We start from the raw sequence: 144,179 nt of genomic DNA, 5'->3' as shown, positions 1-144,179 counted from the left end.
GAAGGCAGATGCTAAAGGCTAAAAGAATATTGAATGACTAGTGGAGGTGTATATGCGTGGCCTGTGATATAACGACTGCCAGGATGAAGAGGTGAAACAGGCAGATTGCTGGCTTCCCGTCGCAGTTGTGTATCCATTCTTCATTGCCGCCTATCACTGCCTTCATATGAAATCGTATACACTGTTTCTCCAATAGAAACTTACTGCACTGAAGACCTTCTGGCATTGTTTCATCAAAACTTACTGGGACTTTGGTGATTACTGTTTAGACCTCTGGTCAATTCTAGGCACATAGCACTTTAATACTGTATAGGAAATCCTGTTGAATTATATTTTAATTATTTATATATGATGCTTTGCCTTCTGTAATCACCTACACTGTGTGTATATATATTCTCTGTTTATTTTGCTTAATTTGACTATAATGTTGCTTTAATTTGATTGATTTACAATAGAGACACTCATTAGTTAGATTTCACAGCTTGGTATTTTTTGTTTATTTGTACATTACCATGATACTCTCCCTTTGTTTACTAGGCAGAATATCGGACAGAAGAATATGAAAACAGCTGCCTTTCCCTTGATATTGGACAATTAAAATGACTATTTATATTCAGGAATAGCAGCTCTGAGGCAGCAATCTTAAGCATATATACTTACTAGGAAATATATACCATTTAATGAAGACCTAAAAGTCAAGAATGAAACCGACAGCCTCCATTCTATTTGAGAGATTATTTTCAAAGGATTTTTATCCTGATGCTGAAGTCGAATGTTGTAGTTAAAGAACAGTAAATATGTCCGTATGTTTATTTATCCTAGCAAATGTTGTAATTGGCATTGTATATCAAAATCTAAAATCACAGCAGTCTATGCTTTGCATTCAGGGAGTGGGGCTTGAAAGACAGCACTAGAATAGCAGCCTGTTAAAAATAATAATTATGTTGGAATCTAGCAAATAATGTGCTGTCATTTCATATACAGGAAAGAGTTAAACAAGTAAGAAAATTAAAACATTATTTAAGCCAATTTGGAACATTTCAAAATCTAGAGCATTTTCAAAATAGGTACTTACAACATAATATCCAATTACTGTTCTGAAATCCATCTTTCCTATCAGAAAAACAGAAGAAGGAGGTGTTAGAGGTTTGTAACTGTACATACTGGTGATAAATCAAACTGTAAGAGGCAACGCAGTAATGACTAGAGAGTCTAGCCAGGATCTGAGAGATATGGGTTCATGAAGTTCACTTGGTGACTTTGGACCAGTCACTCCCTTAGCCTAATCTACCTCATAAGATTGTTGTGAGGATAAAATGGGGGTGAACTATATGCACCATCTAAGCTCCTTGTGGAAGGATGGGATAATGGCCGTGGACCAACATACTTGCGGGACCATGTCCCCACAGCAACAGCTTCACTCATCTGAGCAAAGCCTCTTGAAAGTGCCACTTTACAAGGGGGTAAGATCACCAACTGCCCATTCACACAGCCCTTTGTCTCATGCCCAAAGACTCAAGCCTGGATCTTACACAATCAGCTGTACACATCTTCCCACAATCTCCCCCTGGCTGAAAGTGTCTTTGGCCTTACCCATACATTAAATAAATTAGCATGCACCACTGCTTTAGTTTATTTTTTAAAAATAACCTTTAAAGATGTACAAAAACAGTGCATTCTACGCAATCATAAACTGAACATCTGTCATAATCCAAAAGAGGTAGTTCTGTGAATGGGCTTTAGTATGTTTTGTTCCCCCATATAGCAATTCCCATAATGTTCAATTCCCATAATTTCACATACAATAAATTAGTTTTGAAACTGTGAAGAAAACTCTTTGCAACAAGCTCAGCAATCAGCAGTCAGCTGTGGAGAAAGCAGGCTAAAAATCTAATTAAATAAATAAATAAAACTACTTAAATAAAACAAAAACTTGGAATCAACTATGCTCTGAATACTCATACTTAAATTTTAGACATAGCATGACTGAAGTGTCTGCCTTGAAAGTGGCATGTACAACATTGTCACACACATACACACCCATGCAAGACCAAAGCCCAGCCTGATGCAGCTTGTGGGCCTCTTAGAGGATGGTAGTATAGATGGCACTGTTACCAGAATGGGACTCCTTGTGAGTAAGAGGTGGGAATTAGTGGCAAGGAGAAGCCTATGCAAGAAGGGTAACAAGCGGGACCTCCATCAATTTTTACGGAGTCTCCTCCTGAAGGAAACTAACGAGACAGGTGTTCTTCAAAGTAAAGAGTAATTTTTATTAAAAGGAGAAAACTCACATACACACAAGAAGCAATAAATCGGCTTCACAAGCACACAGAGTCCTGGGAAATTAGCCAGAGTTTGGGATAGAGTGAGGGATTTGGGGTATGTTTATCTATCCACAAAGCAGGGTGCAGAGTAATTCACAGAGGAAGAGGGCTTCAAATGGCCAGCATTCTCAACCAGGAGAGTCTTAGGGAAAGTGGCCCTGAGGGGACAGTGCTCAGATCTGGAGAAGCATGCACAGTTTGAATGGGGCAAGAGCCCTGGCTTTTATAGGGCAAAACATGACCTGAGGCTGGGGAGCCCCCTCCCTCAGCCATTGGGACAAAGACCATAAAGGTCATCTCCTGTGACTGACAAAGATTTGATAAGCTTTGATTGGTGTTACTGGGGTGTGACAAAATTGGCTTCTCCTGCTGCTCGACAAAGAAACTGTTGCTAATTAACCTCCCTGGAGCCAGGATAATGAATTTAGATCTTGATTACCTGTCTCCAGGAAGAAATTACAAAGTTATCAGTGCTGATTGATGACCCATCGATTGTAGAATAGGAATAAATCACAGAAGGAGAGGAGATTGGAATGTGCTAAGTGGGGTGACTCAGAGAGAACTTCTCTTGTCACAGCTACACATCCGCAGCACGGAGGGGCAGTAAGCCAATCACACTCAGTCCTCCTTGGCATTTGAATGTACATTCCATTCTGTGACTCAATCTCCCAGGCAGGACTTGGCAACACTTGGCTCAGGTGGCTGGAATTTCCTAATGCAGATCAAGCCGCATTAATTCAGGGTCCCTGTGATTTTTATATCACAGGCTGTATTAAACATGGCGGAGGCCAGAGTCAACTGCTCACAGCACCTCCTCTACTCTGCAGCCCAGCTCAGGAAACAGGTAATGTTATGATAGGGGGCAGGGAGGAGTAAGAAATTACTTGGGGTGTTCAAATGAATAGTTGGAGGCCAGGCCCCCTTATGCCACTTCGTAGTGGCACAACATGTGAGATAATTCACACATTTCATATACTTGGTTCTGTGCCATCCTGAATGATGGCACTTATAACTTGCAAATATGGCTCAGTATGCATGATTCCATCACATGGAAAATCTCCACAATAGTGCAACCTGCCACCATGTTCTGCTGCAACAGGATGGAAGGTTTTTGCTCATCCATGTGGTTAGAGGCTCTTACAGGTTACAAACTTCATGTGGAATTGTTATCTTTCAAAATCATTTCTAGAAGCCTTCCACAGAGTGGCTATAATGTGCCTTTCATGCAGTAAAATTAATCTTTGAAATTCTGTGTGTACAGCATGCTACATCAGACATGGTGCTGAAGTGGTTTGAAGATGCGCAAATCTCAGTACTGCTGTCAATTCAAAGCACCTTCAGAGAGGTGCTTTTTTAGAAACTCCAGAGATGAGAGCCTCCTCTACCAAGCAGAGAGCCAGTTTTATGTAATGGTTAATGTCAGAATGGTATTTGAGAGACCTAGGTTCAAATTCTTACCCTGCCGTAGCAGCTAGTCACACACTAACCTGCCTAACCTAATCTACCTCTCAGGTTTGTTGTGAGAATAAAATGAAGGAGAAAGAACAATGTAAGCTGCGTTGGTTATCCATTAGAGTGAAAGGTAAATGAAGTAAATAAATAAATAAGTAAATAAATAAATCTCCATTGTGTCCAGCAACTGTCAAATGCTGGAAAGAAAACTTCTGTAGTTTCAGAGACTAGATAAACCAGAGATAATCTGGACTTCTTCGCACAGTCAACTTTTGCCACTTTTGGCTCCATACATCTTTCGGGTTTCTTCCAAATTCCAGATGCTTAACTCCCCCTTCAGATTTTAATGTGGCGTTTCAAGGGTTCTCTTCAGAATTTTCTGCCTGTGTGAATTTCAAGGGTTATCTTTCAAATTTTCTGCCTGCACATGCATTGAAAAATGAAGGCAAGTTAAGCATCCAGAAAGAAAACCCAAAGAGGTATGGGGACAAAAGCAGCAAAAGTCACTCATGTAAAAAAGGCCACTATCTCTGCCCTGATTTCTCAAACAAAACTTTTAGCTTTATTGCACTTTTGTGGACTTCTCAGTCATGAGACTAAAGCCTCAGTGTGCAACAATTTAAGTTATTGCTGTTGTATATGAATCTCACCACACCAGACAATGAAAACAAATTAGCAACACTAAGGCTAATTGTGATTTCTCCACCAATTTGCTACTAATGTACTGCTTACACCAGTTAAAAAAAATCCAATTTTTGGCCAACAGCGCTAATTAGAATTTGCTGCTGATTGAGGGGGGGGGGGACAATGTCAAATTATTCTCAGATAATTAGAATATAATTTTATATCATGCTTAGAAACACTTGGCTTCTTTCCCCATGCTACTATAAAATAAAAATGCAAATTATTGCATGATGTGCTTTTTCAAATGATGTTTATAGGCCCAATCATCTGCACACACACACAAAAATCATATGTAGGAGTGGATCCTATCGTAAGCACAAACAGATGTACACTTTTTCTACCGACATCTGATTTTTACACAGGGCATTTTAATAATTGCCACTGACTTGTGCTGTGCTATTTGTATTTGATACAAGGAAGCTGGATTTATATATGGAGACAATGGAAATAGTACCAGGTTACTTTACAGAAATTTGAGTTGCTAAATAAAATGAGCCTTATATCTTAGAGGTACTTAACAGAACGAACCAACCCAAAGAATCATGATGAATCATTCTGAATGCTTTGTTATATCAGTTCTCATCAGTCTAAAATGGAAAATGTTTTTTCTGACACAAGTAATCTTAGAATTTTCAGGAATCCAGTCCTGTCATTAGAATGAATGACAGGAGTCTTTTGGCTGTTGATATTCTATCTTCAATCTTCTGTGATCCTTTCTGTTTCATTGCATTGTTTGATCTGCCAATCCAAAGAATGCCCATGGGTCTGTTAGGTTCTACATGGAACAAGGTCTTGTAACAATGAGGTATTTATGCCTCATATATGGTGCAATCTTGAAGCCACCCTAGTAGAATGACTTAGGATGGTAACTGAGTCCCTAATATAATTTGCCAGTGTACTATTATGGCAACACTGGTGCTGTTAACACTGTTAATCTGGTGCTGGTACACCTGTGCTGATGTAAAGGCCAGAAATAGGCAGTTCTGGGGATGTGCCTGGGAAGAAGCGTAAGTCAGAACCCTCAGCTCCCTCTGCCCATGTTCTGCCCCCTACAACTGGTGAAAGTGGAGTGAAAGTATAAAAACTCCCAACTGAAGTCAGGGGGAGTAAAACAAACAAACAAACAAATCCCCGCTACCACTTGCCTCCATCTACATTGTCACAGTGCATCTTAGAATACAGACTAAGTCTGCAGCTAATCATATGTCTCCTAAGCACTAGAATCCAGACACCCATACATCAGATAACTGGGCATGTGGCACGGGACCATGCCTCAGTAGCCTCAGTTGATGCACACTTAAATCTTGTGCAGGGGACCTTGTTGATGGGAATTCTAGAAAAGGACAACTTGAAAAAAATGAAGCACTTTGCAGGCATAGCCAAGGATGAGGAAAAATTCCGTTTTCCAAATATTTAAATTCTTGAGAAACTTCACAAATATCTTTGCATGATGTCAGTTTTTAGAACATATCAAGAGTCTGCCTTAAGTAGGCTCCTGCTGGCAAGCCCCATTGCCTGTCACCACTCCAAACAAATGTGAGACAAAAGTAAACAGTTTGGAATTAGGCTACATGAAACAACACCTCATCCCACTGGAGCCTGCCTGCTAATTTAACAGCACAACCCTATGCCGAGTTATTCCAATCTAAGCCTATTGAAATCAATGGGCTTAGACAGGAGGAACACTGCATAGGATTGTACTGTAAGACCTTCATCAGAGATTCTGTTCTGTCCCCACTCACCCCTGTTCTCTCACAGTCTAGGTGGGGACACTCAAGCTTTGGGACCACCTCCTAGAGAAGCTTGACTGGCCCCGAATTTACAAATTTTAAAGCATCAAAGCCATTTTTATTCTCCCAGCCTTTCAGATCCCTTCCCACTGTAGAGTTTTACTAATTGCTTTTTCAGTTGTGCTGCCTTTATTCTATTGTTTTTTTTATAGGATTTTCCTAGTTTTACTGGATGCTGTTTTAGATTGTTTTATTGGGGTTTTTTTCTGGTTTTGCTGCTGCTTTTAGATTGTTGTTTTAGTGTTTTGATGTGAAAGACCTCAGCCTGACAGCCTAGTGTGCTGCTGCCAGTCAGAGTAGACCATGTTGGCCTTGATAGATCGATGCTCTGGCTTAGTATAAGGCAGCTTCATGAATGGGGTATGAATATTTTAAAGGAACAAAATACTGAAATAGGCAATATACTTCATATTATACCAACTCCAAGTCCCACCTAGACGTCTTCCTATCCTAGCATTTAGCAAGGAGATTAGCACTGAACACAGACTTGCCACCAGCTCAGAAAAATCGGTTCTCAAAGAGCCACTTCACACAGCAGGTTCACAAGTATGCACCTGTGAAATCCAAAATGCATACATGCCTTGTCAAACCTCTACTGCATAACAGGGAAGTGTGTAGAAGCTGAGAATATCAACAGCTTTCTAGATATTTCCATAGTACGTGTAGGAAAATATGTGTGCACAGCACACAGCAAACACTAAATTTTGGTGGGTCTTTAGTGCGTCGAATGGCCCCTAAGATCTCCATCATGATTCATGAATCCTATAAAAGTCTCATCAAGCTACTATTAGTGCAGGAATTCAACAAGTAGATACACCAGCGTGATAATACAGAGCTTTGAGTTGTTAGTGATATATGTTGATTGAGTCTCACATAGTAAGACAAAATGTTGTTGATTAAAATTGATCAGTGGTAGTAAACACAGGCAGTCCAGCTTGCCTAGGTGCTGTGGGACTGATGACTTAAAGGATTAGTAATGAAATATGAAACCTTTTATCTTTAGGTCACTGATTCAATATTAAATTGCCACTGAAAGATGTCTCAGTCATAATTCCTACAGGATTATGCCTATATTGTTAAATGAACCGTAAACATTTGTTTATAATAGCAATGGAGCATCAAAGAACTCTAGGATCCAAACATGCTTTAGCCATTCCATTTTTAGCAGTGGTTGAAAAGTGCAAATGAGTCTTGTTTCAGCAAATAGGCCCTAATGTTACTGTGCTTTGGTACCTTTATGGTGCCTAAATTAAGAGTTTCAAGTACTCTATTCATTATCCAACTATTCTGCTTGATAACTCATTATTATTCCCATTTTGCTGATGAGAAATTGAGGCTAGGATCCAGCAAACAACATAGTGAATTTGAACATATGAAGCTGCCTTATACTGAGTAAGACCCTTGGTATATCATATCTGACTGGCAGCTTTCACATCACCTACTATTTAATCCTTTAAAAAAACTGGAGCTGCCAGGGATTTAACATAAGCCATTCTGGATGCAAAGCAAAAGCTGGATCACTGAACCAAATCCCATCTCTTTAAAATTTGGGGGGCTGACCTCTCAATTTGAACTGGACTCCTTCGCTTCATATTCCAGCTGAAAGTGAGTTTAATGGATCGTATCCTGTGGATCCATTCTACTAATGGTGTTTTTCCCTCTGGTGCAAAGGATTATTTTGATGGTATTATAGCCTCTTACATCAGTAGAAGGCATCTTGCGCTAGAGGATCTAACCTATAATATGAAAGGAAATTCAACATTTCAATACTGAAAGATAACATGGGTTTAATATATTGACAACCCACTCTTCTAAAAATATTCCACTAATTAGAGTCAGCAGGAATTGCAACCTTTATGTTAATTGATATATTCAAGATTCCATTATAAAATATTCACTGAATCCCATTTCTGCATGAATTGTGAATATGACATCTTTATTTCTTAATATCAAAACAGTTGACAGAATGACAGCTTCTTTGAATATTGCTTGTGAAAGTCTTCTGCCAGAATTTGCCTGCTAAAATGGCACAGCATAGAAAGATACAAAGTGACAGTACCAAATGTGTGAGCAGCATTTCAGTAATGTCATGTGCATTTAATGATCAAGATGTTTCAGAGCCTGACTAAATGTAAGAAGGAAAGCGCAGGATTCCAAACACCAGTTTTTCCTTGTAACTCTAATGCTGGGACTGGGACTGCATTTGCAGTGGAAAGTGGTAGGTTCTTTCCTGGAAATGGTTCTCCTCCCCTGAGGTATTTTTAAAATTTTTGTCCCCCAACCAGGCTTTGAAACTGGAATTATATCCAGACTGGGGGGGAGGGGGGGGTGAATAAAATTTATTTACAGACCCAAGAAGTTGTGCTGGGAGTCTATTATTTAGCCATAAACTATAGGCGCTACAAGGTTCCATCTTGTTTCCTATTCTATTTTATACCTAGAGGAAGTTTTGGGAGAGATTATCTAGAAATCTGGAGCACAGCAACACCAGCATGTCTTGACAGGCACTCAAATCCAGGAATTTTTGGCTGTTGCTTCCTAGAACACATTGCTATCTTACAGTCACTTACAGTGCAATCCTATGCAGAGTGACTCCAGCCTAAACCTATTGATTTCAATGGGCTTAGACTGGAGTAATTCTACATAGGATTGTACTGTACAGCCTTCAAACAAAATAGGAAGAGCTATCTATTCTGAAAGGCATTTGGTGAGCTATTGTTTACAATTCTGTTTATTACTGCTACTTTGATGTCCAATTTATAAGGTGACTTAACTGTTTTATATTGATCGCATGGCTTCTAACCAGATGTTATGATTGCTGTTCTTCTGTTGTCTATTCCATATCACGATTTTTTAAAAAATGTTTTATATGTTGGTTGTTTTGTTTGGGGAATAGAAGTTACCTAATTAAAAATAAATACTATTTTAACTTCCATGGGTTTACTTAAGCCACTGAATGGATAATAAAAAAGCATATTTTAGTCTTAGTGGAATCATAAACACCTAAATATTTAATTAATATCGTATGAACCCATCTTTCATTTTCTACAAAAATTACATAACCAATGTATTTGTATGGCGATTTGGTATACAGTAGCTATTTCCAGAAAGAATAACAGGATTATTTGTGTAGGCCAGATAAGGAGGATTCTATCTTTTGTATTGTTTAATTATGCATGAAAACATGGAATGTTTTTACAAAATGAAGGAAAAGTTCATAGTTCAAAACAACTATATTGTTCCGTAAGCCATGCAATTACTCTTGTGTTAAATATACTGGTAAAATATGCAAGATGTCAGAACAATCCTTTTACTTGACATATCTGAAGATTAGTTCCACAGTTCCTTTCCAGAGATGAGAAAGATACAAAACAATTCAAGCTACATGGAAATTAAGACACTCAAACAGAAGCCTCTGGCTAATGGCAGAACTGATATTTTGAATGGCAGATGAATAATGAACTCCTTCAAAAATGGCATACAGTGAAATAAACTGGGATCCAACTATGCCAGTCATTCACCAGCTTACTAGTTTCTAAATGAGTTCACAGGCACAGATTTTTTAACAAAAGAAACAGTTTGTGTAGTAAATGTATTTTTTTAAAAAAATACAAATATATCTAAATGACTGGTTATGATGAATCATTCTTGTTTGATCAGAGTTCTCTTGAAGCATACATTCACAATTCCAGAGTCATACTATAAAACTATGAGTACTTAAAATGGGAGCCAGCACGGTGTAGCGGTCAGAGTATCAGACTAAAATCTGGGAGGACCTGGGATGGAATCCCATCTCTGCTGTGGAAGTTCACTGGGTAACCTTGGGCCAGTCATTCTGTATAAGACTAACTTACTTCACAGGACTGTAATTATCTAGATAAAATTAGAAGATGGAAGAACGATGTTGTAAGATTCTCCAACTGGGCAGAAAAGCAGGATATAAAAATCTAATACCCTCTGTTAAAAACACAACTACCCATTACACACTGTTTCTCTGTGGTAGCCCCCACCTTACGGAGTGGCCTGCCTGAGGAGGTCGAGAAAGCTCCTACTCTCCTGGCTTTTCCCCAAACTAAATTATTCAGGAGGACTTTCTACTCAGATTATAGGGCTGTGTCATAAAAAAATAGCTCAAAGAGATACCTTGGTAAAGCACATGGATTATAGACAAGACTATGGATATTGTCTGCTGATGTAGATATCCTCCTACTGGGTAGTTCAACGTTGCTAAAGATGTCATGTTAATTACTTATTCTTTAATTAAGTGAGGTTTCATCTCCGTGTTCAGCTTTATGCCAGTTTTTAAGTTTGCTTCTACCATACTCTGTTGTATCTGTTTTTCTTCAATGTCCTCAACGTTGATCGTATTGTATCTTTGCTCTGTGAATGCCCTAGCAGTATGTAACCTGCCTTGCATCTCAGTGAGAAAGGCAGACTAATAATAATAACAATGATATAAGATCCTCTACTTGGCAAAAAAGCAGGATATAATGATCCAATATCTTCTATTAAAAACACAACCTACAGAGAATAATTTTTTATCTAAAACCCTCTTCTTTCCATATATATCATCAATGTGATGGCTTCCTGAGTCTAGATGCCACCCCAAGGATTTTTCTTCATTTCCCACCTTCCTCACTGCATCAGTGAAGCCCCGTGGGAATTATGGTTTAAGGCAGGGGTGGGGAACCTTTTTTCTGCCAAGGGCCAATTCGGATATTTATAACATCATTTGCGGGCCATACAAAATTATCAACTTAAAAATTAGCCTGCTGTATTTGGTCAAACATTTAATTAACTCACCCCTAATGTGATGGCTGGAACTGCTTCTCTTTGGTCATTTTCTCTTCACAGTGGCAAAAACTAGAGTGTCTGCCGGAAGCTATTTTGAGGGGCTACAAATGTTACCAGAACTGCTCTTTTGAATGGGGAATTAGCTTGCAGCCTGGGTTTTAATTTAGTGCGGATCTTAACCAATTTATACCAGGGTCCCTCTCCAGACGCTCATGTAATAAAGAGGCAGACTAAATAACAATAAAACGTGTCTTTACTAAATAGTGTTGCGTATGCCTACGTTAGCACACACATACAAGGAACATACAAGATCTAGGAAATACAGAGTAAGAAAATAGAGACAGTTGCATTAGCAGGATAACCCACTTGAGAATGACGGAACTGGGTATACTCACCAAGTCACGGCATGGAGCAAAGACGTAGCAGCAAGATGAGGTGGTCTAATGCCTGCACTAGATCCAACAGAGTGACAGCAAGGAGTCTGGATAGGAATGGCTCACGCACCATGTGGCCTGGGAGGCCAGCTTAAATACCCCAAAACGTACCCTGGGGCTGGTGCCTTACCCTTGTGGTACTCATGGGTGAAACAAAGGTTTTAATAGCTCTACAACTACCCTAGATGGGCCACTTTAGAATCTGATTGTTATTGTGACACCTCGGGAAGAGGGGACAAAGGAGGGAGGGGGAATGCCAGGTGGGCTGAATGGATGTTCCAGGACACTGGGCTTGGTCGCAATGTCATCATCTCTGGAATGCGGAGGCTGCTTTGAGATGCGTCCATTAAGTGCTTAGGATGGCCGGCACTTAGCTTCCATTCCGGGGCAGCTATCAAGACATGCAGAGCAGGGCGAGGTTGGCCGCTGTGGACGTGGTCTGCACGCTTCTCCGAAATGGCTTCTCTAAGCAGGCTGCTTCAGCTGACCTTCTGGCTGCCTGGGAACATGGCTGCCAGCTGGGCATGACTGGGACTTGCTAGCAGGCTGCCCGGTAGCGGGGGCAAGCTTGGTGACCGGCCCACGGGAGGCTCCCAGCGGGAACTGACCAGGGGGTGCCTGGCCAGGCTTGCTGAGGGCTTTCCCTGGCTGGCACTGTGTTGCTAACAGCATGGCTCTGGGCCCAGGTGAGGCAGATGTCCATGGAGGCAGGAAACAATATAAACAACATAGTCCATAGCAGAGACAGGAAACAGGCACAGTCCGTGGTAGGTAATAATGCAGGCAGGAAACAGACACGTGTAGTAGAGTTCAGACACGCAGGGAAGTCAGGATACAGGCATGGGCAATGCTGCCCAGAAAGAGAGTCTTTAGTGTAGCTTTAAATAGCAGCACAGGAAACAGACACAGTTCATTGAAGGCCTTAGAGCAGGAGAGGGGGGGCTCCTTGGCAACACAAACTGACCTTCCCAATATCCAATACCCACCAAATTGGCAGGGGACATAGTCCTCACTGTCCTCTAAAGACCCCCCCCCCCAAGTTTCAGAGAGATTGAAACCCGGGAAAGGCATGATCCATGCCCCCCCCCTTTCCTGTCATTTTCTCTTCACAGTGGCAAAAACTGGAGTGTCTGCTGGCAGCTACTTTGAGGGGCTGGCCCTTTTCCTGGCTGGATGGGCCAGAATAGGAGCTCTCGAATTGGCAGGGACAGTGGCAAAAACTGGAGTGTCTGCTGGAACCTACTTTGAGGGGCTACAAACTGACCTTCCCAATGTCCAATACCCACCAAGCGCACAAAGCAATAGGCACAGCCTGTTTGACCCACCAAGTGCATGAAGCAATAGGCACAGCCTGATTGCTTCTGCGCCACACGTCCCGTGACACTGCTGCCGGGTCGGGCCAGGGGCACAAGCACACAAAGCAACAGCCTGATTGCTTCTGCGCCATGCATCCTGCGGCACTGCCACCAGGTCAGGCTGGGAGCGCAAGCGCAAGAAACAACAGGCACAGCCTGGTTGCTTCTGTGCTGCAAAGCCTGCAGCGCTGGTGCCGGGTCGGGCTGGGGGGGGGGGTCATCAGGGGCCGGCATGGGCCAGAGCGCCTCCTTCAGAGAGCCACACTCGAGGTGGCTGCTGGCTCCGCCTTAATGGACACGCCGGCCCTGCGGGCCAGACCAAATGATTTTGGCCCGTGGGCCAGACATTCCCCACCCCTGGTTTAAGGAGACAGAATCTGAGCCTGGGTATAAGCTTCACCCAAGTCTGATGTCAAACTCAGGGTCTGCCAGATTCTTAGGGTTGCAACAGCCATAGATGCTGGCAATTTTTTCTTTATTCTTCTCCCACTGCCACTCACAAGTAATGGAGAAGAATCCAGTAGCACCTTTAAGACTAACCAACTTTATTGTAGCATAAGCTTTCGAGAACCACAGTGCTCTTCGTCTGAGTCTTAAAGGTGCTACTGTACTCTTTACTATTTTGCCACTACAGACTAACATGGTTAACTCCTCTGGAGGTAATAAAGAGCATTATCAGGAGATTGCCCACTATAAGCGGACACATGGTAAGCCTACAGATTCTGCTTTTTGGTTCATAGGATATTCGAGGAAAGAACATAGTTTCAGGTAGGTAGGTGTATTGGTCTGCGGTAGAAAAACAAGGTTCGAACCCAGTTGCATCTTAGAGACCAACTAGATTTCCAAGATATGAGCTTTCAAGAGTCATCAAGGAGGCCTTTGCATACCTCTCATATCTTCACCCAGCCTACCTCTCTCCTCAGGGAAGTAACTTTGAATGGGAAGATAGGAGAAGACTGAAAAGAATGTAGGAGGCATGCACAAACCTCTCATTGCCCATAAAGAACTGGTACATTGGGTGCGTGGGGGGATCTATTATGCCCTGTAAGAGATCCCTCTCTGTGTTGGTGCTGCATCCATGTAGTGAAGGAATAATATATTTTTATGCCTCTTATAATTTTGTCTAACTACACTCATCTTTATATTCATTACAAAAGAAATATAATTCTGTTACATGAAAATACTGCTTTAATAAGTATTGCCCCTACTTCTTTGCATCTGAGAATTCTTCAGTGACTAAATTAGTCATTCTCTTAGATTATGGTAGTTTTTCACCTGTAGCTGTCTAATTAACTTCTCTGCATTCCTTGCGCTCTTTTGCTCCCATTTAGTGCTTCAGTGCCAATTTTGATTGGCTGACAAACTTACTTCAAACACTAAAAGACCTGCTTGTGAACCGCTAAAAGATTAGGGCAATCCAGCAAATAATTTGTGCTCTACTTTTTCATTAGATACCTTTCCTGGTTGATATTATTTTGACGAGTCAATATTTTTTTCCAAATTCTATTTGTTTTCAAAATCTCAATTATACAAATAACTTTTACAAGGATTTGTATCTATAAACAATTGTTACATTCAGTATATGTTTTCTAAATTATTATACATTCATACATTCATAAATAACATATATTTACAATTCACATTAGATCATATAGCAATGATTATATCTTACTATATTGAATATCCATCCTATTATGTGCTGTTGTACATGAGCATGTGGAAGTGGATGTGTAGACAAGTCAATATTTGAATGCTGCCATCAGTATTATATTGCTATATGTTAAATTCGATGTTATGCATAAGTATCCTGTATCTCTGATCCCATATCTGATTAAACTTCACTCGAGCATTCCATACACCTTATTGTTAAGAACAATACTAAGAATTAAACATGCATTCATGTCACCATACAGTCAGGGCTTTTTGCCTCATTTGGCACATAGAGAAATGAACATTAAAGAACAGCTGGGCCTCCTATATATTTAAATAGGCAGAAGTATCCATATCCAAGTCATTTTCCACCAAGGTTTAACAATGAGTAATGGAGCACAAAGAACTAAGAGCACATCTCCATATGCAGAACTGTTCAACCTTTACTCTGGCTGGGTGTTGATTTATGTGCCACAGCCATATGGTTGAATTTTCAGAGATCTGCTAATTCCAGTGATAATAGTTTCGGTGTGGAAACCTAATTGATCAGTAACATTACTGTGGAGTGTGGGACAATGGCTATTCCAGTTCCTATGATTTACAGCTCAGAGAAAGTGAACATTGAAATCAGGAAAAATGCTTCATAGGTTAAGCAACTGGAAAAAGAAGACAAATTATTCTATACAGAGGGTGCAGTTTTGTTTTGTGTTTAGAGAAAAACTGAAACCAGCTGTCAAGGAAGTGTTTTTTGTTTAATGTTTCCACATTATTTGGTACCAGCCAACATATTAGTAAAAAGCTGGACTTTTTTTCTGGGAAAAGAGGTAGTGGAACTCAGTGGTGGAACTCAGGACTGCACAATGATGTCACTTTGGGGTCAGCTGGAACAAGGGGGGAGTTTTTTAAAGTTTAAATCACCCTCAGTGAAAATGGTCACATGGCTGGTGGCCCCGCCCCCTGATCTCCAGACAGAGGGGAGTTTAGGGCATGGAGGGCAATCTAAACTCCCCTCTGTCTGGAGATCAGGGGGTGGGGCCACCGGCCATGTGACCATTTTTAAGAGGTGCCGGAACTCTATTCCACCGCGTTCCTGCTAAAAAAAAGCCCTGGTAAAAAGCAATGATTACCTATCATGGTTGGCCAATAAAAAATTAAATTGTAACAGGTGACACATGCTTAGGGCCAAAGTCCTCAAAACCATTTCACAGAGCAATTGCTTGAAGATATGGGCCAGCATCCCTGTGGGAGCACTTTTCCATGGCTTTTCTATATACTGTTCCATTAACATGAAGGAGTGGCAAGGGGGAGGCCAACAATGCAACTTCTTCCCATGCAAATGTCTTCTGGCCCAAGTGGTGATGGCTCTTCCTATAAAGGCCAGCCATTTCCAGATTAGAAGTAGCTATGGATGCAGCTTCCATACTACACCAGAGAAGGGCAAATCAGTCTATATTCTGGAACATTTCAGAGCTCTTCTAAAAAATTGTGTTTGCTTTTTGGACCTCACAAGTGCATAGTTGTGCAGATGAGCGAACTCTACCCTGAATCCCGTCAAAAGAAAGACAAATTTCTTTGATCTTTTTGAAGCTTTGGCTTTTAATAACGTCAGTTTGGGGAATATGAAACCTCAGTTTGGGGAATATGGGCCTCCAAATGCATCTGCCTGCCAAAGACAGCCAATTCCATGAGAAATAAACTCTAAAGGGTAAACCATGTGGAATTCATATCATGATAGTAGATGTGCAGGGCAATAGTACCAGGCTTTGGACTAACCATCCTATTTATCAGATGGTTAAAATGTAGACTATATGAAATGGTGTTGATTGTATATTTTATATCTAAGAGTGTAAAGTATTTTTTCTGCTGTCCAAGAACACATTGCTGCAGATTTAAAGACAATAACTTGGCTCAAACACAAATCATTTTAACTTTACTTGGCGTTGGGGAAGTGTCATACTCATTGTTTTGAATATTTAGAACCAGCATTTTTGAGCTAAAATCTATAAATTGAAATCCTCTTTCAAATTTCAAAATCAAATTACCCACACTATTCAAGCAAAAGGGGGGAAATATAAATAAGCCTTTGATCCATACCAGTCCACAGTAACAAAGGAATTAGAAAAGCCATAACAGGTTAGAATTTACAGAACATTGCAGAGGTGATTAAGAGAGGTGTTAACACAGGAGATTTCTTACCAGACTGTGACTGTGGGAAGTGTTTGAAAAATGAAAGAAAGGCCATCTTCAGAATTATAAATAAAACAGATTAGATCGGAATAATCCTTGCGCAAGCAAGTACATCCAAATCACCATTAAGGGTTTTTAATGAAGGTTTTATTAATAGCTTTTGCTTTAAAAAGCAAAATTGTGGACTTGATTTTTAAGGACTAAAATATGTCTGATTTCACAGCTACCACCATTTATATATCCCTTTTAAAATTTGTGAAGTACTTTTCAATCCTTATTTACCTTGTTCTGACAAACTACCTGTGATATGGACATTGCATTGGATCTCATTAGACTTTCTGGAGGTGCAACAGGAAGGCGGGGCAAATTTGCTCAAGCAGTCATTCTTTCACACAGAGTTTTATTGAATGAAAAATAAGGCTTTGTTCTCCATTTCTGTTCTCTTATGTCTAGAGAACTGCTTGCATGATACTGATCAACTGGGAGAAAAAATCATCTGGGAGAATCAGCAGTTGTGGGGGGAGGGTTAACTTCATTTACACCACAACTTTCTCTCCAACAGTGACCCAAAGTAGGTTACATCATTCTCTTCTCCTCCATTTCCCCTCAGAACAAACCCGTGATACAGGTTAGACTGAGGGAAAAATCAAAGGAGGGTCTAGAAATGACTTGTTCCCCAGTGAGGAATTTCCTGTAGGGACATTTCCATTTTAAATAATTGCTCGACACTCGACACTTCATGCCATAGCTTGTTTCTTTCCTTTCCCTGTCCTCATCTTTCCTTTCTGCTTCTTTCTCTGTGTTCTTCTGCATCTTGCTAAAATGTGAACCTAATGCTCTAGCCAAGCTAGTGAATCCTAGGAATGCTATATTTGTAAATTAGGAGCTGCACAATTTGGTCAGCCCTGGATTATAGCTATTGCCTCCTGAACAGGATCATAATGCAGTTATGCCATGTAACTATTTACAACATATAAGGGAAATGTTCTGTATTTCCAGGTTTATTGATGTCTATTAGTTTGAATCCTCTTCAGAAAGCTCTTTTGGCGGGATGGGAGAGGGAGATTCATATGGATCCAATCTGATTTCCACCCCCTCTTACTTTAAAAGCTAAGAAATTGGGTGGTATTAAGGTCTTTGAAGGTGATATATCCTTGGAATTATTTTTAAAGCATAGGTTCCTGGTCTGAAACAACTCACATCCTCCCAATCCATTTTTAATATCTCCTTAGGGCCACCAAATGAAACCCTGCCTTGAAGACACAGGAAATGCTGGAGATTGATATGTTGCTGCATTAACACTGATGGGGAATCTTTTCCAGCTTTATTCATCTTCTCAGCTCTTTTCCTGTGTTTCGGGGGGAGGTGTGCGCTCCTGCTAGCTGGGAAAAAAGCAAGCTCAGCTGGACAGTGATTAGCTTCAACATCTGGTGAAGGAATTATAAGAGCAATTTTAAAGATATTTGTCCATAGGAAGAAGCTGAGAAACTGATGTCCTGAAGGGCAACATTGTGTGGATTTATTAAAATTGTCACAAAGCAGTCCTTCCAGTCTATACTTTTGATAGGAAATATGTTTTGGTTTAGCTTTTACACTGGACTCAAACTAATTCAATTACGATGAGAAGATCTGCATTAATCGCCATTTTAATGTCTACAGTATACCATATTACACGTGGGTCTTCACTACACTTCACTATGTGCTCCTGAATTCCGAAGTGTCAGCCTTGGCCTGGATCACTTTTTGTAGTCTTGGGTTGTTTGCCAGCTGTGGCCTCTGATGGAAAATAGAGACCCAGCCACTGTCATTCATGTCCGTGTGACTTCTAATTGGGAATCCACTCTGCCTCCCTCTTTTCCCCTGCCAGCTTCATGCTGCACTCCCATCATGGTGCAGAGCTTGCCTCTGTTTTGTGCCACAGCCCTCTCACTTGCTCTACTACCCTCTTGTTCACTGCTGCTCCATCTCTGTGTCAGGATCTAATATGTTGTAAGGTTCCTTGGTCAGAGTTACGCCATGTTTAATCTGTAGTTGCTAGCCTTTTTCTCCCTCCAGGTCCAGGTGTTATTTTGACTGTGCTTTCCATGGGAGAGAATACTCTTATCTGTTTCTACAGCCAGAGACCTTGACCAGCCGAGCCTTCCCACAGCAACGTTCCCATCGCCCTGGAGGATGAGGGGGAGGCTGGGAGTGCAGGGTTTGATGTATCACCAGTTTCGTTTTCTTCTCTCATTCTCAGCAATGTATATGTTCAGCCAAGATCCTTTCTAGGCCTTGGAATATGGATACTTGTGCCAGAGCCTAGTCTTTCAATAAACCTTTTGAAATCAAGAAATTGTGCTTCTTGCAGAAGGGGGAGACGAACTCTAGATAACAGGGATTCCATAGTCTGACACTCTGCTGCAGCAGCCTGTGGCCAAATAATCCAGCCCAGCAGAGTTTGGCTCCCCAGATCCAATCTGGGATTTTTCAATGTGAGCTGGCATAGCCAGATCAGCATAAATGAACTCAAACATAATATCTGAACTTTCAATCCCAATGCATTCCATCAGTCAGTAATCACAAAGTATCAGTTTTCACAAGTCAGCTCTGTTCAGGCTGTTCTCTTCACAAGCTCAGAAAATAATCTCCTCAGAATTGCCTCCTCTCTCTTCCTAAGTGCTCTAACAGATGCCAACTGTTTTAAACTCCCTTTAGCCCCTGCATTTTGTCAGCTGTCATAGGCTGCATCTCCCGGGGAGAGGTGGAACCTGTCTGTCACTATCACCATTCAAATTCAATAATATTATTCAATCATGAAACATTTGATTAATTTAGAGTGGTAAACTGTTCTATTTTCTCAGTGATTGTGATCAGACAATATCGCCTATAACTATGTCAATTGTTGTGCAGTGGTACTCCAGCCCATACCCATTGAAATCAATGGGCTTAGACTGAAGTAACTCTGCATAGGACTGTAGTTAGTGTGCTTGTTTAACTGAATAGGAAGAAAGGTATTGAGTTATTTATTTTAAAAATGTATATGACACCGCTCCAGAGACCTGCTGGCTATTTATGAATCTTGACCATATATGTGCTCTTATTCAGGAAATCATATGCTATGTTTGGATCTGCAAAGTCTGAACTGTGGTGTTTTGAATCAAATTAATTTCTACAGAATTCTATCATTCCTTTCTTCAAATCATTGTCCTTTTTAACCACACCCCTGCCTATATTGGTTCAAAACTCTTAATCCCATTTCCAAAAGCAGACACCACTGGAAGGTTTCCAGAACTGCTAATGCTCATAATGGTGTGATCAGCCCCCAACACTTGCCTTCCAAAGGAAATGATTCATTTATTAAGGCTGTAATTACAGGCAATGAAACAGCTGGCTTCGGGTTCCTTAACCAGACCTAAACTACTTCCCAACATCTGCTCTTCTAAGGAAGAGCAGGGAGGGCATTGACTGAAGACTGAAAGCAGCAGTTTCTCAATACAAAAGACTGCAACAAAGAGTTGCACGTAATACCACAGCCCTTAAAATGCCAAACAAAAAAAGTCCGCTTTCAAAATATTTCTCTTAAAAGGCTGTATGACTGCATTGGTCAAACACCAACTGGAGTATTGTGTGCAGTTCAGGAGGCCTCATTTCAAAAAGGATGTGAATAAATTGGAACAGGTGCAGAGGAGAGCAACCAGGAAGATCAGGGGCCTGGAGACCCAGCCCTACATGGAAAGACTGAGGGACTTGGGATATTCATATTGGAACCGAGAAAGTTAAGGGGAGGCGTGATTGTTCTCTTTATGTTTTAAAAAGGTTGTTACTTAGGGGAAGGAAGGGAGATGTTCCTGTTGGCATTAGAGGATGGGACTCAAAACAATGGGGTTAAAGTACAGGAGGGAAGGTACCGGCTGGACATTAGGAAAAACTTCTTCATGTTAAGAGTAATTCAACAATGGAATCAGCTGCCTAGGGATGTGGTGGGTTCCCTTCTCATTGGTAGTCTTCAACGAGCAGCTTACTGAATACTTATCAGGGATGCTTTAGGCTGTTTCTGCATTGGGCAGGGGGTTAGACAGATGGTCTTTGCCATTCCAACTCTATGATTCTATGAATCCAAAGTAGATTGGCTGTCATAGGATGCAAGTACTACTGTAGCATCTGTATTCAGAAAGGCGTCAAAATCCCCTTGCACATAGACAGACAGCAAACATATTATGGACCACACACACCACAGCTCCCATGGTTCCTCTCTAGTCCATGTTAAAACAATCTGTATAAATGCATCATCAAAATGGGGCAAATAATTCTCTCTAGTGCCATTTTAGCTCAGGAAAATAACATGAGAGGGGATGAAGGAAACCTTCCTCCTCCTATGCTGTAGTCACAAGCAGAATTGGGGCCCTGTGGTCTTTTATAAAGCAATTCCACCGCTAATGGCCGTGGAAAAAGCCAGCCAGGTATAGGGAGCCCAGAGCTAACTAGGGGTATGCACCATTTAAAAAAAGCTGGGTGATCCACATCTGGGATTCAGGGATACCCCAAAAATTTAGTATTCCTGAACACCAGGAAAAATTCTCTAATCTGGTTAGAGAATCCCAAATTTATCCAGCTATCATTATTCCCTATGGGGGAAAAAATCAGGAGCTGGTGGGGGCAGGGGGTGTCATTGTTCAAGAAACTCCACAAAATTTGCAGGGAACATACTCCTTGTCCACTAAAAACTTCCAAAGTTTGAGGAAAATTGGACCCCTGAAAAAGCTGTCCCAGCTACTGTCCATTGTTTCCTATGGGGAAAACATTTCTAAGTCTTTCCAAGCAAAAGGAAACCTTAAGCAAATGCAACCCCTGGTCAAAAGCCAGTCCCAAACACAAGTCCCACTCCCATGCAAGCTGAACCAACAAAGCCTAACAGAACCAAAGGGAAGGAGGGGAACCAAAGTCAAATTAGAGAATCCCAATATCCAACTAGATAACTGTAATGTGAAATGAGAGAACCCTAATATAAAAGGAGGGAATCCCAAACTGAAGTGGGGAAGGGGTGAAGCTCACCAGAGCTGCAGAGTTTAAAAGGCAGCTGGTGGTGGTTTGAAGGACTCTTTTGTAGCTCAGGTGAGGGTGGGGGGTCAGGATGGGAATCCACTCTGCCTGCTGCCTCCTGTCCCCGCCAGCCTTGTGCTGCCTCCATTTCATGCTGCTGCCCTCTTGCTTGCACTGCTGGCTGCCATCTCACTTGTGCCCTTTTTCTTTGCTCTGCTGCGGCTGCCTGCAACCAAATAAATCCAGCCCAGCAGAGTTCAGCTCCCAAGATCTGATCCAAGATTCTCCAATTTGATTGCTGGATCAGCTATTTAGCTGGATCACAAATCCCAGATTGCACACCCTTAGAGCTGACTTGTTAAAAAAGTTAACCTATAGTTTGGCTCATAGAGTGGCTTCTTCACTGGCCTTTGGATGACACATTTAATGGGTCATCTTATCTAAAAGGTATATTAAACAATACCTTGCATTCCTGGGTTAGAATACTGACTATAATTCAGAATGTACCCTATAGAATTTCACATCTACCATTGCGATACTGTTCCCAAGATGGCACTGAGATAGAAGCCCCTGCTGCATCACTCCGCAAGTTAAAACTATTTTATCTCGTCTGTTTGGCCTACCACTGCCATTTGGATTACATTCAAAATGACCCATACTATATTCAGGCTCATTTAAGGGTGATCCTAAATTTGGCACTCATAGCAAATGTGGGCAACCCTTTCACCATGATCATTCCCCAGAAATAATAATAATCTTGGAGCAGACTATGCTATAAATAAAAATTTAAATTGAAAAATAAATTCAGCCATATTAGGCAAAAAACAAGGGCAACCATAAAGGATAGAAGTCACAACAGCAGCTTATTGCTCCCTCCAACTTATGATAATAAAACAATCCACATTCGAGGTCCCTTGCAGCATCAAAAATTCACTCCCCATTTAAATAAAAAGCTCTCATTCCAGTCATCAAAAATGGTTTAGAACCTGCCTCACTCCATATTGTCTTATAGCTGCATGTTGTGTCCTGCAATTAGCTGATATCCAACTGTCACAAAAGCTTTTTAGAAACGTGACAAGGTCTAACCCTTCAAAAACACATCTAAGCCATACAATAGGAGGGGGGAAATCATTGGAATTAATTAAGAAGCAATTAGAAAATGTGATAACATTGTTAGCAGTAATTACACTAATGTCAGTATACAAATGAAAAGAGGTCAAAGAACATAATAAGGACATAGCAAGATTTGTGACGGTATTGTTTTAGAATTACGTTATTTGGTTTTGCACTGTATCTTCTTTTAGCCAACTATAAAAACAGGATTCAGAATATCAGTGCAGGAGATGATACCATTTGGGGGTTGAGGTTTTTGGGGGGGGGGGTAGAAGGGGGGTCATCTAGTAAAGGCTAAGTGGGGACTGTAAAGAAGACTGAGCTTGTTGACAGCATACCTTGTGCCTGATGACACCAGTCATAGAACAGGGGAAGTTCACTCTCATTAAAGGATATCCCCCCCCACCGCACACACTAAACTGCCTTTAGAAACCAGCTTCCATTAACTGCAGCTATCCGTATTCTTAAGTGTAAATTTAAGATTATGGACTCATTTGTTTTTTGATTTAGATTTAAGAACCTGTTTTACTTTTCCAATGTCCCCTGTTCCTTTTTGCAGTGTGAAAAGGGCAATAGTAGCAAGGGGTCCTACTTTCACCTTTGGTTCTACACCTTGAGAACTGGAGAACAATGTAAGCTGCTTTGGGTCCTTTTTAGGGGTGTGTATAATGGAAAAAACAAGCTGAAAATACACACAGAAATCACTGGTTCGGCTTGTTAAAGCTGCTTCTGGAATGGTGAACTAAATCCAGGAAACTAAATTGTAATGAGTCCCTCCCACAAAAAAGTTTGTGTTTCATTTCATTCTATACCTTCCAGCAGCAGGCAGGCAATGGGCTCACCTGTCATAGTAGCATCTTGTGTTTTCTGAGCAACATTCACCAATCATATCCCAAGGGAAGAGAGCTCTTATGTTATTAATTAACTCTGTTGGAGCGAAGCGATAATGAGACCAATGTGCAATGAGTGCATATCTTTTTCCCTCACCCCATCGCTACTTGGGAAATGGCATTGCCTCCCTCCCTGCCAATTGGGTCCTCATAAAGCAAGACTCCTCTCTTCCTCTCCTATCAGTTTTGGAAATGTTTAGAGGGAGACTTCAATCATAGGTTGCAATTCAAAAGACACTTCCCTGGGAGTAAGTGCTATTGCATAACATAGGACTTACATCTGAGTAGACCTGTTTAGGATTGTTTCCATAGTTTGTCAGGGCTCTCTCCTTTTCTGAGTCAAATGGCAAATGTGTACCTGCTCTGTCCTTTCAAAAACAATCCTGCCTGCACCACGTGAAAAGAAAAATGTATGGGAAAAACATAGGTCTGTTTGGGCAGGGGGTGGGGATGAGGAATTCAGACAATCATTCTGCCAGCCTGCCTGCCTGATGAGCTTCTGGGAATGAATGTGGGATCGCAATAGTGTGATGTAGCCCAAAATGGAGGCCATTTCTCCACAGCATAAACTGCAATTACTGTTGAGCATGGAAGAATATTATACCAGCTTGGCCACCCTACACAGATGTATTGTCGAAGGCTTTCATGGCCGGAGAACGATGGTTGTTGTGGATTTTCCGGAACGTCAGGAACTACAATGCCAAGACCACGGCTATACAGCCCGGAAAATCCACAACAACCATCACCCTACACAGAATTCAAGTCACAAAACTTTTTATTATTTTCTTGAACTTTCCTCAATTTTTGATAGAGCTGAGCAATACATATCATATCTATTTTTGTCGACTGGTTTTTGGTAGGACTGTCCTTTCCTGGCTTCTGTCTCAAAATCATTCCTTTAAAGTTTACATCAATGTAAAGGGGAAATTGAAAAGAAAAAGAACCATTAGTGCCACTCAGGGTTCAGTGGTTGAGCAATGTCTTTTCACTGATTATCTCTTTTGGATTGCAATATCATAGTTAAAGTAATGATATCCAGCTTTTCATAGTTGAAGGCAGAGTTCTGCTACCCTTTAACTGGAAAAGCCAGGAAGCAAACTATGCATCAAAGTGCATGTTCCACCAATGAACTACAGTATCTTGCTAATTTCCACTTGTCTAAGAGCTATTTCTGTTTGGATGGCAGATTGTTCTCAAATGCAGTATTTTGTTCTAAATCTTTACTGTCACATTAAACATAAGAAACAGCCTAAAGTCTAGCCTTTCCTAAGATTAACAATGTATTTTGGAGGAAGCAAGGGCTTCTCCACACCTGCTGTCTGAGATCACATAACTAGAGATGCCAGGTATTGAATCTGGGGCCTTCAGCTTGAAAATATGGGCTTTAATTTTAAACACATTTACTTCAAGTATTAGAAGAGGTGACTCTACTTAGTATTGCACTGTCACTCACTACAGTCACTCTTCATTCATCTCAGCAAGGGCTCAGCATCTGCTCTTTCTTCAATCGTATTACCACTCTAGCTAAGGTCTGTCTGTTTTCTATATTTCTAACAATTAGTCTTACCTACCTACAGAGTCTACTACAGCTCTTATTCAGACTCTCATCTACCCTCATTTACTTACTAGTTTTCATGTCCCACAGGTGGCATTATTTCCTATTAAAACAATAGCAGAGAATAACAACATAATATCTCAGGTTACAAAACCCGAGTGCAGAATTAAACCACTACAAATGAAAGGTCAATGAATAAATAATAAAATAGCAAATTAGGAAAGGAACATAGCATTGAAAAAATTCAACAAAACACCTGGGGAAACATTTTCATCTGGCACTTAAAGCTTTACTAAGTTCCAGTAGTAGGGAATTCTACAGTTGAGGCACCACCACAGAGAACCAGAGGAGTTAGCCGTGTTAGTCTGTAGTAGCAAAATCAAAAAGAGTCCAGTAGCACCTTTAAGACTAACCAATTTTATTGTAGCATAAGCTACAATAAATTCCCGAAAGCTTATGCTACAATAAAATTGGTTAGTCTTAAAGGTGCTACTGGACTCTTTCTGATTTCACCACAGAGAAGGCTCTGTCTCCAGTCGCTACTCACCTTCTATATGCCCACTGAAGGTGGGAGGTACACAAAGCCATCTTCTTTGTCCTTCTTTAACAAATTATTGACAGAGATAAAATTATAATTTCTTCTTGATCTAATTATGATACTTTACTTAATGTCAGATTCTTATATAGAGTTTCTGCAACTCTCCTTGCTTCCCTTTATTATCACCTTTCAGTGCCCACAATGGGTGTCTCCAATCATCCACAATGATAATAATGATATTGTATGTTTGCCTGATTTACTATGCAGCATATACAGCCAGATGGAGAAAGATTACCAGTGCTATTATTTTCTCTTTCGTGTGGTGCCTAACAGGCAGCTAATACACTAAAATCTGCAACTTGCAATTTCTATGTCTGAATTCATTGTAAGTGCTTAAGTGGAGAACAACAACTAAAGAGGATATTACATGTGCATGAGAGAGTTATACATAAGTATTTAGTTGTCTGAGTGTCTATCATATAGAAGACAAAAAGGCTTCAATAGAAAATACTGGATATATTACTATCAAGTAGGTGCCTGTGTAAAAAGTGGAATTACATTCCACATACACTGCTACCTACTTTTCACATTCAATTAAACAAAGGAAGTGTGTTTCTATTTCTTTTTTATAACATTACATTTTCTGCACAAATTAAAATTCAGTATAATGGATTTGGTCAATCTAAGATCCTTTACTAGCAAGTCTTGTTTACACATTTGAAAATTGTCTGTTCTACCTCTTCCTTCTATCAGAAGGAGTAAATACTTTGTAAGGAAACAAATGCTCCAGATCTAATACTATTATCTTCAGCATCTTGAGATACAAATTCCTTCTTTAAGTTCCTTGGTAGCATGTCTATTTTAACATACATACCCCACTCCATTAAAAGAAGCAAAATGTGATACATGAGCAGGTTCTTCCACAATGCAATCAAGAAACTTTAATGGGGTCATAGGGGGTATCATGCCTGGAGCTAAACACTGGATTGGGCAAAAACATGTTTGGCTGTATTTTACACGGCTATGACTATTCTGTCCAGATGTGGATATAATGAATAATAAGCTACACCTACATCTAATCAAGCTGCATATTTATGGATTTAGATAAAATGACAATGAGGAGTTGATTGCAAATAACTAGTCATCCCATTCTGAATGTACTTAGATCAGTAAAATTGTAAAGATGGTTGACATCAAAAGAGAGAAAGAACTCTTAATTTTTTACCCCTCCCTTCATCCATCTCATCTTCAGGGCAGCCATGGATGTGTCATGTGATCCCTTAAAAAAAACACAGAGGCATTAGATATCTTGAGACCCTTTCCGATACCATCATACCCATGTGCTCTGCTGATTCCGATAACAAAGGCTAATGGCATCAATTGTGCCTTATAAGAGTAAAATGAAATCAAACCTTTCTGTTAACCACATGCTCAGAATCAGGCACTTTAAGTAATGTATTATTCTGCAATCCATTTATGTCTGAGAATATATTTGAATATTTCCACATTTTTCATAACAAAAGGCCTGTATTTGTAGGGATTTTTTTAAAGCAATGCATGTTTGGCCATGACTGTAAATTACAAAGATCAAAGAAAACTGCCTGTGTAGGTCACATCAGTTGAGTAGGTCACAATTATTGCATGTTGTTTTCTATGTTTAAGAAAGAATGGCGTGCATTAGTTTTCAGGTCTATCTTGCTTTGTTTCAGTTGCTTCAGATATCTCATTTCACAATATCCATATGAGGTACTGAGTTTCTTTATAGATCTATATCATAAAATGTGTTGTGTGTCCTTTAAGAAAAACTAGTGGGAAATTACTAGACTACACTGCAGGAAGACAATGAAAATAAATCCCTAATTTAATGCAATTGTCACCATCTAAAGATTAAAAAGATGCAGATAAAGTACCATAAAGCTGGGTTGCAGTTACCTGTAACTGTTGTTCATTGAATGGTCTTCTGAGCCAGTACACATTGGGACTGTGTATGCATAGGCCAGCCACAGAAAAGATTTCCAGAGCTTTCTAGAAGACTAGTAGCACCCTTCCTCTCTTTGGCACTTTCCTGACAAAAACATCTCATGAATGGGAGGAGGGGTGCTATTCCCTGAGTTCTCTCCATGTCAGTGCCAGAGACCCCTAGTAACTAAGGTTCCAGAGAGTTCACAGTGCGGCAGGATGGAGGGATGCATGCCTGCACAGAAGACCACTTGATGAACAACAGTTACAGGTAAGCGCATCCCTGTTTTCCTCTTCATGGCTTCTGTGCAGTCCCACATTGGGAGAGTAGCAAGCTCATTTACTGGGTGTGAAACTGTCAAAGTAAGAGCCTGTGGAGGACCACTTCCCAACAGATGTTTAGAGTCTTGTTGACATTCACTCACAGGTGCTTTTAAATAGGCTGGAAGCTCTCTAAAAGTGTCACTGCCAAGGATAAGCAGGAATGCAGCAAGGGGAGAGTCATGCTAAGTAAAGGGCATTGAACAGTCATGCACTCAGTGTAGACTGTGATAGCCTCTACCAATATACCAAGGAAAGATTGTGTGAGGATACTGCCAGGTCTCTCTTGGAGCCTGAACAATTAATACAACTGATAGTGTTGTGAGACATGAGGGCTGAAAGCCAACTTCTGGTGGGGAATCTTGGCTAGAGCATTGGACACATTAACATTGTGAAACATTGTGATGGGAAGGGGGGGACACATAGGTTAGAATCCCACAGTGTCCTCATTCCACAGGTGGAAGTGCTGTACACTAAAAATGAAGCCCCAGGGAAGTGCAAAAAGTTAAGTTACACCCCTACTTTAAATGACTTTGGAGATCCAATAAGAAAGAAGAAAGTTTAGTGTTTGAGTCCCAAACATAGTCAATAGCACAAGAAGAAGGCCCAAGTCTTGCTATAGCCTCAGTAGATACACTTAAAAGTGCAAGATACAGTAATCAAGGAGCAGTACCTGTTTCTCAGAAAAAAACTGAGACTACTGCTATAATGTAGAAAAAGGAGCTGACCAAAACTGTCAAAGCCAGCGGAAGTGAAAACATAGCAAATCCACACCAAATCCACAACAGTGAAGTAGGTGTGATAGAGCCAATGAAGAGACAGACAGTATGCACCATCAATGAACCATGTGTTGCTAGCAGAACAATCTATTCAGCAAAAACAGCCAGGAGATAAAACATACAGATTACCTTGCCATTGAATTAGCAAGGGCATTTTCCAATGACAGGGGTCACTGGCAGCAAAGGAGTAAACAACAGTGCAGGCCATGGACCATCACAGTGTATCACAAGGCCAAACAGCCCATGTCTCCAATCAGAGTATCTAGGAATTGGTGCCAGTTAGTTAACATTATTGCAATGCATTACAATAACATGGAGTATTTACAGTAAAACAAAAGTCAAAGAAAGGTAAGGTATGTCTAGTACTCCTGGTGAAAGTTGTAGTAGTGGTATGACAAAGACATTTTGCAGAAGAGCGGGAGCCACCTTGAGGCACAGAGTTTGTCTTTTTCACTGCTGCAGCACACTGGGTTGACACTTTCATTAAGCTATCCACTAGGATTCTATTGTCTCCTTGTCTCAGCCTCAGCAAGTTCAGACCACACTGAATTTAGGTTTTGTTCCAGTGTGCATCACCTTATTATACCTACCTACATTGAACTTCTTTTTCCATATTTATTCACCCTATTTGTGGATATCCTCCTTGAGCTCTTCACAGTTGGCTTTAATTTTCACAATCCTGACCAGTTTTGTATTATCTGCTAACCTGGCCTCTACACTATTGACCCTGTTACAGATCATTTATGAACAAATTAAATAGCACTGGCCCAAATACCAATCCTTGCGGGACCCCACTGATGGTGACTGATAGGCAGCCAACAGAGTGACTGCAGAATGTGCATAACATGCATGCAACATCTAGTTCCTGGTATAACTGAGCTGCAACATTCTGTACTAACTGGAGTTTCTGAAGTGATTTTGCTGGGAGGCCTATATAGAGCACATTACAGTAGTCAAGCCTTGATGTTACTGTGAGGTGGATCCAGGTGGCCAGATCAGCTAGGGGCTCATCTTCCAGGCTAAACTAAATTGGAAGGAAGTATTTTTGCAGCTGCATTAATTTGCTTCTCCAGCAGTAATGCTGGGTCCAGATGTTGCAGTGTCATTTTTCAGTTCTGTATCTGATTTCTGCATGTTTCCATATTTCTGCTATCCTTATCCTAATGTATTGTTTATTGAATGTCCTGGTTCTTGATCGTATTCTATGTAATCTGCCTCGAGACTCAATGAGAAAGGTGGACTATAAATAATGTAAATAAATAACCCATAGGCTCTAGACCAAGACAGCAAGTGGCAAGCATAGGCTTCCCAATCAACTTACCTCCATCTTGCCAGGGTTCAGTTTCAATTTGTTCACTCTCATTTATCTAACCAAAGCTGTTAAGCAGTGGCTCAAGGTCTCTATGGCTTCTCCAGGAGATTTGGATAGATACAAAGATGGGTGTTGTTAATGGCACCACTACTCCACAAGATAATTATTTTATTCTCATAATAAGGAGGAGTTCATGAGATCAATTTAAAAAGCTAGTCACAGAAGCTGCTCTGTGGAGAGAGCCTGAAAAATGTTAGCATAGAGAACAAATCTTTACAGAGTCAGCCATGTTTCTGCTCATGAATCAGATGAGTAGATCAATGGACAGATTTTTCTTCTTTTTAAATTATACTTGATTAAAGTGCTACATAACCTACTATGGCCCATTAATGGCTTCAAGGGCCCATTAATTGTCTACATCTCACATACACTTATTTTTTAATTCAGACACTGAATTAAAGAAGAAAATTGTCCAGAATCCCTTGTCCAGAATGTCATAATTATCTTCTGTCTGAGATGGTTGCTACCACCTATTAATTTTATAACAATACGAAATTCATAATAGTGTCCCACTGCCATAGGACCCTGGCCTGCTCTCCTCCTTGGAGTTCATTCCTAATTATCCTACACAGCCTTCCATCTTCTGCAGGAAAAAACTTTCAGCAGGACTTTTGTCAATGAGAAACCAGGTATATTAATAACAACAACAACATTTGATTTATATACCACCCTTCAGGACAACTTAATGCCCACTCAGAGTGGTTTACAAAGTATGTTATTATTATCCCCACAACAAAACACCCTGTGAGGTGGGTGGGGCTGAGAGAGCTCCAGAGAGCCGTGACTAGCCCAAGGTCACCCAGCTGGCTTCAAGTGGAGGAGTGGGGAATCAAACCCAGCTCTCCAGATTAGAGTCCCGTGCTCTTAACCACTACACCAAACTGGCTTTCCACATATTATCACCACATATCTATTTCCACTCACGCCTCATGAATAAATGACTTTTTTTTTGTCTTGCATTTGTTAAGGAGAGGCCATATTGTGGTAACATAGATTACACTTTGCATGTGCAAGGTCCCAGGTCCAATTCCCAGTCTTCCTACTAAAAGAAGCACAAGTAACAGAGCTAGGAAAGATGCACCAGTCATCTCATGGAGACATATAAGGTTCTCTGCTGTGCCATTTTCTTCTCACAACAATCCTATTCAGCTGAGAGAGAAGACTGGCCCAAGGTAACCCAATGGCATAATGGGGCTTGAACCTGTGCTAGTCTGCCACTTTTGCTGTTAGATCACGCTGGCTTTTACATGAGATCTCTTTGTCCTGCAGTCACCTTCAGCATAGCATGTTCCTCCTATCTGCCAGTGATCTAGATTAAGCCACCACATAATCCGTGAAGGGCTGATATGTGAGTAAGACTGTCTTGGGACAGGGGACTGGGCTTAATGACATTGTGGCCCTTCCCTACTTTTATCATTCTGAACCATACAGGCTTCGTATTTCCATCTAATAAAACCACATATCACCATGACACATTCATGGCTTTACTGCTTTACTGTGTGGCTGTCATTGCCTTTTATTTAATGGAGACATATAAATGTGTAAGAATAATTTTGAGTTGGAACTTTGGTCTTAACCAGGAAGTAATATATTTCATACATGCTGATGGCAGATGGTTTTCTTTTGTGTCTTTACCAGGTCATCAAATTCTAGTTTTAAATCATTTAAAATCATTTTTATTTGAAGGTGTTCATAGGAACTTTCAAGCAGTTTACTAGTGCTTTGGGAAGAGTCTTATTAAGCTTGTACAAAATAATGGTCACTAATGGGATATTAGCAGTCATGAAGTACTTTGTATGACTGCATGTCTCCCAAAGCAGTGTTTGTAAGTAGATAATAGAAACATTACACCTCAATGAAACAATATAGTCACATGAGCTTATCAAGGGCTATGTACGTACAAAGGATGTTCCTCTGATGGAATTGCTCTTCCTATTGTGGAAGAGGGGATGTTGATTTCTGCTGTTTCCCCCCTGCCATTGCAGACCCTCACTTTGCCAACTATGCTGTTCTTGAGAGTCCACTGACAGCCAAGAACAAAACTGGGGGGTGGGGGTCCAGAGGGCAGGGAAAATCCCATTTCATGAAATCTATGGATTTCTACATGTACATGAACATATTTTACAGAGAAGTGACATTAACAGGTGTAAGAAGAGAATTAGATGTGGCAAGCCTTAAAATATAAGGGGTGTGAGTTTTGAGGAGTGGGAATTGATAGTAAAATATCGGTGACTTCATCAAGTAAAATAACAACATCAGAGATTATATAATCTGAGATATAAAGTGGGAGGTCCCTGATTCAAATTGTACTTCAGCCATAAATTTACTAAGTGGCTTTAGGCAATCCACTGTCACTTAGTCTGAGTCCTACAGTAAAGATATTGTATGTATTATTGAGATAATGCATTGTGTTAAGAAAACAGACAGTAGCATAGTTGATATTAATCAACATTAAAAGTAATACACTTTGTGAGGTACACACAGAAGCTGAACAGGGTTGTCAGAATCAGAGAAAGAAAGAGACAAGAGGGGGAGAGAGAGATGCAGCATGTCTAGAGGGAGTCTGAGCCCCTGATTTAAATTACTTTGGAAATCAATCAACAGATAGAAATTGATTATTACACATTAGCACATCACCTGAGAAAATAATTGAGGGAGGTCCTTTCAATTTCAGCCTCATGTGATTAATCAGATGCAGCGTTGTGTTGAATACTGTATTACATATACATAGCTAACTGTGGCTCCTAGCTCTCAATGGTAAAATAATAGAAATTCACATAGGTGTACCACAGCAGATTAGATAATCATTTCTCTATATATGAGACTTCATTAGCTCTGGTTACAGGTTCTACTTCAAAGTGTTCTCTAAGGGCTGAATCAGAGTAGACATTGGGAGATCTGGGACTGGATCTTCTCCAGTTCCTTTAAAAGCTGCATTTCATGTATGTGACACTCTGGTTTTGCCTAGTGATCCCTTCTTGTTAGCCAGGAAAGGAAAGGAAATGAAGAGTCTCTCTCCTTCCCACCCTCAAGGCTAAAGAGAGTGGAGCAGCTGGTATCAGATAAAACCATTACCTATAGTCATACAAGGTACAAGGATTAAGCTTCACCTCCCAGCGTGGACCTCTTTGAATTGGAGCCCTGCACAATGTGAAAGTTAGCTTTTAGAGATGCCAAAGGATAACAACAACAGTGTGCTTATATATCATCCTTCTGGACAGATTAGTGCCACACTCAGAACCGTGAACAAAGTTAATGTTAGTATTATCCCCACAATACAGCTGGGGCTGAGAGTGGCCACCTGCTGAGTTCATGGCAGTAGAGGGATTTGAACTAGCAGAGTGCTGATTCGCAGCCCAGCCACTTAACCACTACACTACAGCAGCTCTCTCCAATCTCAGTCTCATGTAGTTTGATCCTGAGCCCATTCCTATATGATGGCCAACTAAGTAAGATATAAGTGCAAAGGGTCTTTTGCCACTAGCTCCCAAACTCTTCCCATGACTCACTGCAACCATTAGCATACTGAATGATCTGCAAGAGACTGCCACATAACTCTTCCTAGCAAAGAGTCCTGGCCAGGGGCAATGACAATAGGAAAGCTGCAACCATCCTGGGAGCCTATGACAAACATCAACATTCCCTTCCCATAAACAAAAAAATGAGTAGACCTCAAAGAACATCATGAGACTGTTCTTTTCCAGATTCTAGCACATGAACTACTGTCAGAAGCAGCATAGGAAAGCCATGCACAAGAGCTGGGCAACATCAGGCTGCAGGTATAGTAAGGGAAGGTCCAAGAGATACTCAGTTTTAAGTGAATGGTCTGCCACGTCAAAGGGCCCCTGGAGTTCCAATGACATGGTAGGGGCAGCAAAAAAAGGAAGCAGACAGCTCTCTCTGTGCAAGGAGCAGGACAAGCAAGTGTCATTAAGTTATATATAAAAACTGGATAAGAATCTGCAGAAGCAGAAAGTTTACATAAAACTAGCTGATCTGCAATATAAGACAGTTGATCCTCCCAAATACATTCATTGGTTACCAAAAAGAGGTCATTCATAAAATGGTGGTTTGGGTAACAAGGTTATCATCAGCATGCAACAAACTGCATTACCCTTCCTTAAGTCAAATATCAGAGAATTAACATAACTGAGGGCTGAGTATCATTTTTGGATGGGTTTCAAAGGAAATGTGCAGCTCAAAAGCAAAGCACAGTTTGTTTTATTAAAAATGGATGCAGAAGATTGTTTTCAAAAAAAGCAGCTGGGATGCTTTGAAAATTAATTACATTAAGGGTTATTATAAACTAAGTGCTGTTGTCCAAACACATGTTTTCAATATACAGATTAATTAAATCCCAATGATTTGTAATTTTACATTAAATAACTCCAATAACCAGAGAACAAGCATCAATGTTCTTTTTTCTTTTTTAAAAATCATTTCTTTCCTGATTAAAACGTCTAATAAAATTGCAGCAGCCAAGGTTTTAATCAAGAGTAGTTAAAACCAGTAATTTTCATATAAACATATCACATTCTATTTTTTTAAAAAAATCAGAAAACAAGAATAATCTAATTAAAATGTAATTCAAGAGGAAACAGTGGGTGGAAGGCTATTTACATGTGAAAGCGCAGAATAAACGAGTCTCATAAATTATTCACAGATAACCAGCAGAATTTAGGGGATCTAATCCTTTGTGAAATGAAGCAAGAGCTGCTGGCAGTGGGACTCTATTTCTTTCCCTTGCATGCTGACACAAGAATCTCCTTCAACAGTCTAATACCTTTCAGTCTTATTGTGGCTTGTGATCAAGCCCAAGATCACCTTAGAAAGGAAGATACAACAAATCATGCTGTCAGTTGTGCTCCTATCCTGCTGATCAGTCAGCCACATCTGGTGGCTTCAGAAGCAGCCACCACAAAATAGATGAAGTGACAAGATCAAACTTCCACAAAAGGCAAGGAAGGTCTCACTTTTTTTGGTCTCACTTTCACTTTATATTTATCATCTTGTACCGCTGTTAATGGGATTAACTGTAAAAGGCCAGAAAATTATTTTCATTTACTTTTTTTTCAGGTTTAAATTTTTTATTTTATTGTGGAAAAATTAAAGAAGAAAAACAGAAAAGAAAAAACCCCATAAAACTAATGAAGGCCTAGAATGGCCTATACAAAGTGAACTAAAAAGGAGAGCTAACTCATATTGTTAATCATTACAGTTTTTCCCTTACAACACTTCACTTTTCACATCAGCTTGTGGTCTATTGAATTTCCTTTTTTCCCCTTTTCCTTTAATATGTATGTGTGGGTGTATCTTATTTCATCTCTTTAACATCCCAGCTCCACATTTTAACATGACCTGGTCATTAATTCATTTTTCTTCTCTAGTCACAGAGAGTCATCCAGGGCTTCCAATTTGCTATGTATACAAACAATATTTTTATCTCTCTATAAGTTTGGCAATCTCAATTAGAGCCCACATCATTCAAATTCAGTCCCTCCACTAACAGCAGACAAGCCACTTTAACACCCATATACCATTACAAAGGAAAAAGCCATACTCTCTTCCCCTTCTCTCCTCTCATATTTCCCAACAGATACAACTCTGGTCTAAACTAAAAATTGATCTTTCAAATACACATTAACCCCCCAAAATAATAGAATAATACTTCTATTCCCTTTCTAATATTTAATTTACAAACCTTTAATCTTTTTCACTATTTTATAAAAGCCTGTATCATCAAGCTTTTATTGGAAATTCCCTTTTAAAAAAATTACAAAATAAATTTTGAGCCCCTTTATTTACCCTTCATCCCTCAACCATTCTTCTTCTTCTTTTTTTTAATTGATCCCTTAAGTTAAGTTCTTTCCCTATTCAGTTCCAATTATTATTTCTCATAGATCCAGAAACTAGTGTTATTGAGCTGGAAACATAAAATAATTTCCGAGAGACAGGGGCCTCTCAGGAAGATTTGTTGTCATTCGGCCAGCTTATCTTCAAGGCTGTTACTTTGCAGTACATTCCAGCTTCTCACACCAGACTGTTTACCTTGTCAAGTCGTAAAAGACACATATACGCTTCCACATACATAGAAAAAAAGTTACCCCAGGTCTGTTTGAAACTTTCTTCTTCCAATATAAATAAAGCAAGTTCCTGTGTGTATATTCCTTTCTGTTAATTCTTGTTTTCCAACATATAAAAGACTTCCAAGCTAGATGAGAGTTAAGCAAGAGAAATTTTCTCACCAAAGCTGCATAGAATCATTCTGTATTGCAGGTTCCAAACTGTAGTTAAGAAATCGAAGAAAGGTCTCTCCCACAGACATGGGAGTGTCCGGATGCCATTGCCTCCCAAAGGGGTGGACCACTTTCTTCACTTACAAAATGGTTGGGTGCTCACCAAAGCAAACTATGACTTTTCCTTACATAAGGAAAATTGTGCAAGGCTTTTCATTCTGATTGGGTAACTCGGAATAACCCTCTCCTCCAGATTAGTTTAGTTCAAGTAAATGGGATGTACCAGTGTAGGTGGGCTGTTGATTGTGGCCTTGGATTACATATAACCCTTTGAAGCACATTATGAAGTGAACTGAGGTTATCCAAATGATTATTTTGCAGGGGGAAATTCTTTATTCAGACCCCCCCCCTCCGCTGAGATCACACACTCTCAGGATCACGTAGCGTTCTAGACCTCCCCCCCCATACCTGGGGTGGGTTGGCAGCAGGCGATCAAAGCACCTGGCCTGCCAAAACAGATGCTCTTGTTTGCCCAGCTTGCCAGGCAACTTCAGTTCACCATCAATTCCAAACAGTAAGTCTCAATCCCAAACAAGAAGTCCCAAACAGAAGCCCTAAGATGTTGTGGGTTCAAATCCAACACAGCCATGAACACATCAGATGGCTGCAAGCAAGTCCATGTTGCTGCTTCAGCTTTCTGTCAACTGAGATACAAAACAGGGTTGTTGTAACAGAACTAAATTTCCACATTAAAGGGCTTCAACAGATGGGTTGGTGAAGAAATTTCTTATTTCTCATGAGAAAGGAGAAATCCCATCTCCCTATGCTATTTTCCATTTCTTCTCTTCTTCCTTTCTTCCCCACTCTTATCATTGCCACAACTTTCTCAGTACCCACTCCCAGGCCTCCTGCTACTTTCTCCTTTCCCCACAAAGCTCCTTCCACCATTGCTGCTTTCTTTTCTCTCCATCCCTCCTGTTGCTGCTGCCTTCTCATTCATCTACTCAACCAGTTCTTCCATTTTAAAAAAAACATGCCAAGTTGTATGCCAACTGTGATCTTGCAAGATCTTGGTCATTTTTGTGTGTGTGAAATTCAGTGATACTTTTCCTGCAAACCTGGTGTGTTCCCCCTGCCCCAGGTTTCTCCTCTTTCCGTACTTGGCCCCATTGTATGGTTTTTTTGATCATATACTTATGATATGAATCATTAATGATTCAAGAAAAGAAAAATATGAAATATATAGCAGGGAAAGTAAAGTTTTTAAACATAGTGATTTCTTACTGCTTGTTACCAGAATCTGATAATTTGACGTCTGAAAGATGCTTAGGTCTTATTTGATATTTAATTGATATAATTAATCCTACTTGCAAGTTAATATTGATTTATTATTATACATTATATATTTGTATGATGCTTTTTCTGTATCCCAAAGCAGCTAACATCACTCAAAATTCAATACATAGTGTTTAGACCACTTACCTGTGAAAGGGCAGTGGAAGTTGACATTAGGTTCTTGTATATTTTTTCAGTCACCTGCAATAAAGACTTTTGGAAAAATCCTCCCACTAAAGGCTTGGTGTGGGAACCAAGTAATAAACATATGCATTAGGATGCATTCTGTTTAATTTATTAACAAGAAAATACAAACATGTTCATCTTCAGAACTTTTGTAAAAAGATTATTTTAATTTTTCCCCAATACATTAAAAGGCAATAAAACCATTTATGGCAATAAGAAAAATGAGGGCTCTTCATAAAGCACTTACAACTGGTAAACATTTTGAATGCCATTCTTGTTTTTCATTCTGTCATTCTGGACAGTCCATTGTTTTATGTGTCTCATAAGCAGAGAGCCCAGAGTATTTCTTTCAACGATAGCAAGCCAAGGGAAAAGCAAAACAAGCACACATTTCTCAGATAGCCATGGCCATTTAAGGAGAACTGTACTTACTTTGAGTCAATGATACACATGACTAACCTGCAGCAGGAATTGTTTTCAACCACAAGTATTTGTTTGGGAAAGGCACATATTTTCTTTAGAAGTAGAAGGTGGAAAGAAATCCAGTTTCTTAATTGAATCTAGGTCAGGTCGTGGGAATGAAAATGACAGTGGAAACAAAACCGTCGGTGAGACTGAACCTTTCCTATGGAATTCCCTCCCTAGAATTCACACTGGAGGCAATCTTACTTTCAGGAAGCATTTTAAGACCTTTTTGTTCCCTCAAACACTCAGCTGATAGTAAAGTTTTCATTGAAGTTTTTAAAAATTATTTTGTTATTCTTTTACTGAGCTAGTGTTTGGAACTTTTACATATGTTTATGTTTTGTAAGTCACTTTGGGCATTGTGGAAAGGCAGGATATAAATGTTTTAAATAAAGAAACAAATAAAATTAAAAAAAATAAATAAAATTGTAATGAATGTAATTATTTCTGTGGAACAGCTTCACAGTCTAATACGACTGAAAGATATACTACCTGGTATATGTAGGAGAAGGTGGGAAGCACAGAAATCCCTATATGAAAATTGAGTGACTATCCTACTATATAAAAGGCAAGTATCACTGGGTACATTCAAGATACCACCACGTGTGATCTTGGTTCAAACAGGAGGAAGCATTAGAAACAGAAGGCACTTCCTCTACTGACACCTGGACACCAAAAGCCTTTCGCAAGTCCAGCACAGCAACCCTCCATCTGTTGTGAGAAACTCCCATATACTGAACTGTTATGTGTTTCAACCACAGGGAGGAAGCTGGTGATTTGAGAGAGTAGTCAGATGTGTACTGATACATAATTTAAATCTTTTCCAAACTGCTATGCGGCAAGCACTCTTTAGCCTGATCAAACTCTTATTCGTGATTGAGTACTATACTGGATTCTTCTCATGTTACCTTTAAAAATAACATAATTGATCTGCTAGGAGTGACTGAAGAAATGTGCAATTATTGTTGGAGTTGTTCTACTCAGAGAGTAACCCTGTCTACAGCAAAACTTGAGGTCATGGATTTTTATATATATTTTCTATTTGAGACAGATTATTGCAGTGTTGGCATTACATTTTTTTTCGTTTTCAGACATGACTGTAGTGCTTCAGTTTGCGCCTATGTCTCATCAAAATAGCATGAGGGTTGCTTCAGTTTTTCAAATAAGTTGTTTACATGATCCATCTGGCATGTCTGAAGTGGCTCCAAGAAGCCATTTAAAGTGCAAAAGTGACACTGCAAAATCTGCATCTCCCTGAGGCACCAGCTGCTCAAAGCTGTACTGTATTGCTCCCTGGCTTATTGTAAAAGTTGTAATAAGGTTAAGACCCTCTTAGAGAAAAGCTATATTTAATCTTGCCAAGGTGGCCTGGCAGTGGTCTTCATACTCTTGCTCCTGTAAATGTGTTTCCCTTTCTGCTGAACAGTGACACCATCAGAATTTTCCAGTTTTAGCTTGGAAGATGAGCTATTCAATTTGTTTTTTTCAGCAGGAGCAAGTTTTGGTAAGTTGGATGGTGAATTGGGTTCAGATTTTTTTTTTGAAAGTACATCCAAGCCACATGCTTTTATTTCTTCCATCTTGCCATCTTCATGCTTTGGAAAATGCTGACTAGGCACTGATTTTATTCCCTTTTGTTCCTTTAAATTTTGCATGGTTTCTAAGGCATGGTCCAGTTCATTTTGTAAAGTTTCTACTTCACTGGCTGCTTTATCCCGTTGTTCCCCACATGCTTTTAGTGAACGTTCCAAAGATAGGAAGAACTCTTTTCCAAACCTTGACAAGGCCTCTTCACCTTAAGAGAAAATTAAAAGAAAATAGGAAACTACTGTACCAATAGGATAAGCAACAATAGCAGGCATATATTTGAAACAGTTTCCCATATTAAAGTCTAAAAGCATAAATTGCTTTGATGGTGTTCAAAACATATGAGTCAAGGTATAAATATTGTATCTTAACAACTAGAACTCCAAAACAAGGTCATATTATGAACCGAGTAAAACTGAAACTGATCTAAAAACAAGGCTAGAGAATAGAGGTGGGCATGGTCCAGAAAACAGACCAAAATTTTTCACAGCCCAGTTCATGGTTTGTGAACACAGTTCATGGGACTCACCTTTTTCATGAATTTTGGTCCGTTTGGACCGGTCTGTTGGTCTGTGAGTCCAGACATCCTGAAGCTGATCTATCAATTCCCTAGGCAATGGAGAAGATGTCTGCAGACCTTTGCAGACTTAAAAACTTAATCGGTAGCTCTGTCTGCCGAGCAAAGAACTCCTATTCTGCTCCATGGAGCAAGGAGCAAGAATGAATTCCCTAGGCAATGAAGGGGTGGATGTTCTGCAGCCAATCTTAGCCCTCAAAACCTTGATAGACAGCTCTGCCTGCCAACCAGAGACTTCTCATTCTACAAGGGAGGGGTGGACATTCTGCAGCCAATCTTAACCCTCAAAACCTTGATAGGCAGCTCTGCCTGCCAACCAGATAGCTCCCATTCTGCTCTATGTGAGCAAGAAGAATTAATTCCCTAGGCAATGGAGGGGTGGATGTTCTGCAGCCATGGAAACACCAATCTTAGCCTTCAAAACCTTGATAGGCAGCTCTGCCTGCCAACTAGAGAGCTCTCATTCTTTTCTATGCGAGCAAAGAGGAAGAATAAATTCCCTAGGCAATGTCTGGGAAGGTGTCTGTGTGGTAGGTGAGGGGGATCGTCCCCCACCCTTTTCTGTTTGATTTTGCCTAATTGCAGCTTTTTGGTACTGCTAGCCAATGCAAGTCAATTGGCATTTGTTACTCCGGTATCTACTGGAAGTTTCCTGGGGGTGGCCACTTTGGGGGTCTGTAACTTGGACGTCTGAAATGCAATCTTGACCAAATTTGGACAGTGGCTAGAGAAGAGGCTGCTGAAGATTCTCTGCAAGTTTGGGCTCTCTGAGTCTGAAGGGGGCAGAGACAGGGCTGCCAGAAGTGACAAACCATGGACCAACAAACTGGTCCATGAATGGGGGCTGGTCCATGGAAAGTTCGTGGTCCATGGTCCATGAAAATCAACAGACCACTGGCTGGTGGTCTGTGAGGTTTTTCCGGTCCGTGCTCACTTCTACTAGAGAACACTCTATTTCACATTACATTGTGCATTACACTCTAACTGTGATCTAAGTGCGAAGTGGTTCTTTTAACCAACTATGCAAGGAATCTTAATATGGTGGATTAGTGATGGAATGAAATTGATAAACTGATTACTCCTGCGCTTCCTTCCTTGTACTTTTAAATACTTCTATTGTACTGTTTTTATATTGTTGTTTAATTTTAAAAAATTGAAATCATTGTTATTAATGTGCTGTTTTATAGAATGTAATCCACCCTGAGCCTGCCAGTTCAGGGAGGGCGGAATAGAAATTGAAGGTAAATAAAATAATAAAATAAATAAAAATAAAGCTAGAGAACACTTTATTATATCTTACACAGCAAAACGTCATGGTTATCTGTCATTATCAACGAAAGCCAGAATTGGTCTGAGATTTTACATTAGAATAAAAAAGAGGACTCTAGCACATGACAAATTTTGATCTGCTACATGTGATAGGAATCTCAATACTCCTTAAATGACCTTTTTTAAAAAACTTTTAAAAAAAACACACTGAGCCACAGAAAACTTACAACTGGTTTAAGGTTAAGTAAAATATATAGAATATCTTGCTAGCATAAATCCAAACTAAGGAGGAACTTTTGCTGTGTCTTATTTACTACTTGAAAATCAAATATGTAAATTTACTAAGATTAACTTGCTTTTCCATGCTGGACTTTATCACTTGTAAATCCGTAGACTAGACGACTAAGTAAGACCTCTTCTAGATTACAGCAACATAGTTACACAAGAGGTTTAAGAAATACCAGACTAAGGGAGAAAATTCTGTATGCATTTGAACATTGGTGCAAAAGTAACTAATAGATGTTTGTTACTCATTTGCAGAGTGAAGTAAGGAAATTCTGTAAATAGCATTTCTGTTACGGGATTTGTTCAGATCTCAAAGTAAACTATTTTGTTGCTTGAAAATGTTATTACTCCACCAACCAATTTTTGGATGGTGAATATCACAGGCATCTACTGGATAATATCTATAACATGAACGTCAATGAGAACCTCAGCTACACACCCAATTGCACAAACTTACACACACACACACAATTGGATCAGTACTCCTCCACTTATGTGCAGGAATAGACATCTGGAAGAACTGAGGCAGCCAAATGTTCATCCATTTTGCTAAGTTCAGCTGCCTTCCTGAATCCCAGTTACCCCATTCTATCATGATGGCTACATCACTCTTTGAAGTCAGTAGGCTTCCTTGAAACAGGCAGCTAATATGAATGTGAGATACCTAGAAATCCTCTAAATAGAACTTGTATTGCAGAAATATAGCCTCCCAGTACAAAAAACAAAGTATTTTATTGCTTCAAAACCAAAATTATTTTAAATAGGCTCCTTAAGCATTTACCACTGATAGAGTACTCTTCTTTATAAAGTAATGCTTCTGAGAATAATTCAATTCCTGCTTTCAGCATGTTTTGCAAAGGGAAAAGACAATCCAGGCATTTTTTATCCCTATAGATTGAGATGCATATCATTAAATCTTTGAAAAAATTATAACTTGTATCTGTTTTCTGCATTTTTGCACTATAAGACATCTGGCATGGCTATATGGCACCAACTGTAAAAGTTTAGCACCATTGTTGCTGTGAAACACATCAATAGTGGTAAAATAATTGCAGGTAAGTCTAAGAATCCAGTGGGATACAGGCAACTCTGAGGAAGCTCAAATTCAAATCCCCACTCACCACGAAGCTAGCTGGATAATTCTAAACCAGTTATTATCTTGCAGCCCAACCTCCCTCACAGAAGATAGAAGGATAAAATGTGCAAGGAGGTGGACCACATAACCACCATGAAGTCGTAAGAAGAAGCTGGTTAAAAATCCAGAAGAGCATTAGCTATTGCTAACATTTTCAAATGACCATTTCCCACTGATCCAAAAAGCAGAAGAACCTTCAGTGACTTTAATGAATAAAATAAAAATCATATGCTAATAATAATTTGGAACAATTGCCAAGGGTTCACTTAGGAGGCACTTTGTGTTGACATCCACCTGAAGTGTACTGGACAATGTAAGTCTTTCATGTGATTTTTAGATCTCTGTTCCACAGTCTTATAACATTTGGCAGTTCATAATGTTCATTTGCAACACAATGGGTTGGATCCAGCCAGCTTTTCTGCTGGTGAAAAAGGAAGATGGCCCTGGACTACAAAAAGACTAATGAGGGGATTGTGGGACCTCCATGGTCAAAAACCATGTGCAATGCCAGCTGTAGTAATTAAAGAACTTGTATAAAATTGAATAAAGGACCTGTTTGGATCCATCCCAATGATATAAGCACTATAACCTGTAAATTCTCTAAATTTGGCACCCCATGGACTACATTTTCCACAGTATTTTAGGTACAGGTCAACTTCTGCTGAAATAGTGTCCAACATGCTGAGGGCTGGGAGAGGGACTTTTCCTGGCCATTAGTAGAATGGCTGATTACTATCAGCCATTGCAACGGCTACCACATGGCAAGCGAAGGGACAGATTTGAAACTGGCCTTGTAAAACACCTGTAAATACCTCATCTTTCCAGAGCTCCACTCTGAATCAAGCTCAGAATGCAAGTCCCATCACTAACAATTTCTGTGCAGGTAAGTAATTATGTGGGACAAAGTCTTCTCTATAGTTGAAGTCTGCCCCTATCTAGAATTATGGTGTTTTCCATATGGCCACTTTACACAGTATTCCAGAATCTATTCTGCTTCCCATGTTCTCCAGAGTTTCGTACATGCAAGGGAGTCATGGGAAGCAGAAACTATTTTTGTTCATCTTTTCCTCAATTTTTCCCCCTGTACACATTCCATGATTTTTTTCAAGCCACTGCACAGTTGCTGCTGGCACATGTTATGTCCGTGCAGAATTAAAAACTCCCATTCTGCTTTTTGTGCCTCCCTCTTCATTTCCCCCAGGAGCTGATTGGTCTGTCCGCCGGTAACCACTCCCACCCTCCTCAGGTCTTTGAACTCCTTTCCCACCATTTTTATCAGTAAAGGAAGGTAAGGGTCATAAAGCTGTTTCTCTGTTCACTTCCTTCCTCCCAGGTATGCACATACTCTCTTATTAAGCTAGGAACGAGACCTAATGTTGCTACATTCCCTCCTGGCTTTAAAAGCCAGGAAAGGATTAAATGGCTGCTTTTCCCTCCCTCTCTCCCGGCTGTTCAGAATTTGGGAAACAAAGTGGCAGGGATGATAATAATAATAATAACATTCAATTTATATACTGCCCTTCAGGATGACTTAACACCCACTCAAAGTATGTTACTATTATCCCCACAACAAAACAGCCTGTGAGGTGGGTGGGGCTGAGAGAGCTAGAAGCTGCGACTGACCCAAGGTCACCCAGCTGGCTTCAAGTGGAGGAGTGGGGAATCAAACCCGGTTCTGCAGATTAGAGTCCTGTGCTCTTAACCACTACACCAAACTGAAAGCTGCTGGGAGGGAATGAAGCAGCAGCAGTATTTTAACCCTTTCCTGGCTTGGCTTGTGAAAAAATGAGAGTGGAACAAGCACAGAAAGTATGTTTCCCCCCCGAAGTCTGCCAACAATTTCCTCTCCAGTGGGCATGGGACAGCCCAATCAGCAAATACCGGGGTGTGGTGGGAATCGAACATTGCATTGTTACAATGGATGCAAATTTTTTTTTTAAAAAAAGTCAGTTCCAGTCACCCCAAAATGTGGCTCCAAACTAACATATCTCAACTTGTCAGCAGACACCAAATTGCCTCGAGGTCATGCAGTGCAGAATGATGGGACCCCAAGATGTTTCAGCACCAATTGCCGTGAATGCTCAGCATCGCCGGCTTAAAGTGTGCAGTGCAGAATGGGCCTAAGTTCTACTAAATGATATGAAATAGAATGCATTCAGTAAAGAGAAGGATATACCAACATAAGACCATTTTAAATACTACCTGAAAGCAACGAGTAGGATCTAAAATGTCATGTGGACCTTCCACAAATATGTCCCTCACAGTCACTACAAAGCTTCTCCTAAAAGCCTCCTCCAGGAAGTGCCTCTGACATAAAATGAGAAGAGAAGAAATAGATATGAGGAAAAACCCTGCTCATGACTCCTTGGCTTCCAGCTAACTTATTCTGATACTGATGACAAAAACATGAAAGACTGATAATTTCATGCTTGAATGATTTCTTAAAATGAATTTAATTATGCTGATTTTATATACACTGTATATATAAAATAATACCTCAAATAAGTATCCTCTATATGTGTTTTATATGTGTAGACCGTGATTAACCATTCCTAGGGTAGAATGATGTGGCAAATTATCACCAGTACTTCCTGGGTAAAATGACAAAAAAGGGGCTGCAAGTAGCTCCAGGCCTTCCCAGATAAATCATCTCCCTCCGACCCCTTTCAGTCTGGTTTCAGATCAAGCTACGGGATCGAGATGAAGCTGGTCTCCCTAGTGGGTGACTTCTGTCTAAATGTAGACAAAACATCAAAATTAAAATTATTTTCTCCTTTAAACTAAATTATTTTCTGGGTGAATAAATATGGATAAAATCAAAGCCTTTACCAAGCTCTGTAGTTCAGAACTTTAGCTTTCAGTGATAATATGCAATGAAAGTTTGTCATCCAACAGGTACATCTGATTCTCACTTCACATTGCCAAAACTTTGACATTTCCATTTTTGTGTTAGAAAAAATACTATTTTTCCAGATCAAGCGGCCAGGCAGTACTTCATGAATGTTTTCTCATAACATGAAAACATTGGTCTCAGCCAATTCTGTGGCATTTGGAGTCGCCTTATACTCTGATTTTAAAAACAGGCAGTTTGCTGCTAGAGTGCTCAAGTCCCCCTATTCTGGAACAGCAGTACATCCTGTAGTGTTGCACTTGTAACCAGCCCATCTAGGCTACCAAAGTGCTTGACATAATCAGCGTTTTATTTGCAACACTTTCATTGCTTCAAATATCCATCACTACAATAAGAACTAATTTAGCATATATTATTTGTTACTTTCCTCTCAACTTTGTAATGTTAAAGCAAAACTAAAATCCAAAAGCTACTCTTTGTTTGCAGAAGGGTAGACATGGAAGAATAAAATAAATTCAGCTACTCTGGATTCAAGTGCCACCAAGAGTTAAGGAAAGCCCAGTAGCATATGGTGCCTAAGAACTGTTCTCCTCCACATTTTTAAAAAAGGAAAGCCACTGGAAAGGGCTATGATGGAGTCGAGAAACGGTCCTCTGGAGGACCCGTTTCCTCACATATCAGGAGTTCAGAGAGTTCATGGATATCCCTGACAAGGCCCTTCGCTCCCTTACTCCCCTTTAACCCCTACTTGCACACCACCCAATTATAATAAGGTTGCCAGCGACAGAGGATTGGGACTCCAGCCATTCACTTGTTCGGTGACACTAAAAGGCTCAGCCTCCACTCCCCTTCTGCCTCCTCACTCTTTCTAGCTACCAAAGGAATGACAAATCCACATTTGCATAAGTGGGACGGAAGGCTCAATCTGCCCCCTCCTCTTCTCCTTTGGTAAATGTGACTAAGTCAGGCCTGGCTTGGGTTCAGAAATCAGACTTCCAGCATTCGAATTATAAAGGTTTATTAAAACAATAAAGGCACTTTCTCCTTGGAGGCACAAGACCTAAGTTGTATTAGAGAGCCAGTTTGGTGTAGTGGTTAAGAGCGCAGGACTCTAATCTGGAGAACCGGGTTTGATTCCTCACTCCTCCACTTGAAGCCAGCTGAGTGACCTTGGGTCAATCACAGCTTCTAGCTCTCTCAGCCCCACCCACCTCACAGGATGTTTTGTTGTGGGGATAATAACAACATACTTTGTAAACCACTCTGAGTGGGTGTTAAATCATCCTGAAGGGCGATATATAAATCAAATGTTGTTGTTGTTATTATTATACCTGTTTTCAGAGTTAGGACTTCTCTCATTGTCCTTCAATATGTGGTCAAAATGGAGTCTCTAGTCCTTCATGGCTTAAGACAAATTGGCTAGGAGCAACTAACCGCTTCTTCCTCATTGCCACAGTATACTGTCCTTTTGATCATCCCCTTTTGGTTCATCTTTCTCTTCAAAGGGAAGTGATACTATCTACCCTTTGATTACTTAAACTCTGTATTCCTAGATGTGACTCTCTTGCTCTGGTTTGAGCTGGTATCTCTTTGTTCTCTCCAGCTGTATATCCATGGCACAGAATTGCCCTGTGCCTGTGAAATGACACATTCCCCTGCAGCCTTCCCATTGCTAGCTGTTAGCCTGTAGAAATACTTAGGGCACGTCAAGAGTTCAAACCCAGTTACTGAAATTCTAATGTGAAACTCTGGAGTGTCATTTCTGTGAGAGTTGCTTCAGTGAGGAGGAGGGATGAGGAGAGATTAAGGGCCAAGCTACAAGTGACGAATGACACTTGAACAGCAAGTGTATTTCTCCCTGTTCACTTGCCCTCCACTCAATCCACTTGCCGTTCAAGTGTCATTCGTCATGTGTAGCTTGGCCCTCAGTAGACAAGCTGGCAGGATCCAACCCAAGCCACCATAAGAAAACAACCATATGCCTTTTTCTCATCCCAAATAGCACAAATAACATACTTACCTTCATGCTGCTGATTCACTGCAGTCAAAGTTTCAACTGCGTATTGGATCTGCTCAGCATTATTTCTAAAAGCTGTGAGAAATTCTCTTAAAGCAGCCTCTGAAGCTTCTGTTTTAAGTTTTGTGTAAGAAGGAAAAATGTCTGCAAGAAGAAATGGAAAATCATCACCTATTCCCACCTGCATTTAGTAGTCAAAACAGAAATGCTATTTACAGAACAAAAGATTCTTGATATTTGAATTGTTTATAGCAAAGATCTGTATTTAGTCAGTCTTTAGAAACTCAGTTTTGTTTATAATGCTCTTACAATGCTCTTCTCAGACATTTTACCTTGTAGAGGTAAACACAGCACCATTGTGACATTATCTTGAAACCTGTGGTATGCTTGCTTTATCCCACTGAAAACAGCATCGGTGTACTTAACTTGGAGGTTATATAAATTTCTGTGGAAATTAAGTTCAGCTTGCAAAGCTTGTATCTAAAAAAGAAAAAAAAACTCCTTTCAGTTCATCAAAATGCCCCCTCTGCATTCCCTTCCATGGTTCCATTTGCTCTCATGCTGCCCGAGTCCTGACTTTTCCAGTCAGCTCAACATTATGGATAGCCTGCCTGAACATGTGAGGAAGGCATCTTCCATGCCGAAAACGCACAAGGTGGTCCTTTTCACAGGACTTAAAAAAAACCCCTGACAAATAGAGATTATATTTTAGTTTTGGTAGGTCGGGGTCTGGCTCTTTTCATGAAATTATTACTGTTATATTTTTATGCCTATTGAGTTTTATATGGCTTTGCTATTTTAGCATATTGAAAGCCACCTCAATCTCAGGAGGAAGTCATTATATAAATGTTTCAGTCAGTCATAAAACTATTACCATCAGTAATTATTAGCTATTTATTACGCATACTTTTCTTTACACAGATCATGAGAGAGAGTAGAAAGGGTTGAGCCAGTGCTAGGCTCTTGTGGCCTTTTCTTACATACCCAGAGTAATGCTGAGCGCCATTTTGGGGTCAGAATGCAATTTTCCTCCAGACTAGATTGGCCAGGGATCCTGGAAGTTTTTGCCTTCCTCCAGGCACAGAGTGGGGATCAATGGGGGAGTGGTGAGGAGCTAGCTGTGAATTTCCTGCATTGTGCAGGAAGCTGGACTCGATGATCCTTGGGATCACTTCCAGCTTTATGTTTCTATGTTTATGCATTGGAATACAAGGTTGCATACATAGGATTTCTTCTGTATCCATCCATTGTTCATATTCTTTACTAATGTTTTCATATAACAACAGAATTTTGGAAGAGTCTTGTATGCCTTGGGTTGGATTCTCTGAAAAACTCCATGGTAAGAAGAGATTTCCCATCAGTGAAACAGATCCTCAACACTTTCCCCTCCTGCTGCAGCCCAATATGCTTTCCAAAGGCTGCTTCTGGGGGGCAGGGGACCCCCCCCCCCAAAAAAAAACAGCATGAAAGGGGAACCAGAGATCTGCAACCAGTAGCAGAAATTATCTGCTCAATCCAACACTTTATATGCCTCCAAGGCATCATATCTCCTATTTTAGGAAAAGTAAGAATACTCTCAAATTAATAAATTCATTCAAAGTGCATCTGTTGAGAATTCCAGTGAAGCCAAGAAACATTTACCTGAGGAGCACAAACAGGAAAGTCAGTTTTGCATATGTCAAAAAAAAAAGTAAAATGGTATTTTTGTACACCTCAGCATTGGCTGAAGTGGAATGAAATGGAACAATTAAACCCTGCTCCTACATATAAACACTACTGTAACACCTTTTTAATAGCATGCATATGAAACAGGATTCATTGAATAATGTAGGTAGGATTTATTTAAAGTTAAAGTGGGCAAGTTTTCAATGGGCAAGTTTTTAAAGAGTTGCTCTACCAGCATCCATATCTTCATGAGTTCCTTCTATAGAGACATAGATGGATGACAAGGGAGCAATGACAGCTCACCAAACTGTCTTCAGCTCCACTTACCAGTAGCCGAGTAGCTCCACTTTAGCTCCTCTTGCCAGTAGCTGTTCCTTAACACTTAGAGTGACATCGTTCTGATTGCGAAACATGTGGGGAAGTTACCCACAGGCCACCTGCCCTCATTCACTGTGGCCTCCCCAGACATATCTGTCAGAGGTGAATATCTTATGATCCAGTAAACATTACCAGTATTTCAATCCCCAAAAGTTTAGTACATAAATCTAACCTAAACCACTCATATAAATTATTTAAATGGTGTCCTTTATAGATGAGTTTACCGTTTTGTAAAACAGGCTTATGTGGCAAGAACCTGTTTCCATTCTAAGTAATAATCTTTGCAACAGTGCTTAGCAACTCCCCAATTCCATCCTCCAGTTTGCACAGCTGAAGGAGGAGAGAGCCAAGAACTACAACAAAAATAAATTTATACTTTCTAAAGTACAAATTATTCTATAGCTTTTTTCATACTTCATCTTTAGCCATATTTTTTTCCTGATAATGTTCTTGGTGCTGCACACGTCACAAGATTAACAAAATCCTTGACCCTGGATCAACAGCAAATACTAAAATAATATGAATGTACTGGGAAAATATGAATGCTTTAATTTTCTACGTAATTTGCTAACTTTACACTGTCATTGTGATTTCAAGTAGCAGCAAATAAACAAAAATAAATAAATAAATAAAGGCAAGTCCTTTGTAGAAAGTCATTAAATGCTAGCTTCCTGGCCCCCTAAGGGAATTCAATGGCCCACAGAAAAATAAATATTATGAAATGGCCTTAGAAATATTTGACTTCCAAGATTTTTGCCATTTGTAGAAAGTAGGACTGAGTTGGCTGCCAGACTCTCTCAGTGACCTCATGTACTTTCCCAGGCACAAGATCAAATCATTTGAAGATGAGTCAACTGAAAGCAAGCAACAAAGCCTACAAGAGAATGGGCTGAACTAAAGGTGCCTTTCTGCTTGAAAGAAAGCATCTTCTGCTCATGGAAAGGCTCTTTTACACCTCACACGAGAGAGAGAAAATCCAAATTGTTCTTCTGCTTGTGTACCATTTTGCACCAGGGCCACCAAGAGACAGGACAAGGGGGACAAAATTGCTGGGGCCCATCAGCTCTTGAGGGCCCCAAACCTGAATAAATCATGTATTAAGATAATGCTTTTCATTTTTTTCATACAGTTCTGCCTGCCCCATTAGGGGGTGCAGAGCCCAGGAGGCAAAGAGCTTCCTGGTAGTCAGTGATCTGCTGCCTTTTTTTGCAGCGATTTTTTTTTAAAAAAGCTCTCCATGGCTACAAAGCGGAAGGAAACATGGGCCCATCAAACTATCTAGTATGCCCTAATTCCTCTCCCCTCCCCCTCTCATTCTACCTGTGTTTGTCTCTCCCATTACCCCTACCCTGGCTGAGGAGTTAAAACATTTAACTGCAAAACTGAGAACTTTTCTTCATATTATGTTCAGAAAAGGTGTATATGTGCATTTCCCAAGAATCTATCAAATTAGCAAAAGGGTTATTCCCCCTGCTCCAGGCATAACACTTTCCATGCACTGTGACCTGTTTTAATAGTTATGAATGTGAAATGGTGAATGCCTTAGTTCCAATTAATATCAAAGCAAACGATATTCTATCTTAAATATGTAGCTATAATTTGTTTTTAAAATACATCTTGTTTAGACTTCTGTAGAAGTTAAAACTGCTCCCACTCCCAAATAATCGGATGTGATTTTAATTGCATATTAAACACTGTTTAAGCACTGGGTTATTATTATTGTTGCTGTTGTAATAATAATAACAACATTCGCTTTATATGCCACCCTTCAGGAAAACTTAATGCCCACTCAGAGCGGTTTACAAAATATGTCATTATTATCCCCACAACAAAACACCCTGTGAGGTGGGTGGGGCTGAGATAGCTCCAGAGAGCCGAGACTAGTCCAAGGTCACCCAGCTGGCTTCAAGTGGAGGAGTGGGGAATCAAACCTGGCTCTCTAGATTAGAGTCCCGCGCTCTTAACCACTACACCAAACTGGCTATCAAACTGTTTCTTTGAATTGGTAGGACATCAGATACTTGATGCTAGATTCATCAGATGCTAGATTCAACTGGACCCCACTTCATCAGATGTAAGAAGTATATCCTGTACTGGTAGATACATGTGTAGTGTGTGTGGGGGGATATAAAATTACAAAAGTAGGCACATGGCTATATAGAGAAATATTAAGACATACAGACTACACAAACTGAGTATTTGATAAAGGGAATTTTCAGGGGCTGATACAAAGAACAAGGAATTTTAAGCATCTTTAATAAATAGGAGGGCATTTGAGGCAAGAACACTGACTGGAAAGAGGTGAGGAAAGCCACCCAGGCTCCTTCTACACATGTATGAAGGCTTATACAGATAGATAAGCCATGTAAATATAGAAGCTTATAAACTACTGAATGTTGTGGAAAAAATAAAGAGGATTTTTTTCTGCCTCACTGTCAGAGTTCACCCATAGTTAATCTGGGGCTCAGAACAGCCAAAAGGAACTACTGTACCATGAACTGTATAATCATTGAATAAACTACTATAAGCAATGACATCCACTGGTTTAGAAGGCTTTAAAAGTGGTGGTGGACAGGTCCACGAGGGGCTATTAGCTATGATAGCCAAATAGAACCTCCATGTTAAGAGGCAGTATACTCTTGAATGCCAGTTCTGGAGGGCAACTGTGGGGTAGCTGTGCCTTTATTCTCTGCTGGTGGGATTCTCAGAAGCAACTGGCTAGCCAACATGGGAAACACAACACTGTACTAGAGAAACCTGTCATACGATTCAGCAAGCCTCTTGTTTTATTGCTATTTATTCTGATTATTATTTATGTTATTTATAGTTTGCCTTTCTCACTGAGACTCAAGGTAGATTTCATAGTGTACATCAATACAATTAACAGTTAGGACAGTTAGTAAACAACACAATAGGATAACAAATGCAGAAATTTGAAAATAAGCAGAAATCTGATACAGAGCTGAAAACAGTGATGAGACAAAATATAAGGAAACTGACACAAAATATTAAACAAACATAGAACTAACTATCCAGTAGGAATATATTTACAGCAACAGACATTACAAATTATATGTAAATTTTTAAAAGGCACACATGCAAGTAAAATAGAAGTCTCATTGAATAAAACAAGTCTTACTTCTAAGGAGACCTGTTTAGCATTGATCCCCAAAGATTGCATCAATTCTGTAGTCTTTGATCTGTACCTTCGACCTGATCAGAAGCATAAATTGGGCCGCTCTGGAATTTATTTCCAGGGTCATTTCAATTGTCCAATCTGCTTCTGCTCCTGATTTTTTTTTCTTTATGGCAGAAGGTGCTGCAAGAAGGGAAGGGGAGGGGAGATAGAGCTAGTTGGATTTCAGCATGAGGGACTAGAATCTCTTCCTAAAGTCAGGGCAAGTATAGGAAGAAAACATCATATGGAGACTTGGCTCACCTGCTGTGAGCAGTCTGTCTAGCCTCTGCCACTTTAATAACTGCTTATGATATAAAATCATGAGCCACTATATCTAACGTGTTTCATGCCATGCACCATGCAAATGGAATGCCGAGTGTTTAGATGTCATTGTCTCCTGCCTCCTATGCCTTGGAGTGCAGTTCTTTGACAAGAAAGGCACTCGTGAGTCACCTCTCACTGAACATTCCAATCTCCCCTCTTTCCACAGATTAGATCCTGTCCTGCAATTTAGGACCATCAATCAGCTCTGATAAGTTTAAACTCTTCCTGGGAACATTTAATCAAAACTCTAAATTCATTGGGCAGCTCTGAGGGAATGTTTAATTAACTATAGTTTCTTTGTAAGATGCCAGCAGTCAATCTAACTCTTTTGTCACACCCCGGCAGCACCAATCAAGGTATTCAAGCCTTATGTCCATCCCAAGAGACAACCATTTAGGTCTTTGTCTTAACTGGCTAAAGTCACACACCAGCCTCAAGGCACAGATTGACCTATAAGCAGGGGTCATTTCGTAGAAAAAGAGCTGGAGGAACTCATTAGCACAACTCATTAGCACAACTCATTAGCATATGCCACACCCCTTGTCATCACTGGAAATGTGTCATTAGCATAACTGATTTGCATATGCCACACCCCTGACATCACCTATCCTGGCTGTTTTGGACCCAATCCTGGCCTTTCCAGACTGAAATTAGGACCAAAATGGCAAAAAGGGGCTGAAAATGGCTGGAAAGGGGCCCAAAATGGTCAGGATTGGGCCGCTGCTGAACAGGAGAGTGATCCACCACCCTTCAGAAGCCAGATCCGGGCTGTTTCGGCCCCAATCCAGGATGAAACTGGCCCAAAATGGCCAAGAGGTGGGCAGGGCCACCTGAATGTGACCTCTTTGGGGAACTCCCGGAACTGCGTTCCTGCGCGTTCCCCCTCAAAATGAGCCCTGCCTATAAGAATGCTGGCTTTGCACCAGTCAAATTGTACACGCTTACTGGAACCCAAGCGTAGTGCTCTCATAGTTTCTCTGAGCCTCTCCTGGTCGAGAATGCTGGCCATTTGAAGCCCTCTTCCTGCGCAGACTACTCTGTTCCTCTGATCAGTAACTATCACCCCAAAATCCTGCAATCTATTTCCATTTTTCCTCAATGCTTTCTAGGACTCGTGTGCTTGTGAAAACCGTTTATTTGCCTCTTGTTTTGTGTGTGTTTTCCCCTTTAATTAAAAACTACTCTTTATTTGGAAAACACCCACCTCTCATTAGTTTCCTTGGTAGAGGATCTCGCTAGTTATCCCTCTCACATAGCCTTCTCTTTGCTGCTAATTCCCCTAACTCACAAGGAGACCAATTCCAGTAATACTGCCTCCTTTCCCTGCAAGATAAAACCAACTTTTCACATCTCTCCAATTTCCCTTCTCCCTTCTAGCATCTTCATGTAACTGTGAGTTTGCTTTTTGTTTTGTTTTTGTATTTAAATTATGTTTTTAATTTAGTACTTTTTGAGAGACTGATCTCTCACTTTATTCAATGGGGCTTATTCCCAGGTAACTTGTGTCTCACCTATATTTAATTTACTAGTGAGTTGAATGTTCTGGATAGGCTCTTGGCTGGAGAAACTTCCTGATTCTGCTTACTCCTAGTTTGTTGTTGGGGGCGGGGGGGGGGGGGGTTGCACCATATCCTATGCAATTATTATTCTGTTCTCAGTAACAGAAAGCCAAGTGATTTGTTTTATGATATTTGTTTTAGATTATGGGGGTTGATACACTGAGGAAAGCAACGGCAAACTATTTTTGTTCATCTCTTTCCTTGAACTCTCCATGGCTGGGGTTGCCATGAGGCAGATGGTTTAACAGAACATGCTTCTTCTTCATATGGGAACAAGCCATGGAATTTTTGTCCAGGGGCTCATGGCAGCTCTCAGTGGCCCTGTCTTGTAGAAATGGAATAATGAGACTGACACAGCCTTTTATTGGTATTGCACAAACAAGAAAAGATGCAAATGTTAAAAAGCAAATGGATCAATGCAGAAATCCATTTTATTAAGTGGGTTTTACTCACAGGAACATGTTCTTAGGACTGTAGCCTTAAGTTACAGTCAACACGAGTTTAGACATATTTTCAAATGCACAGTATCAAAACCATGCTGTGCAAATTTGTACTTTGTATTTCAGGTAGGAAACAGGATTCTGCAGTCCTGACTGAACCACTTGTGTAACCCCTTGCACAAGTGGAAGCATGACAACCTACTTCATTTACAAAACATTTAGTTCAGTGGCCATTTTTCTTCTCTATTTTTTTAATTAAGCCAATTACTATCAATTTATTTCAGTTGTTGGACAACATAATAAATTGTAGTTATTTCAATTCTAAGGCAGTTCAGTGGATAGACAGTAAGATTTTGATGTGGGGCACCTTCAAAGTCCTGCCTTCTACTATGGAGTTGTTACTGTATTCTCTTGTTATGTTATATATAAAAAAAAGAATAATAATGTCCTGTCTTATTTATTTTAATACATTTTTATTCTACCCATCCTAAAAGGAAGTTCAGAGTGGTGTATATCATTTTCCCTTCTTCCATTTTATCTTCACAATAAACCTGTGAGGTAGGTTAAGCTGAGACAGAGTGATTGGCTCAAGATTGCCCAACAAGCTACATTTGAACTGGATCCTAGTCTGATACATTAACCACTACATTGGTTCTCTAATAGGAGCTGTGTGGCACCTTAACAAACTTAACAAAATGTTATTCTGTTGTCAATGGAAGAGGATGATGCAATAGAATTTTTTGGTCTTTAAAGGCTCGTGCTTATTTTTGTTCCAACTAACTAACACAGCTACACCTCCAGAACACAAATTATGATTTTAAAGTGCTGTGCAAATTAAATGGCTATTTAAATTAATGCCAACAATGGTAATATTAATACAAATTTAAACGGATAACAAGACAATGACTAGAAGTATCATAGGAAAGCCTGTGTTCCTAAACAAAAAAATGGATTATTAGTGTGCATATTTTATTTATTTAAACATTTCTATCACTTTTTTCCCTATGTTCAAAGTAGCATGACTAGGTGGAATCAATGCCAATGACACCAAGCTATATGTGTTACATGCTGTCAAGTTGCTTTCAACTTATGACAACCCTATGAATTAATGATCTGTACAATGTCCTATTATTGACATTCTTGTGCGAGCAGTCACCCAGCCTCCACTATTTTAAGAGCTGCTTATGACATAAAAATCATAAACCCCTTGAATTTGATGTGCCTTAATTCACATTAGAAATACAGCCAGCTGAGCAAAGTGTTGCCAGATCCTGCCCAGGAGAATGATTCATGAATGGAATGTGAGTGCAAAACCAAGTGATCAGATGAGATTGGCTCCTGCCCCCTCCCACGCTGAGGAATGTGCTATCTTGGCAATAGAGGTGCTTGGGAGTCATCACTCTGAACATTCCAATCTCTCCTCGTCCCATTGAGTAAAACCCTACCCTGCAATCAAGGGCCATCAATCACCTCTGATAAGTTTATAACTCTTCCTGGGAACATCTAATCAAGACTCTAAATTCATTAGCCAAGCTCCAGGAACATTTAATTAACTGCCGTTTCTTTGTAAGGCACCAGGAGTAACCAATCTGATTTCTTTGTCACACCTCGGTAACATCAATCAAAGGTACTCAAACCTTTGTCATTCCCAGGAGGTGACCTTTGTTTTAACGGGGTCCTTTGTCTTAATGGCTAAAGTACTCTCCAGCCCCAGGGCTTGATTTGCCCTATAAGAACCCAGGCTTTGCCCCATTCAAATTATGCACGCTTATTCAAATCCAAGTGCCATACCGTCAAGAGTCTCTTTTTCTGAACCTCTCCTGATTGAGAACACTGGCCGTCTGAAGCCCTCTTCCTCAGTGAACTACCTCACTTCCTGAATTATTGCCCGAAAATCCCTAAAATCTATTCCATTTTCACCTAGGAACCTTCTGTGCTTGTGAGTTACTTCTTGTATGTGTGGGTTTCCCCCTTTAAATAAAAATTACTGTTTGTGTTTTTGAAGAACCAGTCTTGTCAGTTTCCTTGGGAAGGGGACCCTGTAAAAATTGGTGGAGTATCCCACTTTTACCTCTCTCTCATAGCCTTCTCCTTGCTGCTAATTCCCCCTACTCACAAGGAGAACAATTCTGGTAACACTTGCTCTTGCCAACTGAAGGCTGCAACTTCCTCCTCTGAGTTAATCCAGCTCATGTTCTGTCTTCCTCTTTTCCTATTGCCTTCCACCTCTTCTAGCATTATTGTCTCTTCCATTGAGCCTTACCTTCTCATGATGTAACCGAAGTACAATAACCTCAGTTTAGTCATTTTAGCTTCTAGGGAAAATTCAGGCTTGATTCGATCTAGAACCCACTTATTTGACTTTTTGGTGGTCTATGGTATCCATAAAACACTCCTCCAACACCACTGAATCTTGACATGATGGAGACATCAGGAAAGAAGATACACTTGAGCAACCTGACCTACCTGGACCAAGTTGCCCTTGACCAGTCAAGGAAAAAGCATAGATGAGCTTCTAGATCCAACCTTGCTGTTTGAGAAATGGTGTGGCTGCTAGGAATACTATCACTGATTTAAAAGCTTCTCTCAACCTTATTAACTCTCCCAACTGGGCAACATTGTCTTATGGTCATGAAACCTTCAGACTTGACTGCTTTGACATGATCTGAGTGAGGATGCCTTGGACGGTAACTTGGAAACAACAGTTTATACAAAATGAAACAATTTGTCTTTTGGTTCAGGCAAGGCAGTACATGAATATAAAAGTTTCATATAATAGTTGCTATGGCTGCCTGTTTGTTTCTGCAAATTCAATCTTCTGTTTTTAACCTTTAAAGCTTACCATGACTTTGGATCCACTTATAGGAAAGACCACTTCTTCCTATTTAGACAAACCTGCCAACTTAGATTGTCCCAACAGTTTCTGCATGAAGACACCCTTCTTTGGGGAGCAAGATTTGGGTACAGTAGCACTTTAAAGACCAACTAGGTTACCAGGGTATGAACTTTTGAGGGTCAAAGCTCCGTTTGTCAGATTCTTTTCGGAGGTGCATTTGGCTTTCATTAGGTCAATGGCAGCACTTATCTATCATTTGGCCTATGGACCTTCTCTGACATACCAGTAATGTATAGTGGTTAGAATGAGAGACTAGGGTCTGGGAAGAGCCAGGTTTAATTCCCACTTTGCCATGGAAGCTTGGTAGATGACCTTGAGCCAGTTGCACACTCTTAGAATAACTTACCTCACCAAGTTGTTGTGAGGATAAATCTGAGGAGAGAACAATGCAAGCTGCTTTGAGTCCCCATCAGGAATAAAAGCACAGTATAAATGAAGTAAACAAATTAATACTCTCTGGACCGATTGGGAACTATTGACACTGAAGAATATTTCTGCAAGATATCTAATGGAGGGATAATGTTTTTATTGATATTGCTATGGTTACACACACGCACACGCGCACGTGCATGCACATACAATAAAAGCACCCAGTTAACGGGAAAGCTCTATTAACTAGAATGCCAACTGAGTGACTTGCTGGCATAACCCACTCAGGTACAAACAAGAAAAAAGCCTTTTTAACTTGCATACTTGGTCAGTCAGCAACCCCAATTCCTCATTTATGCAAGTTAACAAAGCTTTTACTGAGTGTATATATATAATGTTGTGGGCTGTCAACAGAAGAGAATTGAATGTTCCAGTGGTGATGAGAGCAGAGAAATTCTTGAAGGTCAGCTGCTGGGCAGCAGTAGTGGAAAGTGACTCTGGCAGAGGATTTTTCATAGACAACAGCAGAGTCACTTCAGTTGACCCTGGTTAGTACTGCACAGCAGGAGAAGGCAATGGTAAACTACTTCTGCTTATCTCTTACCTTGAAAACCTTATGATGAGACAATCCAGAATGAAAAAAGATATAGTGCTGGAAGACAGGACTCCCAGGTCAGATGGCACTCAATCAGCTACTGGGGAAGAGCTGAGGACAAGTACAAATAGTGCTATTCTTAATGATGGGCCTGGATTAAAGCCTAAAGGACGTCCAGTTGCAGATGTGAATAAATGCAAAAGGAACATCCAAAGCTGTGTGACAGACATAATAGGAACATGGAACGTGAGAGGCATGAAGTCAGGTAAAAGAGAAATCATAAAACAAGAAATGGAATATTTAAACATTACAATCCTGGGTGGTTGTGAACTAACGTGGACCAACTCAGGACATTATCAGTCAGAAAACTACACAGTGTTTTACTGTGGAAATGAACTTTAAAAAAATGATGCTGCTCTAATAGTGAGGTGAGACATATTACAAGCAGTCAAGAGCTACAACGCAAAGTCTGATTGAGTAATATCAATCAAACTTCAGGGAAAGCCTGTTAACATAACTATCATTCAAGTTTATGCTCCAACTACAGATTATAATGGAGAAGAAATCAAAAACTTTTACGCAAGTGTCCAAGAAGAAATTGATCGTACACTTAAACAAGATATGCTTATAATCATAGGTGTCTGGAATGCAAAAGTAGGAGATAAAGAAGAACCAAACATAGTTGGAAAATTTGGACTAGGATCACAAAATGAAGCAGGAGAGTGACTCATAGAATTTTGTGAAGCCAACCATCTGTTCATTGCTAACACATGCTTCAGGCAACCAAAAAGACAATTGTATATGTGGAAATCACCAGATGACCAATTTAGGAACCAAATAGATGACATAATTGGAAGTAGAAGATGGAGAAGCTCTATTCTCTCTGCTAAAACAAGACCAGGAGCTGACTGCAACACAGATCATGAGTTGCTAATATCAAAACTTATAATAGAGCTGGAAAAAAAACACTAAAAGAATCATAGTGCCAAAATACAATCTAAATAATATTCCTGAAGAATTTAAAAACCAAGTCAGGAACAGATTTGCAACACTAACTTTAATTGATCGCGAACCAGAAGAACTATAGGCTGAAACCAGAGATATTAGCAAGGAAGAGTGTGCAAAGACTATTCCTGTAGCCAAAAGAAACAAGAAGCCTAAATGGATGGCTGAGGAAACTCTTAAAATTGCTAAAGATAGATGAGAAGCAAAAGCAAAAGGTGACAGAAATAGGGTCAAAATCCTAAAAGCAGCTTTTCAGCGACTTGCACACAGAGACAAAGAAATTTATTATAATAACCAGTACAAAGAAATAGAAGACAACAACAAAAAAGGAAGAACAAGAGATCTGTTCCAAAAGATCCGAGAAATCAAAGGGAAATTCAAGCTACGGCTTAGGATGGTGAAAGATAAACATGGAAATACAGTATCTGACCAGGACAAAATAAAGGAAAGATGGAAACAATACACTGAAGAAGTATACAAAAGAGATGGAAGGATGACAGATATTTTCATCAAAGAATCCTTTGATGAAGAACCAGAAATCCTAGAAAGTGAAGTGAAAGCTGCATTCAAAGCAATTGGGAGAAACAAAGCACCTGGAGTAGATGGAATACTAACAGAGCTATTTCAAGCTACAGAAACTGAGTCCATCAGAATCTTAACAAGAATCTGTCAACAAATATGGGGAAAAAAACAATGGCCCATGGACTGGAAACGCTCAGTCTATATTCCAGTTCCAAAAAGAATGGGATGCCAAAGAGTGCAGCAACTATCAGACTATCACGTTAATTCCTCATGCAAGCAAAGTGATGCTCAAAATTCTAATGCAAAGACTCTTACCATATATGGAATGACTAATGCCAGATGTTCAAGCTGGACCAGAGGTCACACTGCAAATTTACAATGATTAATGGAACATACCAGGGAATTTCAGAAGAAAATGAGCCTGTGTTTTATAGATTACAGCAAAGCTTTTGACTGTGTGGATCATGAAAAGCTACAGAGAGCCTTAAGAGAAATGGGGGTGCCACAACATCTGATCGTTTTGATGCACAACCTGTACTCTGGACAAGAGGTTACTGTCAGGACTGGATATGGGGAAAGAATGGTTTCCAATTGGCAAAGGTGTCAGACAAGGATGCATATTATCTTCCTACCTATTCAACCTCTATGCAGAGTATATCATAAGGAAAGCTGGATTAGATCTAGAAGAAGGTGGAGTGAAAATTGGTGAAAGGAACATTAACAATTTGAGATATGCAGATGACACCACGTTACTGGCAGAAAATAGTGATGACTTGAAATGACTACAGATGAAGGTTAAAAGAGAAAGTGCAAAAGCAGGATTACAGCTGAACATGAAGAAGACAAAAGTAATGACTACTGAGGAATTACACAGTTTTAAAATTGACAATGAGGAAACTGAAATTGCTCAAGATTTTCTATTCCTTGGCTTAATCATCAACCAAAAGGGAGACTGCAGTGAAGAAATCAGAAGACTGAGACTTAGAAGAGCAGCTGTGAGGGAACTAGAGAATATCCTTAAAGATAAAGATGTCTCTCTAGGAACCAAGATCATGATAATCCAAACTATGGTATTCCCCATTACTAAATATGGATGTGAAAGTTGGACAGTGAAGAAAGCCGACAGGAAGAAAATTGATTCATTTGAAATGTAGTGCTGGAGGAGAGTTTTGCAGATACCACGGATAGTCAAAAAGTCAAATAAGTAGATACTAGATCAAATCAAGCCGGAATTCTCCTTAGAAGCTAAAATGACAAGACTAAAGCTATCATACTTTGATCACATCATGAGAAGACAAGATTCTCTAGAAAAGTCAATAATGCTAGAAAAAGTGGAAGTAGGAAAAGAGATAGGCCTAAAACAAGATGGCTTGACTTAATAAAAGAAGCCCCGTCCTCCAGTTTGCAGGATTTGAGCAAGTCTGTTAATGATAGGACGTTGTGGAGGTCTTTCATTCACAGGGTCACCATAGGTTGGAGGCAACTTGATGGCACATAACATGCATTGCTTTTATATTATTTTTGTAAACCATTTCATGCACAGAACTGGATTTAAAACAAACAAATAAATAACATTCTGTTAAGTTTGTGTCTTTAGATGCTTACAAGAAGCAGTCTTATACTGAGTCTGACAATTCACCACCTAGCCCAACACTGTTCATCTTGGCTCACTGCAGCTCTACAGGAGTCCCAGGCATACAAGACGCCATTCCTGCTATAAAATCCTTTTATCCAGAAATGGCAAGGATTAAACTTCAGATCAACCTTGCTTTATGCATCCAAATGCCCTAATATTGGGTTAAGTCCCTCCCTACCACCTCCCCATTCAAAGAATAAAGAGCAAAATCTTCATGAACTTCAGTCCTAGAAGAGATGTAAAACTCGTTAATTTAATCATGCAAATTCTCAAACTTTAGCTAAATGGAGTGCCCCAGTGCCAGAAAAAAGTTTTATACCCCTCGCAGTGCAGTTATGATGAGTAACTAGAATGCAGTTTGCAGCCTTCCTTCTCCCCTTAAATTCACATGGTGGTGGAAAGTGGGTCAAGTCACAGGAGACTTATGGCAACCCTACAGAGTTTTCAAGGCAAGAAACAAATACAGGTGGTTCGCCTGCCTCTGCATAATGATCTCAGACTTCTTTGGTGGTCTCCCATCCAAACACTAATCAGGGCCAATCCCACTTAGCTTCCCAGATCAGATGCGATCAGGCTTGCCTGAGCCATCCAGATCAGGGCCAAAACCATGTGGTAGAGAAATCCATCATTATAATATTGAGTGTGTAGCCATGTTAGTCTGTAGTAGAAGAAGGTCCAGTAGCACCTTAAAGACCAACTAGATTTCCAGGGTATGTTCCATAATATTGTTACTTAATAGTGCAATCCTAAACAGAATTATACCCTTCAAAATACATTGAAGTCAGTGAGGTTAGAAGGGTATAACTCTTCTTTCTAACACTGTAAAATTTCACTTGAGAAAGAAAAAACATGAATGACTGTGATTCAAAGAAGCAATGTGTGCACTGGGAAGAGCTGCTCATTCAGCCTGAGAAATGACATGATGCTTCTGCCTCAGCAGTTCCCTCTACCAAAGAGAAAACTCCCAAGATCAGTTTAATGCAGATTGCCTCTTCTGTTGCAGAAGTTGCAAAAGAACCAACAAAGCTCAAACATCCCAGTTTGTCCGCTTCCCTCCACCCACATACAGGAGAAATCCACGAGGGCTTGCATAAAAGAATCTCACTCCCCCATTCCTTCTCTTTCTTTTCCTCTTTGCCTCCCCCAACAGTGCTTGGAGCTTTCTCATCCACTGGCCTACCTTTGCTGCTGCTTCCCCTGGTAGCCTCTGCCCCTCCCTTAACCCTTCACCTTCTTCTATTCCCCTTCTCTAGCTTCACCTTTATTTAGCTGCTCTCTCCTCCTATTATATCTTCCCTTCCTCCAGTCCTTTACCTTTTTAGTCTCCCCCCCCCCCGCCTTAAACAAAGAGAGGCTTAGAATCGTCAGCAAGACTTATTGTGGGTTGCTTAGCTACACCCAATATTGTCACTGAGATCTCACAATATAATCTTATTCATAAAGAAGCAAACTTTGCTTCTATCATTTGAGTTGTCAACCCATTTTTTTTGTTTTAATCTACATTTCAGATTTTTCTGCAAACCTGGGGCTTCTCTCAAGCTTTCAAAACAATCCCCCCATTGCCCTCATCCCCACCATGTGGATTCTTTGATCCACTCTCTTCGGCTTGGTTCAGAATTATATATCAGCCATTTTGGATTGCAGCCTGTATCTTGGAAAAAAAAGTCATTTATTATCTGCAGCAGTCTCAAGCCAGATGGTCAAAGAAGCCTGACTAACAGATTCTTAGCTAGAAGGGGTATGCAAAATTGCCAAACATCTGGTACTGAAACACATATGACTGTGCAAACCCAGGCTCCTAGGTGATGCAATTCCTAGGTGATGGAGCATTTGGATGAAAGATAAAAGGTAGGATTATAACCAAGAGGTTGATTGTATTTTTAAGGGGAGGAAATCTATCATTCCAACAAACATACTTTTACATAAACAGTTTGTACATTCCTTATAAAGAAGTAGGAATTAGCCCCTATTAAAAATTACTAGCGACTTGACTCATTAACTGCAAAAATATATCTGAACATGAATTAATGCACCCAAGTAAAATCCTGCAAAATGTTTAAGAAAAAATTCAGTTGCAACATCAAGCTACTGTTTGGGAAGCTAAACTATGATTTAGTTATACCCAGTAAGTAGCTTAATATGAAATGGTATGGTCAACATGAATCTGGTATGGTCAAAATATGGTTTGGTATTACACCCATAGTGACAAACCATGGTCTGGCATGTTCCTTCACCATGGACGCAGGCTGACCACAGACTTCAGAGTGAGCAGAAAAGAAAACCACTGATGGTTCACACTAGTAGTTTCCAAAGAACTCCTTATTACCCTCAGCCTCAATATAGCCTTGTCGTGACCCTTTAGAGCTGCATTTATGAAAATGACTATCTGCGAGAGCCAACCAGTGATCTACTCTACTATATAATTTTCATCTCCCAACAGAAAAAATCTCCCCCAAACCATTTACTGTAGATTACAGTTATGGAGGTGGAAACAGCTATTGGGGAAGTGGGAGAGGGATGCTGTCAAACAACCTTGACCTGAAGATAGAATGAGTCTGGAGCTTGAGCTTGTCAAGAGCAGCCCAAAGGTCTCCTTCTTTGGCTTCCTCATTGTACTGCTGAGGTTGCCCAAAAACAACAGACCTGCATGGATCGTGAATTTTTGATTTGTAAGCCCCTTTGGCTCCTAAATTGGGAAGGGGGAAATGGTGGGGGGGATCCACAACCCATCTTTAAAAGTGAACTAGTAAACAGTCAGTTGTTTACTATTTCACTTATTTTACTATTTTTATATTACTATTGTTTACTGTTTCACTTACTGTCTCACAGTCAATTGCTTACTATTTCACTTTTGTTTACAATTGTTTACTTTTAGTCAATTGAAGTAAATAGACTTAGAAGGGTATAAGTTTGCTTAAGATTGCATTATACAGGTCTGTTTTAAAGGAATGATTGGCCTTTCCCCTGTTTCTATGTTAGGAGAGAGCCAAGACTTCTAGCATTTATAAGCTCTTATTGTACAGGCTTGCACTTCCTGACTTTTAGTGGACTTTCAAGCGGCACTAAAAATGACCTTGCCACCAGGGAATTAAAAGAATGCCTGCATTGCAGCTAGACAACAACTGAACACAGGAATTTTAACCTTTACACATAACTATTTGATAAGGTTAGTGCAAGGAATAACTGAGCACTGGCTGCAAAATAAGCCAGAAGCTCTTAAAACGAAGTTTAAGCTCCAATAAACCTCCATTTCCTTACCTGTTGCATTGCCATTTGCCTGGAATAATTCTGAGCTTTCACCAGAGCTTCTGCTGCCCTTTTAGCACGTTGCTGAGGGCCCCCCTTGGGGAAAGCTGGAAGTGTTGCAAGCACATTCTCCACAGTAAACTCCTGGTTCAAGGAGTACCCCAATATTTCCTGCAAAAGATTTAGAAAAAGCACTTGATATCATATTACTTCTAAACTTGCATTGATTTCTTCCGTAAGATACTACTAGAGACAAAAAAAGATGGGTGGAATGTAGAATAAGTACACATGTGCTTCTCTGCCTGCAGTGTCAGCTGCTTGCCTCCTGAAACTAGGCAACAGAACCACTTGTGCTAGGGGTGGTAGTAGTAGTAGTAACTGCGCTTATATACCACTCTTCTAGACAGATTAGTGCCTCACCCAGAGTGGTGAACAAGTGGCACTATGGCACTGCGTAACACAGACAGCCTATGTGGTATAGTGTCAAACTAGGATCTGGGACACCCTGGCTCAATTCCCCGCTCTGTCATGGGAGCTTGCTGAGTGATCTTAGGCCAAAGCACGTATTTTCAACTGAACCTACCTACAGGGTTCTTGTGAGGGGAAAAATGGTGGATATAATAATGTAAGCAGCTTAGGGGTCTTCCTTTTGGGAGAAAGGCAGGGTATAAATAAAGTAAGCATGTAAGAAAAATTTTAAAATGGGAGTGTGGTTATGAGATGTATATGGATGTGGATTTCCATGATGGTATTTCAGTGTTCCTTTCACTGGTGTGTGGTGATAGATGCCATGCATGCAAATCAGCTGGCAGCCCAAAAACAGCAAACAGGGCTGCCAAGAACCCCCACGAGCCATCAAACATCTCCCTCCCTTATAACCCTGATCCAAATCAAATATCACAAAACAAAGCACTTCATTTACTGTTACCACAAATCTATACTAATAAAAGGATCAGCATGCCCATCCATTGGGACTACCTTGATTCAGCCAAGCCCCCAATTCTTTTAATATGAATTGAAATGCATTCACCAGTGGTCTCCGTATCTCAGTTGGGGAGTCACCAGTTAGTTGAAATAATGTCCTTGAAACTACTCACACTTCAGCTCCTGTTTGCTCTGCATTCTGGTTCCAATCACGCAAGGAAGAGTGGGTCAGAGGAACGTGGCCAGAACTAGTAATCAGTGGACTATTTGGTAGACACCAAGAAAGGCACAGGCACCTCCTCTGTGAATGTCCCTTAATCCTTGCTTATATGTGTAGGAGGCTTTATCCTTGTAGCCCAAACTGCTTAAGTGGAACTGGTTCCCAGGTGTTGTTTGTATCTTGTGTTCTCCTGAAGCACTGTGTCTAGAAAGGTGTCTGAGAAGACTAGTGTTACTCCGTCCTCACTTGCCATTCCTATGTTGTTAGCTTTGGCTCTCTTTTTCTTGGGCAAAAAGCTTCTTTGAACAAAATGCCTTTTCATCAAAAGTTCCCTACTAAATTAAGCCTCTACTTGGATGTTCATAGTACTATAAGTCTACGAGTTTTCCACATGGAGCTTTTTTATCAGTTCTGGCCCCATACTCCTTTGGTTTTTCTTCTGATTTCCACATGCTTTCTTGCCTTTAGTTTTTACTTTGGAGTCTTTTTCCCCCCAGGTTTTTTCCAGCTCTTTGGAGACCACTTTTACCTCAATCTTTTTCTGGAAGTCAATTTTTTTTCCCTTGTGCATAACATTTCTTTTGCTTTTATTTGACCTGCCCATAAACTGTTTTATTTTGTTTGGTGCTCCTTTACTATTATTAGCCCTCCTTCCAGTTTGTGTGTGTTTTAATTGTTTTAAATATTTTATTTATGATTGTTTAAATACTATTTTTGAAACATTTTAATGTTTGCCACCTTGGGAATCCCAAGTTAGGTCAAAAGGAGGCACAGAAATGCTTTAAATAAAATAATTTGGAGCTGCACCAGCAAAGAGGATTCAATAGCAATCATAAATTCTTGTCCACTTAGGTAACTTGAGGATAGGATTGTACTGCTAATCACTAACCCATAGGGATTGATTGGAATTCTTCACTCAAAATATACATCTCCAATGATGTGTTAGCAGCATTCGTTACTTATTTGTTCCCAGGCCTAATATGAAGTTATTACCTCTCAAGCCCTTCACACTCCAGGGCCCTCATAATCAAACTGCATCTCCCAGTATATTCCCCCACACCAGTTACGTTCCTTGGGCAGCTTTTGCTGTGTAGTGCCCTTTCTTGGACTGAATGTGTACAGCAAGAGTTAGGTCATGGGGCTTTCTCTGTGGTAGGCCCAGTACTCTGGAATGGCCTACAAGAGTGAATATGGAGGGAGCCTTCATAAGTTGCATTTAGGAAGGCATGAAACACAATTGTGTTTCAGAAGGTATCTGGTGGAATATAAACTGGTTTGGCAGATCTGGCTGCATTTTTAATCTATGCACTGTTTTTATCTTGTCAATGGACTGCAACACTTTTTGTATCCTTGCAACTTGTGATTGCATTGTTAGTCACCATGAGTCTGAGATAAGACGGTATATAAACAACTTTAATAAATGTGTGTTTTCCTGTTGCAGCGCAGCAAAAATGAATAATCCTCCATCAGTGCTTGAAACTTAAATTGATCAACTTTTTTCATAAAGTTATTGATAAAATAATTAACAGGAATATAATATACAAGTGGGGGACCCACAAGGACTTGTTGGGGGGGCATCTCATTTTCCCCTACTCCACTATGCCCTCTTTCCCTTCCATGACCCCACCATAGCTTCTCCTTTTCCTGCTTCCATCTCTCCTTCCCACTCACCTCTGTCTGCCCCAGAGTCTTCACCTTTTCCCCTTCCTACCTCCCTGATAGCCTTTCTCCACAGTGGAGACTCAAAGCAGTGTACATCATTCTCCTTACCGACATATTGTCCTCACAACAACCACAAGAGGTAGGTTAGGCTGAGTGTGTGTGACTGGATCAAAGTCATCCAGTAAACTTCCACCACAGAGTGGTGATACAAACCTGGCTATCCTACATCCTACTCTGAAACTCTAACCACTACATTAATGTGGCTTTTGTGGGGGGTGCTGTTGAATAGTAGCAAGCAACCAGGCTTGGGTGAATCATGCAAGTCATGTGGTATCAAGTTGCTTCTGGGCCTGTCCCCAATGAGTCCTCTTTCAAAGACCAAAACAGCACTGGAAAGGACCCCACCCCCTCCCTCCTGCTTTTTCCTTACAAAAACCAAGCCTGGAATATTGGCTAAACAGTTATGGTTGTCTAGCAACAGCCACTGAGGGCTTCTGGTTAAAACGCCATGTGTTTTTTTTTTCTTCAGGCGTGTAGGAAGATCTTTCTTGTCCATTCATGGCGCCCATCTCCGGATTTAAGTATCTACAGATCAGGGCCACTGGGCTATTAATATACAAGATAAACAACAAATCTGTATGTGCTGATCTCTTAGTACTGTTTATATAAAGTTATCAATATTTTAAACATTGCAGTAATGCAGGTTCTTCAACCCTCAGAACAAATGTAACATCAAGAGAAAGCCAGGGCATAAACTCTTATCTGTTTGCATTCTAATGAGACCAAGCATCTAGAGTCAGGCGATGGTGCCAAAGGAATGACTTGTGTTGATAAAGACTGGATGGGTTCTCAGTAGCTCTCACTGAGTTCTATGGGCCAAAGTAAAGGAGTTTCAATCGAGGACACAGATTTTGTACTCACTGTTGCATAAGCCTAAGAGGGATTGGCTGGCATAATTTCTTTATTCCATTGCCCTGCTCTATACAACACTTCCTGCCTATCAAGAATGCACTTTAGGATGCATCCTCAGTGAATGAGGAGTTTCAACTACAGAGTCAAGATGTAAGTAATGCCCAAAGACATACTGTCATTGAATTATTCATGTTTTGGTTTTGAAACTGCTGTTTGAGACAAATCAGGGTGTAATTAGCCACAGAATTATATGCTATTAAATACTGATTATGTTCACAGTACTTCTGTCTAATCATCCTTCTGTCCATTGTCATAGTTTCTACCACACAGCATGTCTCTACAAACCTTGTGATAAGCATTTTCCATACTGAGAGCAATGCAAGCAAAGTTAAAAATATAATCTACTAAAAAGGTATAATTAGCTGTCAGGTTCTTAATGACTAAATTGCTTATGTGCTTCATTTGAAGTTTATGGCTACATAAGTGCAACAAACCTCTTGAAAGTGTACAATTAATAACTGAAGCCCTAGAGCAAGTTGTGGAGAGAATATTTTTCTGCAAAGGGATTGGGTGCCACGAATCAGAGGTCAAAACATTAGGAACAGTCAAATCTAATATAAATCATTGCAACCCAATGTGTATTTTTTGATCTGTACGCTATAAATATAAAAATCCCCAATACACAGGAAGGTTTGTCAATTAAAAATGGAATGTATAAATTGGCAGCTTTCCTACTGGCATTCTGCTCTACAAGCAAGAAAACAGAAGCACAGTTTGAGATTTGGATGGAATGACAGAGGCTAGTTTGTTACAAACCACTCTTTGGATCAGCACCATCACGTTTTCTCACCAGGGACTGTCTCTGAAGTGCAGGTCTGTATGATTTGGGATGACCCAAAGTTTGTTTGGGGGTGCAGCTTCCCCCCTTTCTGCTTGTCATGGGGGCACCCTTCTTTGAAGCAGTTAACTCAAGAACTGGGCTTTGTAGCAGGATCCAGCATAGGTCCACTTAAGAGGGCAGAGTTCCCTGAATACAGAGGTGTATGATATGTGTTCCTCCAAAATTTAATTTGGGATGCTGAGCTTTTCAATGTTCCCCAATATTTGTGCTTGGATTTGCGAATAAGGAACTAGGAACCAACTTCAGCTTTGTACAGCATAGTAGGTCACTGTTTGGAATCCCTGCATACTTTGGGATCCTTGACAGAAGTTAAGTACTAGAGACAAAGACTTTCAGCAAAAGTTAACAGGCAAAGAATATCACCATTGTCATATGGTTGCTTCTCAGCAACAGTCTCTTACACCTCAGGTAGAAGAAGGCAGTCAATGCTTTTGCCTGTCACTGCAGGCAACTTCACATGTTCATTTGTGGACTTAACATTCTCTCTCTGTTACCCTTACTACACCAAGAGAACAGAGTATTGTATCTATTTTTACAAAAACACTTCTGTCTTGCAGTGCAAGGTGACTTATACCTGCTGTATCATATGAAAAAAGTACACTGCCCAATGATATTCTGATTTCAAAAATACCTGACTATATAAGGAGCATGCTGCAAAGGTAGCATAGCACTGATGAAGAAATAGTGAGGCCCAACCGTTAAGAAGAATTAAAAAGCAAAAGAGTGGATAAGAAATAAAAGATGGAGACAGTTGTGGTGTGAAGCATGAAATATAGCCAGTCTGAGTTGCTGAGATTTCGTAAGTAGCAGGGTAGTGTTTTAGAAGTGGTGATCCAGAGGGAGACTGAATGCACAGGTACTCCATCTTCCCTAGAGAGGAGTCTCTCATCAATAACACTTTAAAGTTCAAAGCACTTTATAGTATTTATCTTACAACAGCTGTTAAAAAGCCGTTGTTACTATTTTAAAGATAAGAAACTGAGGCCAATAAATCACAGCCTACAATTCACTACCAAGGACATCCATGGAGGCACAGAAATCTGAACCAGGCTTCCCATATCTAAGACCAGCCCACTGCCCATTGGATTATACTGGGTCACAACAACGGTCACCATACAAGTTGGTTTTAATTAATTTGCTTTCTATGCTTTATCAAAGCATTATAAAGCCTAACCACATAAATAGGAAAGCCACTACAAGACATTACTGTAGCAAGTTGCTGCCACCTACAGGCCAAACTGAGTACAGTCTTTACTGTGAAAATCATCCACATCTGTTCTTTTGATCTGTAGGTGGCAGCAATCGGCATGTTCAATTTGGTAGAAAGAGTTCTCTGTTTGAGCTCTACTTCTACTACAAATCCAGGTCTGATTTTTATAATCACTGGCTTTGCCCTTAACTTCAATATTATGCTATATTATATGGCATTTTAATAAAACTAGCACTATGAAATGTACTAGAATATCCCGCAGGCTATATTACCAAGAGAGGTTAGGTGTTTGTACTCTCTTGGGCATTTTCAGTCTCGTGCAGTGAGATATGCTTTACCTGGCTTAATTGGCTGCTGGTTTTTTTCAGCTACTTCAAAGTTATTTTTGTTTTTGGACTGTATATCATCACACGTCATTTTTGGTAAAGGTGAACAAATAAAAGCTTTTACACCAGTTGCAAACACACAACTTGCTTGATTTTTTTTTTTAAAAACGCTTTTCATTGGAAGACTGCTTCTTTTTTAGAGAAATAAAATCAAAAGCAGCAGTAGCCTGCAGATTTTTTGTTTTCTGATGTTATGGGATAGTATAATATCAATATTGTTAACCCAAAACAAAATATGTAACAATGGCTGAAATGCTAGTTCAAGAATCTACAAAAGCAGTAAGTGACTCTGCATTGAAACAATACTATTATGGACTATTAAATATAAGAGGATCTTTAGTATGCATGTGACTCTTATCAGGATGTAATAGTACATCGATTAACTGGGCTTACATTATACAACACCAAGAATCAACAACTGATGAACAATCTAAACTGATTATAGATCCAGAGGAGTTAGCCGTGTTAGTCTGTAGTAGCAAAATCAAAAAGAGTCCAGTAGCACCTTTAAGACTAACCAATTTTATTGTAGCATAAGCTTTCGAGAATCACAGTTCTCTTCGTCAGATGCATCCTTCTGTCCTCCATGCATCTGACGAAGAGAACGTGATTCTCGAAAGCTTATGCTACAATAAAATTGGTTAGTCTTAAAGGTGCTACTGGACTCTTTTTGATTTTGCTAAACTGATTATATATACTCAGTTAAAAGCCGAAGGGTTATACGGGACCCAGTACTGCTGCTAGAGAAGCAAGTAAACGCAGCTACAAAAAAAAAAGCCTTCTTCCAATTCAGACTAGCCTGGAAGACAGCCACTTACCTTGACATGGCCAATCTGGCCACCTGGATTCATGCTACAGTAACCTCGAGACTAGACTTACTGTCATGTACTTTACATCACCTCCCCTCAAAATCAACTTGGAGACTCCAACTGGTGCAGAACACTGCACCTTGTTTACTCTCAGGAGCTAGACAGAGCAGGCATATCACTCCCATTCTGCAGTTACTCCATTGGCTACCCATCAGTTACCAGGCTCAGTTCAAGGTCACGGCTATCATATTCAAAGCCCTTCGTGACCTTGGCCCATCACATCTGTGCAACTGCATCCCCTTCTAAGTTCTGCAACAGCAGCATCTCTCATCTGAACAGGGCCTTCTGCAGAAACCACCCTGCAGTTGGACAAAATGAACACCTGCTCATACACTTGCTCTCTCTGGTAGCTTCAGCCTTACGGAATGGCCTGCAAACCACTTTATTCAAGCTCACTGGCTGCAGTGTTGTGTTACTGTTTAAAATCTTTCCTATCAATTCTCCCATAGTCTTTAATGTTAAATATGGGTGCCTTTCACTGCCTCATAAAGGGGCAATTTAGAGGAAAACTATGAAGGTACAGCTCTGAGAAAAAGGGGGGGGGGAGAATATCTTCCATTGAAACCAGTGGGAAATAATAACAAAATAAAAATTTATGAAAACTAAACAACAAAGGAAACAATAACAAAACGTGAAACATTCCAATAATGAAGCAATCCCTTTTGGAATTAGTAACCAAACCAAAAGAAACATAACAAACACCCATGTTCGCAGGCACACAGACACACACAGACACACAAACATATTACACACACGGACTTGAGTTATAGATATATAACTCTTGTAGAAGTCATTTGCCTGTTTTCTTCAACAGTAGGTTATCTATTCTAAACCTGCTTAAATATTTTAAATATAACCGACTGGTTTATATTTTTCCAGGACTGGAAGAATCTATGCTTATTTAAAGAGGAAAATAAAACCACCGTTGCTTCTTGGAGGCCAACAACAAGAACTGCATGAGCATTATAACCATGCCAAAGTCAGCAATAGCTTCCAGGAGGGAAGGAGGTAGATAACACATTACTTTATGGAACAATTCTTATGTTAATGCACCTATGCTGCTCTTGATAGTCATACATGGTATACTATTTGCCTGATTGTGAAAAAACAATTCTTTTATATGTCATCTAAGATGGAATTGCCTCTGGAGATATCCAGAGATACTGGCTTATGCTCTGAATTTCTATTTAATATACTGAGGCTGCAGTTTGTGAGATAGCGTGCCTGAAGATTCTCTCATCTTCATGTCTGACTGACTAATCGTAACATTGTCCCTTCTCCTACTGTTATAAATTAAACTTTTTCAAACATAGCAATTTCTTTATTGCCAAAGCCTATATGCTGTGAAAAAGGTTCCTTCACAGATTGATGGCGTTCCAGAGTACTTCTTGTTGTACATACTGCCACACTCCTGGTAGATCCTATGTCAGTTATCCTCAGAATCAGAGTCTTCTTAGGCAACCATGAGGATTTGAAGAGAAAAATACAAATGTTCAGACAGATGTATCAGAAACTCAAGCTCAACGTTCCTTAACTATGAGGGTAGCATAATATTTTGCAGCACCAGTAAATATCAAGACATATGCAGAAGACCAGCTAAAAGAATTGTTAGAAATATTTCCAAACACGAGCCAATGGCCCAGAACAAAAACAGGAAGAGGCAAGCATTGTCAGTGACCGGGTCTTCTATACAGACATTTGCAATGCATGAAAAGTGACAAAGAATAATTATTTACAAACAAAACAAAAAGACTGGTATTTTGTAGGAGGACTCTAACTACAGCACTTAAAGCAAGTCATGAAAGGAAACAAATGCCGTCCTGAATAATCCTGAAGTTTGGGGAGCTCATCCTTATGTTCAATAAATGAGGATGGCCAGACAGAGGTTTTGGATCATCTATGAAATTCAAATACAAGATCATACTGGATTCTAAAGTTATCTGTAGCTGAGCTGTGAGAAAAGACATGAAGGACTAAGAAGGTTATTAACAAAGCTTACAATCTACAGAATTATGAGATAGAGTAGGAATAGGAATACTTATTTTTGTAGGATAGATTAAAAATAAAGTTTTCCTTGAAATTTGATAAGAGATTAATAGATCTGTCTGGTGGCTGTGTTCTGAGGTAATATGACTGTAGAATATGAAGAGTGGGTCATCAATCCACAGCACTGGCTAATCAACATTACATGGAGATAGACTGCACAAAAAAATGGGCTGGATCATTTAATAGGTATTTATGCCTCCTTCCAAGATTTCCTTTGTCACTTCCGAGGACTGTTTATGTAGACGAGTTTCCGATTCTGATGCTAATATTTGTTTTCCAGTCTGTGTGTGTCTGACTTACTTCTGACCTTTCTTTAAGAGTCACATTGGGGCTAAGGAACAAAATCCATTACATGCCAAGTTCATTAGGGCTCAGTAAGGATTGACAGGCTTTTTTTTAAGGAATCCTAACAATATAAACACTTCATCTTCACCAATAAAGGAGTATACACAAGTGAATTTTCTAATATCTGCATGATTCCACACATATAATAGAAGGTTCTTCTACAGCACAATTTACCCAAACTCGTAAATTTACTGGACATGCCAAAAGCCAAGAAATCCTGCTAAATCACAACATCAAACGCATCAGCAGAAAGAATCAGCTGTCAGATACTAATTTATTTTTCTTTGGTTTTTGTACTCCCCAGAGCATAAGCGTATCCCTAAGATGTTAGCAACCCCTCCCCCTTTCCCTTCACCTCTATGGAAGAAACCATAAAGGGGTTGTTACATAATTAATCACAGCCACCCACTTACCAGTATCTCTCTAACCTAAGGCATTAAATGTCCTTGCTTACTAACACCATAAATAACTGTTCACAGCTCTCCAGAGGTTAGGTGCCTGTGTTCTCATATAGGGCGGATATTACATTCAAAAAACAAATTAGAGATAATTAGGTCTGCATCTATGTTAATTATTCATTAATACATGCTTGCCAGGTCAGCTGATGCAGGCAAGTAAAGCCTTTTTTCAAAATGCAGCCTCAAACCCGGTTGACAGCAGCAAAATAATAAACAAAACAAAAAAATAAGAAAAATGCTTTTAAAAGGGACACACATGTATTTAACAAAAGAACAGGGTTTATTTAAAATTGAAACAATCATGTTCAACTGCTTGCCAGGCTACAAAATAATTTTTAAAAATAGTTATGAGAACAAGACTTCACCAAATGGCTAAGCCATTTTTCTCTAACTTCTGTGAGGAAAAACGCAACCACTATCTGAGTTCATCCTTGCAAAACTTATTGAAAAGGCTGTTGGACACCACACACAAACTGCAAGGATACAGTGCATCACAACTTATCCATTTGGTCCTCATGGCACTGAGAAGATTTACAATGAAATGAGAGCTCCTGGCTTAAGCACTTTCCAGTAAATTTTGTCCAAAGGAAACTACTGGTAGTCATATGCCTACACACATCTACTGGTCTCAAATCAAGGGACTATCACATACAGTAGTGGGCTATGCACAAGGATCTCCCAACGAGAAAAATGGCTATGTGTACTTCAGCTTCAGTCTGAAATACCAGAATAAGCTTTTCCCCCAGCTTCTATGCATTTCTTTGATTCAAGTGTTTTCACTTTGTTTCTAGAAATTCATCATACAGACTTTATCCTGAATTTTAACTCAATGTATACTAATGTCTTGAAACACAGTCTTCATTTAGTATCCCTCAACAACAAAAAATAATCTCCAAATAGCAGCTCTCACACATTAATACATAAAAACAAAACAGCTATTTGCATGAGCTTTAGATTAAAATCCTCTTTTTTTAATATGTGTAGATAATTAAATTGCACGGACTACCAACTTGTATATTAATCTCTTCTTTTCATTCTTATATTCATCACAATAATTCACAGCTCAGCATCCAGCTAATTGCTCCCTCAACTGACAATGCTACTGATTTTTGTTGTTGGTCTTGAAATACTACTCTAATCTGCAGCATCTGAAAAACATGAGCTTCAGGGGCAAACTACACATTTCACACACAAATACATGTAAGATAAATTTCACATCTGTTTTTTCTGAACAAAAGCAGCTTTGTTGTAGACTCATTTTGAGAAAGGATGGATAGAAAGGCTGCGTCTAACCCTTACTCCTCTTCTCCAAATAACTTTCCTACAGTGTTCTAAGAAATACGTGTTCATCAGTGTGGAATCTGGGGAAATAGTACAATAAAATCAAGTGGCGAAAGAATTAACTAGTCCCTCTGACCTGCCATTTCTCTGCTTAAAATTTCCAGTAACACTGTTTTTCCTTGGAAAGAAAAGCCATCATGATTGTGGCACATGGATTTGCATTTCCTGTGTAGCTTTGACCTTCAGGAGCTGCACTGTGTGTTCAAGGACAAAAACACCAGTGCTGCCTTTTTGCTTCTGCTGTACTGTCAGTAGTAGAACTCATAGATCCCTTATATTGCTGGCTGCTCCCTCTTTATCTACACTTCCTCTGATATACTAAGGAAATACTTTTTGGTACTAGCACTGAAACAGTACAGCAAGCAAAGTTTCATTCACAATACTGAAAAAGATAAATCCAATGTTAACTTCTCTTACAGTATAATTCTGTGAGCCCTGCATTAACACAACTACTTAGAAGGTTTGGCTTAAAAGACTGGGCTTCAGAGTCCTTTAGTTGCCAGCATAAAAGCACAACCTGAAGTCAGCCAGATGACTGACTCAGATACACAATGGCTTTTTTGCTGCAGTGAATGGTTCTCTTTACAAAAGAAACTATCCTGGCTGGAATTGCTCTACTTGGCAAGTGCAGGATTCTACTTTAGCTCCTCCATGCAAATAACCGTTTGTACTATGGAAGCAACTGCTTATTTTTAGGAACAGGTTGCCTGATATTATAAGTCAATCTGCTCTTCGGAAAGGTTGTGACCTTTAAAGTCCTTTATCATCTAGGATCCACATACTTGCAGGATCCACATAGGATCCACATACTTGCAGGACCTCTCCTCACATGAACCCAGGAGGACCTTACAACCTTTCCACTAGGGCCTGTTTCCCTTGCTGAGGGATGCTAAGACACCAACAACTCAAGCGAGAACACTTCCTGTGCTAGCTATGTCTCAATGGAACAGGCTGCCAAACCATGTGGCTTGGGCAGTAATTTACTTTGATGAAAGGGATTTCACCTACCACCTTCCACTGCATCCTGAAACGCTACTTCCGGGAGATGGACAGTGAAATCCTAAGCAGAGTTACTCCAGTCTAAGGCAACTGACAGCTAAGGAAGAGCATGAGGGCTAACTGGGGATCAGCCATGAGAGGAGGTGATCCTCCCTCTTTGGGGAGTGGAAATTTACTGCTGAATCCAATCCAAAGACTGTATATTCCCTTTTACAATTCAGAAAGAATTGAAAGACAGACCTACTTATCTTTTGGTCGAATGTGATTTTATTTTTGACCCTCGTGTTTTAAATAATTTATTGTATTCTGAAATGAGTGTGGAAACCACTATGATCCTGCTCTTACAAGATACAACAAGGATTGTATAGGAATCAGGAAAGAATTAGTAGGCATGGGTGAGTGTGCCTGAACATCTATGAGAGAGACAATGAGATCTTATTCAGGACAATTTCTTGGGCCATCCCCAATACATGTGAATCAATAGTCATGGTTTTTGTTGATAGAACAGAAAGACAGACAAATGGCACTTCAGGTACATAAATTTCTTACATTTTTTTTTGCTTGTTGCAATTCTATTAGCCATGTAGTACAACTGTATTCATGTATACTCAGAAGCAAGTCCGACAGGATTTGGCTTGCTCCCAAGGAAACATGCATAGGACTGCAGCTCTAGTAATCTAGAATGTGATAAAATTAATTTAAAAGCAGCAGAGGAATGATAATTTTACACTTAAGTGCAAACCTCAAGACAAACTTAAATATAAAGATGTTTAAGAGTCTATCAGGATTAAAACACAATAAAAATACATTTACCTAACATGAAAGTATTATACTATCCTTGATTGTTGCTCATTTGAAAGGCTTCCAGTTCTCGTATGGATAATTAGACTGCATGATAATGCATTGTAAAAAAATCTCAAAGAAATAAAATTATTTTTTAAAAAAATTAAAATCCCAAAGAATGTAATCTATACGCCATTGCTATACTCTTACAAATACAGAAAAACACACTTTCTAATTGATCTTAGCACCATGAGAATCCAAGAGAACCTTGTAGTAAAAGTGTCAAGTTGAATTTCTGATCCTGTCTTTTTCTGCACTGCCACAGGCCTTCTCCCTCCACCAACTTGTTGGCTTCTGTTCCCGCTACACTCTATGTTTGAAAGATGAAAAAATTTACAATTCTTTACTTTTTGAAAGAAAAGACTCCTGCTCAGACGACTTCTCTCTGTGGCAGTCCACTGCTTCCAGGGATGCATGTGGTGGATGAACTTCATAAGCTCAGATAAATACTCCATGTTTTAGAAGCAGCAAGATCATTTTGATGCTTACCTTGTGAACAGAACACACAATTATTGTAGGGCTGTTCCCAAAGGTTGTTTTGTTTTAAACCAAATCTTCTAGGATTTATGTGCTACATCATTTTCTTAAAAATGTAATTTAAGAGCATGAGGAAAGTTTTCTACGTCTCCTCACTGTCACAGCAGGCAGGCATCATAACAGGGGCCATCAAAACCTCCTCATTTACACACATTCAAACCTCTGACTTACCGAAGGTTTGGAAGATGCTGGCACATGCTCCCGTACAGGGAGGGTGCGACCTGTGCCTTGGATCTGCCAGATAATTTCTGCAGGCAATAAGGTGTGTTCTGGCCTCCTGCTCCAAATGTGCCCCTGCTGTTCCTGGAGACTTGTTCCCCAGAAGCAGTATGGGGCGGGGGGGGGGATATATTAAGCTGCAGCAGGTGCGTTTGTGTGTGGAAATAATATTCTTTTTGCTGCTTCTTAAATTTAAGTTAAATCATTTTTCGTCATTAATGATTAATTACCCCACAGCATCAGCAATCACAGGAAGTCATACTCTTTGGACAGAAATTGTTCTGTCTGCAGGAATGTTCTTGTAGATTCAAGCCTGTAGCACACTTTTCAGAGTATTTACCATAAGAACAGGATGACTAGAACCTCAATGGAAAAAGGAGAAGTCTTGAAGTAGATATATTCTGATTATTGAGGGAGATAACAATGTCAGGGAAGTAGAAAGGAGAAATTCAAAAAGTCTGAGAATACACAGGGGCTGTAGAAACACCAGACAGGCAGTAATCAGAGCTACCAGAACAAGAAAGAAGCCTGTCCAGAAATTAACTTGCGAGTTTCTTCATCAGTTAGAAGACACGGTTTGGTGGTGTCACATACCTGATAGGATATTCCATTCACATAAAAGGAACCCAAATAAATAAAAGTAAGACATTGACCACATACTGATTCAGTCAATTTGAGCACCAAACCAGTGAGAACTACTACTGTTGCATCCATCATTCAAACCAGAAAAGTTCTTTACCTAAAGTCATGTAAGCAGCACACAAAGACTACAGCAACAAGATCAGCTGTGGGGACACATGGGGCACCAGCCCAGTTGGCCTGGTCAAATTACTTGCTGTGTTCAGTGAAGAACCTTAACTGATGCAGCTGCTGGCTTGGTAGCACACTAGCCTAGAAAGTTCTGTTCTGCTTTATAATGGGTAAAAGGCACAGATGCTTCCATGACTGGAGCCACTTGATAAGATCCCTTCCTTAATATCAAAGGTCCATCTTCTTACGTTCAAATGTTAGCAGGGAATTAGGTGAATTTTGGCTCCTTCTCTCATCACTGAGTAATGTAAACAGCCCATACTGGAACCTCTTCTGTTCCAGTGTTGCCCCAGTTTCTCTGGTGTAAGAACTACTGTATGTTTCATCAGGCCCAATTAATCTCACAGGAAAGAAGCAAACACCAGCAGCTTTCAGACTGCAGTGCAAGTTAAGGAAGGAGCCCATTCAGACACATTCATTAGACAAAATAGCCTTGAAGACCACAACATCTGTGCAGCATTTTACAATGCATGTGAGTCTCAAGCAAAGTGATCTGCTTTTCTCTAAAAAGAAAAAAGCTGTACACTTTCTATCCCTATTGAAAACATGGAAGTAAAGTATGCATGACAGCCAAAGGCAAAAGAGGACTTGATTAGGCATAACTAGGAGACTGTAGTGTTTTGAAAAGCATTTAAATGCCTTTGAAACCAACCCGTTTCCCCAACATTCCACACAGAACACTCACCCAAGGTGCTGAGGGAACCAGAAGTGTCAAAGTGAGCAAATCACTGCAACATTCTGCCACAGACTGATGACACTGAGCTGCCTGATTTATCAGCCTAGCATAAACAGCAGTTGGTAGGATGTGCTGAGCTGTCTCAGAGGAGCCCTGTCCTGGGGCCAGCATGAGACTCAGAGTTTGCCTCATGGCAAACAGGTGTCTCCACAGCTTGCTTAGTTTTTCTTCAAGAGCGCTCTATGAAAACAAAAAAGGTTAAGACAAGAAATGGTAAACATTGTGGGAATAAAAGCAAGTTAATGATGTCAGGTGAAAGGCCACATGCCCAAGCCCAGCACCTGCAGGCACTACAGTGACTAGGCTGACATTTATAAAACAAAATCTCCTGGGAACTCTAGTGGAGACGTCAAACTCCAGGCATGTTGCCTTCTCTTCCTCCCCACCCTTTCCCAACCATCTGCGGAGAACATGTGTTGAGGGGGCACGATCTGACAAAGCATCAAACACAACAAATTGCCAGACTTCTAGCTTCTTAAAACAAATAAGAAAACACAGATCAAAGCTACTCTCCAAATAAGGCTGATTGTTTTTTCTAAAGAAATGGCTCAGGGCTAGAAGAGCCAAAAGAAAAAAAATATTAAAATCTGAACTTCTAAATAGAGTATTAGAAAAGCATAAACAAGAGAATGTTTATCATCTTCTACCTACCACAGAATCCTGTCCTTTTCCTGTTTAAGCCTTTAGCCAGATGTACATGCAATTTATTGAACAGCATGTTTTCATTTAGAGAAGAACAAAAAAACACTGCTCAGATCAAGAGCTCATTTTGAAGCAAACACCATAAAAACAGTGAAAAGTTTAACACTAAGGTAAGAGAAACTGGCAGGTTGTGACACTAACATATATATCATGCATTCTAGAATATTAAACCAATCGTATACTTCTTTAAAATACCTTGCCAAGATGTAAACAGATGTAAATAGTCATTCAGATTTCTTTGTAAGACAGTTCCTTGATAACTACAACATGAGTTACTTACCTTTTATGTACAACTTTGAATACATCAACTTAGTTCAGTATTCATTTGATGTTTCCAAATCTCACATATAATTATGCATTTCTTAGTTGACATTCTAAGTTTCATCTAGCAACTAATGCAAATGAGGTTTTATTTCAAGGCTTCATTATACACAGATGCACAGGCACTACACTCGAAGGACAAAGGAAGACCATCAGAAGAAATCTGGTTCCCAAAATGTAGACATCCATCACATAGAACCAGAGTTATGTATAAAGGAGGTAGCACTGTTAACACCAGACTTTTAAAATTTATATTCAGACAGTCTTACAGTGCCCATAACTATTTCTCCATAGTGTCTATGAGCCAGTTTGGTGTAGTGGTTAAGAGTGTGGGACTCTAATCTGGAGAACTGGGTTTCATTCCCGACTCCTCCATTTGAAGCTAGCTGGGTGACCTTGGGTCAGTCACAGCTTTTCTAGAGCTCTCTCATCCCCACCCACCTCACAGGGTGATAGTTGTGGGGATAATAACATACTTTGTAAACCACTCTCAGGATGGCAACAGACTGGACTCAATGCCTTTCTACCACAGAGAAGCTACAAACTGACTTACTATCCATTTTATTTCAGAATACAAACTTGAGCTTCAATCCAGTGAAGAGCTGAACATATGTTCAATTAAACAATCCTGGTTGGGGTTTTTTTCATCATCTTGCCTTTTATAGGGGGAAAAAACAGTAGGGTACAAAACTTTTGCAAATATTCCCATTTGGCTGCGATGTCCCGCCTGGCATGAAGACTACTGCCATGGCTGAGGCACAAGGAGGACCATCAGGGTCAAGACAGGAATAGAAAAGCAGTGTGTGTTTCCAAACAGGGCAAGCGGAGGGGGAGTGGCTCAGGGCACAGCAGAGAATGCCTGAGGGATGGTTGAGACCAGCGATGGCACTCCGATGATGAGGATGAATGACCTGGGACACAGCCCCTGGGGAAGAATAGTAGACATTTTTTACTTTAAAAAAATTATATTCTACCTTTCCACTCTCAAAATGACCACCAAAGCAGTTAATAAATAATAAAATCACATTTTAAAACTATTATAACATCAACACATAATTAAAACAGTTAAAACTAGAGCTTTAACACAAAGACATAAAAACATTTAAAACAGTTTAAAATATTAGGCATGAAGGAGGGATCTCTGAGAGAATGGCAAAAAAAAGTCTTTACCCGCTGGCAGAAGGGGACAGAAGAATCTACGTGGGGAGAGAATTCCAGAGTCTTGGAGCCACAACCAAGAAAGCCCTCTCCCAGGTTGCCACCCGCCTAATCTCATAAAGTGGGGGGACCCAAAGCATGGCCACCAAAGATGACTGCAGTGGTTGGGTGGGTTCATAAGGGAGCGGGTGGCCCTTCAGGGACAAGAGCAGCCCAGAACAGGGGAATAACAAAAACAACAACAACAACCAAAACATTTGATTTATATACCATCCTTCAGGATAACTTAACACACACTCAAGAGTTTACAAAGCATGTCATTATTTTCCCCACAACAATCACCCTGTGAAGGGGTGGGGCTGAGAGAGCTCTGGAAAAGCTGTGACTGACTCAAGGTCAAAGAGTGGGAAATCAAACCCGGTTTTCCAGATTGAAGTCTCAGCACTCTTAACCACTATATCAAACAAAGGCAAGTCATGAGACAACGGGGGCAGTTCTGCAGGCTGGGTAGGTTGTTCTGCATGGGCGGCCACAGAAGGAAGTTGTCCTCTGGACTCAGAGCAGGTCTTGCTGGCTCTTTCTTCACTGAGATTGAGAAAGGCTGGGTAAGCAAGGGCATGGCCAAGTATATAGATGGGCCACCCCCAATACATGTGAAGTGTACCTTATTGCTGTTTCCAGCCTGGACTTTGCATATGGATCACAGGACGTACAATGTGACCCTGCCACTGGGGACACCTACACCATCTCTAGAGGCAGAAAAAACATCTGAATACTAACTAATGTTAAAAGGCAGGATAGGGGAAGGCCTTTGCACTATGCCCTGTTTGTGCCCGGAAAGGCTTTGTTCTGAACTCTCTGAAGAGTGGAAAAACGACTTGGCTCTCTCCAAACCGTGCACCAGACTAGCTGATCACTGTATGAAACAGGATGTTAGATTTGATGGTTTACAGGTCTGATCCAGCCAGGCATATGCATATGTTCCTAATTTCATGTAGAAGGATGCTTTTTTATTCTAGTAAGAAAGCCCTCTCAAAATCATTTCATTTTACTGCATCCCTGTTTTCAGATGTTTAGATCAGGAAGGCACAGCAACGTGAGCAACATCAGATATAACCTTCATTGTACAGGAAACTGAGGTATAGTAAAGAATCTTCAGTTGGTCTTCAATTAATCCAGTGAGTTAAGGAACCGGCTCTGGGCCTCCTGCCCCTTCCCCTGCCCAATTATTTTTTTACCCAGGCAGCTCTGGAAAAGCACGCCTGATGATTTACTATAAATCTCTGAAGCAAATTAAGCAAATCTCTAATGTGATATATTTTTAGCAACACATTAGAGTTATAAATGTAAAATTATGTAATGTGGTAATAAAATATAACACATCAGGGAGTTTCACCAACATATCTCTACTATATAGATACACAACACTGTGTACACACTGTACAGCCTGTTGGGCCCTCCCAAACATTGCTTGAAATGTTTTTAATGTTTGTCACTGTGGGGACTCTGATTTGGGTGGAAAGATAGCATAGAGATGTTTTAAAAAAATAAGACTCCTAAATGCTGACATACTATGGCAAAAAGAGAATAATGTGTTTATTTTCACAATGTAGAAAAATTGTGTTGTCCTTTGTATATTTAAATCAGCAGTGGTAGATCAACTACGATGTTGCTTGATCTAGATACGAATGGCAGAACAAGCTCTCTCCCCTCAAAAAATATTGAGGTTTCTACTTTGTTTCCTATTATGGGACATCATTGTCAATAAAAATATTACACAGCATGAAATCTATTGAAAGAAATATGCGGGATGGTTTTGGTATCATGGAAACTTCTGATTTGCTATGATTGCTCTTCACAGGAACAGCATGACACTGAGAATGCAATCTACTATCTATTTCTACCTATCTATTTACATTTTTTGAAAGTTACCAGCAACCTTAAGTTTGTACAAATTCAAGTCCGTTGTCTGGTCCAACAGAGACCTTTAAGAGTGAAAAGGCTGCTTATCAGCTGTGTGGGGAGAAAGGAAGGAGGAGAGAAGAATTGAATCCAGTCCCCATTCTGCTCCAGGACAATGAATAGCTATCAGTTTAGCTTTTTAAAGAAGAGTTCCATGTATATTGCTCATGCTACTGAACTAGAAACTTGCACAGAGCACCTAGTTATGCAGATGATCCCCAAATAGCTAGAGATAAGTACATGGAAGCCTGATCCTAAATGCTCATCCCTAGATGAGCATATATCATATATCCATATATCAAGATGGAAATACGTTATCTAGCGTGACACAGGTTAGGGAAATCCTACTGATAGACCCAGAAGGTTCTACTGTGTGACCTATACTTATCCAGGTACATATGTGAGACTACACAGAAACCACAACAAAGAACTGTATATGTTTCTTGACCATACACCAGCAATATCATGATGAGATTTACTGCTCAACCCTGAAAACATTTCCAGAGAAACAAATTCCATTTAAAACAAACGTAACTTGTTTTCAGGCAGATGTGTTCATCAGTTCAGAAGGGGACTGTTGATCTCAAGGTTACAGCTGATCTTTAGCATTCAATTTAACAAAGAACATAATACTCCTTAGATATGAAGGTGGTAAACTACATTAAAAGTGTATTCTATATAAGAATATACAAGCTAAAAAGAAGAGGAATTGCTAGAATTACTGATAGAAAAAGTGTAGCTCTCTTTAGGTTGCTAGACCTTCTCCTAAAACTAATTAAAATCATGAAGTGCTCAAAGAATGCAAATCCGTATTTGCCACTGTCTTTAGCCTGACACATCAAAACAATGCCATAGCAAACAGTTTTAATATTGGTGGTTTAATTGCAAAGTTTACTACGTATATTTTAATATGCAATGCAAGTTCTTCTCAGCAGGCGCTCCATATGAAGCTATTTTCATGAAAGCCACTTCTGCCAAGATACAATTTGCAATGTTTTTCAAGTGAGATCAGTGAAAATCAGGAACTGTCATTGCCAATTTGTTTCAGTTCAGATTCAAAAGGTCACACCCTTGACACACTATAGAGGTTAGAAATGCCCTTTTCTTCTTTTACATGTCCGCTATCATAGTGTCGGTTCTTATTTCCAAACATACCTCCCTGAAACCAAGAAGACTGGTATTTTCTGGACAATTCAAAAGAACAAGATTTTGGAAAGCAGTGCTTCATGTCAGATTAGAATAAATATATTTTGATACTCTCAGTCACAAATGGATCCAACAGACTACTACCATAACTATTCCTTACAGAATACCTTTATACTATCCCTTAATGGAGAATTACCTCACATTCCCAATTTATACTATTAAGTTTTAACTTTAACAAAAAGTACAAATTCCAAGTATCAAACTCAGAGAGACAAAAATGCACAGAAAAGTTATTTTGATTCTCAAGTATGTTCTCACTTTATCTTGATTTGTTGAGAAGCATCTGGGATTACCTCAAGATCTGTGTGCTTTGAAGAGAAGGGAAGAGATATCCAGCCTCATACCATCAACTTGTGAGAAGACAGCCAATGATTTAAAATTTAAAAATACCACTGTGGATGTCAATAACCCACCTTAGATTACAGAAAGGAGTTATAAAATGTATTAAATGCATATATAGATTTCTTGAATGGCAGTACTTCTACTGGTATTTCAAGTTATGAATTCCTTACCACATATCTAAGATTTAAATTTTCTATCTTGCCATAGCAAAGATCCAAGAGGGTAATTGGTTGTTTAATAAGATTTCCTCCCAGAGTCCAAGGCAATGCAAGTTTTGATAAATCCGAAGTCTGAAATAGAGAAACACCATTCGGAAATAATTAGCACACATGTATTAATGAAGCTTATGCTTGTACAATTACATCCTCCCACATGGTACAGAATTAAAGTCAAGATCAGCTCAATTTATAAAAATACAGAGATTTCCTTTTTTACACTTCTACTTTCTTGGACTGAATTAGGTTCGATATACCAGAAACATTATACTAACACAAAAGAGCTCTCCTTGCTGAGTAATTTCAGTTACTGATGCAAATCTACACCCTGCAATTTATCCTTGTATCCTTGCTCCTAAAACAAGAGAAATAAAATATCTTGTTAAAAAAACTCTCAACAAATAATAAATCCCCCCAATACCAACAAAATAAATCAAACCTCACTAACAGTGCCAGCAAACACCACCTTGTATTTCTTCTGCAATGCCTGAAGAGCAGATACCCCCTCACGTCCCTCATTCCACAAAGTGGGTACAAGGACAGAAAAAGTGCAAGCTTTGGGGGAAGGACCCAACAGGTGACCACAAGTGGGGAGAGGGAGGTAAAAAGAAACTGATCAGAGGAGTGTAATTACAATAACCATCAAATAAAGTATATCAAAGACTCCACAATTTTCTGGTATTAATGCAATATACGTGGACCATCTAATTGTGTCCCTATGAAATCTTGGATATGTTATATGTTCGAAGTAGACCGGTGGTTGTCAATCATTTTCAAGAGTGGAGGGTGTTGAGTCCACTAGTAATTCAATATAGAGCATCTAGCCATTTCTACTTCCATGACTGGGTAGAGTTGAGCTGGTGGATTCAGGGTGATGACTATTACATTAGCAAGACAGAGGGCATTCTGATAGGAAAAGGGTTTGTTTTCCTGGAATGCGCTTCACAAACATAGTCCATAGCAGTGTTTCCCAACCAGGGTTCCATGGAACCATGGATCCCACAGGACATTGTCAGGGTGTCCACAAGAAATCATGGAATAAATTAATAAATAATTTGAAATTATTTCAGTTATTAAGGTTATGTAAGGTGATATGCGTGTGTGTGTGTGTAGCAGCAGCAACTCTTTACAAATAAATTTTATTAACAATAATCTAGCAGTTGCATTGACTCGAGCTCTCCACCATCAGCTTCTTCTGGCCTGTAAAAGTGTTCATAGGTAGGGTTCCTTGGGCTTTGAAAAAATAATTTAGGGGTTCCTCCATGGAAAAAGGTTGAGAAACTGGTCCACAGCAACAATATGGACAAGTTACAAAAATTTTGTGATAGCTGCAACTATGAATTAGAAACCAAATAGCCATGTTACTACAACTTAAGTAATTTGGGGTAATCACATCTATAAGTAAAAAATTAATTCTAACACACACCTACACATTCCTTTTCCATTGTATGAAAATAATACAAAAGTTGTATTGTCAAAATAACTGTGAATGCTATGAAATATTATGTCAAATGCTCAGAGCACACAAATTTACTAATGGTGATGGCACCACATTTCTTGCACCTGACCCACTCATTTAACTTGCTGCCCAGTGCCTTCATCATGAATGCAAGTACATAAGCACCATGTGCAACTGTACAATTCTCAATATCCAGCAAATTAGTTTTGAATGAATGCATATAATGTAGGACACATGGTGCAACTGGAACCCCTGATGGGAAACCAGTCCTATCATATGAGTTACAAATTAATGAATCACTCATCTGTGCCTTGCTGTCAGTATGAAGAGGGTTTTTTTTAAAAGGGATGCCTTGATGTCATATCATTTGCCAGCGTTTCCTTTTCTAGAGGCCCTTAAAGGGTATTTTTTAAAACAACAGCACCCTAAAAAGCCACCTTCATTATTCATAAAATATTAATTTGCTTTTTGAAGAGTCTGCCTCTGATTTATATTGCTTCAGATTTTGGGAATCTGAAATCTGTTGCCCAACTTCTTCGTGGCATTAGAGAAGCAATGCCAATGGCAGCCAGAGGGGACCCACTGCCATCAGCAAACACATCCGGAGCTCACACAGGAAAAAGAGAACAAAGAGAAGAATAGAAGAGTGAAAGGGTGAAAGGAAAAAAAGTTATGGGAGATGAGAATACAATCCACCATACTTTGAGTCTCTTAATTAGACTTTTAATATCTGCATTACTTATCAACTTGTTGGCTTAGGTTTGGGCCATCAGTTCCCTTCACAAAGTGCAGATATCCCCTTCAAGACACCCCCCCCCATTACCTGTTAACACTCCCTACTCTGCCTTTTGATCCACTACTGCTGCCATGGAGCTGACAGTCCAGGTGCCGCTTTTCAGTAGGACTTGGCATAGCTAAGTTTCCTTCCAGAGCAGGAAACTCAACTGTGCCAGACATTTTTGGACAGGTTCTCAACAAACAGCTCTTCAAATTCTCTTTGCAAGTGCTTGCCCATGCAAGTTATTCCGAAGAAGAAACCATTGCCACGGCAGGCAGGCATCGGGCGGAAAAGAGGTTCCCGGAGCTGCTTTTTCACCTGCCCAGAGACACACAACAAACCTACTTTGCTGGCTCCTAGTGTAAAGAAACGTGTTACTGCATGGCAGTGGAGATGCAAGTCGGCAAGCTTGGGCTGTGCAAAATTAAAACCTTGAACACCTAGTCAGCTCAGGAGGGTAGCCATAGCAACAGACTTACTGCTTCAAAGAACAAAAAGAAGAGAGGTAATAATAAACCACATTTATTGTATTATAGAAAATAAAATGTTTTGTAAGCTTTAAAGGATGGTCTGATCAATTGTCCATGGTTTCATAGCATAGTTTGCCTTTGATAGCTTCACTCACAGACACTGTGATTTATCACTTTATTGTTAAAATAAAATCTATTGCCAAAATAAGAATTTCAAAACCTGGTATGCTTACCTTTTGGCAGGAAATATGGCAAACAATGTTTTTATTGGCCATGAGCCATTAAAAGGTAGTTTAGGTGAAATTAACTGAACATTTCTATAAAATGATTATGAACATGGGGAAAAAATCCTTCCCAAGATTAGCATCAGTGGACTTCGTTGGGAAAATGCAAAGAGTAAGATAATCTTTCTACACTGTGAGCTCAGTTAGCCACAAGAGTATCCTGACTGAATACATAAAGAAATACATAAAGAAACTAAGAGGCTTATACTTGATACAGAACACAACTTAATTTGATGAGTGTACCTTCTCTTTGGAAGTCAGGACACTGTCCTGAGAACTTGAACCTGGCCACTGTTGACAAAACCACTGCCTTGAAGCAAAGAAACTCCATGGTTTCATCTACCATAAAGACCTTTGCCAGTTTAAGGATCTCTTTACTCAATCTCTTTTCATTGGAGGAGGTATCTGACAGCAAACTCCTAGTCCACATTACTCAGGCTATTGCAAACAGAGATGTAATTGCAGAGGCTTGGATGGCTAACACTGCCACCTTGTGGTTTTTGTGAAGAGCAAGTTCACTCCTCAAGTCTGTGATAACACTAAGGGACTCCTCCCCATCATGAGGTACTACTGCCAAGTACCATGTTTCCACAAAAGGAAGATAACCCTGAATGTAAGACGATTCCACTCAAAAATGTTATGCACAAACATTTTCTTTTAATTCCTGCACACAATTGTAACTCGTATGCAAATGTAAGATGACCCCCACATTTTATGGCATACCTGGAAAAAAACCTAGTCTTGCATTTGAGCAAATACAGGATGAGTTTGGATCACAATTAGGGCACTCTTTGGCAGCACATCAGCTCCTCTGCAAATTCCGGATCTGGAAAGAGGTTTGATCTTCTCATCACATATTCTTGATTCAAAAGCTCTGGGAACAAGAAAGCTTCTTCCCACAGTCTTGTACAGTGGGGAAATTTCTTCAGTTCCATTAAGAGTGGTAGAGATCTTCCATTCCCTCATTCTGCTAGCTTTAGATAACAAGGCTTGAAAATTAAACCAATATATGTGAACTTCTGACATGGGTATCTCTTCTGACTCTCTTCTCTGCCTGAACATGTGTCAGAGAGACACCTTTGATCAAGGCAAGGATTGCCCTCACTCACTCACCTGAGATGGAAAATAAAGAGCACCTGACAGAAGGCTAGCTTTTTAGAAATCTTGGTGGGTCATGGTTTCCATCCCAATCCCTAGAAGGTTGCCACCTCTGATTTTGATGGAACGAGATGTTAATGAGGCATGCTTTTTATATTCTTTCCCCATTTTTGCTATAAGAAGCTGAGGAGAAAGATATACCTGTGGTGCTTATGTAGTTGAAGCTCTGCTGGGGAAAGTAAGGAAAGTCTGACTGGAAACCTTCTTGGCCACTATCAACTATATGCTCTGCAGCACCCAAAGTCCATCACAGTTATCTTACAGGGTTCTGAATCCTGGGCAAATTGCATTGTCTGCTGACCTAACCCTATACCCTGAGCAGACACCTGTGGAGCAGGCACTTAGTCACCTCCTGAATAACCTACATGCCAGGCGATTTATCTATTGCCTGCTTATTCTGGTGCCAAAAATCTTGCTCCCACAAGTTACCAAGTTAGGCCTCCAGTCTGAAGAGGAATTGGGCACACATCAGCTTAAAGATCCTTTCCAGATAACTACTGAATCACTCTTTTCCCAAGTTCAAGAGATACCTCCCCAACACTTAAGTTGTAACATTATGAGGTGCTGCTGGTCAGTGAAAAAGCTGCTGGAGGACTGAGGAGTCAGCCTGTCCTGAAGGAGGTTGAACTCCCCGAAAGGAGGAAGTTCATAGCTTAGGGGGTGCTGCTGGATCATGGCTGGTGGCTCAGATCGCCTCCATGGCACATAGCACCTGATTTGCCAGCTATGGTCATTATTGGAAAAGTATATTTGGCCACAGAGATCCATGCTCTGATGATATCTAGGGTTACATTACTCTATCTGCTCTGTGGGGCTGCCTTTGAAAACTATTCTGAAACTTCAACAGATCAGCCAGAGGAACTGGATCTCTCCAAAGTCTTGACTTTGTCATGACCAAAGACAATTCTGCTAGCACTGCATTAAAGTCTCCCGCCCCTAATTTTGGTCCCTCCTAAATGGATCTGTAGGATAAAGCAAATAAGGAAAAGAAAGAAGAAATAGTGGGAGCTAAAAGAATAGAGAAAAAGGGACTGGTCTAAGCCTTGAGTGCTTATAGGCACAAAAGGTATTGTTCACCCTGCTGAGAGTGGATCCCCCATCCACACAGTCAGGAAGAGGGAGATTTTTCCTGTTTCTAGTGTAGAGTTGACTGACAAGACTGCCTTTTTCAGGATGCAGCTGTAGCTAGGCAACTGTCATCCCTCATCTTCCTTTCACTGCATGCATGCCTACCTACCTATTCAGCACCACGAAATCACAGGCTTTCCTTCAACTTACTATATTCTGTGCACCAATGCTTCTCTTGCCCTATGACACAGGCATGGTACCCCAGAGACTCCACTGCAGTCTGGTTTGAATAACTGTCTACTGATGACCAAGATATAGACCTACCAAACTGCTCCTAGATTCTAAGCAGGTGGCATTATGCCTACTTCATGAGTATGAATAGACCAGCTAGTCTGTTGTACGTTATCTTTCTGTGTACTGCTGAATTTTAAAAAAACGAATATTTTATTATTTGTATATAAGGCGATTGATGTGTGCTGTACTTTAGGGACTACAAAACAATTCCTGTATTGAGGTGCTTACAATCTAAAAACTGACGTTTGAGAAACAAAGGAAGAGGAAGGAGATAGAGGCAGAGCTAAATGAGGGGGGATGCATTCATTCCAGTTACCCATGTTTAGGTTTAATCTCAGTAGGGAACAGTTGATGTGCCAAAGGCATCATAGAACATATGGGTTACAAAGGAATAATTTGAAGGAAATTGGAAAGGTGATACACAAGTATTCTGGAAGCAATTCTAGGCATAAGGGGCAGCCAGTGGTAAAGGACAAAGCTATACAAGGGAGTAGATTTTGGATGGCTGAAGGTGGTGGAGCTAGATGAGCAAATATACCTGGAAATAGGTATATGGGGATATAAAACAGAGGAAATGGGCAGTGAAAACATGGAAAAATTTGAATATAAGCATTTCTACATATCTTTCCAGAAATATTTTTCACCTCTCTGTTCACTCACCTTTCTAGAAAGAGGCTGACTATGCATATGCCACTAGAATGATTTTATATAATGCAGAGGAGGGGATATGTCATGATTACATTTTACCCTTTCTTGTAGGTTTCCTTGCTTCTAATTGAGTTTATGGAGCACATTTCAGAAATGAATTTTTTTTTAGCTATAAGTTACATGCTACAATAAAAATGGAGCCATAACCAGTTGTGATTTAAATTACATGGTTTTTCAAATCTCTTTCCAAAATTTACCCTGGATTAAAGACTTAACTATAAGCAGCATTACAGGTTAGTATTAAAGCTTGCAGGTTCATTTGAAAGCCAGGGAGAAAATTAAACTGACATTTCATGACAAATTATATTGATAAAACACACAACATAATACAGAGTAGAAATCCCATACTTAAAAAAAAAAACAAGAAAGCAGTAGCCTGAGCGCAGTCTTAACTTACTTGCTGGTTTTTGTTCAGTTTCTGTCTCATTGCATGACATATTTCAATTATTTGTAGAAATTCTGGACGTGGAATAGGTACTTCCAATACAGAATCCTCAATGTTAAGAAAAGAGCTGTGTACAATGGCAGCGCATTAGTACTCTTACTGATCATTTCACTTAATTTTATACTTAAATCACATTTTAGTCACACATTAGTGTGCATCTCAGCTCTGCTTTTAAAACCTTAAAGAACATATTTTCAGTTGTGATTTTTTTATTATAATATTGATTTTTGCAAGTAAAACAGACACTCCCCGAGCCTTTATATCCCAGTCAAAGGTAGCCGGGGTGTTACAAGGGATGGCATCAGAATGTAAAGGTACAATGCAGCTTGATTAGGGCAGAAATTAGCATCAGTAGATTGTAAAAGATTGTAAACAGATTGTAAAAGTTACTCCAGATATTCAGCAAATTTGTCTCAGATATTCAGCAAGTTTGGGCGTGCATGCAAGAGGGGCATTTTTAAAGTCAATTCCCTGCATTACAACCACATGACACTAAATTCTTGGGAGGAGGCAGCTGCTAATCAAGACATGGATGGTGAATATCCTTCTTGCCCACAAAGAAAAAATATGCAGTTCCTTAGATCCAGACTGTTATAACAACAAACGTTTTACAACCAAGTCTCACAAAAGGCAAGGGACTACTGAAAGCTGAAACACATTTACTCATCATCAGGCATCCTTGGTAGTGCTACTGAACACAAAACAAGTTAAACCATGTCTTCTACAGGGCCAACTAGCATTAACTATAAAAATGGGGGGAGGGCACTTAAACATTAATGGACCCAATAAGACACTGGCTCAGATCCTATGAACTGCAAGTGGAAGACTCGTGCAGACCTTGGTCAAATCCACATTACTCATTCTAAGTCGCATGTTCCCCGCATTCCCCACGCAATCCCGAGTGCCGGTCACATTACCTCATTAAACAGACGCATTTCATTCGCATTTCTCCCGAATATGTGGTCACAGGTTTTCAACGGGAGTTTCACGGTGGCCGTGAACGGGCCAATGCGCAATTTATGTGGTTTTTTTAAAAACCACCCCCCTTCCTGTCTCTCCAGCCGTTCCGAGAGTTCCTATTGGCTGATTCAACTTGCAAGTGCTCCGTAGTCTGCAAAAGACTGTTTTTGACTTCATAGCATTGGATTTATTGATTATGCTGTTTCTGAATCAAATCTGGTAGTTTGAAAAATCATTTTGGGGTGAATCCATCCTCAGAACGGACTCGCGAAACTTCCTTTTTAACTGTTTTTTATTTTTTTTATTTTATATTACTGTAATATCGAAATTATGAAATATGGAAATAATGACACTCCAAGGAAGTGAAACTTCAGTAAAATTCAGGCACTGAACTGTCCTGCATAGGAAATGCCCACGAAAGCTTCCCACATGCTTCCAAATTTCCAAAAAAGAAACGGGAGAGAGCCATCAGTGCTGTCAGTGGGGGAAAGAGAGGCATCATTATCTTCAATGATGTTTCTTTATAAGGCAAGATCGAAATAACGGAAAAGTGCGCTCAAAAAAATAAAAAAAATGGGCAGGAAAAAAAGGTCCCGCCCAAAAAAGCTGTTTTTGAGCGGCCGTGTGACTGGAGGGACGCGCGAGAAAGACAGATTAGAAGCAGGAATGTGAACAAAGAGGAAAAAATCGTGGATTGGAGGCAAACGGAAGATATCCAATAAACATGCGGGTAATGGGTGAATGTGGATTTGACCCTTTTCTACCCACCCACCTCTTGTAACTAACTAACTTGTAACTAAAATGTTGGTAATAAGAGTCAAAGATCTCTTATGGATAAAATGCCATACATCACAAAAAGCAATAGCAAGGAGGGGGGATAAAGGAAAAAAACACCCCCACTTTTCTGCCGGCAAAGGAAACAGCAGAGTAAACTTTCCATTGACAAAGAGGGAAACATTGCCACAAAGCCTCTCCTTTTTTCAGGCCCCCAAGCCATGCCAGGCAGCATTTTCTCCACAAAATTCATGTGACAACCCCCCTCCCCAACAGCATGAGCTTTTCAGGGGCAGATCCACAGGAGACTCCTGGGGGAGAGAGAGAGAAAAGCTCTACAACTGCAAGTGCCTTCTACTCACAGTTTGTAAGGTCCAAGCACCATGAGTAATCTCTCTGACCACAACTGAAATAAGAGGGGAAGGCTAAGATCCAGTTTCTGTGACCTTTTTACTGGATACTGAAAAGACATGTTGCTTTTTTAGCTTAAAATTTAAAATTTAAACTGGACTGCCTCTTCAGCAGTACAGAAAAAGAGAACACCTCTGAAAAACAAGGGCAAGAAGTACTCAGTACCAGAGATAACAAAGGGGAAAAGTCCTGAATTCTATGTGAATGAATATATAATTATGATCATAGGAAGTGCCTCAGAGTATAAGACAGACATAGATACCATAATAATTTGATGAACATATAGACATCATACAATAAGCAGAGCAGTGGTGTACAAAATAGCTTTGCAGCACACTAAACAACTGAAAAAGATACCGAAACAGAACATAATTAACCAGCAGACCTTCAGTTGGGTCTGCTGGTTAATTATGTTCTGTTTCTGTATCTTTTTCAGAATTGTTTGCTTTTGCAGTTTGGCCTTGTACTGGTGCTGTAGCGGGTCTGTCAAAAACAAAAGTCAAACACCTATCTGTACACAAATATAAACCATTACAATAGAAAATCAACACTTGCTAATTGTATTAGCCAATCCTGAAGAAAAACAGAGCTTATAAAACAATAATCTGCAACAGATGAGACATATTAACAGAATGAAGTATGATAAAAGGAAAGAGAAAATTACAATGACCAAAGATAAAGAACTCACAATAAGAATTCAGAAAGTTCCAAAAATCCACCTGTCCATATGCTGCTGCTGCTGTGGCAAAGAGTCCAAGATAAAAGAGATACTGAAATGGCACTTTTTAAATATTTATTTATTTACTTATTTATTTATTTATTTTATTCGATTTATACCCCGCCCTCCCCACAGATGGACTCAGGGCGGCTAACAACATTAAAAAATACATTAAAATCACAAAAACATAAAATCAGTAATAATCTTTTAAAAATCATTAAAATAGTCCAGGAGCAGGCTATTTAAACAAATATTGGGAGTCCGTAGACGGCATACCATCAATCGCAAAGTTATGTTGTTCAGTGTACACCACAGTGCTGCATATTGTTTGACTTCTTTATGCTTATCTATGTGTTTGTCTTATACTTTGAGTAGCTCCCTATGATCAATATTTATTCACAAACAACACAGAAACTTTTTTCTTTGTTACCTCTAGTACTGAGTACCTCCTGCCCTTCTTCAGTAGTTCAAACAGTTATAGATCTCCCCTGTCGCATACATGGGTCTCCTTCAACAGATGTATCTTGCTTTCCTGGATTATATCCATCAACAGCAAATGCAGAAATTATGGTTAACATGAAAGCCATCAAGTAAAAATATATAATGAAAATCAAGTTAACTAGAAAAAGTAGACCTTAATATAATAAATTGATTTATTGCTTTAGGATCGACAAACCTAAATTAAATCCTTCTTATGGATTTGTACAGTTTCTCCCATACATTCCAACCTCCTAATCTTCATTTTGAATGCTGATCACTAAATGAGTCAAAAACCTCTATTCAGTCCCAAGCATTGGATAAGATCAGGAAGGTGAAGGGGGAAAGAGGAGCATGCACTGAACTGTCACCACAACATTCTCAAGAAATGGTGACCATATAGTGCTCTTTGTAGTCCAGTTGGTCTTTATTGGTTTAAAATACAAAGTTTCAGAACCCCTGCAGTAAGAGAGACCCTACTCATGTTATTTGTTCTCTAAGACTAAAACAGATACTGAGACCAATACGTAAGTTTACTTTTCAAGGGGAAAAGGGCACACATAATCCTCTAACACTCAACACAGCACGCAGGGCAGTCATCATTTTTTTCCAGGATCAATTTCATTCAAAAAACAACAAAGCTCAAGTGTCTCTCTACTGCTTACCTAAGCTTGTCAGTAAAAGCTTCTAAAGAAGCACTGAACTCCAGCAAAAGAGTAGCTCGAGAACTTAATCCTTCTGTAAGCAACACCACCTGTGGAAGAATATACAAAATGATTCCTAAAAACATCTTAGTTTTTCTTTTCTCTTTGTGAAAATACATTCTTTTTTATAAACAAAATATACTCACCTGGGATCGGGGGGAAGGGGGAGATGAGGAAGGAGAGGTTCCAGGTTCAAATGGAAGCTGTGTGTCAACCATACAGCAGGGAAGAAATCATTTGCATTTGTAGCAATGTATATATGCTATCCAAACAATTGCCCTTTGTGATTGTGCATATTCTCCATTTTTCTGCGGTCATTTTTTAAAATTTTTACTACTTTCCATTCCTTTCTGTAATTATTTTCCAACATTTACATCCTCATCCTTCTATGGATAAGGGTAACAGCATTGATTCCGAAATTGTCCTTGATACTGACTGTACTAATCTCACGCTGTGTAATCTACCTTGAGTCTCAGTGAGAAAGGTAGACCATAAAATGACATAAATAAATAAATAAATAAATAAATAAATAAATAAATAAATAAATAAATCTGCACCAGTCTCTTGGGCTGCCAAAAGCTGAAAATGCATACCTCCTACACCTCTTCGTCTCTTCGTTTCTCACTAAGACACTATTAGTGAAATCTTAAGCAGAGTTACTGCAGTCTATGTTCATCAATTTCATTGAGCATAGATTGGAATAACTTTGCTAAGGATTTCACTCTGTGAACTGAAGTGTGGTCCCTGCCAGCCATCCCTGACGGGTATCCATCCCCTGTCAAGTGGAGCTGATGAAGAGCAACAGGAATGAGGAAACTTGCAACAAGACAATGCTGTCTTATCTCCTTCCTTTGAAGCTCCCAGAAGCGACCTTGCACTGTCTGAAATGTTACAGTTTAATCTTATGCCTTTTGTCCTGTTTAGGCTGATGTATAAACCCTAGAAGAAATTCTCAGACCATTTCCCGTGCAAACCTGTGGTCTACGGGGGAGGGGGGAAATAATTGGGTATTTAGAGAATACTTTCTTCATGTTTCTATTCCTGTCAATAGAGTGTGTACTGCTTAGATGCTTCCTTGCTTCTGAGTAATTCTATGGACATATATATGGAAATGACTGGATTTCTGAATAAAATCATTTAACCAAGAGCTTGGACTTCTTGTTGCAATGGTACAGAGATCTGTCTACCATATCCTGTCACCCATAGCCTAACATAGCTTCTATCTAACCACTAAACCAAGTTATTAATAGTCATGGATAACAGGGAAGAAAAAAAGGCAGGGAGGGAGGAGCAAGGTGAAATGAGCTATACAGGTCAAACACCAGGTTTTGAAAATATTTTGCTTTCACATATCCATACACTGAGCACTTTCAAAGAGGATTTCACATATAATTCAGCTCAGGGTGGTTGTTTTTTTTGCGGGCTGGGGGGGTAACAAACCACATCACCTGTCTTTCCAGTTGTAGTACTTGAGCCTTTAAAAGATTGACACGTCTTTCATTAAAACATTCATTCTTCTCTTCTTCTATAAGCTGTTCATACTGGCTTCTAAGAATTATAAAAAGAAAATGCTATATTGATCTCTAATAACTACATTTTTGGGAACTATTAGAAGTGACATTTAAAACAGAAAAGAACATTCATCATCTCCTTTCTTTGGCTGATCAATCTGAAGGCCTGCTATTTTCTGAGAATTTGTGTCTGATCTTGTTGCTAGTATTCTGCTATAAGTAAACCACTGCCTTGTGAAGAATTTTCCTTAAGAATCTGCTAATTTCTCTCTACTTTTTCCAGAGTACATTTCAACATACAAATATTCATGTGTTTCTAAACTCATATGAGAAAAAAAGCAAGCATATATATGAAACAGATTTCAAGATTCAGTTTTCTAATGTTATGAGCAGGTAGAATAACAGGCTTCAGTTCTGTACATTTCTCAGCCATGATCTTCTGCCATAATAGTAATATCCTTAGTTTTCAATGCACCATTTCACTGATAAAATTAAACAGAACTGATATAGAATCAATGTATATCAGTACCTTAAATCTTCTAATTCATGCTTTAATCTTATATTTTCTTCCAAAAGCTTCTAAAAAACAAATCCAAAAGCAAGACAACTGGGTAAGTTATTAGAACATGTGAAAGATTTTAAAGTTTTATTTGAATAGTTTCAGATGTAAGATATACCAAGCTTGTTTTACATGAATAAAAGGATAATGTAACAGAACAAGTCATAATCAAGTACTATAAAACTAAAAGAACAAAGTGTAAGTTAAAATAAAAATAAAGAAAGCAGTACATGCTCATTTGATTGATAATATAATCATTATGTTGCTGTTAAACTGTCTAAGATCAGCGAAGCACAACAGTGTTTATGTGATGCCCAAGTGGGCACTAAAGGGATGCTTTTGTAAGTATTTGTACCATTAGATCTTCCAACTTTTCCATGATCAAGGTTCCGGGAATGCAAGGAAATCATGAATTATTTCCTAAAATTTACTTAACTCTCACTTTCTCCAAATTCTGTAATTTCATTTTAGTTGAGCTCTACTGAATGTGAAAAAATATAAAATGGCATAGGTGCCAAAACTTTTGTCCATCACACCATACTGCTGTCTAAATCCTTTTTTAAAAATAGAATTAAGCACATATACATCTAGAAGGAAATCCTTATTGTAAACACTGGCATCTTCAGGAAAGCCCCACTGTTCCTGCAAGACCAACATAATACTCTATGAGTGATTCCGCACACGTGGGATAATGCACTTCCAATCCTCTTTATAGATCATTTGGAATGGATTTTTTTGTGTGCGGAACAAATAATCCACCTCAAACGACTGATAAAGTGCATTGAAAGTGCATTATCCAACATGTGCCTATCTTAGAGCATTCAACTGGAACGTCAGTCTAAACACCTCTTCCAGACAATGAATTGCTAGACTACCAAGGTTTTGGATAAGCCTGCTGACACACTGTACACAAGAACTCAGGGGTTTTTTTTACCTTTTGCTCACTCCTGCTCATAAGTGGAGCATGAACTTCATTGTTCTGTTCATCCCCTCTGAACACTGAATTATCTTGGCATGCTGAATCCTGAGAGAGGTGGCTCTCTGCAGGGTTCTTGGACAAGGACCTTCCAACCTTTAAAAACACACAGTCACAACACAGTCACAATAAGGATCTTGAAAAGGCAGGTATCAAGTGAAATTGCCAACATTTGGTAAATCCTCTATAGGGAGAAGACATTAAAATGCTAAAAAGTAATTAACTGTATTTTAATACATGAAGTGGAACATACCTAATCAGTTCTACATCACCTTTCAATTAATCAGCCAAGTACTGTTTATTTACATTTATTTTTATTTAAATATTTTACCCCACCTTAAACCAAAATAAAGTAACAACCCCCAAATCCCTCCCTCTTCCCCATTTAAAAGATACCTGCCATTCAAACCCTGTCAAAAGCTGTGGCGAGCAGACACCTCACCTCCTTAGGGAGTGCATTCCACAGACCAGGAGCCACAGTGGAAACAGCCCAAGCTCTGCTCAGTGCCAGACAGGCTATCCTAAAAGATGAGATCACCAATTGATGGCTGCCTGAAAACCATAGTTGGCACATAGGGACATATGGAAGGAGACAGTCCTTCAAACATGTGGGACTCAGGTCATGAGGGCTGTTCCACCAGGCTTATGGCTGAGGCTTGGCCTCAACTGGCTGGAGGATATAACATCTACTCCCCTCCCTATGAGAGCTGCCCACCACTGTTCTGAAGCTGCTGCCATGTTTCAATTGCACTGCTGCACTTTCTGTAATCGCCACTAAAAAAAAAAGAGTGCTGCTATTTTTAATATCTTTATATAATGCTTTTCATGTTTTATGATAATGTTTAATGAAATGTTTTAAATGTTTTTAATGCTGTTATCCGCCCTGAGCCTGCTTGCGGGGAGGGCGGAATATAAATATGATAAAAAAAAAATAACCAACATCTTGAATTGAGCTTGGAAAACTAACTGGAAACCAATGTAGTTGTTTCAGAATAAGTAACATATATTCCCAATGACTAGTCGCTGACAACTTTTATCTTAGCAGTTACTTCCACTGTCATCCTCCAGTTCCAAAAAATTCTGAATTAGCACAGTTCTGTTCTCAGGATGCCATTCTTGCACATTGTTAGCCTGCTCCTCCAAGCATACTGGTTTACAAATTATAACTAGTACAGAACTCTTGCACTGAAGTCAACCTAGTTTTTCATGTTATGAAGCAATTTTTTATTCAACATTTAAAATGCAGTAGTACTCTCATATTTGGTACCAGAAAATCTGTGACACCTCAGAACAGTAGAAATACACCTCTTTCTTCCTCCGTTTTGCACTTCAAATATACAAGCTAGAAACACAAATACAAGCCACTACACGCAGTCCTACTATATATATTTGTGTAAAATATATTTAAAAGTTCCGCTTGCCCTGCCAGCAGAAAAAACTCTCAAATATGAAAAATGAATAACACAATCCTATGTCCATTTCCACGTAACCTGTTGTTCCCACCTTTTTCCTGCTTTAGGTCTGTGTTTTGTTGAATCACTCCAAGAACAGGAAATCGGAGAACAGGAAAACTAGAATGCATTTGAATGCAGCCTCATTGATTGATTACTCTACCTTTAAAATTATTCCAAGGGGACTGAAGATACATAAGCCACCTGGTATGTTTTTGGATGACGAAGAGTTTAAACATCGTTGGGCAGCTATACTTAACCGTTGCTCTTTTGATTAAATGTTGTTGTTGATCAAAACTTCTAATGCAGAAGTGGAAAAGGTGAAAGTAGAAATTGTGAGAGTTGAGGATCAACTTAAAGAGAAGGTTTCTACTGAGGAATTTGAGGAAAGGAAGGAGTTGGATCGGATTATTAAGGAAGCTGAAGAGAGATTAAGGGAACTTAAGGTGAAGAAGTTTAATAGGGACAAAAGAGACTACACCAGTGGTAGAATTTACAATTGGAGGGATGAACCAAGTGGCAGAATACAGAAAAGGGTAACATGGGCGCGTTCCCTAGAAGCCACTTCGGAGTTAGAAACGACTGAACCATCTGAGACAGATACGTCAGGTGATGAGGACAATAGTAGAGCCTTGAGAAATAGGACAGTACCTTACCCCTCCAGGGGCCATTTTTTAGGCCATCATCAGTCTTACCCCACCAAGAAAATGAAAAACAAGCCGAGGACCTAGTGTTTAATTTGTCTTCTAGGGCAATAACCCCAATGGAGAGAGCAGTCTTAAATAAAGGCATGGGGTTTGTACCTACACCAGGTTACAATTCATTTAGAACCAGAGTGGATCTATTTAAATTAATGAGATTAATCAAATTGAGAAAAATCTTTGGTGTAGGAAGGGAGCTACCAGACAGCAGAGGTATTAAATATAGATCTACCTTCTCACCTTCAGTTTCTGATCCATTAATAGACGCCTTTGAAAATGTGGTGACCAGAGATATAACTAGATTGGACAGTAGTAAGACAGTAGTAAGGCTGTTGTTGAAGATTGATTACAGCTCCTTTTCCATCTGGAGAATGGTCTGCTCTTTGAAAAGGACATATGGAAAACAATAAGTGTTTCTCTCACCAGTTGGACTGTTTATAATTTGAATGACTTGTTCTTGTTCATTGTCTGAATTGACTGAATATGTATTGTGGTTTATGACCTTGTATATTTTGTATGATCCACATGTTGCACTTTGCACTTTAAAATTTCTAAAAAATTCTAAAAGCCTGAAATATACATAAAAATTTATATAATTATACTGCTTCCTTGTGGTAGTTGGTGTGTTTGTTTGCTTGCTTGCTTGTGGAGGCGCCCCGGTTGTGTTAGAGTCACCTGAACACAACAACTCATCCTCCACATGCAGTACCCACAAGGACCTACCTTTGGTTCTAGGGTCGCAGGAAAACCTCCAAGCACTTTAAAAAAAAAGCGGTTTTAGAGGGAGATCGGGCACTTTCATTATCATAGACTAAAAGCACCTGTCCCCTTTTTATTTTTTATTTTTTTTACTTTGAATATGTGAAATTGCATGCAGCTACCATTGCAGGCAGGCTTCTGCGGCTGAACATAAATGTGAAGAAGAAAGGAGCTTTGGGGAAGAACTGGGCAAAGATTGAGAGGAGTAGCAAGTTTCTCCAGAAATGTTTTAAATTCATATGCCAGAAAATGCAAAAAAAAACCAAAAAAACAGCTGGAAACCCACAACAAAAGAAAACATCAGAGCAAGTGTGATCCTGGTAAATACACAGAAAACCCAGTTCAAAAATATGCACACAGTTGGCAAAAGATAACATATGACAGCCAGTTTGGTGTAGTGCTTAAGAGTGGCAGGACTCTAATCTGGAGAACTGGGTTTGATTCCCCAGTCCGCCACTTGAAGCCAGCTGGGTGACTGTGGGTCAATCACAGCTCTTCTAGAGCTCTTTCAGCCCCACCCACCTCACAGGGTAATTGCTGTGGGGATAATAACATGCTTTGTAAATCGCTCTGAGTGGGTGTTAAGTTGTCCTGAAGGGCGGTATATAAATCGAATTTTATGTTATTATATGCATGCTTGGGGAAAAGCTGCCACAGCTCCAAAGGTGAACCGCACCTCTAAGGACATGTAGAAACGGCCTATGTCTCACTGTCCAAAGTCAGTCTTACTGTCTGCCATGGGACTCACTCCCAAGGAAGTGTACATAGGATTACAACCTTAGGTTGCAATGCTAACTATGCATGCAAGGAAATAAATCCATAGAGCTAAAGTAAACATGCTCAGTTTTGTACTTAAGATGTGAAGGCAGGTGGGAGGAAAATGGAAAAATGCAGCAGGAAAACATTTTCCCCCTCCCAGGAATTTTTGGAGAGAGCACTGAAAAAAATCCTATGAAATATTTTCCCTTTTGAAATGAGTAAAATGACTTATAAAACAAGGTTTTACTCACTCAAAATGTGTAGCATTAAAAATTTTATGCAATCTATAGCATTAGATAATGATATTTCGTATTATATACACAATTCTGAGTAAAAGCCCAAGAATGTAATCAATAGATCTGCACAATGAGACCATGTTCAGATAGGGGGATTTTTCTACAAACGTGGGAGAGCTGCAGGTTTATACAAAAATCCAAATAGCAAAGAAATGGTAAGGGGGCCTAACTTTTCCCCAAACTGGAGAATATCACCCAAAATCTTGATCATGGATGACACTGACAGTGCAATCCCATGGAAAGTTACTCCAGTCTAAGGCCATTGACTTCAATGGCCTTAGAGTGGAGTAACTCTCCATAGGATTGCACTGTTAAGTGGTTGCCTAGTAACCCCAATAGAGAAGAAAAGTGTCAATGGAGGAGGCCAAAGAAAAGAGGTAAAGAGAAGGGGGGGGGGGTTGCCAGCAGAGGGAGCAGAAGAAGCAAGGAAAGCCAGTGGGATGGAAAAGGGAGGGAAAGAACTGGTGACTGTAGGAAGAAAGAGAAGGTGGGGGCAAAAAAGGGCAGGAAATATCACAGGTCCCCAAATACGGTATGCTATAAACAATAAGCATAAACTTGAAACTATGTTGATATTAATACATTATTAATTAATCTAATGTTTTCAACACTGTAAACTTTAATTAATATACAAACATGCTGGTTGTCCAATTTTAATATCCAAATACTACACTTCATTTACTACATTATTTTCTAATTTGTTTTTTTCCCCTACCTCTCAGAAATATTTGTGCTAGGGAAGCATACAAAACAGTTTGCAGCTCTTTCTCAAGCATTAGGTACATACATAATTTTGCTTGTAGAAAATTAAGATGTTTATACTTTTTAAATTCCATAAATATGCCAAATAGTATAATTTTATATGCAAAGTTATAAGCAATGCATTTTATGTTGTTAAAGTAGTAAATTAAGTTTTAGGTTTATTAAAAGTGTAAGTACTACATATATTAAAACAAAAACAACTCCATTTTGTTTCAGGAAAAAGAAAGTTTTTATTCCATGGCGTCAACATTTCTGGAAATGTTTTGATCTGTTTACACTGCCCAAGTTACATTCATCACTCTGTTACAGCATAGTGATGAAGCACAGCTGATTTAACATTGTGCTAAATAAACTACAGTCTACGGTAGCACAACTGCCTGACAGCTTCCTTAATTCAGAGAGTATTTCTATTCCATGCTACTCAGAACATAGTAGCTTCTCCCTCTGTACAAGAAAGAGCTCATAGCCACCTTCCCAGCTTTAGGGAATTTAGGAATGCTGTATTCTAGCTAGAATGAAAACAGAATATAGCATCCACTGCACAATTTTAGGAGCAAAACAAGATGAAGTAGGAATGAAAAAGACTATACATTCACCAAAACTTTTTCCTCTGTGAGCATATAAATTTTGGGGGGGTCCCCACATAGTTTTCAAAGTCAGTTCTTTAAACCTTTATCATCTTCCCCAAAGAAAAGACTGGTCAACTGAAAAGATAATCTGTCTACCATTTCAGATCTTCAGCAGCAATTGGAAGGATTTCCACACACACACACATCACACAGTATGCCCAAACTGAATCCTATACCTGGAGGTCTAAACCAGGGATGGCAAAACTGCAGCTCGGGAGCCACATGTAGCTCTTCTAGACATATTGTGTGGCTCCTGGTGGTCTCTGAGTATCACCATGGCCATACATTTTAGTTTAGTTTAGTTTATTTCCCTCCCTTCCTGCCTTTCTTTTCATGTCTTCCCCTCCCTCCCTTTCCTTCTTTCCTTCATGTCTTTTCCTCCCTTTTCCTTTTTTCCTTCCTTCCTTCTCTTTCCATGTCTTTCATATTTTCAATAAAAATGTTGGGGTTGCAAGGTCTGACTCAGAAAATACCTGGGAACTTTGGGGGTAAGCCTAGCAAGGATGTGACATCACTTTTGTGATTTCACTTCCAAGTCAAAGGTCAGGTGATGGCTCTTCCCAAGCTCCACCCCTTCCTGTGACGTCGCTTTCAGGACATTCCCCCAAACTCAACTCTTCATCTGAAGTCACTTCAATGCATCATGTCTTGCGGTTCTAAAAATCTGACGTTTATTCTATGTGGCTCTTACATTAAGCAAGTTTGGCCACCCCTGGTCTAAATAATATCCTGCACTAACAGTGAATGTATCCTGGAATATATCATACAGTACAATCCTAAAGAGACACACCCATCTAAGTCCATTGACTTCAATGGACAAAGAAGAGTACAGCTCTGCTTAGGACTAGGGGTGTGCACCGCCAAAAAATTTGGGTTTCCTGCTTCGGGTTTTCCTGAAGTGGGAAAAAGCTCCAGAATTACCAGAACCCTGAAGCGGCAAGCCACTTCGGAATTCTAGTATTAAGCTCGCTTCAGTATGCTCCGTAAAGATTCAGAGCATACTGAAGTGAGGGGGAGCAAATCACCCCCACCCGCCCAGGAAACCCCCACCCCACCCCACTCACCCCAGGCAACCCCCCACCCCACCCACCCCAGGCACCCCCCCCACATACCTGGCAGGCAGGGAGAGGGGAGGCTGATCAGCTGGGCGGTGGGGAAACGCAGAGTCAGCTCCTGCAGGCCCCACCGCCTAAAGGACCCTGAAGCTTCCCGAAGCGACCTGAATTGCTTCGGGAAGCTTTGATTCAGGCGCTTTGATTCGGGTGCCAGCATGCCGGCCCCAATTTGGAAATCCCGAATCTTTACAGATCAGGCCCGATTCGTGATTTTTTCCCGAATCGGAAACCCGAAGCACACACTCCTACTTAGGACTGTATTTATTTCATTTACTTTACTTCATTTATATCCCACTTTTCTCCTCAGTGATGTCCCAAAGCAGTTTACATTGTTCTCCTTTTTATCTTCAAAAGAACCCTGTGAGGTAGGTTAGCCTAAGAGTGTGTGACTGGCCCAAGGCCACCCAGCAAACTTCCACAGCAGACTGGGGATTCAGACATAGGTCCTCCCAGATCCTGTTCTAGCTACTACACCATACTAGCTCTCAAGATTGTACTGCCAAAGTCCTTAGCAACATTAATATAGGGAACACTCACTGAATATACAGCACTTGAAATGTAATGATTCAAGCCAAAGGTGGACAAAAGGAGTAAGAAATCAAACCACAGTTATGCCTCTGAGAAATAAAGAATTCCAAAACATAGTTCAACATAAAACTCCCCACGCCCCTGCCACAGGCGGCTATATGCCATCTTTCAATACATCTTCACTTGCAACTGCCTGCTCTTCCTTACGGAAGCCCACCTCACATTTTAAGAACCATGGTTTGAAGGACTGCTGCAATTACTTGTATAAACAAAGGGAGGCAGCACTAAATATTATTTCAAAATACAACTCTACTAAATACAAACCATTACATTTGCCTGATAATCTGAAAATATGGAATATTCAAAGAATTTCAAGAGCACACAAGCTTGAACAGGGAATAGAAATGTTTGTGTTGACTGGCCTAGCATGCATCTTGGCCAAACTTTCCCTTTTCTGCTCATTACGGTAATTATGAATGGGGGTATTTTAGAAGGGTCTGCACTATTTTCCTTTAGCATGAGCTGAGTAAGTAGTCCTTCATTGAGATTTGCATCTATTGTACATTTATGAAAGTGAACACAAATGCCATTGATCCCAGTAGGAAAACTTGCAGGCATGACATATTCAATGCCAAATGAAGGGCTCTAATTAGTGAATAGTTCCGGTCTGACAGAAAGAGCCTTAACCTTCTGCAGGGAATAATGAGCTAGGCAATGTCTGAAGCAACAAAGAAAGCTTCTGAGAAGAAGCATGGCACTGAGAACTGCTTTAAATGTACTAAAACGACAGACACAGGTGACCGAACAGTGAACTGTACACTTGGCAATGAATAGCAAAGCGCAGGCCATAGGGAGGCAGTGTCTGGCATTTGTTTTCTCTCGCATATCTCAATTTGGAACTAAATCTGATACCATTATTTGGTAGTTATTTAAAACAAATCTAAGAAATTTTCTGCAACACAGATACTGTATGAAATCTTTTTTCTTGTTAACTGTGTTATAAATAAGAAAGTAGGTAGCAAGTTCTATGTACTTCATAACACACTCAGTATTCACAGACCATTTATAACAAATCCCATCAGCAAAAACAAGGCTTCGGTAGTAATGAAAACCTATTTGTCAGATTATTTAAGATGTTGTAAAATAGCAGAAAATTGTAGATTATTCTTTCTATTCTGCATAGCTCTAGCCAAACACAATCAAAATATGCAAGAGTTTGCCCATATGAAGGAAGATAAAGTAAGAAATTTAAAAATAGATATACTGAGTATCAGGTGAAAAAATAGGATATATTCATTTTAAAAACCTTTGCAAATAATCAGTGTATGGATTGTATGTCTAACATGGAATATAACTTTCCAATTTCCTATTTTGTTCTCAATCACTGAAGCACAGCCAGAACAGGAACCAACACTAATGGTATTTCAGCAGATCTCTATTAGAAACAAATGAAAAATGCTAGCATAGTATTCTATATATTTTTTTAAAACTGTGATATACATTAATAAAGCTTATACAAGGCATTTTTTGATCGGAGAACAAAGCCTCAAGAAAACACAAACTGAGCAAGTATCAGTCTTAAAAGGGGGAAATAAGCATTCAAAACCAACCATGAGAATATCAATGTAAAAAGAATTTAAGAAGAATATTATTCTTTGCTTTTCCAGCTAAAGCAACCATAAATTATTAGCTGAAATCATCTTTTCCACATCTCAAGATCTTTTAACCTTGGCATATGGAGAGATGAAGGATAACTCATGGCACAGTTTTATATTGAGATCAGTGGCTAGCCTGGGCTTCCCAGAATACCTGAGAACACTTGGCATCTATGCAGCTAAACTTTTAGTAAATAAGTTTGTTAGACCAAAGTGCTAAAGCTGATGCTGGACTAATAGATACCATGAAAACAAACCTACTTTATGGAGTGTTACTTCCTTCTCTCCTGACTCTTCCAGTATACTTTACTGAAATAATGAATTATGAGCAGCACAGAAAGGTCTTCACTAAGGCACACCTAAATAGCCTACCGCTCGCAGTCTTGGAAGGCTACTTCAATGGGATTCCATATATTTATTTATTTGTATTTATTTTATTTGACTTACATCCCGCCCTCCCCATGAATAGGCTCAGAGCGGCTCACATCAGCATTAAAACACAATAAATAAATAGTCAACTTTAAAAACAGATTTAAAAACTTATATTAAAATACTCTGGCGCCATTATACAACATTATATACTGTCAGCTTTACAGGCTTGAGAGGGGTTTCAGCAGGCAAATTGCCCGCACCTGTGTGAATTTGGCAAGACTTGTGTGTTACCATGCCTTATTTCCTCTCACAAGTTTCTCAGGGTAGTAATTGTTAAGTGATGTTTTGCCCTGAGTGGCTAGATTTACCATAAGATGTGATTGCTTCCAGCTACGGGGTGGCTCTTCTTCCTATGGGTCTGCTGGACTATTACTTTGATTTGAACATTGCAAGACCAGCTTACCCTGCTATGGACTCTATTGGTGAGGCCCACCTGCGGGATTATTCGTCAGCAAATTTAAGTGTCTCAGTTACGTTAGCCCTATTTAGTTTTAGTAAGGATTTGTTATTTTATGTAGATGCTTGCAAAGCTTGAATTTTCTAGAATAAAAACATTTTTTTACTTTGTGCGCCTTGGTTCACTGTCTCTAACACCACAAACTCTGTTACACTGCGTAACGCTGGCCCTTCAAATGGCCACTACGGGTCGTTTTCAGCCTCTTCCACTGCCCTGCAGGCCCATGCAGCGGCAGAAGAGGACAAACACGGCCTTCCTACTCCTCGTGGGAGGAGGACGCTGCGAGCCCAGTGTGGAGCTGGGGCTGGGGGGTTGGGGGCTGTGGTTTGTGTGGGCCGTTTAAAGGGCCCTGCCACTTGCAAGCAGCAGGAAAAGTTTAAATGGCCCTTTCCTTGGGGAAATGGCCATTTAAATACAACCCAAACGAACCAGTAGACCAGTTCATGGAAGTTCGTGGAAACCAGCTTCCACGAACCACTGGTTCACGACCCACAAACCGGGCTGGTTTGTGGGTTTTTGGGATCGTATTCAGGTTCATGCCCATCTCTACTTTCTAGTAACTTTGTATCATTATTACTGAACTTTATGCAGGGGATCATACAAAATAAATTTGAGACTGCCAGGCCGCTACTTAAATCAGACATGGCCAACTGGTGGCCTACAAGTCACATCTGACCACTGAAATCCCTTCCAATTTTTATCAAATTATGATAAGAGGTATCCACAATCTCTGTTTGGTTTTATATTAACAAGTAAACAATATGAAAATTCTCAGCACACTGAAGAAATAGTATAGAAATGCTCTAAATAAACAAACAAATAAAAAAATATTCATTTGCATGGAACAGATAACCAACTATGTGCCTTTAGCATCTGATGGCACAAACTTAAAGCCAGAAGGTGACCTATAGTATAAAAGTAACATAAGCTTCTGGACCCCTGGCACACACAGACTAGGAAATAGACACACACACACACACACACACGGCAAAAATACAGAGCTTATTCATTTTTGATGAAGAGGAGAAGGTGATCAAACCACCCATCTACAAGGCAGAATAATTCAATGTTTCTGCTTTTTTGAAAAATAAATTATGTTCTTTAAACCCTGGACTCTCACTCTAAATTTAAATAATGTTTTACAACATTTTTATTTTTTAGCCATAAATACCACAGCTTTTTTTTAAAAAATGAGCACAATTCTTTCTTCTTTACAACAGAAATCAGCTTTGATTTCTTTGGTCTGCTTTTATTTCTCAGTACAGTCTTAATCAAGAGTAAAGTGTTGCCCTCTAGAGGAATATCTTGGAAAATGAGCAGTACCTGCAGAACTTTCTAAATCATTCATTCCCTCTTTCACAGCAGTTATTCACAAACATTCAGGATAATTCAGACAACAGCTGCAAAACTTTTTCAAATATTGGAAGTAGTGAACAAAAATCAATTTTTCAACTGACTGTGGGGTCCAAGAGTTGAGACTGCAAGTTCATGTGATATAGTAAGTTTTTAACTTAATTTACTGGAACAAAATTTCCAAAGAGACGATGTGCAAAATAAGCAAACAAGACAAATTCTATTCTTCCCTGAAAATTCAATTTGGCAAGTACTTAATTTAGTGTATAAACAGTCAACATATTTAAAAATCCACGCAAATGTATGCACACTCAAGTATAGGTAATTCTGTTATTTGATTTAAAATGTAGATTCCGACAGATCTATGAGTCTAGACTCAAATATCAAATACCACTGCTGTTAGTAATTAAGAATTTAACAGTGAAATCCTAAGCAGAGTTACTCCAGTCGAAGCCCACTGAAATCAATGGGCTTAGACTGGAGTAACTCTGCTCAGGATTTCACTGTAAATCTAAAGCAAAAAAAATAAGCCCAGAAAACCAAACTATCATATATAAAAAAAACTATTTACCTTCATTTCAAAGCATATGCCTCAATGGGAGATGTCAAGATTCCTTTTCATATATGCAGACATACATAAAGATGATGCAGGACACATACAATTCTCAAATAACTTACATAATATTTTACTACTCTCAGAGAAGCGACTTCTGAGCCATTTACTGTCTAGTTACTTCATTTGGTAATGAAACTATGGCCTAATGTAGAAATCTGTATTAGTACTGGCTTAAGTTAAGTGACTGAAAGATATACAACTTCACCTATTACATAAGGGCTGGGGGGGGGGGGGGCGCGGAGAAATCACAGACCTGGAACCATGGCTTAAAACACAGGCAAAAAGTGCAGCCTTCAGGCACCTTCCTGTGTGCTCATGGATGTCTCACTGATCCTCGATAACCAGCAGTGTATTTTTCCAGGTTGTTCACCATGTGCAGCCTATTCTGGGAAAGGGCAGCCTGGCCAACATCACAGATGCCTTGGTAATATCCAGATGGAACTATACATAGTACGTTACTACCTTTAAAGACAGTTCGGAAGCTTCCACTGGTTCAAAATATGGTGGCCAGGACAATGCAGCTTGTACGCCAGAGCTGAATAGAAACATAGGATTCTTACAGATACTAATTTCCTCTCTAATCAAGCTGAATTGTACCATTATATCGTAATTCCCTTCTTTGCTTCACCCCACTCATCTCTTGACTGGGATATAAAGGCTCAGCATTTCTCTGCTCTTACCTGTAGGAGCTTTGACTCTCAAAATGAAAAACTTGTTCCTCTTTGAAGTGCTACTGGACTAAAATCCTACTGTAAAAACATACTGTACTTTAAAATGTTTTCCAAAGTACATTTCCGCACATTTTCCTGCATTATACTTATGTACATAATTTATGTCACTGTCTAAGACACCTGCACGATATAAATATCTTTAATACAAAAACCTATTTCAAGGATTTTATTGAGTCAAAAGGTTGCACCCAGAGGGTTTTCCTTCAGTGCTGAGGTTAATACAAGAGATCTTGGCTAGATGTAACACATTGCAAAGCCAGAAAAAAACAGGCTTAAATTGACTTACTGTAGTGCCAGAAATATGTCTCATTTTCAGTGTGCCCAAAACCACAGAATTTATCAAACTAGTTTCCAGATCTCACCAATCAAACATGAATCACATTGCCAAAGATGCATTTATAACCAAACCTTATGTTCACAACTGTTTCTTTTGTCACAGAAATCATGAGCAGTGAACAGTGTTGTTGACCTAAACTAATAAGAGTTTAAATTAAAGTTAGTACAAGTCTAACCTAGGGTTCTTAAGAGGATAAAATGGGGTAACCCCCAAGTATGCCAGCACCCAGGGTGGGTAAAAATCAATTAAAAAATTAAAAATCAGATTTTTTTTTTATTTAAATCAGATTTTTTTATTTAAATCAGATTTTTTTAATAAAATATTTTTGAGAAAAAATCTATCCAAAGATAGTTTTCTATTTAAGATACATTATATTCCAAAGGTTATTATCATGAAATAAGGATTAGTTTTTAATTATGTAGGCTGTATATTCATGCAATGTTTAAATTTTTTGGTAAACAAATTCCATTAGTCTATTCACAATGTCATGCTCTTCAAGAGGTTTCTGTAAGATTATTGGGCAATTTTTCTATCTAGAAGATATTATCACAGATGCTTGGTTTTATAGTTCTCAAAACTGAATTTGTGTCTACAGAGATCACATGCCTCTTCTTCACAGCAAAAAGATTATAAAATAAACATATACAGTTGAGAAAAGACCTTAATCTCATTGTTCCTTTGCAAATCTTTGTACACAGAACCAACCCCTTACCTCTTAAGTGCTAAGTTTCAAAAAAAAATCAATAGATAGAAGATGGTTGGGAGCAGAATAGATCTGCACAAGAAGCTAAGAGTGAGAAGTCTTTATGTAGAAAAGAATAAATCTTTATGTAGAAAGCCATGATTTAAATCTAGTCTTACTGACTAATGACTTAAATCATAATTTAAATCATTATTTAAATCGATTCGATTTAAATCAAATCCACCCTGCCAGTACCTTTGCAGGTGAAGAGTAATAACAAATCAAATTAAATTCTACTGGGCTGAAAAGGGTGGTTGACTCCAGAACCACTTTTCTGTAGCTAGTATGTTCTTAAAACCATGACAATTTCAGCCATTTAAATAAAAGTAAGCTTCATTCTAACCTTTGAAGTAACTGTAGCATTTACAGCTTCAGGAAATCATGTCAAACAAGCAATATATGTTTTCCAATGTGATAGTGGCAGTTTCTACATTTATCTATATCACTGCTAGATGGGGAATCAGAGCTACTTCATATCTGATACAGGAATACCTCGGATTTTAGGAAGGATTTTTAAAAGCTTATATAAGAACCCCTTCATGGTAATACATAACACTCAAAAACATGTAACATCCCTTCAAGAAGAGGTAGGTAACTCCTGGCACATGTGCCAAAAGCAACACACCAGACTTGGCTTGGCTCCCAGATCTCCGCCAAAGCAAGGAAGGCACCAGCAGCACTGCAGAGGCCAACAGTGTGGGAGAAGGTAACAGGCCTGGTTTATGCTCATCATTGCCTTCCAGACCTATACAGTCACCAGCAGTGTCCAGGGTGAATTCCTAAGATGTTGGCTGAACCGCTGGGATTGGCTTGCTCCAAGCACGTGACCACGTGCAATTCTCATCTCTCACCAACTCCATTATTTTTGAGCACTCCAATATCTTCATAGGTAGACACTGCAAGGGGTGGGGGAGTTGGGGTTAAAGCCTACCCCTACTTTCAAGGCTAAAATTCAAAAATCTTTAAAGTTCAATATGCACATTTCCTTCTATACATGTATTCACAGACTTCATCCAAATATTTTCGAGAAGTATATTAAAGTCTGATTCTTTTTTCTATATGGATCTAGTACATTGCAGCCATGTCTAGAACAACAAGTGATATTAAGTTCCATTTGTAAAATCCTCTTTACAGACATTCTAAATAGCAGGAACACTCCTGCTATTAGAAATTTTCAGTCTAATCAGCAAGGCAGGCCAAGGAAGTGGAATTTCAAAGAGAATTCTGTTAGACTACTTTCCTAAATGGATTTAAAATGTTTTGGGCTCAGATATAAATTGCAATGATCTATTTGTTATTTCAACACAAAATACAAAATATGGTACAGGTCTCAACAATTCCAAGCACTAGGTCACCAATGCAATCTGAAGTCTGCTTGAGCTCCGGTGACCCTTAGCCTGTTACTCTGCACAGTCTGGCAATTGGCAGGGGGACTTACTGGGCCAGGGGGCTCCTGTTTGAAATCTATTCATCCCCTCCCCCTCACAAGGACTCTATGCTTATATTGAAGAGAGAATAATTCTTGGATTTATTTCTTCCTTCTGTTCTAGTTACATAATAGTAACAGTTGGCTTGCCTTACAACATTCACTTAAACAAAAAATGCTTGAATCTACAAAAGCTTATGCTGCAATACATGTTTTTAGGTGTCCATAAGATTCTTGTTTTTGTAGACACAAACTTAGCACGACTATCCCACTGACTACCCATTAGTTTAGGCTCAGCTTATTTACATTCAGGTGAAACAAATAGTAGTGCTTTTATTACATGGAACAATCAACATACAATGTTGGAAATGTGCTAAACAAGAAGGGACATTTTTTCATATGTGGTGGACATGTAAGAAAGCAAAGAGTTTTTGATTGCAGATACAATTTTGGTTGCAGATACAATCGTCGATTCAGAAGATTTTGAAGATTAAACTTCAGGTGAAACTAGAGACTTTTCTGTTAGGAATAATGGACAGCCAGTTGGAAAAAAAGTTTTAGAACACTGTTCTTATACTTTATTACAGCAGCAAGAATACTTTATGCACAAAAGTGGAAAACTACAACATTGCCTACAGTGGACGAATGGTTGACAAAACTTTTGGAGTTTGCGTTAACGGCAAAACTTACTGCATTAACTAGAGAAAAGACATTAGTTAACTTCTTGAGTGAATGGAAACTGTTCATACACTTTTTGCATGAAATGGATAACAAGGATTTGATGACATCTGGATTTATGGATTAAGAAACAGGAACAATAGAAAAAAGAGGGGGGTTGTGACTAACTTAGAATAAGCAGGACTCTAGAAATTATATATACTTGTTGCGGAGAAAATCGGAACTCAACTTGTAGTGTAATTTAGGGGTTTTTTTGTTTTGTTTTCTCTAGTCAGTAAGACTAGATTTATAGATATATGTATTGTTAGCGTGTTATGTTTAGAATTGTGTGTTTTTTCTTGTTCTCTGTTGTTTATTGTGTTGTGGTGTGTAGTTTATAGTTTAAATTTAAAAAAAATGAACAATGGAACCATCAACATACAAGATGGTTTATGGAGCACAAGTAGCTAAGTTCTAGCCCCAAGGAGGTTACAGTATAAAATATGAGACAAAAAAGGTGACAAAGAGAGGGGAGAGAAGTTGGAGGTGGGAAAAACAGGGAAGAATGTGTGTTATTTCCAATCACATGAGCATGGGCTTAGTTGCTGTAGGGGAGGGGGGCTGAGGGGTTGTGCAAAAGTTTTCAAGTTTTCCCTGGCCTGTCCCTCTTCAGGAAAACATCCACACATGCATAAAACATTTTGCACCCCATATGAAAGAACATGAGGAAGAAGCAACTCTGTTCCTTATTCAGGAAAGTATTCCAGAGCCATGGGCCAATTACTAGGGCTGTGCGCTTCAGAATTTGCTTCAGGTAAAGTTACCCGAAGCAACCCGATTTGGAATGCCTCGGAATTCTACGAAGCGGAGCGAGCATGCTGGCCCCACTTCGGAATACTGAAGCAAAGCTTTCCGAAGCATTCGGAAATGCTTTGGAAAGCTTCAGGGCTTGTATAAAGGGCCCCGCTGCTGCTTGCAAGCAATGGCGGGGCCCTTTAAACATTAACCCCCCACCTCCCCCACCACCTACCTTGTGGTGGCTCCAGGCCGGCTCCTCTGCCACCGCTGCGCTGCCGCCTGAGCCTGTGGGGTGGTGGGGAAGGCCAGAGCCACCTCCTCCAGCCCTTCCTGCCCCTCAAATGGCCGCGGTGTGCCAGCGCTGCCGCAGCCATTTGAGGGGCAGGAAGGGCCGGAGGACGCAGAGAAAGCCCTTCCTGCCCCTCAAATGGCCGCTGCGGTGCCGGCACGCCGCAGCCATTTGAGGGGCAGGAAGGGCCGGAGGAGGCGGCTCTGGCCTTCCCCACCACCCCGCAGGCTCGGGCGGCAGCACAGTGGCAGAGGAGCCGGCTGGCTCCAGGCCACGCAGCCTTGTGCTGCCGCTTCTGCCGCCACCCAGCTGATAACCCAGGTAAGTGGGTGAGGGTTGGAGGGATCTCCCCAGGGTTGGTTGTGGGGTCTCCCCGGGGGGTGGGGGAGTTCCCCCTTGCTTCAGTATGCTCTGAATCTTCACGGAGCATACCGAAGCGATTCCCGAACCCTGAATCCAAAGTGGCTTGCCGCTTCGGATTTCGGGGTATTCCAAAGCGGGAATACCAAATCTACCCACCTGTGCACAGCCCTACCAACTACAATAAAGGCCCTGCTCTTTACAATTAACTGATGTTCTTACCTCTTAGAGTAAGGCCTGATGTGCTGGATTTACAGTGAAATCCTAAGCAGAATTACTCTGTTTAGGATTTCCCTGTAAATCCAGCACATCAGGCCCTACTTTAAGAGGGTTGCCAGTTGGTGAGGAGAAAAGTGTCCTTTCCCATTAATAGAGACTTAATGTGTGGAAATAGCCTGTGGAAGCTTTTTGTGGCATGGAGGTAAAAAACATGACCTGATAAATAATGTCCCATTAATTCTCTCTAAAATAGGATATTTTTCTTCAGGTCTGTTGGCAAATCCATTTATAACTTAAAGGCAACATTACATTTGCTTAATATGACACAGAAAAATTGTATTTGGTATGGATGAATCAGGGCTCCTTAATTTGGGGGCTGGCTCCAAAGAAAATTTATCAAGGCCTGTGGTAACAAACATAACATTTTAATGCTCTCCTTTGGGAATCTGCCACACAGTTTCTTACTGACCAAACTCAGACCTAGTATGTAATTCAAACAGGGATAATTTCTAGCCATGCATGGCCCCAACTGCTACCAACTTCCAGGAAGTGTACATAAAGATTTGGATTCTAAATTAGAATAACGGGCAGTATCCTGTCATTCTGGGTTAGGTTTAGATGAAGATGTAATGAAAATTGGTGAGATATGCAGTTGACATCACATTACTGCCAGAAAATAGTGAAAGCTTGAAATAACTACTGATGAAGGTTAAAAGAGAAAGTGCCAAAGCAGGATTACAGCTGAACATCAAGAAGACAAAAGTTATTATGATTACCGAGGAACTACACAATTTTAAAGTTGACAGTAAAAAACTGAAATTGTTAAAGATTTTCTATTCATTGGCAAAATCATCAAACTGCAACCAAGAAATCAGAAGGAGATTGATGCTTGGCAGGGCAACCATGGAGAAATTACAAAAATTCCTTAAGGACAAGGATGTGTCAGTAGGGACCAACATCAAGATAATTCATGCTGTGGTATTCCCCATTATTATGTATGGATGTGAAAGTCAAACAGTGAAAAAAGGTGACAGGAAGAAAGTTGATTCATTTGAAATGTGGTGCTGGAGAAGAGTTTTACAGATACCATGGGCCACCAAAAAAACAAAAAAGACAAATAAGACAAATAATAAATGACACTATCAATGACATAAATAAAATAATAAATTGTACTTTGGTCACAAGATTCATTTGAAAACACAATAATGCTCAGAAAGGTGAAAGGCAGCAAGAAAAAAGACAGCTTGAGTCAATAACAGAAGCCATGGCTTCCAGGTCTCAAGAACTGAGCAAGGTTGTTAATGATAAAGATGTTATCGAGGTCGTTAATTCATAGGAACACCATAAGAAGTGGCTGAGAGAGATGCCTTGATAAAGGAACGGACTGTAGATCATACTACTGGGTACCAGTTGCTTGAGGAATACTTATTTTATTGATAAGATTAAAAGCCCAATAAAAAAGGCAGAGAAGTAGAAAAAGAAATTAAAGGAGTACAAAGAGAGAAAAAGAAGAATAAAATTTGAAAATAACAAATAAATATATATTTTATTTTCCATTTTTCTCTACAACACCTATCATATTTTAACAAACATTATACTTTTAGTTTTAACATCTCCAAAATTTACCTTTTCAATACGGTCCCCTTCTATTTATTTTTCCCAAATGTATCTTCTTAGAAATCAAAACCACAAATCATCAGTTCATTTTTCCTCGTCTCATGCAGAAAATCAATAAGGGGTTTCCAATTAACCATAAAGGTAGACAATGTTTTTATCTCTGATCAGAGCTGTATGTTTGTCCATCTCCGCTAACTCCATCATTTTCACAATCCAGTCCTTGATTGAAGGCAATACTGTACTTTTCCATTTTTGCTCATATAAAAGCCTAGCCATCATAGTCATATATAGAAATAAGACATAATGTTTGTTTTCCAACTGTTTATCCATTAATCCCAACAAAAATACCTCTGGTTTAAATTGTACATTGATCTTCATTTTTTGTATTATCATATGAATTTGTGACCAACAATTTTTTGCTTTAGGGCAAGTCCACCAAAGATGATAAAATGTTCCTTCACATAGCTCACATTTCTAACTTTTGTTTGACATACTTTTACTCATTTTTGCTAATTTATCACGAGAGGTATCACTGGGCACCAGCTGTTGATGCTAGATATGCTTCAACTGGTAGTTTCTGCATTGTTTAATAGGTCCCATCAAACTACTTATGTTTTGCTTAGTTTCAGCAGCGTTTCATCTCTGTTTGTAATTATGCTTGTTTTCCAATTTCTGCAGGAGAGCTTTCTACCAGATTACAGAATTGCGTCATAAGAAATGGCTCAGAGAAATGCCTTAGCAGGGACGGGGACTAAATGCTACATTATTGGGTACTGTTTGCTGATGTAGACGTGTGCCAACTAGGAAGTTTCCATGCTACTAAACGTGCTATGGAAATTAATTGTTTTGTTACAAATAGATTTCATCTCTGAACTCGGTTTTTTGCTCGTTTAATTTTTTTTCTGCTACCATTCTCTATTGTATCTGCTTCCCTGAATGTCTTAACTGTTGTTCACTACTGTACTTTGCTCAGTAAATATCCTAGCTATCGATTATATTGTATTTTCACTCGCACTGTGTAATCCATCTTGAATCTCAGTGAGACAGGCGGACTCTAAATAAATAATCCATACCCTACTGTATTGTTTAGTGAATGTCACAGCCACTGACTGTATTGACTTACACTGTGTAATCCATCATCTCATTGAGAAAGGTGGACAATAAATAACGTATAAATAAATAGAAACGGAAAACCCGTTTTGTTCTTTTTCATCCGTTTCCTCCTCCCGTCCACAATCAAATCCGCCGCAGGGACCCCATCCAAAAGCATTTTGACAGACTGTTACCCTCGCCGACGTCCGAGACAGAGAACCCAGCCGGGCACCACGGGAGCTCATGACTAACCGGAGGTTAAGGGAGAGTCTTGTTTCGGGTAGCTTCTTCCCGCGCAACTCGTTTCCCAGGCAGCGGATCCCTACAGATACGTACAAAGGGACCCGCTGAAAATCGGAACAAAAGAAAAATCTCCCCCAAAAGCTTTAAATATTTTCTTACTACGTGTATAACATTTCAAACTATAAACCTGCCGTTTATAAAGAAAGAAATTCAGCGGACACGATGCTTTATTGTTTACACTGCCTGTCTGGACCTGTCGCGAAACAGCTCAGTCACGGTAAGTAACTCCGCCCTTTGAACAAGGGACGAATGCCTTCTCAAGTTGTGCGCATGTGCAATCCAAGACAGCGGTAGTGTGTAGAGTGCGCATGCGTACAAGGCGAGACGGACGGGCTAGAGTTTGGCCGGGGCGTTTCTGGGACGTTCCGTTCCAGTTCGGGGAGAAGGCGGTAGCTGGACGAGGCCATGGGGAAACTGAACGTCGCTTTGCTTCGGTACCTTTCACGGGACCATTTTCGGGTGCTGACTGCGGTAAGGATCAAGCGGCACTGAGGAGCCTCCAGAAGGGCCTCCAAGAAGGGCCTCGGAGCTGGGCCGGCCTGTGGGGCCACGTGTGTGCCACGGCCTGTGGTAAATAGATTTCCCACAGGAGTATGCAGGGTCTGTGGGGCTGGATGGGAGACTCTTATCCCTCTGGGCACTTTGGAGTTATATGCAGCCCTATTGACATCTGAAAGCGTCGCCTGCTCGCTGTGGGTCAACCGCTTCCCTCTTGTCGTCCGATGACTGCCCCCTTTGCCTGCTCTTGTCAGGTGGTGGAAAATGGAGCCTTGTGTGACTGGGGTGGCTAGGATGTAAGGTTAGGCTGGGGCTGTGGAGGTCTCTGAAGCCCCTTGAGTCTGTCGCCCTCTGCCTGCCAAGCCTTATAGGATTGCTGGGATGATATGGAGGACTGGATGGGGTTATTAAAAAGTAGATTTGGGTAGGCTTTTCGTTTAGTGATTAGAGCCTGTTTATCAAACGTGTTATGTGTGTGCTAGTATGGTGTAGTGGTTAAAGTGTCAGACTAGGATCTGGGAGACCCAGGTTCAAATCCCCCGCTTTGCCATAGAAGCTTGCTGGGTAACCTTAGGCCAATTTCAGCCTAACCTTACAGGGTTGTTATGAGAATAAAGTGGAGGAGAGAAGAACGATGTCCTTTGAGTCCTCATTGGGAAGAAAGAGGGGTATAGATAGGGTAAGCAAAACAAAATTAAAATGCATGTGGATCTGCTGGGTGATGTATATTTGTTTGATAGAAGATAAGTTTTCCAGATCTATGTGTGTATCCTCAAGTCAGCAGATATCAGTCAGTAGATCCATGCATGCTTACATATTCACATGTACATATGTAAACTTGAGTATGTCAATGTCTGCATGTGTGTGTTTATTTTTACTGATAGAGGGCACAGTGCTGATAAAATCTGCTGTAGTTGACAAAAACTTATACCTTGTTTAGAGGTATAAGGTATAGAGAAATTTAGAGGAGGAAATGCATCTAAAGAACAGTATTTAGGGATAGCTAGGCATTGTAGGGTAGCCATCAGAGGCTGAGTGAAACTGGAGAAACTCAGACATAGAGAAGGCAGAAAGGTTCGATGTCTGTTTTGCCTCAGTTTTCTCCCTGAAGGAGAGAACAGGCTCACTTAGAAATGGCAGTAGGCAAGGCATCGGGCCTGCTGGTTGACGTGAAAAGTTATGGAGAAGCACCTTGCTGCACTGGATGTGTACAAATCCCCATGGCTGATGGGGTGCACCCAAGAGCACTTACAGAACTTTCAAAAGAGCTTTCAGACCTTTTATCAATCATATTCTACGTCTCTTTGGAGGACAGGTGATGTGCTGGAAGACTGGAGGAGGACAAATGTCATCCCAGTCTTCAAGAAAGGGAAAAAAGGACAATCCTGGAAACTATAGGCTAGTCAACCTGATCTCTGTCTCAGGGGAGGTACTGGAAAAGATATTAAGGGCGTCGGTCTGTATGCATCTGACAGACAACATGGTTGTTGCCAACAGGTCGTGTCAGACCAACCTCATCTCCTTCTATGACCAAGTGACAGGCTTACTGGATCATGGGAATGGTCTTGATGTAGTTTACCTGGATTTCAGTCAAGCTTTTGGCAAGGTTAAATAAAAACTTTTAAAAAAATGTAATTCAGCAGCGGAATCGACTGCCTACAGATGTGGTGGGTTCCACCTTATTGGTAGTCTTCAAGGAGCAGCTGGACTGTTAAAGATGCTGTAGGCTGTTTCTAGACTGGACATGAGATTGGACTAGATGGTCTGTAAGGCCCCTTTTAGCTCTACAAATCTGTGATTCTATGACCACAATAAGTGTGTTTGGTCTTTAAGATGCTGCAAGATCTCTTTTCAGTTTAGCTTCAAAATGTACATACTACTCTGGAATCAGGATGTGTTTGGATACTTAGTACACTACTATTAAGGTGTCAGAATGCCTAAAGCCATAGAGAGAGTAGGGAGCCTCCTTTCGTGTCACATCAGTCTTCTTTACACCTCTGCACAAAGGTGTAAAATGCGCACGAACCGGGGAGTAAGAATAGTTGCAATGTCTGCCACGTATTTGTGACCTATCACTTCGTGGGGAGGGAATAATAGGGTCTCAAAACAACTAATACATGTGTGTACTTCAGTGACAGTATGCAGGAAAAGAATATGATTGATGGATTGATTTTGTCTGAGGTATGTTATAGTTGTCAGAACTTGTCATTCTTGTAGCTTGCCATTGGATCAGTGCTTGTCAATTGGGAGATGGGAGCTGTGCCCAGCAATCAAGAAAGCTAGGGCTTATAGACTGGAGCACCACTTTGGTCACTTGGCCAGCGTTAAATCTAACTGAAGTCCTATTATGTTAGTGGAGATGGAGTACAATTTAGCTATTAGGCATTTAAAAACTGCATCAAGTTTTTAAAACATTTGAATTGAAAAGTCAGCGAGCATCAGGTAAACTATACTGTAGTGGCATGGGACATATATAAAGATTGTATTGTACTAAATTGAGGTCCTGTAAAGAAGAAAACATAATAGAGAATAGACATGGTGTAGGAAATGTTGCCAAGTTGTTTATGTATTTAGAAAGTTTCTATGCCACCTCTCCAGAGAACCTGCTTAGCTCACAAACTAAACCATAATAAAACAATTAAAAATGAAGACATTTTCTTAGATGTTTTTTCTGTTTCAGGTGGAAATGGGTATGAAGAACCATGAAATAGTCCCTCCTAGCTTGATTGCTTCTATTGCCAGTTTAAAACATGGTGGGTGCAACAAAATTCTGCGAGAATTAACAAAGCACAAACTCTTGGCTTATGAACAAACCAAAAGTGAGTATAAATTGTGCAAGCAAATAATTAACATTGCTTCAATAACTTTTTTAAACAAATGTAGCTACTAGCAATCAGATGAATCCATGGCATGACTACTTGCTAACTGATTTTGCCTTTTTATTCCAAAAAACAATGCATGATTTAATTCTGGATTGTTGCACCAAACACACAACCTCTACGAGGCAAATACGTACTGACTAGTGTGGCGTAGTGGTTGGACTAGGATCTGGAAGGCCAAGGTTTGAATCCCCACTGTGCCATGGAAGCTCACTGGGTGACCTTGGATCAGGCAGTCTCAGCTTAACCTTCTGGACAGGCTTGCTGGGAAGATCAAGTAGAGAAAGGAAGGACAATGTTGTAAGCCACTTTGGGTTCCCTGAGAAAAGTAGGATACAGATATCTAACTAATAACGATGACCCTCACAGAATGGAGTCTGTCTCACTTTGTTACAGTATTCTCAGTTTAGGAGGTCTCTTTGTATAATGTTGACACAGAAATAACTTGTTGGATAATTCACTTATGAGTATTTTAATCCTACAGCTGTCCAAGGTTATCGGTTAACTAATGGAGGATATGATTACCTTGCCTTGAAAACTCTTTCTTCTCGACAAGTTATCTGTTCTGTTGGAAACCAAATGGGTGTTGGCAAAGAATCAGGTACTCACAACATGGTGGCTTTTGTTTTTTTATAAAGAAATCTAGTAGTTCTATTGAAAACATGACAGTTCTTAAGTATTTAGCAAATTCCGTCAGTCTAAAAACCAGCTGCTTGTCCTCAAGATTTCCTGTGATTGTTCAACATTTATAGGTTGAACTCATGCCTTATAGTGAGTCAGACTCTTGGCCTGTCAGAGTCAATGTTGTCTACACTTAATGATAGTAGCTCTCCGAGGTCTCAAGTAGAGGACCTTCGCATAGCCTAATACCTGATTCTTTTAACTGGAGATGCTGGTGGTTGAACATTAGATTTTGCATGCTGGTCCTACAATCTGCAGTGTCTAGCTACTTGAAAATTGAATTGGATGAGACTGGACTTGGCACGGTATTAATAATATTGCTGCTCTTCTGAAATCTCTTCAACCATTAATCAGGTGTTATCAGAAAAGAATTCAAATATATTTATAATGCATGTTTATAGATATTCTAATTGCTTGCAACTTTACCGTGTTTTAAAGATATTTATATTGTTGCTAACGAAGAAGAAGAGCAGCTTGCACTGAAGTTACATAGGCTCGGGAGGACATCCTTCCGGAATTTAAAAAACAAACGGGACTACCACAAGCATAGGCACAAGATGTCATGGCTCTACCTGTCACGTCTTGCTGCTATGAAGGAATTTGCCTATATGAAGGTAATATTTGTTTTCTCCTGCTTCAAAATGGCTATGGTTCAAGTTAAGAGGGACAGAGCGTTCTGTGCTAGATATAATGATGGATTTACCATACAATACTTGACTACATTTGCCTATTTAGTAGATTGTCTCCTCCCTATGTCCCTTCCCAATCTGAAGATCATCCAGGGGTGTTTAGTTTAATGCCCATACCAACCTTAATAAGGCAGGTCAAAGAAGCACTCTAAGATCTTTTTGTTTGCAGTAGCTTCAGTAATACTTTCAGTTTTACAATATTTTAATAAGTATATTCGTGCAATATATTTATATAGTCCGTTGCCCAGAGATGCCATGAGAGCTGCAGGCTTATGGTGCTTTAGAAGAGGATTGGACACATTCATAGATGGCGGGTCTATTGGTCATAGTAGTTATGAAAATTTAATGGAATAAGCGTAACTCTGAATACCAGTTGATGAGCAGCAAAAGGGATGTGCTATGTGCCTTCTTTATGTTCTTTTTCTGAAGCATCTGTTTGGTAACCCAAGGAGCAAGATGGGCTAATCTCACAGAACTGCTCTTAGAATGTCAAGCTGCTTGCTTGTCTACATTAGCCATTTTACATTTGGGCCGTTATCTAGTACTTAGTACTAAAACCAGCAAAGTGCCAACATATTTTCCTGAAATGAAGGTGATGTCTAACGTTAAGACCATCAGCACTCCCCAAAAAGAAGACTGAAAGAAAGGGAAGAATAATCCTGAATTTAAGATAGCCCTGCTGCCCACATACGAGGTGCACAAGCAGGGGAGAGGAGCATTCCTCCCCCCAAGCTTTCTTGTCAAGCTGCAAGTAGCCCAGTGAACCAGCTGGTGTGGGTGGAGGGATCACCCATTGCCTCCACGCCTTCTGGGGGCTGACCTCAGTCTTGCCAGCCAACTGGTCATGAACAGTTGTAGTCATCTGTGGTCTTGCATTTCCTGGCTAGCACAAGAGGCTCCAAGGTTAAAGAGGAGGATGCCCCCACCGCCCCTCTGTACACCTGAAGAAAACGTCTCGTTTTTGCAAAGCCAAAAGGGGGGGGGGATGACATCTTCCTTTCGGGTAAATGCAGTAATTTCGAAATAGATCAATTCAGAATAGGATTTCTTGAAACATTTTTTCTTTTTTTTCCCAGGCTTTACATGATAGAAAATTTCCTGTTCCAAAACCCTGTGACTACAATAGACATGCAGTAGTAATGGAACTTGTCAGTGGCTATCCTTTGTAAGTCTTGACTCGACAATGTCTTAGTTAAGCTACTGTTTACAAAATCATGGTTTGCTTAGTGTACTCCAGTGTAGTACTCATATTAAATTGATGGACTGCTGAAGAAGACATTTTGACAAAGCAAGGGAAGGGAGCTAAGAGCTGTCCTTTCTGGGTAACAACTTAGAAACTTTAGGCAATGTGTTTAGGTAGTGAAATGTGAACTGCCTTCATCGAACATAAATTACCCTTTTTAAAAAATGAGTTAATGAAGGCATATCTCCAGTTTATAAATTCTGTTTGCCATCAGAACTGGGACAGCTTGAAAAACCCTAGAGGCCATTGGCAACCAGGACTAACAATCCTAGTATTGCAAGGACTATGGGTCTTATTCGTGCAGGCAGTTTCTTACCTATATATTTCAGAAATGGGGGAACTGGGTTCCAAGCTGTACCTGCGTATTCCTTTTTGCTTCTAAAGCTTGAACAAATCCGCCAGTAACCAATAATCTGAGGTAATTTGATATACTCGCTTGCTTGATCCAGAGGAGTTAGCCGATGAAGAGAGCTGTGGCTCTTGAAAGCTTACACTACAATAAAGTTGGTTAGTCTTAAAGGTGCTACTGGACTCTTTACTATTTTGCTTACTTGAGTTACACTTGTCCATAATGCTTAGATCTATTGATTACTGAATGTAATCTTTCTAGATGCGTTTTTCATGCAAAGGATATAATAGAAGCACTTGTTAAAGTAAACCCTGTTGAAGTCGCATGTGAAACTAAACTGTTAATAATAATTAGAAAAGATTGTTTTCAAAAGGGCATCACAGTAGGGTTTGCCCACAATATCCCATTAATCCTCTGTGAAAGGAGCAGGACCTTGTTTCTCTAGATTGTTGGCAACACTAATCCCAAGTGAGCATATCATTTTTGACATTACATAAGGCAAGATACGGCATTTTCTTTTCAAATAAGCTGTTAGCTGTACCCCTAGTGAGAAAGCGACCCAAAGAAATTCTGGGTTGGATCTAAAAGAACTGCAAATTGAGTGTGTTCAGTGATAGGGTTTTTGCTGCCTTCCAGTGCAGCTCCCTGCCTCGCTCTCTCCCATTCCCTGCAAAACCACCTCAGAAGTTCAGGGGGCTTCTGGGAACAGCTTGGGGTGTGGTGTGGACAGCTGCAGCTTCAAGGGGAACTTGACAGACTTTTCTCCCACCTCCTCTGGGTAAAGTGGCAGAAGAGCTCTTGTGAGTGGTAGGATGGATTTTTGCTGTCTTTCTTCCCTCCTTGGGCTGCAGCCCCCAAGAGTTGGAGCTGCTGCTGGAGGGGATGGCAGCAAAAATCCTTTCTATGAACTTCTTCCATTTGTGGTTCTTTGCTTTTTTTAAAGAAAAAAACTCTTCCATGAACTCACTCCACTAAGAATTCTACAGGATCCAATCTTCTGTTTTCTGGTGTTGGGTTTTTATTTCTGTTTTTTCTTAGTGGGATTTTTTTTCCTTTTTACTCACACAGCTGCCTGTAAAGGCAGCAATACTCCTTGTGTTTGTGATGTTGCCTGGCTGTAGGTCCAGGTATTCCCATGTCTAAGCTTGTTTCTGTTGGCATGGTCGTAATTGTGCTGTTTGTTATTTTCTCATTTCAAGACATTTTCTTTCAGCACATTGATTATTTTTATTATAACAAAAGGAGTGGAGTAATCATCACTGAGGAGAGGAATTAAAGTTGTTTTAACATTTAGTGGTATTTACATATTCTCCGCTGGAATTTTTAAACAGCTGTGTGCAATCACTTAAGTTTGCACATAAAAGTGCTGAGTGCATGTATTTGTACAGCTGAAGGCAAAAGTGTCCAATTTGACCTTTATTCTTATCCCTGGATCGAAAAGTAAATCAGCTTTAGTTGGGGAAAAAGTCATGTTTTATGTGTAACAATGTAGGAATCTGGCATGAACTGCTTCCATCAAGGAATCTATTCCAAACTTGAACGCTAATAAAAGCAAAATTCATTTTCCAGTTCTTCTTATAATATCTTGAATATAAAGCATAAACTATTTTTTTAAACCACATGTGCACACCTGTGCTTTAAAATGTATACAGATCCCACACCAAATAGGTAACAAACATTTTGACCAAATCCATATTTAGAAAAATACCACATCTTTGCTTGAAGGTGATGGCAGTCATCTTAATCTTCCTATAGGATATTAGCACTCATTTTTAAGATGTGGTATGCATACTGGTGACTTTAGCAAGTGATACTTCAAGTGGCCCTTGGAGACCCAATCCAGTACTGTCATTTGTCTGGAAAGGGCAGGGGGGGGGAGCACACACAAGCTGTTTCCTTTTTTAAAAAAAGCATACTCTGCCGCTGATCTGAATTTTGATTCCAAATCCCCTTAAAGCAATTTCAGTGCAATGTTCTTCTATTTAGAGCTGGGTGTTTTTCTTTCATCATATGTTAAATAGTCTTGTGACTTACTAATTAGATGTCAAGTGCATCAGCTTGAAGATCCTGCCTCACTATATAATGAGTTAATGGAATTAATTGTAAAACTTGCGAACTATGGCTTGATCCATGGCGACTTCAATGAGTTCAATCTCATGCTGGATAACGAGGATCGGATCACAATGATTGATTTTCCGCAGATGGTGTCAACTTCTCACCCAAATGCTGAATGGTATGTACACAGCCTGTTCGCTTTCCCAGCATTTGATCATTTGATGATGCCATTAGTGCAAACAATACAGCTCCAGCATAGCTTGTGAGCGAGTGAGCGAGTGAGTGAGTGAGTGAAAGGGGCGGGGCGGGGCGGGGGGGAGATAATAAAGCTGTACTAGTGGGGAATTGTAGCTTGATATTTTGATGGTCAATTAATTACTGTAAAATAACTTCTTTGTTCAGGTACTTTGACAGAGATGTGAAATGTATTCGTGATTTCTTCATGAAACGCTTCAGTTATGAAAGTGAACTTTATCCAACTTTCAAGGATATCAGGTAATCTGTGGCATAATTAGAAATCAAGAGCTATTTTGCACATTTCAAATTTTCCTGCACTTAGTTGTCAAAGGGGTCTTTGCCATAGTAACATAAAGAATGTACCATACTATAGTGTATGCTTCCTGTCTCTGGCCTGGCTGCCCCGCTTACTCCCCCACTCTGAAGTAGATTTTCCCTCCAGAACTGACAAGGTTGTTTACAAGATCTGGGAAGCCTTTGGTAGCATGTATTTGGATGTCTTAGAATTCCTATTGTCCCACACTTCCAGTATGTATATATAGTTGGATTATTACCCAGCCCAAGTTTAAGGAGAAGAAAAGCAGAAACCCGTACTCCTTTAAAAAGAAATGGCACTAGAGGCTAAAAAAAGTTCAGAAAGATAACAGGAGATTTATTCAACAGGCAGGGTTGATATGAAGATAGACAAAGAAAGGAAAACTCAGATAAATTATGACACTCTCCCCTGCTCTGGCCCTGCCTTAGCAGATTCAGCTGCAGCAGCAGCAGCCAGGCGGGTCCCAGCTGGTTGATCTGTGTCTCAGGAAAAGAGTGTGGGGTGGGCTAATGTTGCCCAAGCATCCCTCACTGCTCTCTTGTCTTACTCTGTGCACTCCTCAGACTCCTTCCTTTCCACCCCCGCTTGTGGGTGGTCTCCCTTTAATCCCATCACCATTCCCAGTCTCCACCTCCTAGTCCTACCCCACAACAACCTTGCCACTGCCTTGTCTGCCTTAGGTAGCCACACCTGTCGCCGCTCTGCTTTCTGCTTCTCCTGCTATTTCAAATCCCCTTTAGTCTGCCTGCTGGTTTGCAGTGCTACTGCACTTCTGCCTCCCTGTCTGCCTCTGTGTTGGGATATGGCCTAGCATCGCCTTCGCTGCCATCGATCTGCTGCTTGTGATGGCACTGTCCAGCTGTCTGCCTCCTATACCATCTCCCTCTGGCTGAGCTGTTGAGCTTCCCACAGGCTGAGACAAGGGGCTGCCCTGGAGCCTTGGCTGGGAAGTTGGCGGTAGCTAGGACCCAGGGCTGTCGCCTACCCTGCGTCCTCAATTCAATTTTTATTCAATTTATATACCGCCCATCCCAGGGGCTCTGGGCGGTCCTGCCAAGGCCTTGCCTGGGCTTCCTGCAACTGCGGCTTCCTTGGCGTTCCTTGCCCTTGTTAGTGCATCCATTGCCTGTCCCATCGTCGCTGGGTGAGTGCTAAGAGTGGCAGGGCAGGACAAGGGGGCTGTAAGCCTTATTTTTGGGGTGTGCAGCCCTGGAAGGGTTCCCAAGTCCAGCCCAGGCGCCAGACACAATTTTTTGTTTGTTAATCAGAATTCTTCACTAGCATGTACAATAGTCTTCTTCAAGCTTAATTTAAAATATTTACAGTGCTTAGATGTGAGAAATTGGTATTTTCAGTTACTTAAAGCAAAGTTCCTCCAGATATTTAACTTCACAGCTTAGGTGTACAGTCTTCCACACACAGTACTCTTTTACTTTTACTCCAGACCTAGGGTACTGCACAGACTCAAAAAACCCTTTCCAGATCCTGGACAGGAATTATTCTCCCACTAAAGACACACAATGTTCTTTTGGCTGAAGGGGATCTCCCCTTTACTACCCACTTCCTTTGCTAACCACGCGCTCCCAGTTCTAGCTTGTCTCAGTAAAATTAGTGCTGGCTTTCCCACTTTAGTTCTTCAACTCCTGGGCCCATTCCCCATGCATTTTCCTCACACCAGCCAGGTAAGAGCGGGGTATCCCCTGCCCCCACCAGGGGATTAGTAACCCTAGCATTACATGATCATGAATCCTCATCCTATGGTTTCTGCTCTAGCACTAGGCTTTCTCAGAATAAGAACTTGTATTTTAAAAGAATTTGTATTTTAAAAGAACCAACTTTCCTACAGTTGGCCCCCAGTTTCTCTTCCCAATTATTTTCTTCCTCATTTTTAATTTAAAAAGCTGTATTGCACCGATTTAACCATAATAATATAATAATAACATTCAGTTTATATACCACCCTTCAGGACAGCTTAATGGCCACTCAGAGCAGTTTTAAAGTGCTTAGATGTGTTATTGTTATTATTATCCTCACCACAATTACCCTGTGGGGAGGGGTGATAGAGCTCTGAGAAGCTGTGACTGACCCAAGGTCACCCAGATGGCTTCAAGTGGAGGAGTGGGGAATCAAAACTGGTTCTCTAGATTAGAGTCCTGCCTGTCTTAACCACTACACCAAACCATGACCCTTCTTAATTTCATTTGCTAATTTCAAGACTCAGGTCCCTCTCTCTTGTACTTTCCTTCTGACTTTGAGCATCCTATTAAAAAATCCGGTCTATAAGCCAGCATTTTTTTCTTTCTGTAAAATTTCTTTCACTAAAATAAAAACCTTCACCTACATTCATGGGGAAAGAATGGGAAATGTGTCACAATTAATACTGGAATCACAAGCAACAAATGTGATTATTATTGATCTGGACACATCCTAAAATTACATCACAATTACAGTTCAGCAAAACCAACAAGGTGGTTTAAACAGCTTCATTCCAAAGAATTACTAAATGTAAACGGAAAAGTAATTTTTGCTTATCTCTTTGTCTGCATTACTAGGAAGGAATGTTCTCTTGATGTAGAAATAGCAGCCAGTGGTTACACTAAAGAAATGCAGGAAGATAATGAACTGCTTTACCCAGCTTACCTTGATGATGGGAGCAATAAAACTGAGTTTTCTTCATCTGTACAAGATGCTGAAGGGGAAATGGCATTATGTAGTGGAGCAGATCAAGAGACAGAAGGAGACTTTGCAGCTGAAGCAGAAGACAGATTCACTGAAGACTTGGAGCAAACCACTGAAGAAGACAGTACTGATGAAAGCGAGCAAAGTTTAGATATGAAGGAGCTTTGCTCTGCCTTACAACCAGTTGAAGGGCAAAATATTGCTGCAGCAGACAGGGCTAAAGCTGTAAGCTCTATAATTGATTTTTCAGAGGATAAAAGGAAAATTGAAAAATCCACCAATATTGAAGCTCAGGGAGGTCAAGGAGAAGATCCTGCTGACAAAGAGAATGAAGACGAATGCCCTGATCTGGTTGACTTGTCAACATTAAACAGAGAATTCAGGCCTTTCAGGTATAGATTTGTATTGATCGTTGAGGGGTTGTTCGTATGTGTGTTCTTTGTTTTCCCTTTCTAAGAGATGAGCCCCTTTCTAGTGTTAGGTATATTTCTTTTCAGAGGTCCTGACTCGAATTGAAAATATTTTTGTTTCAAAGCTTAGACTGTAATGAACTACTGTTTGTCCTGACTTTATAGAGACTTACTGTCTAGCACTATGAAAACACATTATACTAATTCAGTTGCTCATTCACAGTTGGTCAAATGCTCTTGTCTCATGGATAAATATTGACATCACACATCCTATACTACTTTTACATTGATACTTTATATGTTGGGCAGCATGGCTGTACTTGTGGATCAAGCACCTGAATGTTTCCTGCACTGTGGCTTTCAGATGATCTCTGCTAGCTCAACTTTGCATTGATGTGTATGTGAAACAACTCATGCACATCAGCAAAATAATTTGTTGGTAACAGAACAGCTAATCTACATGTTCACCACCTTACCTAGTCTGTATTCTTTTGAATGAAATAAGCAGTTTCTCAGCATCTTGTATGGGAAACTGAGACGACAGACCCTGCCACATCCTGCAGTGGTGGTGAACAATACATAGTACTGCCACTGAGGGCAGAATAAGCATCCAGATAGATGTACAGTGTTGGAGGCAGCATGTGCCAGTCTTCCTGTCTGTCTTACAGATATAAGTACCATCGTTGAATTTAAGAATGCTGAGCAAGTCCCATGCAGTAGTTACGCAGGAGCAATTTCCTAGTAGATGGGGCCTGTTTATATGCTACTTGTTATTGTTTCACCTGGATTATGTTGGAAGAATTTATTGGTAAATCTTTGATTTCAAAGGGGCTGACTATGAAACGAATGCCTTTATTGCAGAGATAATGAGAGCTTGTGTCACATCAATGACCACAGAACAAGAACTACTAGCGTCACTTCAGTTGGTAGTGCTGGCAGTCGGTCAACAATTCCTCCAGTAAGTCTTACATAATGTTCCTAAGGAAGAGTCCACCAAGGACCTCTTCTACATGGCTCCTGCTAGTTTAAGTGGGACTAGTACAGGAGACATTCCTCTTGGATTGTTTCTTGGTGGGTCTCTCTTGTGCTCTCCCTCTCCCCCTCTCCCTCCCCCTCCCTCTCCCTCTCTCTCCCCCCTCCCTCCCCTCCCCCCCCCCCCCTCTGTGACATATTTATTTCAACTGTTGAGGCACTGGCCAGTTCAGGAACCTTGGAGAGAGAAAACAATAGTTGCTAGTATTCACTTTTTTGTTCTTAAGTCCAGTGACAAAGGTACTTAATCTATGCTTATTTTCCAAATACATGGTTTATCTTCTAATTGAATCTAGCTCAGTTATCTCTTCTGAAAGAGCTGAATTCTTGAATTTAAGATAATGAGCTGTCATCACTGACTCTCAAGTCATTAATAACAGGATTCTTAAAAGAAAACATTATTATTAAAAATATTCATTAACTTTACCGCCAGGATAAGGCATTTATTGCATAATTTTAAAGTACTGCTGCTTCAGCATTTGCAAAGTGACTTTTGACCAAATCTCCAGATTACTCAGAAATTCATATACCGTACACTGTTAAGGGAAATGCTTCTCTCCAAACCTGCATGGGGCATCTGTTTCATTTGCACTTTTATGTGACTTTACAAAACCTTACAGTCCGCTGCTTCCGAGTGGTTATATAAGTTACAGAGCAAGGGGGAAGGGAGGATGCCGGGGGGGGGGGGATATATATGGATTTTCATGTCATTTCCTTTTTTAACATAGGGAATAGAGCAACATTGTTCTTTGTTAATTCTAGCATGTGGCTGGAGAGGATGGGAATGTAATAGAAAATGCAGTTTAAATTTTTCATTATTGTAACACTTAAGACAGAAAAATTATCAGAATCCTGGGAGATGGACGTGTTTATCTACTGTAGATTAAACTTTACAGTTACAGATCGTGAACACAAACAGAATCTTCCAGCATTATAACCATCTCAGTCAGATTAGAACATTCTTTCTGGCTTGTATTGTTTGGGGGTGGGGGCCAGAAGCTCTTCCTTCTCTTTGGTGGATGCCCAGTATGACCCTCTTCCCCACCCAGCTGGATCAAGAGCAATCTGGCTGACAACGGGGACCATTCTCTCTTCTTTCATTACCAACTGGGAGATTTTAGGGGTATGGTTTGAAAGGCAAATAAATTCCACTCTTGTAGTCCAGGGACCTGCTGACAAAAGGGATGGATTCAAAACAAGACAATCTTTGTCTTCTGAATTCTTTAAATTCCTGGTAAGCAACTGCTGCTAGGCTGACTGAAAAGACAGAAGCACAGCAGAACTCTTATCTGAAGAATCTTGAGATTTGAAAGCAACGTTAGTGCCATTAATGATTGCAGACATGAATACACTGTACAAAAAATAAGCAAAAAGAATCTGTAATTGTGTGTATTTTTTTTTAAGCAACAGCCCCAAAAGACAAGAATTCTGATTGTACATAAAAGCTCTATTCTTTACTCTTACAGAAAGTGAGGGCATTTCTGGAGATGCAGCTTTTCCACATCTCCCCAGAAAGGAAAGTGCCACATCTCACTACCTATTCCCAGGGAAATTTGTATCAGGAATCATATACTAATTTCTGAACCTTATTAACTCTTTGTTTTGTATTTTTCTTTAAAATGCAGATGGAATAATAAATACAAAGAGTATGATATAGTTGCCTGCTGAATTTTCCCCTCCCATGTGCATTAATCCTATGTACAGAATTCATTCCCATGTATGGAGAGCGACATGTGTGAACTGGATCATGACCAGAGACTGAGAGCCATCACAGTATTTCTGTGAATTTGAGCACTACTAACCTACTCTGTATGCCCAGATGCAGGCCTGGCAATAAACCAAACTAAGTAGCTGTTGCTAATCCATTTAGCAAAGTGCTTACTTCCCATAGCCGATCTATTTAATAAGCTGGCCATTCTAGGTCCACAGTTCAGTTTGATCACTTACATCTTTCCTAAGCATAACCTTTTCATCTATGGGTGCTAGAAACTAATTTATATGAAACTGAGCAGGGCTGTTTCTCCCATATCCTGTGCCAGAGTTCTGTAATCCTCCTAAAACGAACATGTTAATTTTCTTCTTCATTTGTAAAAAAAATTACAGTGTACAGTTGGTGAGCTATATTGGTATAGGTTTTCAGCAATCTGTTACTAGTCTCAGCCACAAGGGGGAACAGCATGCTACCAGCCCATTTCCAAACACTGTCAAGACTACTTGACTGTTATTGAATAATCTGCTGTTCTTTCTTTGTGGCTCTGACCCGCTCAGAGTTTGTGAAATTAGTCCCAGAACACTGCTCTTGTTTAAAAGCTGCTAAGATCCAGATTCAATTTATGAAGTGTCAGCTGCTATATACTTCCTACTTTGAGTACATATGTTCTAGGTGTGTCTTGTGCAAACAGGAGTGATGCCTGGGTTTTGAAAATGTCTTACAGGAACTGGTAAAACAGAAGATAAAACGTCAGCTGACAAAACAGCAAAAAGCTGCCCTCAGACGGCGATTGCAGAAAGGAGAAGCAAATGTTTACACCAAACAGCACCGGGAACACATGCACAATATCAAATCCAGTGTGGATGCCGCTAGCTTCTGGGGCTGACTCACATAAAAATATGTATTGCTTTGCATCAGACAAGTCAATGAAAGAGAAGGTTCTTTGAACTCAACTGTTGTATTCTGTTCTTTACAATGTAACTGAGTATGACTCAAAGCTGTGTAAGAGATTAAATTGAATTTCTATATTAAAAGGAGATACAAGCCCAAATCCCTCTTAAACTTCCAGAAATAACTTGGAAAAACATGAACCAGTGAAGTCACCGTAGGGGAAAAAAAAATAACCTACCATATTCAAGTATTTTGCCTTAATCTACTGCAAATTTAACATGTAAGAACCTTTTAACTGATTTTCAGTGTGATCCTACATATGTTTACTTATATGTGAGTTCTGCTGGGTTCAGTATCACTTAACTCCTTAATAAGTGTTCATAGGATTACACTACTAGACTTCCAAGTTAGGCTGAACAAAGTGTGACACATTTCCAAGTGATGCATAGGAGTGAGTTGTAAATGTGCTTCAGAGATGGCTGAGGTGCAATTCCCACGGGCTTAAGCAGCTTGGGGCTGGCACTTCATGAACAATGTGCAGTTCAGTTACTTGCTACTTGATGCTTATGGTATTTGAGTCCCATTAGCTTCACAGCAACCAAACTACCTTACGCTATCGTTAGTGAGTGCTTTGATTTAACACCTCTGGCAACATTTCATTTCTAGTCTTGTACAAAGGTTAGCAAACCTTTCCTGGATAGTTAAGCTTTGAACCCAGAAACTCTTACTTGATTTTTCTCCATACCCTCAAGGTTTTGTATATAAATCCTGCCTAAACTGACAAGTAATAAAAATGATGTTGCACAGGCCCTGCAAGCACGCCATCTCTGAGCAGGTCTGCACAACTGCTAATAAATTTTGTTCATAGACATTCAGCAGCTTAAGGGATGTCCTATTATAGAAGATCTTAAAACTCTGACCAGAAGGATTGGGGTAAGGTGTTGCTAGTTTGGAGCAAGTAAATATTTTTGTTTTGTTTTTTTTAAAAAAAATGTAAGCATAATTGTTCTGGATCTAATTGAGGACCAGATATGTGGGAGATCCATTGAGTTTAACAAGCTGCTATGCTTTATGGACTATTTTCTGGAGAACAAAAAATCGCTAAAGTCTTAAAAGAATGAATAAATACACAGCCAGGGATAACAGGCTATATTTAGATTGCAAATAAAAATGGGATTATTGTATGCTGGGTTTTTGTAAACAAGCTTGAAGTCCTTCAGTTGTGTCAGGACGATATTTTGTGCCCAGAAAAATACGTATTTCTATAGTTAAAGGCTTGGTCCCAGTGATGCCCAAGTAGAATCATAAGCAGATTTGCTTGAGCAAGATCCTGTGCAACACATAACACTTTGCTTCTGATATAGTTATAGTATCCCAAAATTGGTTGTACAAGATCTTGTGCAAGCAGCACTGCAAGTGAAGGTATGTTTGCCTTAGTCCAAGGGGCTGCTGCTGTCCTTTTTTTTTTTTTTTTTTTTTTTTTTTTTTGCATTTCTTCTGGTACAAGTGGAAATTTTGTGCTGCATCCAACCCTCACATATTTAAATGTTCTTGAAAAATAGCTCCTGGTCATGTACAATCAGTGCAGTCATTGTGCCTGTATTTTAGCATTGGCCAGCCTAGCCCAGTGGGCAGAGTTTTGATTTTTGTCTCAGTTCCCAATAACAAAACATCCTTAAAAGTTATTAGTCTTATTGAGACAAACTACTGATGAAGTATATTAACAGAACCAAAAAAAATATGAACAAGTACTAGCACTTCCTTATGGGGCACTAAAGGGAATTAGCTAAATATATGGACCAGTGTTCAGCATTCTAATCTGATCAAGGAGGACAGGGTTGTGTATGCTTGGGAGTAACTGCTGCCTGTAAACAAGCTTAATCCCATCCCAGCAGTGTCCCTGAATCTCTATTTTCTCCCATATTACCATGTGAAAAGTTGCCATTCGCTCTTAAGGAGAAGAATGCCGCACTGTGCATGAGGACTGCTTTCCCTGATCATGAGGTAGCTTTGCCGTCACAAGGATGCTTTGGAGATATATTGTATGTCTCCAGACCAAAGTCCCAGGGCTGCTTTTGCACAACTTGTCCTCTTTCCAAGTACCGCTCTGCAGCAGCATTGGGTGTTCACATGTATGAAACAGTTGCCACAAATCAAGCAATGCTATCAGAACATTCAAGTCCTCTTAAACCCAGTGCTTTCAAGAGAAGCAGTTTGCATGCTTACCTCCAGAATGAGTGCTAAGTTATGCAGGGGCATGCTTTGAATCTGTCCTTTGATGTTCATTCTCAGCAAGCTTATATGAAATCAATAGAATAAGGTTGAATTTGCACATGCCTACTCATTCAATAATCAACAGCAAGTGATGTACACAAAATATTACTGAAAGCAGTTTCTTTATTTTTTTCATTTAACACTGGAGGTCAGGCTCCAAAGATCCATAAAACTAGTCTTGTAAGTCCAGGGAGGACTCTTGTTTTGTATTACTGAATGTATTATTGGTATGTGTATTTTTCAGAGCTTATATTAATAGATTTACAGTGCAATCCTAAACCAAGTTACTCCAGTCTAAGCCCACTGATTTCAGTGGGCTTAGAATGGAGTAACTCTGCTTAGGATTGCACTGTTAGTCTTGGTTACTTTGTATTCTCTGTATATAAGGTGGCTTCGTATTTTGATTACAATTTTTTTTTAAATTCTAGACTTGTATGAACAAATGTTTTTTACATGATGCGTACAAGCAATTAGAACATGTTGCAGTTTCTTAGAAACAAGCTTTCTTACATACCACGTATATAAGGAAACTAGAAATTTGGCATGAGAAAGGTAACATACAAATCTGCCTTCACAATTCTTCATTTCATCCTATGGAACACAGGCAAACTCCACCGCAGATACATCATTTCTACTCAGCAACTCTAAAGTGAAATTTTGATTTATTTAGGCCAATCTGAGTAATACAAATTCTACTTGTTTGAGTTTACAAGACTCAGCTTTCAGAATTGAAGAATTTTAATGCTAACTCTATAGCCAGATCCATTCATTTGCTAACAGTGCAGTCTTAAGAAGAGTTACGCCAGTCTAAGTCCATTGGTTTCAGTGGGCTTAGACTGAAATAACTCTTCTTAGGTCTGCACTGTTAGCCTGCTGAGAAGGTTTAGAATTTCTATTTTTTGGATCTTTGTTTCTTAGCCTCTCTCCTGTTTGCAGTAAAGTGACCAGATAACTCGTATTTGGTACAATGACATTTTAAAGCTCTGGGATGGGAAAGAAACTATTATGAAACATGATTTCAGCAATTCTTTTAATGACAACTACAAAAAAAGACATTATTTGACATCTTTTTATTTCCTACTGCAAATAAATTCATCCAATTCATTCTGACAGGAAAAGTCATTTTTAATTTCTTCCAAAAGTAGAAATCCCAAAGGACTGTTGCTTTGACAAAGTATAAATTCTCTTTAAGATCGTAGATTATTACTAATACAACACCATCAGTGTAGGCTTTATACAGGTAAAATAAGCAAAAGATGCCCTTTTCCAAGGATAGAAAAGAGTCCAGTAGCACCTTTGAGAGCTTTACTGTAGCATAAGCTTTCGAGAATCACAGTTCTCTTCAGATTCTTGAAAGCTTATGCTACAGTAAAGTTGGTTAGTCTTAAAGGTGCTACTGGACTCTCTTCTATTTTTGCTACTACAGACTAACACGGCTAACTCCTCTGGATCTTTTCCAAAGAGTTTCAACTGTAATACCAATTCTTCCCCTCCTGAGCTTGTTAGCCCTGTACACACAACCTTCTACTGAGGTCTCAGCTACCCTATTGGCCTTCAGTCAGGCATGTTGTTAGTAGTCAAAATGCAAAGCATTGTTCCCACCAACACCTTATGCAGTTATCCAGCAATGGATGCTTTTGCAGGTCCCAGTGCACAGGCTATTCCTACAAAGGATGGGTAGGCTGTATACAAAGGGCTGGGGAAGAGCAAGATGCTGATTTAACTTGAAGCAATAAGGGTCCTCCTCCTGTCACTAGGGAATGGTGGTAAAACAGCACCCAGCAACAGGGATCAGGGCATCAGAGGAAACCCCAGGTTCCCTTCCATGGGGGCTATGCCAAGTGTACACAGCGGGGGAAAGCCTGTTCTGCACTTAGACATGCAGTGAAAACAGAGAGAGAAAGAAGAGAGTCACGGGATTAATGTGAGAAAATGGATTTTCCCACCCACTTAAGCTGTATTTCAGTTGGGCGGTGTGGGGTCTGGAGAGCAATCCTAAACAAAGTTACACTTTTCTAAACGCATTACTTTAGTGGACTTAGAGCAGTGTAACTCTGTTTAGGATTGCACTGTTAAAGCATAAATTATGTCATTCCAAGTTTTCCATGAAGTTTACACAAGGGGTTACCTCTGCAGTGTTTCATTAATATCTCATATGTGGTTATTCAAACAAAGTTTATTTACTATTTCAGGAAACATGGAGGTTAAGTCAATAATGTTCATGGCTGTCTTAACAAATTCAGATATTAAGCAGGTATGATAGAATTGTTATATCAAAGTTCTTGAAATGCATTTTAATGGCTGCACTTAGATTAAGAGATTAGATGAAGAGCCCCATGGCACAGAGTGGTAAGCGGCAGTGTTGCAGCCCAAGCTCTGCTCACGACCTGAGTTCGACCCTGGCGGAAGCCAGATTCAGGTAACTGGCTCAAGGTTGACTCAGCCTTCCATCCTTCCAAGGTCGGTAAAATGAGTATCCAGTGTCCTGAGGGTAAAGTGTAGATGACTGGGGAAGGCAATGGCAAACCACTTCGTAAAAAGTCTGCCAAGAAAACCGTGATGCAACATCCCCCATGGGTCAGTAATGACTCGGACTACCTTTACCTTTACTTGGACTAAGTTTAGTGTTTATATAACCTTGTGGCTCAGTGCCACAAACTGGCAAAATTACTAAGGAATTCTTTGTATGTATCCAATTAGATACTAAGCTGTACTTAGAGTCACATATTCCTATTACTCCAGACCAGTGATACTTGCTCAGTGGCTTAGAAATCACATGTGGCTTTTTGACATGCAAACTATGGCTCTTCAAAGCACTGTCTCCTAGTGTGGCTCCTGTTCCATGTTCCAGAAAAGTGGGGAAGGCTATTGCTCAGTAGAGCTTGTGGCTGGTAGGTGCATCCCCCTTGAAACTCGAGCAGGGAATGGGGGGGGGTTGCGGGATCCACTTCCTGTGGTGGCCATTTTGTGGTTGGCTCTGCCTCCCATGGGAGCCATTTTTATGGTTGCACTGCCACCGTCTGTCAGAATTCTAAAGGTGTCAGTAGAAAAGGTTGGGAACCCCTCTAGAGGATAGAAATGTTACAAGCCACCTTAGACTTGTACTAGGGATGAAAGGGCCCATCTCCAATAACCCTCACCCATCTATCCTGTATTCTCTGTGCTCTCATCCTGGGACACAGGTAGTTGTCCAGGGGAGAGCAAGCTGGCCACAGAGAAGAAAGAGTAAAATTACACCATGGTAGCCACCCTGGAAAAGAGCAAGCTAGCAACAGTATTGTGGTGATTTTATTCTTTCTCAACAGGAAGTTTGCTCTCTGGGTGCACTGGCAAACTTATTCTCTCATCTGAGCTACTGTGACATGCTAAGAAGAGAATGGGAAGGCAGAGAGGGAAGCCCTTCCCCTTCACTCCAGTTATTTGAGGGCTGGCTAAGTTTCAGTAGTGGTGAGGACAACTCTACATGCTCGGAGGCTCTGATAATTTTAAAGGCTATAATTATATATTTAATATTAGTTGCTATATCTTATTTTACTTTATGTATGTGTTTGATGGGGATGGTACACAGGGCTTAAAGTAGTCGTGGCTCTTTTAGTTGATGGCAAATGCAATTGGATCTTCATGAATCACAAAGCATGAACCATTGCTCATAGTAGTCAGACCACACAATTGTTACCTTAGTTCTTCTCACTCAATTCATCAAACGTATCTGTGGCTTTCTATTGAGATGTCAGCATTGCTGAGAAAAGTAGAAACAGTTTCCTGCCTTGACAAAGATTGTTTTTAAGGCGATGAAGGCTTGGTTCTGCCAGGTGGTACTGTACAGACCTGCTTTTCATCTAAGTATGACAGTTTAAGAAGGAGGAATATTAGTTTTCCTTTAGGGTTTGTTTAGATATTTTTTCCCACTTGAGGCTTTATAATGTGCCATGCTTCCTCATTTTTTCCTTTGATTTCCCTGCCTTTGAGCCTGGGCAAACTAAAAGCCGCACTTCACATGACACAGAATCCATGACTAGACTTCCCTGTCTGTAATTTACCTGCAAAAAGTAGCTACAGGGGACATGGATCAAGATCGTAGCTGTGCTGGGGAGGTTCAATTCTCTCGCTCTCTGGGCAGTAACTTTTTAATCAAAAGCACTTTTCCAAGTTGTTTTAAGTGCTAAGTGTCACAAAATGCAGTCATTTTTTTCTTGGCAAAGGATGCCATTTTTGTTTTACCTCAGGGCTGCTATATCCTTCCAGAAGCCACATGTAGTCTGCCAGGAAATTTATTTAAATTGTTAAAACATTTTAAATATTTGGTGGGATAGCACCTGTGTCTGTGAAGTGGCCCTTAACTCAGCCTGAACAAAAATTGCTACACCACAGTTTGAAGAAAAGTTAAGCCAGATATAATTTCTAGGCAATCAGGCCTGCATTTTTTTAACTCTGTATTGGATTCTTGCTAGTTTAAATCTTTGCTAATTGCATTGATATACCCTATTACATTGTTTATTGAACTGTCTTTGAAATTGACTGTACTGACTCACACTGTGTAATCTGTGTTGAGTCTCAGTGAGAAGAGCAGTCTATAAATAATTACATAAAATAAAAATGAATAACAAATAATTGGTAAATCTTAATATATGCTTTCATTGCATTTAGTCCATTACAAAAGAAGAAAAAGACACAAATTCATTAGCATAGGTCAGTTTGGCAATGGTAAGGGGATCCTTTTTCTACATAGCTTGAATCATTCATGCTCAGCCTGATCCTATTCATGTTTACTCAGAAGTAAGTACCACCAATTCCAATGGAGCTTACTGCCAGACAAGTGTGCAAAGATTTTTAGCCATAGAAGCAAACCATTTCAAAAAAGGATACACAACAAATTGGTAAAATCAAATCCATAAAGCCATCCATGGATGTAATTTTTTTCACCATTAACAAAAATGAACATTTTCTATGACAACTATATTAATCCACTTTTTTCCAATCAAGTTGTGACCACTTGAGGATGAAACGGCAAGGCAAACAACTAGTTCTTACATATGGAAAATAATATTGATTTGGGGAAAGTGCTGGAATAGGAAAAACCAACATGTTGGCAAATCCC

At 39.9% G+C, this 144,179-nt stretch overlaps 2 protein-coding genes across 4 annotated transcripts; one reads left to right on the top strand and one right to left on the bottom strand.

Moving 5' to 3' along the window:
- Positions 1 to 38,155: 38,155 nt before the first annotated feature.
- LOC129334680 (uncharacterized) lies at positions 38,156 to 121,085 on the bottom strand. Of its 2 annotated transcripts, none has more exons than XM_054986926.1 (12): positions 121,029 to 121,085; positions 101,012 to 101,149; positions 100,048 to 100,097; positions 99,456 to 99,555; positions 97,969 to 98,057; positions 93,916 to 94,030; positions 87,255 to 87,374; positions 81,343 to 81,573; positions 65,988 to 66,146; positions 48,495 to 48,642; positions 48,166 to 48,306; positions 38,156 to 40,236 (listed from the first exon to the last, which is right to left on the bottom strand). In XM_054986926.1, exons 1-12 carry the CDS (start codon positions 121,077 to 121,079, stop codon positions 39,791 to 39,793), a joined length of 1,788 nt encoding a protein of 595 aa, XP_054842901.1. In that variant the 5' UTR covers positions 121,080 to 121,085; the 3' UTR covers positions 38,156 to 39,790. The 2 variants fall into 2 exon arrangements, with proteins under 2 accessions (XP_054842901.1, XP_054842902.1); XM_054986927.1 differs by lacking the exon at positions 121,029 to 121,085 and adding an exon at positions 103,446 to 103,475.
- Positions 121,086 to 121,458: 373 nt separating this feature from the next.
- RIOK2 (RIO kinase 2) lies at positions 121,459 to 136,864 on the top strand. Of its 2 annotated transcripts, XM_054987259.1 has the most exons (10): positions 121,459 to 121,608; positions 124,316 to 124,454; positions 124,999 to 125,115; positions 125,634 to 125,809; positions 126,961 to 127,049; positions 129,518 to 129,709; positions 129,934 to 130,026; positions 132,637 to 133,155; positions 134,035 to 134,131; positions 136,641 to 136,864. In XM_054987259.1, exons 1-10 carry the CDS (start codon positions 121,543 to 121,545, stop codon positions 136,800 to 136,802), a joined length of 1,650 nt encoding a protein of 549 aa, XP_054843234.1. In that variant the 5' UTR covers positions 121,459 to 121,542; the 3' UTR covers positions 136,803 to 136,864. The 2 variants fall into 2 exon arrangements, with proteins under 2 accessions (XP_054843234.1, XP_054843235.1); XM_054987260.1 differs by lacking the exon at positions 136,641 to 136,864 and having other exon boundaries at positions 134,002 to 134,065.
- The last annotated feature ends 7,315 nt before the right edge of the window (positions 136,865 to 144,179 follow it).

The sequence above is a fragment of the Eublepharis macularius genome, chromosome 8 (assembly GCF_028583425.1).
Source record: "Eublepharis macularius isolate TG4126 chromosome 8, MPM_Emac_v1.0, whole genome shotgun sequence".
NCBI classification, from domain to species: Eukaryota; Metazoa; Chordata; class Lepidosauria; order Squamata; family Eublepharidae; genus Eublepharis; species Eublepharis macularius.
The sequence above is the reverse complement of the archived record's forward strand: the minus strand, read 5'-3'. Positions and strand labels throughout refer to the sequence as shown.

What these genes read in the sequence shown, in the direction of transcription:
- LOC129334680 (XM_054986926.1), bottom strand. Translation starts at nt 121,079, where the DNA reads ATGAGCTCCCGTGGTGCCCGGCTGGGTTCTCTGTCTCGGACGTCGGCG. An exon ending in GCTTTTACTGACAAGCTTAG is followed by an intron (nt 94,031 to 97,968) that starts GTAAGCAGTAGA and finishes CATTGTACACAG; the next exon opens with CTCTTTTCTTAACATTGAGG. An exon ending in ATTTAAATCTTAGATATGTG is followed by an intron (nt 81,574 to 87,254) that starts GTAAGGAATTCA and finishes TTGTTTTCATAG; the next exon opens with AGCGCTCTTGAAGAAAAACT.
- RIOK2 (XM_054987259.1), top strand. Translation starts at nt 121,543, where the DNA reads ATGGGGAAACTGAACGTCGCTTTGCTTCGGTACCTTTCACGGGACCAT. An exon ending in AGGAATTTGCCTATATGAAG is followed by an intron (nt 125,810 to 126,960) that starts GTAATATTTGTT and finishes TTTTTTTCCCAG; the next exon opens with GCTTTACATGATAGAAAATT. An exon ending in TCTCACCCAAATGCTGAATG is followed by an intron (nt 129,710 to 129,933) that starts GTATGTACACAG and finishes TTCTTTGTTCAG; the next exon opens with GTACTTTGACAGAGATGTGA.